The 102035-nt window shown below is 34.0% G+C and overlaps 10 protein-coding genes across 30 annotated transcripts; 5 read left to right on the top strand and 5 right to left on the bottom strand.

Moving 5' to 3' along the window:
* Positions 1-5320: 5320 nt before the first annotated feature.
* LOC118048546 (probable LRR receptor-like serine/threonine-protein kinase At1g67720) lies at positions 5321-14004 on the top strand. The gene is made up of 15 exons (XM_035058298.2): positions 5321-5782; positions 6984-7515; positions 7808-8313; positions 8513-8645; positions 8837-8908; positions 9020-9088; positions 9176-9247; positions 9528-9593; positions 10460-10614; positions 10699-10940; positions 11749-11875; positions 11945-12013; positions 12140-12326; positions 12752-12887; positions 13437-14004. Exons 1-15 carry the CDS (start codon positions 5716-5718, stop codon positions 13770-13772), a joined length of 2769 nt encoding a protein of 922 aa, XP_034914189.1. The 5' UTR covers positions 5321-5715; the 3' UTR covers positions 13773-14004.
* A 9940-nt stretch (positions 14005-23944) lies between these two features.
* LOC118048547 (E3 ubiquitin-protein ligase UPL4) lies at positions 23945-33016 on the top strand. Of its 10 annotated transcripts, none has more exons than XM_035058304.2 (19): positions 23945-24153; positions 24749-25437; positions 25559-25669; positions 25806-25922; positions 26024-26182; positions 26278-26439; positions 26804-26959; positions 27044-27165; positions 27250-28411; positions 28545-28643; positions 28992-30236; positions 30354-30584; positions 30688-30792; positions 31262-31342; positions 31439-31507; positions 31623-31751; positions 31832-31915; positions 31988-32062; positions 32627-33016. In XM_035058304.2, the coding sequence occupies exons 2-18, from the start codon at positions 24808-24810 to the stop codon at positions 32051-32053; spliced, it is 4728 nt and encodes a 1575-aa protein (XP_034914195.1). In that variant the 5' UTR covers positions 23945-24153; positions 24749-24807; the 3' UTR covers positions 32054-32062; positions 32627-33016. The 10 variants fall into 10 exon arrangements, 7 of the variants coding, with proteins under 7 accessions (XP_034914195.1, XP_034914194.1, XP_034914193.1 ...); XM_035058303.2 differs by having other exon boundaries at positions 32559-33016; XM_035058302.2 differs by having other exon boundaries at positions 32549-33016.
* Positions 33017-33184: 168 nt separating this feature from the next.
* Positions 33185-45977, bottom strand: LOC118048549 (probable DNA helicase MCM8). 3 transcript variants are annotated; one of them, XM_035058309.2, is made up of 18 exons: positions 45687-45977; positions 45107-45247; positions 44899-45016; positions 44589-44811; positions 44300-44463; positions 42859-43122; positions 38046-38141; positions 37744-37896; positions 36666-36736; positions 36457-36575; positions 36086-36215; positions 35606-35657; positions 35279-35432; positions 35012-35186; positions 34344-34514; positions 34146-34259; positions 33847-33887; positions 33185-33434 (listed from the first exon to the last, which is right to left on the bottom strand). In XM_035058309.2, exons 1-18 carry the CDS (start codon positions 45879-45881, stop codon positions 33398-33400), a joined length of 2418 nt encoding a protein of 805 aa, XP_034914200.1. In that variant the 5' UTR covers positions 45882-45977; the 3' UTR covers positions 33185-33397. The 3 variants fall into 3 exon arrangements, with proteins under 3 accessions (XP_034914200.1, XP_073266166.1, XP_073266165.1); XM_073410065.1 differs by having other exon boundaries at positions 45707-45844; XM_073410064.1 differs by lacking the exon at positions 33185-33434 and having other exon boundaries at positions 33724-33887.
* A 187-nt stretch (positions 45978-46164) lies between these two features.
* Positions 46165-49874, top strand: LOC118048548 (PWWP domain-containing protein 5). 2 transcript variants are annotated; one of them, XM_035058307.2, is made up of 3 exons: positions 46165-46294; positions 46438-48353; positions 48662-49874. In XM_035058307.2, the coding sequence occupies exons 2-3, from the start codon at positions 46451-46453 to the stop codon at positions 49513-49515; spliced, it is 2757 nt and encodes a 918-aa protein (XP_034914198.1). In that variant the 5' UTR covers positions 46165-46294; positions 46438-46450; the 3' UTR covers positions 49516-49874. The 2 variants fall into 2 exon arrangements, with proteins under 2 accessions (XP_034914198.1, XP_034914199.1); XM_035058308.2 differs by having other exon boundaries at positions 46179-46294; positions 46395-48353.
* Positions 49875-52434: 2560 nt separating this feature from the next.
* LOC118048551 (uncharacterized) lies at positions 52435-59402 on the top strand. 5 transcript variants are annotated; one of them, XM_035058315.2, is made up of 10 exons: positions 52435-52660; positions 53073-53267; positions 53344-53601; positions 54309-54385; positions 54477-54545; positions 56053-56218; positions 56296-56954; positions 57151-58584; positions 58660-58823; positions 59077-59402. In XM_035058315.2, exons 1-9 carry the CDS (start codon positions 52540-52542, stop codon positions 58804-58806), a joined length of 3126 nt encoding a protein of 1041 aa, XP_034914206.1. In that variant the 5' UTR covers positions 52435-52539; the 3' UTR covers positions 58807-58823; positions 59077-59402. The 5 variants fall into 5 exon arrangements, with proteins under 5 accessions (XP_034914206.1, XP_034914203.1, XP_034914201.1 ...); XM_035058312.2 differs by having other exon boundaries at positions 57190-58823; XM_035058310.2 differs by having other exon boundaries at positions 57151-58823.
* Positions 59403-64763: 5361 nt separating this feature from the next.
* On the bottom strand, positions 64764-66371 carry LOC118048552 (small ribosomal subunit protein uS12). The gene is made up of 4 exons (XM_035058317.2): positions 66214-66371; positions 65376-65531; positions 65146-65272; positions 64764-65051 (listed from the first exon to the last, which is right to left on the bottom strand). Exons 1-4 carry the CDS (start codon positions 66216-66218, stop codon positions 64911-64913), a joined length of 429 nt encoding a protein of 142 aa, XP_034914208.1. The 5' UTR covers positions 66219-66371; the 3' UTR covers positions 64764-64910.
* A 3918-nt stretch (positions 66372-70289) lies between these two features.
* On the bottom strand, positions 70290-75302 carry LOC118048553 (interactor of constitutive active ROPs 2, chloroplastic). Of its 4 annotated transcripts, none has more exons than XM_035058320.2 (5): positions 75084-75302; positions 73717-73824; positions 72680-72854; positions 70733-72417; positions 70290-70651 (listed from the first exon to the last, which is right to left on the bottom strand). In XM_035058320.2, the coding sequence occupies exons 2-4, from the start codon at positions 73734-73736 to the stop codon at positions 70750-70752; spliced, it is 1863 nt and encodes a 620-aa protein (XP_034914211.1). In that variant the 5' UTR covers positions 73737-73824; positions 75084-75302; the 3' UTR covers positions 70290-70651; positions 70733-70749. The 4 variants fall into 4 exon arrangements, with proteins under 4 accessions (XP_034914211.1, XP_034914210.1, XP_034914209.1 ...); XM_035058319.2 differs by having other exon boundaries at positions 73717-73805; XM_035058318.2 differs by having other exon boundaries at positions 73717-73797.
* Positions 75303-84912: 9610 nt separating this feature from the next.
* Positions 84913-89194, top strand: LOC118048554 (uncharacterized). Its single transcript, XM_035058321.2, has 6 exons — positions 84913-85702; positions 85908-86099; positions 86199-86438; positions 87254-87471; positions 87807-88061; positions 88466-89194. Exons 1-6 carry the CDS (start codon positions 85264-85266, stop codon positions 88718-88720), a joined length of 1599 nt encoding a protein of 532 aa, XP_034914212.1. The 5' UTR covers positions 84913-85263; the 3' UTR covers positions 88721-89194.
* Positions 89195-89509: 315 nt separating this feature from the next.
* LOC118048555 (mitochondrial import inner membrane translocase subunit TIM14-1) lies at positions 89510-92611 on the bottom strand. The gene is made up of 3 exons (XM_035058322.2): positions 92457-92611; positions 91725-91903; positions 89510-89932 (listed from the first exon to the last, which is right to left on the bottom strand). The coding sequence occupies exons 1-3, from the start codon at positions 92457-92459 to the stop codon at positions 89776-89778; spliced, it is 339 nt and encodes a 112-aa protein (XP_034914213.1). The 5' UTR covers positions 92460-92611; the 3' UTR covers positions 89510-89775.
* Positions 92612-94169: 1558 nt separating this feature from the next.
* On the bottom strand, positions 94170-98325 carry LOC118048557 (protein IQ-DOMAIN 2). 2 transcript variants are annotated; one of them, XM_073409776.1, is made up of 7 exons: positions 98028-98325; positions 97404-97439; positions 97173-97271; positions 96764-97075; positions 96276-96497; positions 95694-95813; positions 94170-95206 (listed from the first exon to the last, which is right to left on the bottom strand). In XM_073409776.1, the coding sequence occupies exons 2-7, from the start codon at positions 97410-97412 to the stop codon at positions 94499-94501; spliced, it is 1470 nt and encodes a 489-aa protein (XP_073265877.1). In that variant the 5' UTR covers positions 97413-97439; positions 98028-98325; the 3' UTR covers positions 94170-94498. The 2 variants fall into 2 exon arrangements, with proteins under 2 accessions (XP_073265877.1, XP_034914214.1); XM_035058323.2 differs by lacking the exon at positions 97404-97439 and having other exon boundaries at positions 98028-98324.
* Positions 98326-102035: the final 3710 nt, after the last annotated feature.

Here is a 102035-nt window from a genome sequence, read left to right as displayed (position 1 = left end):
GGTTTTAAAAAATATTATTATATTAGCTGAAGTTATTAAACTCGTACTCAATAGCTAAATTTTCTAAAAAAATTTAAATCTCAAGTTTTGCATAATTTGTTTTTTTTTTTTAAAGTAATCCACTTCACTACTTAACACGAGACATCTATCTACTTCAGGTGATGGACCTTCATCTATCTACTTCCAAAGAGACAAGATAAATAAAATTATGTGCTGGGCCAGGTACGCGCAAAACCTTCTTGGGGAATGGATATACGGTTGGCATACAATACATATGAGCTGGTGCCTTCACGTTGTTTCTTTCTCAGAACCATGGTGTTCGTCAGCTCTTCAAATACTTGCGCATTAAGAAAAGTTGACCATGTAGATTTTTGTCGTTGAAAAAGACGAGTACGTGCTCCAAACAAGCTTGAGAATACCCACCTGTAACGTTAGATTCCATGATCCCAAAGCCTAAATGGCGAGGAAAAGGGCACTCAAGGGCATTAAAAAAATGAAGAGAGATCTGTGCTTCTTTTTGTAAAGCTAGGGCAAAGCTATTCTTTGATAAAAGGTAGGCCTTGAGGCACCAATCTTGTTGAAAGTTTGCTAAAGTAAATAAACAATGAACGGTACAGGGATCGATATGGGTTTCCTTTTTTAGACCACCATGGATGATGAATCATAAACTCTCTTTTTGCTTAAAACAACTTGCATTCCGGGGCAGATCGATTATGGAGATCAGTTTCAAAGGTAAAACAAGATAGTAATGACAACTTGCATTCTAGGGCAGATCGATTATAGAGATTCATTTCAGAGGTAAAACAAGATAGTAATGACAAATTCAGAGCTGAAGTTTCCACCCAGACCAAATGGCTGGATATACACAAGATGCTGTGGGGAAGATGAGTGAGAAAACGTTTTTCTATAATTTTGACTCGGTTTTTAAGGCTATTTTTAAAGAAAATGATAAGAGTCAATGGACAATTATAAAGATATAAACTGTTCATCACTTGAATTAGGATGGTAGAAATTACACGTGAAAAAAGAAGAAGATTAAAAAAAATCTCTCCAGCCCTCCATTGGATGTTTCTTGCCGATCTCGTATATCATTTTCTCAATTTGTCCATGTAAAGCTATCAAATTCTCCTTAAATATTTCCATAAGAAGAAGTTTGTTCTTCAATTTTAGTGGATTAATATCAAATCATCTTGAACGCCGCTAAGTATAAAGCTAATCTCGAATGCCATACAAAAACCCTTGCTAAACAATCAAATTCATCACAGGTAAGAGTAGAGTAGTTAGTGCCTGTGCTGCTGTGTCTAGATCAACAGCTGTGGCTTTTCCTTTTGGACTGTTAGGTTGTTTTAATTAACATGAGCTTGTTTAAATATTAATGATTTTATTCAGACATATAAAAATACACAACCAGTTATGAAGAACAGTCTTTTTTAAAAAAATTCAGAAACATTCCTTTTGCTTCGCTAGTAAGCAAAGAGTTACTACGTTGAAGGATTAAAAAAAAAAATTACAAGAAAACATTTTCTGGTTTGTTTTTTGTTTTTCATCTAAGATTTAAGAAAATATGGTTTTCTTTTTATTTTATACATACAATAACACTTAATATTATATAAAAAAAAAATCAATAAAAATATTTATTTATTTATAAGTTTATCATTATATTTATTTTAATGACTAAAAAGTTTTTAGAGCATTAAAATAACAAAATTGTTATTCATAATATCTCAAAATAAATCCCTTTCAGGCATTTCATCAAACAATTTTGAAACACTATGTCCTTAAAAAATACCACCAAACTTGAACAATTGAATTTCAATGAGATACCATTAATCAACAAAGTTATTATCAATCCAAACTCTGATAAGTATGGTTTAATTGGTTAAATCTTAAATTTGTTTTTTAAAAATTATTAGTTCAAGTTCTACAAATTTCAAGAACATTAAAGACTTACATGGTCGTTAATTTTAAGGCCCGTAAAATTAATCAAGATACACACAAATTAATCTAAATATCCACATTAATCTAAACAAATCAAAAAGTTACTATCAATCCTTTTCAATGTTGCATGTGCATTTCACTTGCTGCATTTCATTAGGTAAATGGATCTTCTTCTTTTCAACTTTAACGATCACTCGCTTATTTTACAATCATTTTCTCGCTGCATTGGTTAGGGTAACTTCCACATCAATGTTCATGTCATGCCTATGCTTTTCTTTTATATAAAAAAAAAAAAAACTAAGGATATTCTCAGGCATATTCGATATTAAATTTGTATTTTCACCCTTTCAGATAGAAATCGCTACTACCTCATCCAATCATTTGGTGGTCATGTATATGTTGGTTTATTAACAAATAATACTCTCTTTGTTTGTTTTTTTTTTTATTATTATTAATGTAAATGTTCGAATTAACTTATAAATCTTAATTAATTTCATGATCTTTAAAGTTAACAACTATATAAACCTCTAATAATCATGAAAGAACTCAAACTCATGATTATCAGAAAGCAAACTTAAAATCTGATTAGTTGAGCTATTTTTTGAAATTATAAGATTTCTATAAAATTTATAAGACATGACCAATTGAATTATTTTTCTTCATCTTTTTTAATTTTAGATGATGTATCTAAATAATTGATTGATATTATTAATTTATCCATAACTGACTTAGATATGAGACTCTACAGTCTACACAGTTATATACATGCTAATGATTCATTAATTTTTTTTTTGAATAACTTTTTTCTTTTCCATTTCATCCTTTCATTTTCATTTTGACAAATTCCTTGCCTCCCTATTCCCTAGGTAGTCTTTTGTTAGTCTTTTATTGAGAAAAAGAAATCAAAGTAGTATATTTTTATATTGAAATTGAATCAATACAATCACCAATTATGAAAAAAATTAAATATCATATCAAAAAATAAAATAATTGTTTTTGAACAATTAAATATTGTAATTTATTTTCATAATTATTTTGTTATATATGTATATATACTTTTTAACTAGTTGAATATAATTAAATATTCTATCAATAAAACTTCTCGTTTTTAACATCATTATATTTTTTTCCATTGACTCATATTTTAGCCATCTTACAAGTCACCCTGACTTTGTATAGAAACTCGGCTGTATTTGAAACCTGGATTGTTCAATTATATCCATGCCCGCCAACGAGAACAACTGGACTTCGTTGAAAAGGCTTTTTTTTTTTTTTTTTAGCGGCGGCGGCGGCCACGGCCGCGGAGGCGGCAGAAGAAGAAGAAGGTAGTTAAATGTTAACAGTATCTAATCCCCAGCCATTAACAGCGTGGAGCTGCCAAAATGGAACTAATTAACACCATCACATCTTTGACAAAAATGGTCTTCCGTTTCCACTTCTCCTTGAAGTCGACAATTCTCACTAGCATTAATGATTAATAAGTAGTGTGATTGAGCCATTATGTGCACAATCAATCTTGTATGTTACTTTAGTACTTTTACTGGATAATTCACCCGTAACATGCTGCGGGTAAAGTTTATTTTTTTAGAATATATATAAAAAAAATATTCCAATACTGTTAATTTTTTTTTAGTGAAAAAAAAATTAAATTATAGGGGTTAACTCGATGTTATTTGATTGATTTTATAGGTAAAAAAATAACTCATAGACCTGTAAAAATCTAATTTGACTCAAGAATCTTTTTAAAATTATATTATTTTTTTAATATTAAGATAAGAACATAATAAATTGACTTAAGTCAGCTCAAGTTAATATGTTATATTTGCGATCCAAGTTATGAAACTATGATAATCAACAGAAAGTAAATAAAAATAAATTATGAAACCTAATTCTAATCAACTTAATGTCGAAAGATGAAATTGAAAAATAATTAATTAAAAAATGACCTAAAAAGCAAGTTGAGTTAACCTGTCAAACCAGCGACTTGAGTCATAAGATTGTGATAACTTCATGGAAAATAACTTGATTAAACTGGAATTAGATGTGATTAAAAAAATTAATTAAAAAAAATATAAAAAATAACCTGAGTCAATCCGCTAAACTTATGATACGGATTATGAGATTGAGATATTCTCATAAAAAGAAAAAAAAATAACTTGATTAAATCGGGGTTAACCTGTCAAATCTACGACTCAGATTATAAGATTGAGATGACCCGATAGAGAGCAAATCAAAATAAATTATAAATCTTAATTTTCAATTGACATTGTTGAATCCAATATTGAATGATAAAATTTATAAAAATTTTAATTAAAAAATTAACAAAAAAATAAGCCAAGTCAATCTAAGTTAACTCATTAAATATTATTCTTGAGTTATGAGATCGAGATAACCTAATAAAAATAAAATCAAAACAAATCATAAAGTTTAATTATCAATAAAACACAATATTAAATATATAGCTATGTGATATCTTCTTTTATGCTTGATTTTGCTCACTGAGTTATCTTGGTTTTGATAGAAAACAATTTATTAATATCAAAAATACTTTTCTATGAAGTAATTTCAATAAACTAGTTGGACTGGATTTAAATCGGTATCATGCACCTATCCAAACAAAACATTATATATGAGAATGTTGAGAGGTGTATCTTAATTGATCAAGTTTTAAATTTATTTTTTAAATATCAGTAGTTCGAGTTTTATAAATTTCAGGATTATTGAGTCGTTAATTCAAGAACCTGTAAAATTAATCGAGCTAATTTAGACATATCACCTTAATAATAATAAAAAAAAAACATCATATGCGGGGAAGTATTTTTGAAAATCCCAATTATGTCCCTGGACACCCAAAGTTATCGTCCATCAAATAATTATTAACCGAAAGAAACGTTTAAGCTTGAAGGGCTCATCTCAAGAAATAAAAATTGAGTAGATAATGTCTTGTAGACAAGACATGCCTGGTATGAAAGAAAGAAAGAAAGAAAGAAACCACATTAGTCAGCAAATGGAGTCGTGACCTAAACCTCAAGCAGTGCTTCTTCACAAAATCCGTTCAAACCATAACAACCATTCAAATTCACAATCCATAATCTATGATGTAACTGGTTTTTTATTAAATTTTAATTATTTTTTATTTTAAATTAATTTTTTAATAATTTCAGATAAAAACAATTTTAAAAACAACTCTTAAACTACACACAGTGACGTGGCAAGAGAATAATCATGGGACCCTCGAAGTCCTCCTCGTTTAACTGGTTAGAGAACCCAGTCCTTTCACTATAACCCTCCAAAATTTACCACCCATCTGATCGAGTCCCAGCAAGAGTCTAGATTAACTAAATAAAGCCACTTGCAGGGTCCCACATGGCCAACTCTCCAGTCTCCCACCTCACTTGCCACCATTGCCAAAAAGAAAAAGAAGAAGAAGCAGAGAGAGATTGATAAGCTTACTATATGGTGTATGATTGACTCCATGACCACAGGCTCCCTGCTCTCAACCACTTCCTCTCCCTAGAACATTCGCATTCGCATTCACACCCTCTCTCGCTAGAATCAAAACAGACTGGTGCTAACAGACGCTAGCATTTATTTTTCTTTTGTGTAGTGTACTATAGAAAAAATTAAAAGAAACCTCTGCTTTTTCTTTTTATCCCTGTCAAGAGGACTGTCAGTGGCTCTCCTCTCTTATATTGTTTTGTTCTGTTGTTTCCATCTTTGCCTTTGCCACCATTTTTATTTCTATGGTTCTAATCTAAATCAGCTTCTCTAGAGAAGATGGGGTCTAGGCTTCTGCTTCTTTTCTCTCTTCTTCTCTTCGTCCACGCCTCCTCAGCTCAGCCTGGTACGGTGCTACCTCTTTCTCTCCCTCTCTATGTAGTATAAAACCTACATGCTCGACGAAACATTCGCATTTGTCGTTGTTGGTGATTATTGATTTATCGCTCTTGATTCTCTTGAAGATGAAGTTCAAAGTTATCATTTTTATACAGCTATAAGGTCATAGGAAAAGAAAAAGAACAAAGAAAAGAGCTTTCTTGTGTTTTGGATTGTCCATTGTTTTTATTTCTTTATGCAGTACACAGTTCTCGAATTTTTTTTATAAATGTTTTGGTTAGTGAGTAGCAAACAAAGAAATTTACTGGGTTTTAGTTTTCACATTATATTCATCTTCCAGTGCATTCAAATATTATTTGATCAAGCCAGAAATTATTAACTAACTATTTAATAGTTGGGAGACATAAACTTTCCTGTTTCTATGTCGTATCTGGAAGACTAGAATCTTTTAATTGTCATTTACGTCTTACTATATGAAAATTTCATCAAACCATCAATGCAATAGACGCTAATTAAAGTAGCAAAATTTGGGGGGATTTGGTCCCCGCTAGAGACATTAATTGCTTAAAAACATTAAGAGTTTAATACAAAATCGGGTGAGCCGCCCATTTGGAAGGCACAATGCTGAGTTCTTTAAGTGTGGTGTGCATATAATGCATTTTTTTACTGGTAACATCTTTCCGGAGATATTACAACTAGCAACGTAGCTGGCACATGAAAGGTCAAATTTTGATTTACTCTTCTGTGATTCGAGTCATTTATTTTTTACCGGATTTAGGGATGGTTCTATGTCTCTAATCATATTAATTGTTAAACTAGAAACGATGATCTTTTTTCATGTTAATGTAAACTATGGAATGATAGTAGAACTGTACCAGCTTGTGGGTTGCTTTCTAGCTACAATCTTACTTTGTTTTTATTGATCCTTAAAAGTAATGAAAATGTAATCAATACTTGAAAACTGCTTGATTCATCAGTTTAGGCGGTTGTTTACTTGAATTACATGCTGTAGCACGCAGGCATGCGCACACCTTGGCCTGGGAAGTGAAATAGTGATTGTTCATTCTTCCTTTTCCTGGAAAATGTTGTCAATAATTCTTGATACGATGTCAGCTTATTTGTGTTTCTGACACGAAAATCCTGTTTCTGCATGTGAACAACAATGTGAAAATGTTTATATTTTTTAACCTATGCTTGAACTAAAACAGGTTTTCTGAGTTTGGACTGTGGGGGCGCAGTAAATTTCACTGATGATCTTGGACTGTCGTGGACTTCAGATTTTAATTTTAGTTACGGAGCAGTAGCAAGCATATCAGTTGCAAATGAGACACGGAAGCAGTATACTACAGTGAGACATTTCCCTGCAGATTCCAGGAAGTACTGTTATAGACTGGATGTCACTAGTAGAACAAGATACCTTATAAGGGCAACCTTCTTGTATGGTAACTTTGACAGCAATAACGTTTATCCAAAATTTGACATTTCTGTTGGGCCAACTCATTGGTCTACAATTGTCATTTCTGATGCTAATACCATAGAGTCTACAGAGCTAATATTTCTGGCTTCAAGTTCTTCTATGAGTGTATGCCTATCAAATGCTACAACTGGGCAGCCATTCATATCTACCCTTGAGCTCCGACAGTTCAATGGTTCAGTTTATTATACAGAATTTGAAAACCAGTTTTATCTCAGTATGTCAGCCAGAATCAATTTTGGTGCGGATAATGAAGCACCAATTAGGTATGCTTAATTTTTACTGATGTACATTTATCCGAATGCTTGTTCAAGCAAAAGCTGCTTAATCTTTAACAGAGAGATAGAGTGTGAAAAAATACATTAAATTATTTAAACTTAAATGATACACAGAAATACCTCCATTCCTCATAGTTGAAATACTTTTGCTTGGGAATTTGTGGCCGCTATGGCAGTAATGATGTCAGTTTTTCCTTTCAGACACAAATCTTACTACCAATATATATTATATACATGTGCACGTGTGTGTTAGAATAACATAACTCTGTTCTGTTTTCAGGTATCCTGATGATCCATACGATAGAATATGGGAGTCCGACTCTGTGAAGAAAGCTAATTATCTTGTTGATGTTGCAGCTGGTACCAAGAAAGTATCAACTGACATGCCTATTGACGTCAACATTGATGAAAGGCCTCCTGAAAGAGTGATGCAAACAGCTGTAGTCGGCACAAATGGATCACTAACATATCGGTTGAACTTGGATGGTTTTCCTGGTTTTGGGTGGGCTGTCACATACTTAGCTGAAATTGAAGATCTGGATCCTGAGGAGTCCAGAAAATTCAGGCTGGTACTCCCAGGGTACCCTGATATGAGCAAAGCTATTGTCAATATCGAAGAAAATGCTCAAGGAAAATATCGTCTTTATGAACCTGGATATACCAATCTATCCTTACCCTTCGTATTATCTTTTAGATTTGGAAAGACTTCTGATTCTTCCAGGGGACCACTTGTGAATGCTATGGAGATACACAAGTATATTGAGAAAAATGATGGCACCCTAGATGGTTAGTAGAACAATATGCCCTGCATGCATCTGTATCATTTTGACTACGGAGACCTAATATCTTGGCGTTTTAAAATGTTTTTGAAGCATAAGTTCTGCAAACTTTGAAACCTAATTAAAACATATCCCATATCTCATATCAATGCGAAATTTGAAACCTAATTGAAGCATATCTGATGCTGAATTTGCATGAGGTGCAGGATATGTTATTTCTCGTGTTATTTTACCCCACTCAACAGAAGATTGGGCACAAGAAGGTGGTGACCCATGCCTGCCAGTTCCATGGTCATGGGTGCAGTGTAACTCTGATGCCAGGCCAAGGATTGTTAAGCTGTAATGATTTATCTCTTTCGTGATTTTATTTTATGCATTTACAGATTGATTCCTTCATTTGTCCTAGTTTATTCCCACACCATGTTCGAAAAGAATTTGTCTAAATTAGCTCTTGTTATTACAGGATATGTTATTCCTTTATTTTATGTATGTTCATTTGGTTAAATTAGCTCTTGTACCTTGTTTGGCAGCTCTTTGTCTAGCAAGAATTTGTCTGGGAATGTTCCTTCAGGCTTGACGATGTTGACAGGTTTAGTTGAATTGTAAGTTTCAAGCTGCTTGTCCATTGGCTAGATGCTGGATTTAGATTCAAGCTTACTACTGCAATAGTTTAAACCCCCTACATCATTATTATCCACTTGTCTTATGGTCAGATGGCTCGATGGAAATTCACTGACCGGTCCTATTCCTGATTTTACTGGATGCACAGACTTGGAGATCATGTAAAGCAAGATGGTTCTCTTAATCATGGTGTTTAAATCGTAGTTTTATTAAAATGTTGACCTAATATGATCCTCCATGCCTGACAGTCATCTTGAGAACAATCAGTTGACGGGTGAGCTGCCATCCTCCTTACTGAACCTACCAAATTTGAGGGAACTGTAAGTTTATCAGAACTTGGATGTCAGTTATACAAAGAACCATGCATAATCTCTCATGGGAATTTAATAATTAATATCTATTTCTACCTTGACTAGTGAATGATGATTGGAAGCAATGGCATGACTTCTTCTTTATATGAACATATTTTTGGTAAAACTTAAAAGAAACACAAAATTATAAGTTTAAGTAAATAATTCATCACATTGTGTGTTTTTTCTTTCTTTTTATTTTACTCTATAGTAAAAGAATTTATTTGCTTCACACATGGGATAATTGCAGATATGTGCAAAATAATTTGTTATCTGGAACAATACCATCGGGTCTCAGTAGAAAGGTGGCTTTGAAGTGAGTCTCTCTCTCCCTTTCTCTCTCTCTCTCACACACACACCACTTTGATATGTTTTGTTAGTATGCTAAATTTTGCATATTATTGATCATGGCCAAATAATTCATTATTTAGACTATGATGTTTAATGTTATTTTGTAGCAGACTAGCAGTCATGTACAAGATGCAGTACATCTTTCTCAACAATAATGAGAAGCTCTTTGACTATCTCTGCACATAATAAGAACATGTAGTCTATTGAAGTAACTATTTAACAACTGCATACTGTTTAATATGTTGGTCTTTTTGATTGAGGTCTTCTAATATATTCATTCATTGTGTGTCAGTAAGTCTTTCAATGCTTTAGTGTCCCATATTCTTTTATCATTTCTCCCTTGTAGTTTTTGCTTGCGTTGCCATGATTGATCTAAAGATCTGTTACTCACTTCTGTGCATAATCCCAAATGGACTAGTCAGAAGCAGGAATTGTGTTGTCTGTGAAGGGCAGCCTCATACAATCAGGATTTTTCTTTAACACTATCATAATATCAAAATCTTCCCACTCAAATCCTTTTCCAGTATGGTTCGCTGAACAGGGGTTGCAGTGCTGCAATCCAACATGGGACCTCCAAGTTTGCTTTTATACATTTATCATGATCCAAGGACATGCTAGCCACAATAACGATTAACCGCAAGAGGCCTGGTCCAAGGTTTCTTTGAGACTTCTCCTTATTGCCTATGTAGCCTAGTTACCTCACACCAATGGAGATTCTATACGTCTCATGTCAACTTCTTTGCTATTGCACTTCCAATTACATTTTTGGAGTACACTTTTTTGGGTGCATCTAATCAAATATATTTAACTCTGTTTCATGTTTAACCACAGCTACACTGGAAACATTAATCTTCATGAAGGAGCCAGAAGAGGGAGGCACATGGATATCATTATCGGTTCGTCAGTTGGAGCTGCTGTTCTTCTCATAACTACAATAGTGTCTTGCTTGTTCATGCACAAAGGAAAGAAAAGACACCCTGACCAAGGTATGGCTATAAAACAATTTGAAGTTTCTGTCTAGCCTGCCGGACTTCTCAGATGATAAAACATACGTAACTTCTCTTTTCTAGAGCAACTTCGGGATTCCCTGCCCGTGCAAACGGTAGATTCTTCCTTGAGAAATGCTCCTGGTGAAGCTGCTCACTGTTTCACAACCATTGAGATTGAAGATGCTACAAAAAAGTTAGAGAAGAAAATAGGCTCTGGAGGTTTTGGAGTTGTGTACTATGGAAAAATGAAAGATGGAAGGGAAATTGCGGTGAAAGTTCTATCTAGCAATTCCTACCAGGGAAAGCGAGAGTTTTCAAATGAGGTAAATTTTCACTTTACTGAACTTCGTTTAATATTGCAAGTGAAGATACTTATATTCATACTTTTTGAATACTGAATTGTGTTTGTTATCACTCATTTACGAAGCTGCTTTGAGGTTCATATGATTTTACTCTTTTATAGATATACACTGATTAAAATTGTTTAACCATTGAACATACAGTGGATTTTTGTTTCTAACTAGATGCCATCAATCATGAGCTCTATTTGAAAATACATTTTGTAATTTTAAAATAAGATCACATTGTCAGTTTTGGCTTAGAAACGTTTTTGCTTTAATCATTTTTACAGTCCCCAACTCCATTCAATCTGTAAGATGTAGAATTTCTGATTAAAATGTCGATGTTTGGGTTTGAACCAAGGTTCCTAAAGATTGCCACAAGAGTGACTTAGCCTCTTGTAAATCAAAATACCTGAAGCTGCTTAGAAAAAATCAGTAAGATACACGAGAATCCATGAACATGTAGAACTTGCACAGTTGAGCTCCTTAATTCTTTAATAAATGTTTCTATTGCGTATTAGACAAAGGTAAATTAACAAGTCCCAACATTCCTAGTATTTGAAGTGCCTGGTTAATAAATGGATAAAATCCTCTATATTGTTGACTTGAATTTGTAAACTATATAAGAGTTAAAACTGACATGGAAACACACATACATTTTTTAAACTTCATGCACATATTCCTAAAAGGAATATTGTTCTCTAGGAATTTATTTTGTTTGTGAATCAGCTGTATTTGGTAGTCTATTTTTCAGTTGGAGCTGAAACTGTTATGCTGCCATTTGGCACAGGTGATTCTTCTTTCAAGGATACATCACAGAAACCTGGTACAGTTTCTTGGATATTGTCAAGAAGATGGGAAGAGTATGCTTGTTTATGAGTTCATGCACAATGGAACACTTAAGGAACATCTTTACGGTAATTTCAAGTGTTTTTGAATGGGTCTAATTTAAATTTTGATACTCACCATTTCTTCCACTTTGGCAGGTCCGTTAAAACGAGGAAAAAGTATTAATTGGATCAAGCGCCTTGAGATTGCTGAAGATGCTGCAAAAGGTTTATGATAAGCCTTTTTTTTTTTCTCCTTTCCCAAGATATTATCCTTTGCTATGGTGAAGCCTCTCACTTAAATTACAGTTGCAGTTTAAGTGCTGGACTGATTGTGTTTCCATGCTTGTTCAGGGATTGAATATCTTCATACAGGTTGTGTTCCAGCCATTATCCATAGGGATTTAAAAAGCAGCAATATTCTTGTTGACAAAAACATGAGAGCTAAGGTTGCAGATTTTGGCCTTTCAAAACTTGCAGTTGATGGAGCTTCACACGTATCTAGCATAGTTCGAGGCACCGTAGGGTATTTGGATCCCGAGTAAGGTTCTTTTATTTAGTTTTACAATACATCAATTTAAGCAGTGTGATCTGAGAGAATTGATTATGTTGCTGCTTCTGCATTGTTAGATGGTTTTGAACATTGAAATGCTGAGTTATTGTGAAGTGTAGTGGCCTTGTTAATTATCTGCTTACAACAGACAGACAAAATTTTAAGGATATATTTAAGTTTGAGACTTGACATTTGTATCTAGAACACTGTTACTCACACTCTCTTAGCTGTAGATGTGTTTGTTCATGGTTGTTAACTTGCCGCATTCTTGTTTCTTATATAAAGTTATTTTAATGACTACAGTGAAAGCCTGGAGTCTAGAATGAGTTTAAGTTACACGAACACTTTCTGCTGACATGGGTGCTTTGACTGTTATCACATTGCATTCATAGTTTCTGCTCTATGATACACAGGTATTACATCTCTCAACAGTTAACAGACAAGAGTGATGTTTATAGTTTTGGTGTCATTCTCCTGGAGCTGATGTCTGGTCAAGAAGCCATATCTAATGAAAGCTTTGGTGTAAATTGTCGCAATATAGTACAATGGGTAAGCTGGTTGATTGTTCAAGGACTAGAGGCTGGGAATTTTTAACCACCTGTCTTTGGGAACTTTATCATTGATGATCATTATCTGAAAAACCAAGTCAAAATTAAAATCATGTTTAGCCTGACTTGTGCAAGACTTCTACTAATAATAAAAAATCTCTATAAATGAAATCGCCAAGTTACTTTTGGCAGAGTGCTTTAAGCTGAATAAATATGTTTTGTTATTGTTATAAACATGCTTTATGTCTTTGTATGTCTTCAATGAACTTTGTTCAAAATCAAGTACAATTTTAAAGCTTTAATAGGTCTTTTACTTTGGTTTGTTTTTTCACTTTCTGTCTGTTCCTGGAAGAGGTTAAAATCATTCATTTATTTGAAGGCGATAAGTGCATGGAAGTTGAACATATTTGGACAAGTTTACTTCATTTCCTTCAGAACTTCATTCTTTTCATTTCAGGAAATTGCTATCATTCTTTTCATTTCCTTCAGAAATTCTTTTCTTCAGAACATATTTGGACGAGACTTAAATAACTGCATGTTTGCATGACAGGCAAAATTACACATTGAGAGTGGGGATATCCAAGGAATCATCGATCCCTCACTGTGTGGTGAATATGACATCCAGTCAATGTGGAAGATAGCAGAGAAAGCTTTGATGTGTGTCCAGCCTCATGGTCACATGAGGCCATCCATTTCAGAAGTTCTCAAGGAGATCCAAGATGCTATCTCAATTGAAAGGGAGGTGACAGTAGCAAGAGAAGATATCTCTGATGAAATGTCGAGAAATTCTGTTCATTCTTCACTCAACTTGGGTTCTTTGGATTTGGGTGGAGCCGAGAATTACCTGGCGCTTGACGACTCCATTGCACAGCCAACCGCCAGATGATTCTTTTCATACGCAGGTTGTAATTACATTTCCAGCACCGGCAGTTAAAAAACTATTTTTGGGTTCTTTTAGTCAAATATTAGTACTTCTGAAATAAAAAAGCAAATCGCCACGGGTGGTTCTGAGAGCAAGTGCTTTGAACTTAAAATCTGAGCTTGCAAATTGTTTGCATTCCCATTTGCTGTAAATCTACTCTCTCATGGCAAAGAATACATGGATCTTCCCCGTCCTTGTGGCATAATCTCCCATCAATGTCTGGAAAATGAGGCCTCAGTTATAGGGCTCAGGTAGAAATCCCGACAAATGCCTTGGCATGTGACGAGGTTGTCCAAGCAGTCTTGTAATCCACGTTTAAGAATAGGTGGACCATCCATCTTCGCACGCTAGGAGTAAGCGATAATCATGCGCCTTGCTTCGGACTGTCAACAGAGTTTTTGTCGGATTGTTCGTTCTTTACAAGACATCAGAACCCCATCGCCTCTTTCAAGCCTCGGGTCGTCTGATTCGATCTGATCACGGTGGCACCTACCTGCTGCCTTCCTTTGGTTCCGCATCAGGTCAGTGGTCAAAGTTGTTTTGCAATGGCAGATGTGGGGTGCAGCAATAATTAGCAGTTCTTGGTAAGTGCATGGCGGGATTATACGTACTATATCCATCATATCATTTTATATCCCGGTCCTACCTGCTTTCTTTGAAATTCATAGGCTATCGAATCGGATTTAACAGGGATAAAATTATAAAACTAAAACTTAATCACATATAAATATTTAAGAGGGTGTTTAGAAGTGGAGTTATAATTGTTTTTTAAAATGTTTTTTATTTAAAAATGTTTTAAAATAATTTTGAAATGTCAAAATAAAATATTCTAAAAAAAAAAAACTTAATCACAAAAAATGTCTAACATTCTAAAAACAAAGAGAAGGATTAAACCACTATTTGAAATTCCGTTTCAAACAACATTTCTTTCTTTAATTAGCTACTTAAATATTGGAATTGTAATTCCTTTTGGACCTATAAAATTGGTTAGTTAGGTGTATTTTCTTTTAGTATTTTAGTTTAAAAAAGAGAGAGTTAATGGGGGTGATGGGTAAAAATTCGGCTTACTCAAATAAAGCATAATTGGATAAAGAATTCAAGCAAAAGAAAAATGTTTCGGCCCTTTCGGGAGGTAAAGAAAAACAAAATCCGATAATTGTCCGAAATAATAATTTTTCATCAGAACTGCCCGAATCCTTGTAAGAGCTTGATGACGAGTTCGGCTTTACACGATCAAGGCGGCTGTTCTCCATGTTATTATTCCGTATGGATGTCAATGGAGATTTGCAAAAACGCTTTTGTGCTGATCTCAAAAATAATTTTTTAAAAATAAAATAACATTATTGACATGCTTTTTATAAGTAAAAAACACTTTGAAAAGTAACCTCAACCACACTCTCAAACACGCTTGGAACACCATTTTCCTTCCCATTTTAATTTTATTTTTTTATATATATTTTTATATCGTTTTAATATAGTAATTTTAAAAATAAAAAAATATTATTTTAATATAATTCTAATTAAAAAGTATCTTAAATTGTAATCTTTACTATAATTTTAAACAGATCTGGTGAACTAGTTTGTTTAATGAAAAGTATTTGCCCCTTATTTATTTATTTATTCTATATAAATACATTCTATCCATTAACAGAACCTTTCTGCCGGTTTAACGAACAACTTTCTACCTCGTATAACTTTTTTTTTCTTAATTTTAATTTGGGTATCATTAATTTTTATAGATTATCACATGCGGTGGCGTTTGAGAGAGTGATACAAGGAATATGTAAAGGCTGGAGATATATCTGCTTAAAAGGATGTTTAACCTATTCCAAATATGCATGTGTTTTATGCTGATGCTATTTCTTGTTGTTAGTCAATCCATTACCTCGTCTTTATATGACAGTACTAAAAAGCAATCCTATCCAATCGTTATCTTTGGATATTTGGCATATAAATCTTGCAGATTTCTCACCGAGGATCACGAGTTTATTCTTATATTTTAAAGGTATTTTAAAAAATTAAAATTTTTTATTTTTTTCTTTACTTCAAATTAATATTTTTTAAATATTTTTAGATTATTTTGATGCGTTGATATTTACAATAATTTTTTTTAAAATAAAAAAGCATTATTTTCATGTATTTCCAGGTAAAAAACACCTTGAAAAGCAATCATTACCATACTTTCAAATTAATAAATTTAATTTGTTCTAAATTGTCAAGGATTTGTTATACTATGTTATTGATGATCTGTCTATTATATTCATGACTCTGACGTCAATGAATATTTAACTAAAAATACTCTTAACTCTAGTGTTGGTAAGTTATATGGGAAAAACCCGCCATTCTTGACTTTGAAGTAAATGAATATTGAGTTAAAAATATTCTCAATTTTTGCATTGATGAATATTAATATTCCTGGCTAGTGTCAGTGAATATTATCTAAAAGTATTTTTAATTTAGACATTGGTTAATATTGTTCAAAAATTAATATTTTTGACTTTGAGGTCAATAAATATATTTGAATTGCAATTTTTTATTTGTTGAAAATCCAAGAACTATATTATTAATTTTTTAATATTCAAGGTAACGGCTCGTTGTGAGTATATATTTACCTCGAATAATTTTAAGTTAAATTCTTAAATGGACATTATACCTCTTGAGATGGCAAAAGAAAATAGGCTTTGGTATCAAAACCAATTCCAAAACCCTTCTTTATATCACACAACAAACTCAACACTTCAACTTTTCACATTCAAACTCAACAAACCAAATTCAAACTCAAATTACCTCCATCTCATCATAATATGCACAACATACTCAACAATTACTTAGAATTAATTGTCTCAAAATACATTACCAGAATTCTTATATTTACTAATGGAATTTTTCATTGGTATTTGTACTATCATTTTGTTATTATTTTACTGACAAGATTATAGACGAAAATGCTTTATTAGTAAAAAATTTGTTGGTAATTTTTGGTTTTTCGGTAAGTCAATCGGCAATAAAAAAATATTATTACAAATTTTCTGGAGATCATGCATGCCTAACCAGTTAAAAAAAGTGTCATACTTGTTGAGAAAACCAAGATTTCTCAGAAAATAAGCACAGAAAGCACAGATCTGTGAAATTAGAAATAAAACGAAAATAAAATCCTTGAAAAAATTTGATCAGTGAAAAAAACCAGAAATAATTTTGGTTTAAATTGGTTTGGAAGGGGAAAAAACCGAACCGAACCGAACATGGTCGGTTCAAACCGGTTTTTGGTTTGATTCGGTCCAAAAAATTGAAAAAAAATAATTTCGGTTTGATTGTTTATTTTGGCCCAAAACCAGACCGAACCGAAAATGCTCACCCCTAACTATCATTTTGTCATTATTTTACTGACAAGTTTACATACAAAAATGCTTTATTAGTAAAAATTTTGTTGGTAATTTTTTATTTGTTGGTAAGTCAATCGGCAATAAAAAAATATTATTACTGATGGATTTACTGACATAAAAGGCATGCTAATTTTTTTTTATCTACTTCATTCTATCAGTATTTCTCTCAAGAAGCTTGTCATATAACCAACAAAAATATCATACACAATTATATCCGTGATTATTTAAAAATATATTTTTAAAAAATCTATTTAACAAAACTAGAAAATAATTAAATTAATATAAATCAACATTCGATAATACTCAGTTGCTTGGAAAAAAGAAGAAGAAAATCAACTCAAATAAATTTGCAACAAATGACTAACACAAAAAATAAACAACAACAACAACAAATAAATAAATCAACTAAAAATAATTTCATATGAAAAATATAATGCAAAAACAACACAAAAAAAGAAGAAGAAAGAAAAAATCTTACCTTAATGTAGTTGCAAGTGAAGCCGAGAAGAGAAAAAAAAAATTTATAAAGGATGTTAGTTAAAAAAATACTAAGAAGAGAAAGGGAAAAAAATAGAAAAAGACATACCTAAGCATAGAGGGGAAGAGAAGGAGTTATGGAAAGAAGATAAGAAAAAAAAGAAAGGGATGTTGATGTTTTTTACATAAAAGAAGAAGAAGAAGAAGAAGAGGCTCATCTGTTGTAAAATGAGGGATTCTAGTCTTTTTATAGGGGCATTTTACCGACAATTTTACCGACGGATAATTAAATATGAATGTTTTTAACCATTCTGTCCATGATTTCATTTGTAATATTTAACTTAAAATTTTAATTTAATAAAAAATTTTCAGAAATTGCTAAATATCACCGACGGCTTTTCAATCCGTCGGTAATTCTATCTGTAATATTTAATTTAGATTTTTAATTTAATCAAAATTTTTTGAAAACTTGTCAAATAACACCGATGACTTTACAATCCGTTAGTGATTTCATCTGTAAAGAATAATAATTAACAGTGCAATTGAGAAGTGAATGACTTCAAGCTCTTTGAAAAATACCAATAAAATTAATGATTAAGTGATTCTATTTATAATTGACATGATGAACAATGCCAGAAAGAAGTGCACAATTTACCAAATAGTTTACGAATGGATTTTACCGATAATATTAATACCGTCGGTATAAATGACATGTCATTATATCTTTTAACTTTGTTTTAATTCTTTTTTTTTTCCCGTTGTAATTTTCTTGATGTATACTAATAAAATATTTTCGTCGGTAAAATTTACTGTAATTTACCGATAGAAATAGTATCAACATTTTTGTTTGTATTATTAATTTTATAGTAGTGATACCTTTCAAAATCAAACACAAACCTAAAGCAAAATTCAAGTACAAAGTTTAAGCAAAATCAAACTTAGATTTTTTTTTTTTTTTCATGTGGTCTCAAAGTGAGAATGGGGGGAGGGAGAGATTGCACTGCGTTGGGAAGAAAGGGGGTTAGGTCCACCTCTTTACTTTGTTAATAAAAGCAGCGGTCTAAATGAGAGAGTCGGCTGGTTTTTTTTTTTTTTTTTTCCTGTGGGGAAAAAGAGGCTAGGGGTTTTGGTGTTATTTTCAGGAGGGAATAAGATAGAGGCTTTCATCAAAATGATTGCCTTCCACTTCCTTTTTTTTCTTGCAAGATTCCACTAGTATTTATAGGCGAACATTTGTATCTCTTCCCTTTAATTGCTTGGATTCCAAGCAGCTTTAGTGTTTTTTTTTTTTGGTTTTTTTTTGTTCATTTTACTCCTTTTTTTATTTTGATTTTTTTTTTAAAGACAACACCAACATTAATTTGATGAGAAAAAATTGTCAGGATTTTAGAATAAACACGTTAATAATTGAACGTGTTGAAAGTATATTTTTGAATTTTAAAATTTTTTAAAAATACATTAAAAATCATGAAAATAGCTTGAATGTGTTAAGAATACCTTTTTATGATATTTTTTGGTTTTTATTTTAATTTTAGGAAATATCTTGAAAAGGGGATAAATAAATTGGGTAATTACACCAAACATATTGTAAACGCTGACAGCTCGAGTGGTTTGATTCAGTTGTGTCCTGGGTTATTTGTCCTTTAAATTATATGTAATTTGGGTATCAGTTGGTGTAGAATGACTCTTGAATCACTGTAAGTGTAAATGCTGGGAGGATTAGTAACTTGTGTGCTTTCATTTTGACTAGGTACTCAGCAAGGGTACGCGACTCTGTTCTTGTGTTCATGAATTGCTCTGTAAACTGGGCATCTCTTAATCGATGCAGTGATTTTATTCGCCCCAATATCCTATCTTATACTATAATCTGTTTGACGTGAAAGTAAAGCCCTGATCTTAGGAAAACTGCTCATGTTCCTGTTTTCTTTGTTTTTACCACAAGCTGGAAGAAAAAAAAGGATGAATGGGCTCAAATGATATGACTTGAACCCTTTTTTCTTTTCTTTTTTCCTCTGTCCTTTGTGTTTATACTTTCCTTTGATATCTTATATTAGAAGATATTAAACTAATCAGGAAACTTCTTTTTCTACCACATACTTGTTTGTTTAGACAATTCGGGCGTAGGGACACCAGAAGGGTGTTTTAATGGTTAATTAATTCCAAGTGCTTTCCAGCTGACGTGATATTCGATCCAATTTCTTGAGCTGCCGCTATCTTGTGATGGTGCAAGAGCTGTTGTGTTATGCACTAGACTTGAATCCTGGCCCCGCACGTGGTTCCAAAGCATTTTGTTTTGATTTAGGTCGACTTATTCTTACCATACATCACGGCCTTGCTTCCGGTGAGACTCTGCTGTGTTCATCTCTGGATTCCCTTCTCTGCCAGAGGATTCAAACGATTCTGATTCATTAATGGCCAGAGAAAGCTCCGCCGTGTGGTGTCATGCTTGTACAGCGTACCGATGGATTTCCTTGGATCCTGAACGGTGACGGTTTTTCATTGATGCCATCAATGGGTGTCAGATGTCCTTGCTGAAGTCCTGTTCTGCGGGCAAGCCTGGATGATCCACCAGGACTAGAAGCTAGGGCCTCGGTTCCTAGGGGAGTGACAAGGAGTCGGCAAGCGAAGTGGGAGAAGGTAACCATTGCTTTTGCCTGCTGACGGCTTAGCACCAAATCTGGTTGCCGCCTTCCTCTCTACGTAGGACCAAAACAGCTTCGGCTTGGGTTGTTTCATTCAGGGCTGGGTCTACCGGTGAGGTGGAGCTCACTTCAAAAGCAAAAATGCCTTTCTTGTAGCTTAATTTATATACTCTGATATTATTTTCTAGAAATTATTAATTTAAATATTATATATCAAAGAACTTAAACTGTTAGATATAATTTCATAATATGATTTATATTATTCTCTAATATACCCCTTCAAGTGAAAGTTTTTTGAGCTTGAAACTTGCACATGCTCATATTATCTAATGCTTAATTTTTATCAAATAAATAGGGATGATGAGATTCGAACTCGTGAACGCTTGATTATCAAGGTTCTGATACCATGTCAAAGAACTATCTCAACCCAATAGCTTAAGCTGTTAGATGAGGTTCCAGAATATGATTTATATTATTCTCTAATATTACAGACCTTAAAGTTACTGAAAACTTACTTAATTATTAACTTAAGATTTCGAGAGATTAGTAATAATGCGCGTAAACTAACCTGAGCTTCCAAGATTAAAAAAAAAGAAGAAGAAAAAAGAGCCCTCTTAATTTGCTGGCAACAATTGTCCATCGACCCGTGGCTCTCTTTTGCATCTATCCGCTGCATAAATCCTCCAACTCTGCAAACACTCTGGAACCATCAGCATTAGCGAAGGGGAAAAATAGGACGAGATCTTGAACGCTGGCTATTGGTTTCTTCTCTCGGAATGAAACATAAAATAGAAGAGTGGTGCCATTCCAACTTTACATTAGAAATTTCATCACCTCTCTTTACTTTACTAAAGTAAAAGCTGTGTTGTATTATTATAATTCCTAACATAAGCTTGAATCAACAAGCTCAATGTATGTTATTTCATCATCACTACGTCTTTTCAATTCTTTATTGGTTTTTCTTCTCACAAAACGAAGACTGTCATTAGCTAAATGATTAAGGGTTATGTTTTTGTTTTTTTATGTTGTAATTTTAGGATAAAATATTTTTCTTATTATATTATTTTCTATTTAGTTGAAAAAATATATTAAAAAAAGTTGACTGACCTAAACTATAAAATCGAGATAACCTGATAAAAAAAAACAAAAATTACAAAGTTGAAGGCCCAATAACTTATTGTCAAAAGATAAATTATAAAAAAATCAATTTAAAAAACAAACCAAAGTTAAATCAAGCTAATCTTCAAAACATGTGACTTGGGTTATAAGATTGGAATACCTCATAAAAGGAAAACCCAAAAAATCATGAAACAAAATTCTTAATCAACCAAAATTAAAAAAAAAATCATAATAAAAAAAAATAACAATCAAATTTGGTATGAAAATTAAATGAGATAAAACTATGAGGGATGAAATTAAATATATAAAATAAATCAAGAAAATGATAAAAACAAATACAAAAACAAATAGCAATCATAAGAATGAGAACCGAATCTGATATAAAAATTAAATGAAATAAAATAATGATAGATGAAGTTAAAAATAAAATAAATCAAGATAATGATAAAAAAAATAACAATAAAAAGAATGAAGATTAAATATGATAGATGAAAAAATTGAAGAATGATGAAATTAAAAAGTAAATCTAGTTTTATAAATTATTTCAAATAAACAAATAGTAAAAAAATAAAAATTGAATGGTTGATTTTAAATAAACAGAAAGGTAGATATAGAAATCGAAAAGAAGAGAAAAAAGAATGGAAAAAAAGGTTATCGACATTAATCTGGAGGTCCATGAGCCACCCATACTAACCAAGGATAAAGGAGGCATTGAGACAATTCAAACACCGTCATATAAGCTACCGTTCAACCATCAAAAAACACCCTACACACTATTCGAAAGGCACTTGTGCCTCTAGCCACTACGTGTGCAACACTTTTCAATTTTTAATATTATCTTATATTTATTAAAATATCAAATTATTTTTCTACAACTTAATTATAACCAAGAAACCAAGGTCAACATATGAAAAAGCCTTTGCACACTAATTTAATAATGTTTTTATTTTAAGAATAATTTTTTTATTTCATTATAATTGAAAAAAGGAAAAGGCAAATTTCTAAATATTAATTTAATATTTTCTACTGGATAATAACAGTAATGTAAAAAAGATTATATATATATATATATATATCTATTTGAGATTATGGTAACGATTATATTTTAAAATGTTTTTTATTTTAAAAAATATTAAAATATTTTTTTATTTTTAAAAAAATATTTTTGATATTAAAACAATTTAAAAATATATTTTTTAAAAGATACAACTTCAATCATGAACAAATCCATATCATCCCATCAACCAGATCGAACCATCTGAAAGCTTTCTCACCGGAGACAAGCAACTCGACAAAGAGGTACGAAACGAGGTTTGGCGACATACGAGCTGGCAGGAGCGGTGGGCTTGCCTGAGATGAGAGAACTTTCTTTCCCCTAGCCACCGGGCTACCGGCTAGGGGTCTCTTATTCAAGGCAGTGAGGATAACTCGGTGATGGCTTAGGCCTTCGTCAATCATACTCTCTGGTTTTGTTTGCTCACTATTCACAATCTATAATTAACTCAACTTGGTGCGAAAGCAAACGTATCTTTTAAACCGGAAAATGATTTTTTTTCCCCCTAAAAATAAGCAAGATAAATTTAAGACCAATGTTCCTCGGTAGGGTCTACCTCAGCTGGGTTGTGAGCGCAACGTTGGAGTAAGAAAAATAAACCGTCTTCTGGGGCACTCTCTAGAAAGTAGAAACAACAAACGGAGTAAATTTCTCCGTGAGGCCATCACGGATTTCTTTAAAACCGTGGATAGCCGTTGTTTTGTATTTCATAAAGTATTTTTAAAAATTTTAAATTTTTACTTATTTTTTTTTATTTTAAATTGATTTTTTAATATTTTTTATAGTTCATATGAATGTTAAAAATAATTTTTTTAAAAATAAAAAAAATAATATTTTAATATATTTTTAGGGTAAAAAATCTTTTAAAAACAACTGTTATTATATTTTTAAACATCTTTATCGATATAATTTTATGATTTTTTAACTTGTATTATTTGATTTCTGAATTCAATTTATATTTTAAATACTACAATTAAATTTAGTTATGTATTTTAATATTTTATTTAAAAAATAAAAATTATGCCAGAATTGCTTTAAATTTCACGTATGATTTTTCCGATTTTTTAACTTGTAATATTTGATTTCTTAATTAAAAATAAAATAATTAAAATTGTTAATTCAATTTATATTTTAAATAATACAGTTAAATTTAATGATATATTTTAATATTTTATTTCAAAAGTAAAAATTATACAGGAATTGAGTTAAATTTCACGTATAATTTGATTGGATACCGATTATAAAAGAAAAAAACAATGCAGCTGGCTTAAATTAAATGCCCATGAGAAGTCATTGAAAGATGATCAGTCAAACCGTCCAGATCTATCAAAGACTCATCAATGAATGGTTGATTCAAAAGACACCATCAATTTAAATGCACCTTACAGTATCTTAGCAGTGGTGGAAGCTTAATTACCAATCTACCATCTGCACACAAGCTAGTGTTGTATATATCTCCTTTCTCAAAGGCATGCCCAAACACTTGATATAAGACTATCGCCCCTGTTCCTATAATCATTATCACCATCACCAGAAACCATCGGCGAAAAAAGAAAAACAATCCTTCTAAAATTAAAACAAAAATAATAAAACCCTAGATTAGATTCCGTCTAGGTCTTCGACTCTCTCGAAGGCCTATCAACATCTACAACAACAACAATTATCATTAGGTACATATACATGTGTATCATCAAAATTTAAGTGGTATCGATCAATTTACGATCTGATCATAATTGTTTGCTTCTTTTTATGGTTTGATTTTCTTATCTCATCCGTAAAATTGCAGTTTTTTGTTTTTTCTTTTCCTGTTAAGTCAGTGGCTTTTTTAGTTTTTTGATGATGATAATTCGGTTACTGGTTTATCATCCAGAGAGAGGTAGGACAAATCCAGTGTCTTCTTTATTGTTTGTCCTCCTTTTGTTGTTTTAACATGATTTTACTCTTATAGCGCTGTGTGAGTTTTTCTTTTTGTTGTTGTCACTGAAAGCAAATCCTGTGTAAGGATGATGAGATGGACATGATTTGGATTTGTGTTTTTTTTTTCTTGTGATGATTGTTTGGTTCTAGCGTTTGTGATTTCATAAAAATGGCAATGTTTACTCTTTTGTTCATCTAATAGTAAAGTTTTGTTGACTTTGCAAAAGTGATTTTCATTGAGGTAATTTTGAACTAAAATTGTGAATTTTTTTTGGTGGACTATTTTTGTGGTTCTTGTGCCTGTGAATTTCTCAGAAAGTTTTTTTTTTTTTTTTTTTGACTTTGTAGGTGTCTAGTATTATTTGGAAGGTTTGTTGATAAAAGCTTTAAGATACTGGACAAAATCAATGGGAAATCGTGGACAAAAACGAGCTGAGATGGTTAATGAATTGCCCTCTGATAAGAGAGCTTGTAGTTCATTGGAGTTTAGACCAAGTTCATCGAACTCATCAATTCAAACTCAAATAAATTCTGAGAATCATAATGCTGAAACCCATGATGCTGACATGGATACTTCATCATCTGGGTCGGCGTCAAGCCATTCAGACGAAGAAGAACCTGAGAGGGATTCAGCATATGGCTCTTGTGATTCTGAGGGTCCAAGACATAGCAGTTTGCGTGAGTATCAGAGGCAGAGATCCTCTGGTGATCATAGCAGATTGAGGGATTGTCTATCTAATTTAACTGAAGGAACTGAGCCTTCTGGGCAGTTAGCTGCTCTTACAGAGTTATGTGAAGTGCTTTCATTTTGTACAGAGGATTCGCTTTCAAGTACGATGGCAGACTCTTTGTCACCGGTGCTTGTTATGCTTTCAAGGCATGAGAGTAACCCAGATATAATGCTATTGGCTATAAGGGCTTTAACTTATCTGTGTGATGTGTTCCCCCGAGCATCCATTTTTCTTGTTAAGCATAATGCAATTCCTGCTATTTGTCAAAGATTAATGGCCATTGAATACTTGGATGTAGCTGAACAGGTATATTTTTGGGTATAGTAAATAGCTTGTCTAGTATTAGTAATGGTTTATTTATATCTTTATGCAAGAGAGAGAGTATAATATGCTTTGTATTAAGATTATGTGCATGGTTTTCACATAGTGCTTGCAAGCATTGGAGAAAATATCTCGCGATCAACCACTTCCATGCTTACAAGCTGGGGCAATAATGGCAGTTCTAAGTTTTGTAGACTTCTTCTCTACAAGTGTACAAGTAAGTGAATACACAATTTTGATCAAATGGCATTTACTCTCTTCTTTTTTTCCTTTCATTTATTTTGGTTCTATTTGCATTTTGCTTTGGTGTGGTAGCATGAACATTAATTTGTTATTTTTTTGGTCCTTATCAGAGAGTTGCACTTTCAACTGTGGTGAACATATGCAAGAAACTGCCATCAGAAAATTTTTCACCGTTCATGGAGGCTGTTCCGAGATTATGCAATCTTCTACAATATGAGGATAGGCAGGCATGAACCTTTCAGAGCTTCTTCTATCTCAAGTGTTTCTGGATTCAGTCTTTCAGTATTTGTTTTGACCTGTTGACATATATTCTCATGTTCATTTTCAGCTTGTCGAAAATGTAGCAATTTGCTTGATCAAAATAGCAGAACGGGTCAGTCAGTTGTCAGAGATGCTGGATGAACTATGCAAGCATGGACTAATTAATCAAGCTACTCATCTAGTGCAATTGAACAGCCGAACAACACTATCTCAGCCAGTATACAATGTATGAATGTTCATCCAAATGCATCTATTGAGGATAAATCTTCATATTTTATTTTCTTCAAATAATTGTCTCTCCCTTCCCATTTTGGTTGGCAGGGTTTGATTGGGCTTCTTGTCAAACTTTGTTCTGGTTCAGTTGTTGCCTTCAAGACCCTGTATGAGCTCAATATAAGCAGCATTTTGAAGGACATATTAACTACCTATGACCTCTCGCATGGAATGTCTTCTCCTCACGTGGTTGATGGGCAGGGTAACCAGGTTTACATCTTTAACTGTGTAACTTTGAGTGTTCACCATGATGCTTGTGAATGTTAAGCTTTTTGGGAACAATTTATGTTAAAAGATTTTATGAAAGAAAGATGTTGATTTCTATTGGTAGCTGATTCATTTTTTGTACGAATTTAGAACTGCTGAACTTGAGGAAATTTTTTGTACTTCTACTCTCCAGAGTTTCTGAAAGCATTAGATCTAAGATGCTAGCAGATGTTTGTTTTTATGTTATTAGTGACTCCTTTCTCAGTCTGCACTGACCTGTAATTTGCGTTGTCGCCGCTGCTACATTACTGTTGGTCATTTCTCATTGGAAAGAGTGTGATCATCATCATTCTATTTCTTGCCTTAGGTACATGAAGTGCTAAAGTTGCTAAATGCGCTTCTCCCTATTATAGCAAGAGATCAAGACGTTCAACAGCATGTGTTGGATAAAGAGACATTTTTGGCTAATCACCCTAAGCTCTTGCAGAAGTTTGGATTGGATATAATTCCCTCATTGATTCAGGTTTGATATTCAATGCTTAGAGTTTATTGGCTCTTTGAATGTCCTTGTCTACCTTTATAATCTTTCCCTCAACCCTAACAACAGGTGGTTAATTCTGGTGCAAATCTATATGTTTGCTATGGCTGCTTATGTGTTATCAACAAGTTGGTTTATCTCAGCAAATCTGACATGCTTCTTGAGTTGCTTAAGAATACAAACATTCCAAGGTGAAGCGAGTCTTCTCATGTCTAATTAGAAAATGTTAATCTTCTTTTAATCTAGCTAATAACATTCCGTGGATTATATGGCAGTTTTTTGGCTGGAGTTCTTACCCGTAAGGATCACCATGTGCTGATGTTAGCCCTGCAAATTGCTGAGACAATTCTCCAAAAGCTTCCAGATGTTTTTGTGAACTCTTTCATCAAGGAAGGTGTATTTTTTGCCATTGATGCCCTTCTCGTGTCAGAAAAATGTTCTCAATTGATGTTCCCGGTGTGCAATGGCATTCAGCTTCCATTCGATGCTAGTCTAAAATCTTCCTCAAAAGTAGTCATGAGATGTTTATGTTATGCTTTTGATACTGGTCAGTCTCTTTCAACCACAGAAACAGGAACATGCAAGCTTGAAAAGGAAAGTGTTCAAAATCTTGCAAAGCACATCAGAACTAGTTGCTTTGCTTCAGAATTATGCAACTCTGAGAAAGGATTGACAGATATCCTTCAGAAGCTTAGGGCTCTTTCAGCTGAATTGAGTGATTTGATGAATATGCCTGGCAATATTGGCTCTTGCACTCAGGATGAGGAGAAATGTTATTGTGTGTTGCGTCAAATCATTGAAAAGCTTGATGGAAGAGAACCTGTGTCTACTTTTGAATTCATTGAAAGTGGGATTGTGAAGATATTAGTGAATTACTTGTCCAATGGCAAATATCTGAGAGAAAAGGTGGAGCCTCAGGGTACATTGGATGATTGCGATGTTATAGAGAAAAGATTTGAGGTGTTTGCAAGGCTACTTTTATCATCCCCAGACCTATCTGTAGAGTTTCCTTTATCAGTTTTAATACAGAAATTGCAAGGTGCATTATCTTCTTTGGAGAATTTCCCTGTTATTTTGAGCCATGCATCCAAGCAAAGATCCTCGTTTGCAATCATTCCTACTGGACATTGCACATCTTATCCGTGCCTAAGAGTACGTTTTGTCAGGGGAAAGGGCGAGACATGCCTCTGTGACTACTCTGAAGATGTTGTGACAGTAGACCCTCTTTCTTCTGTGGATGCAATTGAAGGATTTTTATCGCCTAAAGTTAGAATAAAAGGAACAGAGCAAATAGAATCAGCTGCTCAAGCTATGGAAGACGTGTTGTCAGCAGAAAATGCACAGTTCAAATCACCATCAACTGCAAACTCCAGTCAAGGGGAAAGTTCAGGACTCATGGAGCCTGATAGTATTGCTACTGATTTGCCTGTAATGCAGGTCCTTATCTAGTGGTTAATTAATGGTTTTTTTTGAATAAATGAGTCCTCTGGATCAGTTTCTTTCCCTGTTTTGCTATCTGTTTATGTGGATTTGGAGAATTTTGTAATCATCATTTCTTTTGCTTTTGCAGGAAGATGAGGCTAACCTATCTCAGTCTCCACCAGAACCAGATGTAAATTTGTTGCAGAGAAATCCTGATGAAACAACATCCTCAAATAATACTCATAATGTAAGTAAATTTTTCCTTTGCAATTACACGATATCAGGTGATATAAAATTCACATAACTCAGGTAAAAGCAGGGTTTTCTCAACCGATTGGTTTGTTGTGGTTGTATAAGCCAGTCCTGATTTTCCTGGTGATTTATGTACATATAAATATGCTTTAATGTTTTATGTTGTATATGCAACTGTTCGTGTAATTGCAAATGAAATGCAAGCTGCTTAATTTGATTGTGGTTGTACTATTGTTGTTTCAACTTGCTTATGGCCTGCTTTTTACTTAATTCAAGGTCTAGTTCTGTTATTAGCTCAAAGATTGTTTGCTGGCCCTCTCATTGTATGATACTTATATTCCAGGTCTCATTGGAGAAAATAGTGCAGTCTCCTTCATGTGCTGATGTCACTACAAAAAGTCATTGTCCTATGTCCTGTAGCAATGGAGATGCTCTGCCGAAACTGGTATTTTACCTAGAAGGGCAACGGCTGGACCAAACTTTGACTCTTTACCAGGCAATTCTCCAGCAAAAAGTTAAAGCAGACCGTGAAATTAACAGCACTGCAAAGCTGTGGACTCAAGTACACACCTTGACTTATGGAATAGTTGTGGATCCTGAAGATGATAGTCCTCCAGATCATTCTAGTACAGCTCAAAATTCCTCTATGTTAGATCAAGTTGGGGCTTATATGCAGCATCCTGCATTTTTCTCAAGCTTGTTTAATGGCGAACTCACTTCTGACCTGGATAAGTATAGTCCTACTAATGATGTATTGTTTCTGCTAAAAAGTTTAGAAGGTTTAAACAGGTTTATATTTCATCTGATGTCTCGTGAAAGAATCCATGCATTTGCTGAAGGGCTGATTGATAATTTGGGTTATTTAAAGGTAGCAGTTCACCCAGTATCACAAAATGAATTTGTGAGCTGTAAGTTGACTGAGAAATTGGAGCAACAGATGCGGGATTCTCTGGCTGTGTCCATAGGTGGCATGCCTGTGTGGTGCAATCAGCTCATGGATTCATGCTCCTTTTTGTTTAGCTTTGAGGCTAGATGTAAATATTTCCGGTTGTCAGCATTCAGCCGTCAGCAAGTTCAACCACAACCATCATCACATAATAATTCAGGTGTCTCAAGGGACGGACTACCAAATGCTGGCAGTTTGTCCCGTAAGAAATTCCTAGTTTTGCGTGACCGAGTTCTGGAGTCTGCTGCCCAGATGATGGATAGTTATGCTCATGTTAAAGCACCTATTGAAGTGGAATATAATGAAGAAGTTGGTACTGGTCTCGGTCCAACCTTGGAATTTTACACTCTGGTTAGTCGTGAGTTTCAGAAGTCTGGCCTTGGTATGTGGAGGCAGGATCATAGTTCATTTACCACCAGCGAGACCCTGCAGGCTGAATACTCTGGAATTGTGAACTCTTCTTCATTTGGACTTTTTCCTCGCCCATGGCCGTCTTCAGTGGATGCATCTGATGCAGCACAGTTTTCTGAAGTTATTAAAAAGTTTTTCCTTCTGGGACAAATTGTAGCCAAGGCTCTTCAAGATGGGAGGGTGCTGGATCTACCATTCTCTAAAGCCTTCTATAAGCTTATTCTTCAGCAGGTATTCCTTGGTTATGGACTTCTTGGGAGTATCAATGGCTCCATGAAAACTTCTCATTAATTGTTTACTCTGTATACTACCCAGTATTAACAAATTTGATTCCCTTTGGGGTTTTAGGAACTTAATTTGTATGACATCCAGTCCTTTGATCCCGAGCTTGGTAGGACATTGCTAGAGTTCCAGGCTCTTGTCAACAGGAAAAAAAATATGGGATCAGCCTTTGGAGAAAACTCATCTACTGCTCTAGATGCATGCTTTTGGAACACCAAAATCGAGGATCTTTATCTTGACTTTACTCTTCCTGGGTATCCTGATTACGTTCTTAGTTTTGATGAAGATCACAAAATTGTAAGGCATTCTTCAATATGATGTCATACATTTCTCCACAGATATTAAATTATTAATGCACTGGGTTCAAAATGATAACACTTCATTCATGTTATGAATGTAGGTGAATATGGTTAACTTGGATGCTTATGTTTCTCGCATTGTGGATGCTACTATACACATAGGAATTTCCAGACAAGTTGAAGCATTCAAGTCTGGATTTAACCAGGTCTGGTATTTCATGCATTATGGTTGTTGTTTCAATAACTCCTTAAGAATAGTGAGAGGATTCCCTGAAGAGAATAGGGGTTTGATTCTTTTAAATATTACCCCTTGGAGTACAGCATATGTTGTCCCTGGAATGATTTGAAATAAGAGTTCAGAATGGTGTTTTTATCTCTTCTTTCCATTATCCTAGGAGTGTTTTGAAGGGAACTCGGCAATCTTTGGGTGGCTAGTTTATAGCCTCATTCTCTTGGTTTCCTTTGAGTCATTATAGTTTTATCACTTAATAATAATAATAATTCTACTTATTCCCTCTTTGTGCAGAGATGTATTGTCCTAGGATTGCTCATCTTATTATGATTCTCTTAATTCCCATCTCCTTCAGTTGCTATGATTATCCAATTTATGATTTCATTTTCAATTTTTTTTGCTTATTACTTGATGACTTTTTTTGTCTTACTTCAAATTTCCAGGTTTTTCCTATTAAACATCTTATGATTTTCACCGAGGAGGAACTTGAGCGTTTGCTATGTGGAGAACGTGAATTTTGGGCTGTATGTATTTTTAACACTTGATTGATTTAGTCTTTACTGGGGAATACTGATGATGTGATTTTTATTTGTCTATATATATCATTTACTTTGGAGCAGTTCAATGAGCTTTTGGACCATATCAAGTTTGATCATGGATACACTGCTAGCAGCCCTCCTGTTGTTAATGTTGGTGCTCGCTCTCCCTCCCCCCCTTCTCCCTCCCTTGCTCTTAAATAACATTAGTTAGCCGGAAAGCTTAGGGGTTCCTCTGAAATATTGCTCATTCATTATGGAATTGCAGTTACTGGAAATCATAAAGGAATTCGAATACGAACAACTACGATCATTTCTACAGTTTGTAACCGGGGCACCTCGGCTTCCTACAGGAGGCTTGGCATCTCTGAATCCAAAATTGACCATTGTCCGGAAGGTCTGTGGCACTGATGCACCCTTCCTTTTCATAAACTGTAGTAATGAGTCGGTCACTTATCCTCTTTGTGCTCTCTACAGCATTGTAGCAACTGTGCGGATGCGGACCTCCCCAGTGTGATGACTTGTGCCAATTATCTGAAGTTGCCACCTTACTCGTCAAAAGTAACATTTATTTCCTCTCTATCTTCTGTGGACTATGAACATACAAGTTTTTTTATGCTTGTATTTTTGCAGGACAAGATGAAAGAGAAACTTCTGTATGCCATAACAGAGGGTCAAGGATCATTCCACCTCTCGTAGCCATCACTGGTACATAAATTTAGAATTTGTAACTATTAGACTAGGTGCTTTTGCATATAGGTAAAAGAATGAGTGCTGATAGATGGTGGTGGGTATAATGGGTTTTAGAGGAATTGGAGAGGAAGCTCCTCTATTTGCAGGCTACATTTGGTGGGATGTGTACATAAATGGAAACCCGGTAGTTGATTTACTCAAGGTTCCGGAAGCTGTACAGAGAGGAGGAAATGATTTCTGTTAGATGGGCTGCCCCGTGTGCTAACACTTCATGCACAAATCACTGTATCTTAGATTTAGGTAACTCTTCCTTCTGGTGCACTGAACAGTTTTATAGCTATCTCTTGCCCATTGAAGAATTGTGTTTTGAGATAGTTAACCTGTGTATAAATGCCTAACTTTATTAAAATGTCTAGATTGCAAAAGCATGTGTGGTTCTCTGCCTGATTCTTTCATTCAATATATCCTTATCAGCCTGCACTTTTATCTCTTACCTGTTAGATGTTTGCAGTCGATGGATTGGCGTTTTGATGGTCTCGGATCTATGAGTAAAGGGAAGAAATGGTTTTATGAATGTAGGGAGGAAAATGGCAAGGACTGCTGCTTGAGCTCGTGATTAAGCGAGCAGTTACCACCACCTTCCTTTTTCTAAATTTTGTGGGAAGCATGGAACGGACACTTGCACTGAATCAGAATAGGGAGTGCTCATCGATGCCATCTTTTAAATATTACCTCAGATCCTAGCATTATCAACAAATTTCTAGGAAATGCATGTGAGTAGCTGATAGCTTTTGTATTTCTGCTCCTGATTTGGCTAAAGAAAAAAAAAAGGTTTGCTTTTTTATGAAAAGGTATGTTTTAGTTGAAGTTTAGAACTTCTCGTGTTTTTCTTCCCTTCAAAAACAAGCAAGTTAACAACTCTCTATGTGCAAATAGAAAACAATGAACCTGATTTTTTTACTTCTTTCAGATTTTTGGGGTTTTAATGTACTTGGTCACATAGTAACGCTAAAAACATCTTATTAACTCCTGTACGTAAACTGACAATGCAAAAGTCGTTTGCTTGACAAATAAATAATCTCCTGAATCTTATATTTAAAAGAAAATATACTATTATTCATCATGCATGTAAAACAATTACATTTGGCTTTATTTTAGGAGGCAGATACATTATCAATACTATTACAAATAACTATTTACATTACTGCTTTTAAACCCAGACCGCAATAAATCATTTGACTTTCACAAACAATAAATCATCACCTGACAATTTCCTAGTTACTAGGCTCTTACATTACATGTCACCTCAATTGCATATGCCATTAACAATTTCACCTCATCTTATTATTGCTAGGCTCTTGTGTTGATTCTTGATTCGGGATGGAAACTGGAAAGTATAATATTCAAAAACATTGTTGCATAGTGAAAAAATTGACTAAAATATATAAGATGCTTAGGGTAATATTCAAAAACTGTTCTCATCACATGAATTATTAGTAATTAGCTATTTCAAATCTGTTCAGAGAAAGGGAATTTAGATTTCCTGCTTTTATACCCAGATCGCAATTAATTAACCTTAAAAACATCCTGGTGTAACAACATGGCATTCTTTTACATGTCTACAACCAAGAGTTTCACGCTTTAACTAGACATAATCGCATGAGCTCATGGTCGGTTGTATAGCAGGCACCGAGTGAAGTTAATGACGATGTCCCTGCTCTATGTGGTAGAGTAATAAAGAAAACTCCCAGTTCCAGTGAAAAATCAAAATTTTTGTTCAGTTTCTTTAAGAAACTTACCCCCTTGATGACTGACTCCGGGAGAAAGAAGATGTCAGCACCTGCACCAATATGATGGCTAATCAGAAGTTGCTGATTTCTTACGGACACTAACATGTGCTTAAGGAAACCTATCATGGCTCTGGTGCTTTAGAAAGTAGCCATTCATGCAGTAAGATGGTTAGCATAATTGTTAGGGTTCACGTCCCTTTTAACTTTGGTTACAGGAAACAGAAATGCAAAATCGTTGAACCTTCTGGGTTCTGACTATTACCAAGTTATTGTGATTCTGGGTCCTCAGAACTGTCATATTATAGTACCTGAAATGTCTTCGGTCCCTTCTTGAGTAGATAACCAGCACTGTTTAAGTTATCCACAAATGTGTCGATATCTGGAACTCTTAGGCCAATTCTGTCTGCTAAACTGTATATTTCCTGAAATAAAATAACACATGTTTGCATGAATTTTATAGGAAACAAATCTTTGTTAGAAATGGAAGAAAAAACGATTGTCCATACAGAAATTGAAAAGGAATCTTTTTGCTGCAACTCTGACTGCCTATTGAGGGCACTTAGAAACCGTTTTGCTTCTTTTTGTTGACTCATCCCCCCACTTCGACCAAAATCTACAAAGCCGTGCTCATCTACATATTTATCATATAGGGATTCTTTCATTATTTCAACCACATCCTGCAAGGCATACGCTAAAAATGAATAATTGATTCAAAATTCATTAAATAGTTGTGACTAAAAACTACAGTTGTCTTAAACTTAAAACAAACCAAGTACTGGTCGAATGCAAAGCTTTAAGTCCTTTAGATAGCACTGTTATCCACATTATTTTCAAATAAACAGGTTCTGGTCAACAATTTAGGGCTTGAGAACACATCTAAAGCGGCAGAGGTAAGAAAATTAGGGCTTCATGACAAAGTGTAACAATATTTTTGTCTTCCATTTTAGCAAACTCTGCTATGTTTTGAAGGAGTTTTGGGCTCTAAATCGGATTTGTTGCTTTTGTCTATTTCAAGATTTATGTGAAGGTCCCTCAAACAGCAGCATGGTTATGTAGAACTCTGCAAAGGCCCTTTGCTAACCTCAACAAGTACCAAACAGTTCACTGGTCTAAAGTTTGAACTCAACTAGAAAATGGTGTTAAAAAAGAACTCGTAATATCAACCAAAACTGACCGTTGCATCTTGGGCTGTTACTTCTTCTCTCAACTCTAGCCGAGCTCGAGCTTCAGCCAGCCTCACCAAACTTTCCAGTTGCCTTGCTGTTATTGGTGTGCAATCAGCTGATGTATTGTGGTCTCTAAGCTGCAAATAGAACTTCTGTAGTATTTCTGCTGCTGGTTTTGACATCCTATGTCAACAAAATCAAATAAGTTTGCATTTGTAGTTGCAAACTAGAGAATATATGAAAATCTCTCAGTTTAGAGATCACAAAAAAACCACCTAGGAAAGACATAAGTTCTAGCATAAGCAATATATTTGCGAAGAAGTGGACCAGGTAATGGAGCAAAATCAGCATCCTTCTTTGGGTCCAGTCTCAACCGTGAAACCAAGGATCCATTTCTTACACTCATATCCATGCCTCCATGCAGTGATGCTGCATTTTGCATCATCAAAGGCATAACTTGTTAGAATATAAAACTCCACTTTGGTAAAATAGATTCATCGGTGGGAAGAAGCACTACCTTACTCAGTATCCCCCCCCCCCCCTAAAAAAAAAAAAAAACCACCACCAAGTGAAATAAGGAGAAAAAGAAATAGGAAGGCTACCTGTCCGTAACTTTTTGGCTGCTGGTGAATATTCTCCATATCCAGCATGAAGCTGCAATAGAAATGATTTTGAGTCTGTCATATCATTAAATGCATACGAACTCAAAGATTATCTTTTTAATTTGGCCCTGGAGACAGTGATAGTTTTAACAAGCAATATTTTCCATTGTTTGAAAAACAATATAATTACATGCCAAGAGCATGTGATTTATGCTGCAATTAAAATGCTGAAAGAGTAAATACAAAACATTCAACGTGGTGAAAATAAAAATACATGCTTATTCACTTCTAACACATCTCATATCAAAACTCTTCGAATTGATCTCATTTCCATGGCATTTGTGCTCAGACAGAGAGTAGTAGACAACAAATGGTCTGTTGGCATAACTTTTACTGATACAGAACAGACTCACCTTGAATGCCATAACATGTTTTCAATGCAAAAGAATGCACTGCCATATGCCAGACAGGATAACTTACTGATATGATGTGATCTGAGACTCGTTTATCCAGCACTTCATCATGTTTGTCAAGTAATATGAAAACCAAATCAAACCGTGAGAGAAGAGCAGCACTCATTTTCAAGTTCTCATTCACTGTCTTTGAACGGCTGCAATATAGATTTCAGATGTAATCAACATATCCATGTGAGAAAGCTATAGTATGCAGGCATCTATATGATTACCATCCAGCAAAATTAAAAAACTAGGGATGTATTTAGAACAGAAAATGCCTAATCTTTGAAGTGTCATATTTTTGCCATGTCAAAGAACATTTTCTTAAATATTATAGCTTAAAGATGCATGGTCAAAACAAAGAATTACCATAGATGAAAATTTAGAAAGTATTACTTGTAATGACCACCAACAGGATTTGCGGCTGCTAAAACAGAAGTTCGTGCTGATAAACTTGCAAGGAGACCAGCCTTAGCAACAGAGACACATTGCTGCTCCATGGCTTCTAGAAGAGACTAGTAAAATGGCAAACCCAATATAATTCTAACCTGGTTTTTGATATCAATGTGATCAAATCCAAAAATTGATAAGTGGTCAGCACAAACCTGATGTTCTGCAGACATTTTATCAAATTCATCAATACAACAGAGTCCACTGTCTGCAAGCACCATTGCCCCTGTTTAAAGATACAATTGTTTTGTGATTTGTCATTGAATAATAACTAACGGCAAAGATAGTGAAGAAATCTTTGGGCACCATGCATACCTAATATATGAACAATGCAGATAAAATGAAACTCATAATTCTTTATATGAATTACTTCCTTCCAACGTTTAGCTTCATGGTTCAATTACAGCCACAATAATAGCATTCTTTTCATTGCAGTGCATTATAAGGAATTCTACTTGGATATTTTGAGTTTTGAAGGGTTCCTCTATATTTTAAACCACTTATGTAACGGAAATAAAAAATTTCCAAGGCAATGCCAACAATTTAAAGAGAGATCACTCTTCAATCAGTTTCCTTCATAATCACCAAGGCTGTGTTTGTTAGATTGTTAAGAGGGATGGTTGGGACAATGGATGAGCGGGGATAGATGAGGTAAATTCCTTATTTGGCACCATGAACTGAGACCAAACGAAGGAAAGGAAAAATCCGTCCTCATTTGTGATCTATAATTTGTCCAATTTGGGCAAATTGGCTTCCATCTTTTCCCTCCTTGCTAGCCAAACAACTAGATGGATGAGTTAACATCCATCCTTTCTCCTTTCCATCCTCCCACTTTACCATATCCATCCTTCCTCATTCCATCTTTTCAACCAGAAAAACACCAAATGTAACTTGTACACCCCCCCCCCCCCAAATGGATCTCACAGCCGAATACTAAGGTCAATATCATTTTGAACCATATAAAGTTCCAGGACACAAATTTACTTAACCTGTAGATCCTATGTCTCATCTTATATAAATAAACACTGCAAAAAAAAAAAAAAGAATAATAATTCAATTTCTAGAAATTTGTTGTTTGTTACTACCTCTCTCAAGTGCAACCGCACATGGTCAGATTTCAATGGTAAATCATGATCATGATGATAAGTAAATCATAGATTTTTCACAATCATAAAGCTGCAAATTAGGCAATCAATACATCATAATTTGATCAGTTAAGAAGAAATCAACTACCAGCCTCAAAAGCATAGTCACTTGTCCTGGCATCCTTGACCACAGCTACAGTGAGGCCAGCATTAGTTGTAGCGTTGCCACACACATAAATGCCACGTGGACAAACAGCTGCTGCTGCTTGCAGTAATTGACTCTTGCCTAGTCCAGGATCACCTAAAAATGAGAATTAATGTTTGTCAAGTCCATCCTCTCTTCCTGTGCATCCCCCTATTTGTAAAGATGTTTTGCATTCTAATCTAGATTTTGTCTAAGCTCTAAAGGATAAATTTCTTTAATATAAACTGATAAAATTAGAAGCATACCAACAATTATAACATGGATGTCTCCTCTGACAGGGACCTTATTCGGATCCATTGAATGCTTCCGGACACCTCCAAACAGTGCTAATGTTATCCCCGCTGTTTAAGGAAAAAAGAAATCAGAAGTATACATAACTTTGTTGTTGAATTTAAATACAATGATTAGGAACCAATTAAAATTTACTACCTGAAAAAACTAGGTGGTGACAAGATAATACAAGAGAAATTCTGGAAATGTTTTCTTGCCATTCACTAAGAGAGTTACAATATATATATACATCAAGAAGTATCAAATCCCTTAATTCTAGGAAAACATAATCATATCCTTTAATACTAGGCCTAGACAATAATTGAGAACTTTAGAGAGAATCAAGGGATATACAGCTATAACAGAAATTAAACAAAGAAAGAAGAATATAGTGACAGCTATGAAAGAAATAGAATATACTGACAGCTATTAAAGAGATGAAATAAAAGAGAATATATTGACAATGCTAACATCCCCCCTCAAATTGATGCTGGAGGATTACGAAGCATCAATTTGCCAACCAAAAACTGATGTCGTGGTCGAGTCATGGATTTGGTGAACACGTCAGCAATCTGGAGATCAGTGGAGATATGTGGAAGAGAAATAACATGAGCATCGACGGCTTCGCGGATAGAGTGACAATCCACTTCAATATGTTTGGTGCGCTCATGGAAGACAGGATTCGTAGCAATCTGAATAGCACTCGTGTTGTCTGCATGGAGGAGAGTAGGAGTAGTCTGCGGAAATCCCATCTCGGCAAGTAGGCCACGAAGCCAAACAATCTCTGAGCAGGCAGCGGACATGGCGCGATATTCAGATTCGGTCGAGGATTTGGAGACTCGAACTTGTTTCTTACTTTTCCAAGAAATCAAGGAATCACCAAGAAACATACACCAACCGGTAACAGAGCGTCTGGTATCAGGACAACCAGCCCAATCTGCATCACTGTATGCAACAAGACTAAGAGGAGATCCAGCTGGGTAGAATAGACCACGGTTAGAAGAACTAAGTAGATATCGAATGATGCGACGGACTGCTGCTAAGTGTAGATGACGAGGAGATTGCATAAATTGACTGACTTGCTGAACAGCAAAGGAGATATCAGGTCGAGTAATAGTAAGATAATTCAAGCTGCCAACAAGTTGTCGATACAAAGATGGATTAGGAAGAAGATCCCCAACATCACTTTGAAACTTAACATTCACCTCTAAAGGAGTATCTACGGGAGAAGAAGCTTGAAGACCAGCCAAAGCAATCAAATCATGAGTGTATTTCTGTTGGTGCACATAAATACCAGAAGAGGAAGAATGAACCTCCAAACCCAAGAAGTAAGTGAGAGAACCAAGGTCCGTCATATGAAAGGAATCCCGAAGGTGTTGCTGAAGTCTGCTAATCAATGTCGAATCAGTGCCTGTAATGACAATGTCATCGACATAAACAAGTAGAAAAACATACCCAGTAGATGTTGTGCAAAGAAATAATGAAGAATCATATTTGCTTTGCACAAAAGAGAAGCGAAGCAAGGTAGTGCGAAACTTGTCAAACCATGCCCGGGGAGCTAGTTTCAAACCATACAAGGACCGCTTCAATTTACAAACAACCGATGTAGAAGATGAAACCAAACCCGGTGGAGGTGCCATATAAATATCCTCTTTGAGATCACCATGAAGAAACGCATTTTTGACGTCCATTTGATGAAGTGGCCAACCCTGTGAAGCAGCAATGGCAATAATAGTGCGCACAGTAGTCATTTTGGCTACAGGGGCAAAAGTCTCTTCATAATCCACCCCATATTCTTGTCGATTCCCCAGAGCAACCAACCGAGCTTTATAGCGGTCTAGAGTGCCATCAGAGCGAAGTTTTATGGAATATACCCATTTACACCCAATGGGTTTAACGGATAGAGGACATGAAACAAGATCCCATGTATGATTATCCTGAAGCGCACAAAGTTCTTCCTGCATGGCGGTTTGCCAACACTCATGCTGGACAGCCGGTGAGTAACATGATGGAACAATAATATTGGATAGAGTAGCAGAGAAACCAAACCTATCAGGAGGATAAGAAACCCTCGAAGAACGACGAAGGGCAGGCTGCAGAGGGGAAGGTACCGAAGCAGTCTCAGTAGCAGGATCAGATGGTGGGTTAGTCTCCGGAAGAGCCAAAATTGGGCGCCGTCTTTCATACACAATTCCAGGTTTAAACCGCTCAAATGACGACACATCCTCAAAATGAGGAAGAAATGTCTTAATACCTTAATACCAGTAGAAAATTGGGTTTCAACATAGGCAAGAAATGTCTTAAAGACGGAAAGAACCTCAGATTTGGAACGTAGGAAGTATACCCAAGTAAACCGACTATAATCATCAATAAAAGTTACAAAGTACTTGAAATGAGCATGAGAAAGTATCGGTGAAGGTCCCCAAACATCACTATGAATAATATCAAAACATTTTGTGGCACGACTACCATGAGAAGGAAAAGGAAGAGTTTTACTCTTTCCTAACTTACATGTTGAACAATCAATCAAAGCATCGAAAGAAGAAAATTTATCTTGATTTCCCAACAAACCAGAATTCAACAATCGCGATAAAACAACAGAATTTGGATGGCCTAAACGTTTATGCCAGACTTCACTTTTATTGAGAACATTAGAGCATGCAAAAGAAAGACAACTAGGAATGGAAAAATTCAGCGGAAATAAGCGTCCAATTTTAGGCCCCTTCGCGATTACTTTCCCCGACACCTGATCCTGCACAAGACAACCATTACGAGAAAAATGCACATCACAGTTGTCATCCACCAGTTGACCAATTGAAATAAGGCTAGTAGACAGTTCTGGTGATACAAAAATATTCGTGAAGGTGGGATCAATATCTCCAATTTTAGTGATGGGTATATGACCACCATTAGCAACCTGAATTTGTGATGAACCATGATACTCTCGCACATTCTTAAGCATACTTGATGAGTTGGTCATATGATTTGAAGCAGCGGAATCAGCAAGCCAAAGTTGTGAATTGGAAGTATTACCTTGTAGCCCTAGGGCCGAGAGGGCTGTAATGATCATTTGCTGCACCATTTCTGGAGTAAGAGAACTGGTAGCGACTGTCACAGATGAGTTTTCAGATACCACCGCTGGAAAGGCTTGTATTTTCCGGTTTTGAGGACGAGTGGGACACTCCTTGATAATGTGCCCTTGCTGTTTGCAATAATTGCAGAACTTCTTTCTACAATTGTTAGCTATGTGGCCATATTCCTTGCAACTATAACACTGAACATTGCCCATATTCCGGCCTCTACCTCTTCCTTGGGCAGCAAAGGCAACTGCAGCTGGGTTATCCTGCTTTAGAGTACTTTGTGTAAGGATTCGCTGTTCTTCCCGCAGTAATTCCCCAAAACAAACATCCAAGGAAGGCAAGGGAGCTCGGCTCATCAAATTTGAGCGAGTAATCTCAAATTCAGATCTCAATTTCATGAGAAATTGATCACGCTTGCTTTGCTCATGCACCTTCTGAATAACCGAGAGGGATTCTACTGGAATCTGGGCATAAATGATATCAGTATATTCTGCCCATAGATTCTGAAAACCAGAATAATACTCCTGAATAGAAAGATTGCTTTGAGAATAATTAGAGATGTCGTGTTCTAATTGAAAACGTCTAGCATTGTTATCTTGATAGTAAACCTTTTTCAGATATTCCCACATGGTTCTTGCTGTTTTGTATGGCCTCAGATTCAGAATAATGAGGGGGTCGACTGACCCTAGTATCCAGGACATTACCCGAGCGTCCTTGACCTTCCATAAAGACAGTTCTTTAGCATCAGTAGGGGCTGGATCACTCCCATCCACATGACCCCACAATTCTTTTCCTGTGACAAAGACTTGAAACTGAAATTCCCAAGCTGAATAATTCTTCCCAGTAAATCGGACACCAAACAGATCAGAATTGTTTGACATCTTTGTAGTGATACACACAAAAAAAATCACAGAATCAAGAGAATACAGACCTCAGCTGACAACCAAGAACCAAACCAAAAGAATCAAGAAACTGAGAGTCCTCTGTATCTAGGACTGATCCAGAATAATCCAGAAACCGAAAACAGCAAGAAAGAACCTGATTTTGGGATACAAATTCAAAGGTATAGCTCTGATACCATGACAAGATAATACAAGAGAAATTCTGGAAATGTTTTCTTGCCATTCACTAAGAGAGTTACAATATATATATACATCAAGAAGTATCAAATCCCTTAATTCTAGGAAAACATAATCATATCCTTTAATACTAGGCCTAGACAATAATTGAGAACTTTAGAGAGAATCAAGGGATATACAGCTATAACAGAAATTAAACAAAGAAAGAAGAATATAGTGACAGCTATGAAAGAAATAGAATATACTGACAGCTATTAAAGAGATGAAATAAAAGAGAATATATTGACAATGCTAACAGGTGGTTCATACTTAGAGACTGCAAGGAATTGCATTAATCAAGACTCGATAGCAGATTTTACAGAAACGGATACCAATGAAAAAACTAGTATTGGAGAGCAGAAACAGTGGAATATCAGAAAATTAAAAGATAAATACAGCAAATTTACTAGTGATTTAGAAAGTTGTTTTATTTTTCCAGTACAAGCACAAAGATTGGGAAATAGGAGTGAAGACCTTCACACAGCACATTCTACATTTCCCAAAAACAGTAGAAAGATGCTGGAGACACTGGTGAAAATGAATCAGAATAAAATTAGGGGGTCACTTTAACACGCAAAAGTTTGAAATACCTTTAACAAGCTCATGTCCATAGATAGACGGACATATTGACTGAAGTATTTGCCGGAAGATATCTGAACCATGTTCTTCTGAGAACTTCACAATAAATTCCAGATCTCGTGGAGAGAATGAGAACAGATCAGACAGTTCTGTAGCTCTTGCATTACATTTGGAATCTTGCAAATTGTCGGATGTAGATTGCAACTTCGAGTTTTTTATAGAGACCACTTCTAGATACAAATAATAAAATCCTTGATTTTTGTTTTTTGATTTTCCTGAAAGAATTAAGGCTTGCAGAAGGCTATATTAGCAACTGGAAATAGTTTCAGTTAAGTGCACTAGAGTTAAATGCTCGTGCATCAATCATAAAGAATTATGCATACACACGTGAATAGACTGTAAAACAAAGCAATGTTGCAGCATAAATCACTACGGTCAACCAGTGTTCTAATCTCAATTTGCAGATCTTTATGCTTTCCACCGGTGCAAATCTTCAGAGAAATGTTATGATCCTAAAAATCTCAAGAAAAATCTTAAGCTTAAGCTAATAAGGAAATGATATAGTCTAGTTATTGAAACAGCTATATGATAGTGTGACAAAATAGAAAAAAGAGTTCCATGTCACATTGTAGGATTGCTTTAGCAGCTGTCTACTGATCACATTTTATGTCTTTGTTTAGGGACTGCACATAGAAACAGTTTTCTTGGAACTGATACCATCTAAATGGTGTAATCTATCCACAACTCTGTCATGAAAATAGGAGAAATAATTTTCTTTTCCAAAAACAGAAAGTGGGTCGTGATCTAGAAATTTGAGTGTTCAATCAAATATCAAAACTTGTGAGCATCTCTTTTGATCAGTGGAACATCAGTTCTCCTGTATATAAATTAAACAGATGGTGATGGCTAAGCAGTATCGCACGAAATAGCAATTTTATTTTTGATGAAGCTCAAAAACTGTAAATAGAAACAGCCAATATTTAGTTTCTACAGTTCTTATCTTTTTGGATTCTCTGCTTACTGGTACATGTAATTCCTGTAGTCATTCATATGTCAGAAAAGGAAGCCTATAATTTCTTCATGAACTTCAGAGTGAATATATATATATAACAACAGCTAAAGTGGTTGTGTTAGGACCGACAATAGAGATGCAAATGATGCCACCAAATGCATATCATGTCCAAGAGGGTATGCATTCTTTCCAGTGGTAAAGAATCTTCTTTATTTTTCAGGCATCCCCTCGGCATTTTTTTGTTATGATATAATGCACATAAGATGGTTTTGATGAAAAGGCACAATAAGATTGGTGCTCACTCCAGTGCTTATAGCTTTGTGGATCTAAATCACCATCTCGTCATTAACCACAAAGCATTAACAATGATCATGCACAATTCCATGTATGATGATGGAATACAGTGGCACATGGGTGTCAAAGAAATCCTTTTATCATACCTCCTCCTGTATCCAAACAGCTATTGAATGTTTTTATAATGCCAGTGACAGTCACTACATCTCCAGGGATGCATGCATCAACAAGATCTTCAGTCAATTCACATTCCACTGTTCGTGGCACCCGTCCTTCTTCATGATCTTCAGATCTTAGTAATTCCTGTAGCCTGATGAAGACCACATGTTTTGAGTGGAAAGAAAAACAAAGACAGCAACATATTCTTCATTTTAAGGGGACTAAGGAAATCCTTCAAGGAATAAATTGAAGTATGCTTTGCATCACTGCGCTTACTTTATTTTCTGAAAATCTATGGCTTTAGCAGAAGATCTAATTGGGATGAAAGTTCTGCTCTTGCACCCATTTAAAGAGCAAACAGATGGTGGTGAAAATTTTCCATCAGGAAATATACGTAAAATGCTGTATTTGCACTTCGCACAGTCGAAATTCATTTGTACCACTAGTGGCCTCACATTGCTAACTTTAACCACACTCCCCCGCACAGATACAAGCTTGTCTGTCATGTCACCAAATGATATGCCATTCAATATTCCTCATCCAAGTCTGGGGGCAAAAAAAAATGCATACATAAAATTAAACTTACCAATATATGCTGCTTTTAGGTTCTTCAAAGCAATCATAGATTCAGGGTAGTTGTGAAGACGGATGTTTATCTTCATGCCATCATCTAAGAAGCTGTCCTCGCATTTGCTCAAAAACACCTATTCCAATTCATTAATAAATTTCCTTGAACCAAAAAAAAAAAAACTGAAAGAAACCTCCAAGCATTATCCACTACTGCCAGTGTCTACCTTGTGAACTGCAGCCCCCATGCACGAGAGAGCTACTTTAGGTTTCTCTTCTAAAGTTACATAGAATTGCTCAAGTTCACGTATATTTTGAAATTGTTGAAAATCAATAGACAAATAGTACGCTCCATTTTTATCCTTTACCTGTTCACATAATTCAAACATCAAATTCCTAAATTTACTGATAATCCATAAACAAATCCGACCACTGCAACTCAAAAACCTAACGAGAGGTTCAAACTTATATAATAGACAAAAAACAAATATTTAAAACTAGCTAAGAATGTCATAACAAAAACAAAAGCAGCAGTCTAAAAAAGTAAAACCTGATTTTCTTCCTCATTTTTCTTTTATTTAAATCATTAAAATATTCCTTTTTCACTTAACTAGTCACCATCATTCTTTAATATGTGCCTAAGTCCTTACAATTAATGAACTCCTTCTACGATTCTGCGAAGAATTTAATAATTAAACAGCTTTTAGATTTCCAATTTCCAGGAAGCCAAAGCTAGTTCAAGAACAATTTCTCATAATATAGTGCTAATTATACAGTTTAAGTCAAAGGAAAGGGATAGAGAGGGACCTGAGAAGCGAGATCCTCACCAGGAGGAGTATTGCTAAAGAAGTGAATGAGATGAGAAGTGAGCATCAGCTTTTCTTCGTCTACTGCCAACTCGTTTGAAGGGCAGTATGTGGCCAATATGTTAACGACGTCGTCGCTTGCATAGTGGTGGTGTTGCTTCTTTTTGTTCGCGCTCTCTCCATGCGTTCCGTACATCGCCGATCGCTAAGAGAACCGACCGTTGTTCTCCGCCGATGAAAGGTGTGCGAAAATTCTCCTCTCGTTTTGGCGGGATACAGAGAGAGAAACGAAACGAAACAAAATGGGCTTTTGGTCATGGGTTATTTATCGGGCCAATGCAATTTTTGGCAGATGGCTTACACGTGGAGGGCCGATAAGCCAGCAGCATCCCTCCTGGTCTATGACTAGCCCCTTTTAAAAACAGACCGTCCGATGTCCTCCACGTGTCAAGTCTAAACAATAAACAGTGCCCAAGATAAAACAGCCCGTCAGGTTACCAAAAAATCAGGCCCCTCGCCTTACTCTTCAATATTTCTTTTTTCTTTCTCCACCCCTTTCTCTAGGAAACAAACTACACAAGCTCACAAAGCTGAAAGAGTGACAAAAAGGTACTTGTTTCTCTTCTTCTTCTTCTTCTTTTTTCCAACCTATTCTTTTGGGTTCATTTATGTGTTAAAAGCTGAATTCTTATTCATTTCTATTCATTAGGTTTTCTATCAATAATGAAATGGTTTGGTTATGCTATTGCTAGGGTTTATTGTTAAATGTCTGCAAATCTTGACAGCATCGACTTAAACTCCGACGTACTTTCCGGTGAACCAGAAAACGATGTTAATGGGTTTAATAATGTCTTTGAAGTAAGGACCAAGGTGGGTTTATCTTCTGATGCTGAAGCCCTAATAGACTCTGGTAAGAATGGTGAGGGTCAGAACCAGGAGGCTGTAATAGATCAAGTTAAGGACTTTAAAGGGGATTGTGACTTGCAGGAGGTTGCTGTTGGTGGAATAGGCAGGGAGGGAAAGATGGATTCTGCTGATAAAAGTGTTGATTTGGAAGGGGAAAATGGGTCTGGAAGTGGTGTTGATGATGGCTCTGCACAAGAAGTAGAAGTAGCGGAAACAACTGTAACACACTCAAGAAAAGTAGAGGGGGAAAGTTCATTTAAAATCGAGGAGGAAGTGAAGGAGAGGGACTGTGGCGTAGCAAGTTCTAGTTCAGTCGGTGAGGATGATATCCAAGTGAAAAATGCTGATGTGAAAGTGAAAGTAGACAATGCGAATGACTTATCGCCTCACAAAGAACCTGGAAATGTTTCACCAAAGGTTAGTTCTGAAGGTGTTGAGAGTCAGGTCATGGAAATCGATGATGAACGAGGTAAGGACTCTGAGGGTGAAAATGAGGATGCCCCTGCTTTTGATGAAGGGGTTTTGCAGGAAAATGAGAACCTTGAGTCCAACGAGTCAAAACTTGTTGTGGATGTCGGCGCAGATGGGAATGCTACAGGTGATGTGAATACAAAAATGGCTTCCAAAGAAGCAGGATTGAGTGCTGGTGATCTGGTATGGGGTAAAGTGAGGAGCCATCCCTGGTGGCCTGGGCAAGTATTTGGTCGTAGTGATGCGTCAAAGAAGGCTAAGAAGTATTTTAAAAAGGATAGTTATTTAATAGCATACTTTGGGGATCAAACTTTTGCTTGGAATGAGGTGTCAAAGATAAAGCCCTTCCGCTGCAACTTCTCACTATTGGAGAAACAGAGCAATTTAGAGGATTTTCATGATGCTGTTCAGTGTGCTTTGGATGAGGCTTCTAGACGGGTAGAGTTTGGGCTGGCTTGTCCATGCATGCCTGAGTATAGCAAGATAAAAACTCAGATAATTGTCAATCCTGGAATCCGGGAAGAATCTTGTAGAAGAGATGGCGGGGATAGTTTCTCAAATGCTGCTTGTTTTGAACCCCTAAAACTTATTGAGTATGTGAAAGACTTAGGTCAATTGCTGTTAGGTGAAATTAACATATTGGAGTTTGTAACAGCACGATCCCAATTGTTGGTATTCAATCGTTGGAAGGGTTATTCTCACCTGCCTGAATTCCAAATCCTTGGTGAACTGCTAGAGAGTGATGCAGAGATTCCACAATCAGCAGAAGTTAAACATGGCAGTGAAATGGTTGCAAATACTCCAACCAAGGTTAAAGATGAGCCTGTATCCTCTGGAAAGGAGAAGCCAAAAAGTGCAGATCACTCTTCACGCAAGCGTAAGCACATTTCTGGGGATAAGGAACATCCAAGCAAGAAAGAAAAAAGTTTGGCTGACCTTATTGCTGAAAGGCGCTCATCAGCTGCTAAAGCTAAATGTAGTTTGGATGGTGAAGCTACTGGCAAGACGACTACATCATCCTCTGGTAAGAAAAGGAAGACTGTTAAATCTATTTCTGATGATTCAATGATGAAACAAAGCAAAAGTCCTTCCTCATCAGGGGTTAATAATGGTTCCTCGCAGCCTAAGAAAACCTATAGAGTTGGAGAAAGTATCCTCAGGGTTGCAAGCCAACTGAATGGATCGACTCCTATACTCAAATCTGTTAATGGAAAATCTGTTAATACAACTTCTCGTAAAAATGCAAAGAAGAGTAAGAGCCAGGAGAAGTCTACCTCTGGAAAGAGTAAAGGTAAAATGCTGTTTTCAAGAATGAATGATTCTGATGGGGAATGATTTTTAAGATATTTTTCATGGGAAATTTAGAGATTATATAATAGTTTCTGTATTGTATTTCTTTATGGGAAAATCCAGTCGTTTTAGGCTATTATAAATTTAGTGGTACTTTGGGTCTTATTCTGCTTAGAACTTTATAATCTTTCCTAAATTATTGATAATTGAATTTCGGCTATCTTTCGTCTCCCTTACTTCGTCTACTTCTCTGGCGCTTTCTCCCCCTCTCATCCCTGATTTCTCTATTCCTATCTTTGTCCACATCAGCTTCGCCTGATGAGTTGGTGTCACAGCTTTGCTTGGTTGCCAGAGATCCTATGAAGGGATGCAACTTCCTGAAATCTTTAGTTAGTTTCTTTGTGAAATTCAGGAATTCAGTTTGCATTAATCCACTCAATTCACAGCAGCATGTACAGTCCTCCCTGGAACATATTTCTGGTGGTGATGTTGGAGAATTATCAACCATAGTAGAAACTCAAACTACTGATTCAGAGCATGTGAAAGATTCTCATTGGACTGACAAGATGACTCAAAGCAATCCTAAAGGTCAATCATCCCATGAGAATAAGAATGAAGCAAGAGAAATTCCGGAGGAGACTCCAACCAAAGACGGCGTTCCGACCTTCAGAAAACAATCAGCTGTTCAGACGGAACCCAATTTGGAGTGTGAACTACACATTGCTGGTGGAATTCTTGATTTGGGAGCAGGCAAGACCATAGATCACTTGGAAGGGAAGCGTAATGATGATTCCTCCCCATGTCCAACAGCGTTGATTCTAAACTTCACAGACTTGGATGCAGTTCCTTCCGAGACAAATTTGAACAGGATATTCAGCCATTTTGGACCTTTAAAGGAAACGGAGACTCAGGTGCTGAAGAAGAGCAAGCGTGCTAAGGTGGTTTTCTGCAGAAGCGCTGATGCAGAAACAGCCTTCAGCAGTGCTGGGAAATACAGTGTCTTTGGACCTTCACTTGTCAGCTACCGCCTCAAGTATATTACTTCCACAAATTGTAAATCTTCTCCTAATGCAACAAAGCGCATGGAAAAAGATGCATCATCTACGGAGGGAATAGCAATTGATGCTTCAAGCTCCCACTCCCGTGAAGCAGATCCAAAGTAATTTTGGGTATCCATACCACGAACATGAATGTAGTTCTTAGTGCTTTCTTCAATCCCCCCCCCCCTCCCCCTGCTTTGCCCCGTTTTTTACTATCTCATATTGGATCTGATTGGCGACACCACTAGTCGGAGTAAATACAGTGCGAATTCTAAAATTAGGCTGAACGGTGATGGAGGCACTATTAAGGAAGTTACGAGGAAGTATAGTGATATGATTGGTCCATCTTGCTTACTTTTCAGTTTCCTTATAGAAAAAGAGAGAGAGAGAGAGAGAGAGTTTTCATTCAATTAGGTTGCATTTCCATTTTTATCATGCTTTCTAGTTTCTTAAAAGAGTGACGGAGGGACACTTGGTAGCCATCGGTTTATATTCCTGTCCGCTCCACTCCAATTTCCTTGCGTATGCAAGTTCTTATGTGGCCGCATGCGGTTAAGTTTTGCTTCTGATGTTCTCGTTCACTTCCACGGCTTGCGTTTGGAATGCATCGACGTGCGCCAGAGTATCTGAGGTGTCGTGAAATATCCTGATACTAAATAAAAAGTTGATATTACAAAATAAACTCTAGGTTATAGTTTTAAAAAAATAAAAAAACAAGTATCTAAGTTTACACAGGATAAAAACACTACTCTTTATATTTTTACTATTCATGAGCACAAAAAATTCATTCCGATACTTGAAATTTTCATCTTCTTAATTTTAATCCGTGTTGTACATTTAAGCCATTAGCCATGAACTTATTTTTCTGAAGTTGAGAAAAAAAAAAAAAAAAGGAATAAAATGGAAAGATTTTTTTATTAAATACCTCATATAACATTTTTTTCTCTCTCTTTTTAGATCTTGGAAAAAATATATCTTTAAATAAATTTATTAAAATAAATATTTAAGAGATTATCTAATTATACCGTTGTTAAACAATGAATGAAATGGAAAGATTTTCACCAAGCGATGCAGAACAAATGGATTGCACTCAAATGGAAACAATGAATATGGGGCCCACTAAACATATGTCTCGGATTAATATCAACGGACAAACATGTACGAGAAATATAACAGAAAACAGTCCAGCACGCCCAAACCTGGGTTGATAAAAGGAGGATCATGCGTCATTAATACTTTAATTTTCTAAAAAAAGATGAAGTTAGAAAAAGGAGAAGTACTGAAGTAGATCTTTATGCTCAAATATATTTGACATTCTCAGTAATGGAGTTCTACTCCAATATTAAAAGAAAAATGAACGTGGAAAATTGAAGTTTGTGTTCAAATTATAGTTTTGAAATCCAGTCTGACCTGGCGGGTCGTTTTAGGATTCGATCGATTCGAGACTGGAACCAGACCGAGTTAAAAAAAACAGAAAAAAAAACCCGGTATGACCCGACTAACCTGATGGGTTGACCCTGTCAAGACCCGTCTACAAACCCATTGACTTTTATTTTTTTACTAAAATAATATCGTTTTGATTTATTTTTTTTTAACTCGGTCAAAACCTAGTGACTCGGTCAAAACTCGAAACTCGGATTTTGAACCGGGCCGGATCTTAAAACTATGGTTCAAATACATTATTTTTACAAATGGAAAAATAAAAAAAGTGTTTTCTCAATTTTTTCATCACAAAGCTTCGTCAAAGTTTTTCCGAGGTATTTAGAAGTGTGATTACAATTGTTTTTTTTATTTAGAAATGCATCAAAATAATATATATTTTTTATTTTTAAAAAATTATTTTTAATATCATCATATCAAAATAAAAAAAATATAAATTTAAAGTAAATAAAAAAATATTTAAAAAATCACTTTTAAAAAACAAAGACAAACAAACTCTCCATCTAGAATAGTTTTCTAGTTTTTCAAATGCATATTGAATTTGAGAACTAAAGAATTAGAGGTTCTCTGTAATTTTTCTTTACAGGTTTCCATCCTTTTTCAAGTTCAAAAAAATTGGAACAATATATATTTTAAGATTATTTTTTTATATTAAAATATTTTGTATCGAATACAAAAAAAAAAATAGACACATTTAAAAAATTGACTACTAAAATTATTATTTTCTTGTTGTGCTCTCTAATATTCACCACTATCATAAATTGTATTTGGACAACTAAACAATTATTAAAAAAAAAAGAATTCAAACTTATTTTGTATATATAAATCTAATATAAAGATTCTTTTAGTTAGCAATATAACTTTTTTATGATAATTTTAATTTGATTAAAGCAAAATTAATATTCTACAATTATATTATCATGAATATAAAATATTAAGATAATTATTATAAATTATTGTTTTGATTTTTCATGAAAAAAATTTGAATCTTAATGTATTTTTTATTTTCTTCAATGAAAAAATTATTCTTTATTTTCAATAAACAAACATATTTTTTTATATTTTAATAAAAAACTTAAAAATTAAAAAATAGTTGTGTTAATAAATATAATAACATTTCAGATCATTTGCTTTTAAATTCGTTTGGTTGATAATCTAGATTATAATTATATATATATATATATATATATATATTTGTTTTTATAAAATCACAACATGCATGTATGCTAGAAAATTTTATGATTCCCATATGTAATTATTGTAAATGAAAAGAAATTTTTTTAAAATAATGATACTAAAAATAATTGTTATATGAAGTAGGAATCAATAATTACAAAAATAAAACCCGTCTTTTCATTTTAATTTAATTTTTTTTATTGATTTTATTTTTGTGTTCAGAAATATTGTTGAAAATTTATAATTTTTTAAAAAATAATTTTTATATAATTTCAAATTATTTTAATATTTTAATAAAATAATATTTTAATAAATTTTTAAATAAAAACAACCTCACTTCATACTACTTTTTACTGAGCACTAATTATTTTATTTTTTTAAACCGGCCGCTTCTCTAGAAATTCAAAAATCATTCTCCCTCCCCCCCCTCTCCTACGGTCTACTTTTCTACCTCTCAAATCTCTCACACCCTAAGCCCTAAATTCAGAATCAATAAATAACTTTTTTTTTCCCACTTAGAACCTCATCGCAATGAATGAATCCGAGCAAAATTTCATCTTCGAAGAAAAAACGCTAAGCCTCATTGATGTCTCCTTTGAAGACGATTGCCTTTATAACTCACCTTCCCACGACTTCCATGTCCGATTCTCAGGTCTTCTTCTTAACAATCATCTAATTTCTTCTTCTTTTTTTCTTCTTTTTACCTTGATTAAGCTGATTTTAGTCCTGCAAACGAGCTTCAATTTAAATATACCTGTCGCGACGTGGAGGTAATTGATCTTGTTTTATTTTTATTCTTGAAATTGCGAAATTTAGGTTTTTATTATTATTATTATCATGTTTTTTTACTTGCTTAGTCTCTATATTTTCTTTAATCATAACAAAATAGATTTAAAATTGAGCATTTGTGGGTGATGAATGATGATAGATTTGTGTCTAAATCCATTAACATGTAATGGAGTAGCCCAATTAAATTGCAGATTAAGAACAAAATACTAGTTGCAGAATTCAATTTATGTTTGATCATCCACGGCGCAAATAATCTGTTAGCTCTAAATGTGCAGATACTAAGATAGGGGCCGAAAATAACTTGGGTTTTGCGGAAGCCAACAATACGCAATCTGTGCTGGACTCCTTTGACGGGGGAGAACTAGGGCCTGATCCTATTAAATCAATGGAACCAGAAAGGGTGAAAAAGAATACAAAGTATAACTTGCGCAAAAGCTTAGCCTGGAACAGTGCTTTCTTCACAAGTGCAGGTTTAGTTTCATTTCATGAAATTTGAAGATTTTCATTCATTCATATGGTAAGGAACGCATTTTTTGGTGTAAGCAGGTGTTCTGGAACCGGAAGAGTTGTCTAGCATGATTGGATGCGAGAAACATATGTTACCCGGGATTGAAGAGGATATCCATACATCTAGTGATTCTATATCTACATTAGCGAGTGATAATTTGACCTTGGTGAATCTTGAGGAGGCTGACTTGTTTGGAGATATAAGAGCTTCAATCCAGCGATCCACTAAAGGGCCTGGTGTGGAAAATTCAAGGAGCAAAGTGGGTTCTCCAAAAACAGAAAGCAAAACCATCCGATGTAAGTCTGCATTTACTACTACACTTGGCCCGGGACAATTAAAACACTGCATCTAATTCATATCTTCTAACTCATGCAACTGTGATTCCTCTATCACCATTATAATTGATTGTCCCGTCTAAGTCTAGTAAACTATTACTTAGTCCATCAATAATACAACCACATAACTAATTGTGTTCCTTTATCCATTTATTACCTCCTCCGACACTATTATACTGTCCTGACAAATTCTATCTCAGATACAACGTGCTAATACCATTCAGCTGGTTTCACTCTGACAGTCTAAAATAACATTTTTCAATGTCACAAAATTTAAAATCTCCAGGTCACCTTGATTCTATCTAAGATGGGCATAATGCTCGGGTTTGCCAGGGGACCAGGTGAAAAGTAAACATGCATTTCATGCTTCTAGATATAGTTGCTGGACTAATTCCCTTACAGAAAAGATGGTGCAGTTGTGTTTGATATACCCTGTAGGATGTTAAGATGCCATCCTCTTCCCTCTTGCATGTGTGTGCATGTTTGGATCTTGCAGAATATTTTCCGTTGTTTATTTGCTGTGAAAAATCTTTGTCCAAGTTCAGACTGATTAGGCTAGCATGTTCCCCAGTAACCTTGTAGATTTTGGCTTAAAAATTTCAATTAACTCATTATGAGTGCATGATTTTGTTAGCTCATCTTTAAACTAATAGAACTGTTCCTTTCAGCTTCGGAGAAAGTGGATGCTGCTTCTCGAAATAGGGTACCAGCTTCGGAGAAAGTGGATATTGCTTCGCGAAATAAGGTAACTTCAGCAGCTAGAACTGTAATTCACTTAATTGTCTTTATTGTAAAGAACTTTGTACATTTTGATGCTTTCTTATTGTAAATTTCAGCTAAAGGCCAGAGCTGCTCCCAACAAGCCAAATGCAATCATGCCAGGAACAGAGAAGACTGCAAAGCAGGTCTGTCTGTCCACAAACTTCATTGCATGCATTTACTTGATATTTGGCATATGTTTTGTTAATTATGCTGCTGTGTGGAAAGGAATCAATGTCAGTTATCCTGGCATTTAACTGGAAGTAGACATTGTTCATTTGATCTAGATATTAATTAATTAACAATTATTAACATTAACATTAAATTTTTTTTTTTAAAAAAAACTAAAATGTGTGGCTAATTTGCAGTATCTATATTCATATAATACTATTCCTGAGTGTATTATTTTGTGGTTTCTTTTTCTTTTTTTCTACTTTCACCCTTCAACTTCTCAATATATTTTTTTCAATTTCTATTTTAGGAATTATGTTTTGTTATTTTTTTTCTATTGAGTTATATATTAGTTTCATAAATTTAATATTTTTTTTTTCGATTTCAACCTTTAATATTAAATTTGTGAATGTAAGACTTTGGAATTTTTTTAATTTGCTTTTTATAAATATATCATAATATCATGATTCGGATTTAATAGGTTAACATGGGTTTACTTAGAATACTTTTCTTTAGGCCTCTTTTTATAATTTTTACGATTTTTTTTATAGGGTTATCCTGATCTCATGACATTTGTTGTGGGTTTGACAAGTTGACTCGATTTATTTTTTTTGTCTATTTTTAATTCATTTTTTTAAATATTAGGTTATTTGACAATTTGACTTCATTATTTTTTTCAATTTATTTTTTGTGGAGTTATCATGATCTCATGAATATAATATTTTTTTTTCTTCTCGATTTCAATCTTCAACATTGAATCTGTTGGAAATATAGCTTTCTAATTTTTTTTATTTATTTTTTATAGGATTATCTCGGCCTTATAACCTAAGTCGTAGATTTAACAAGTTAGCCCGGGTTGATTTAGGTTATTTTTTTTGTCTTTTTTTTTTTCTCAATTTCATTTTTTTCAACATAGGTGTTGAGAATTAAGTTTTGTAATTTATTTTTTATATTGTTATCTTGATTTCATGACCCGGGTTGCTAGTTTGACAAATTAACCTATAGTTTTTTTGTTTGTTTTTTATTCTAATATTTTTTTTTTTAATTTCATCTTTCAATATTAGGTTGATTAGAAATTGTTTTTTATAATTTATTTTGATTTGTTTTTATAGGGTTATTATGATTTTATAACTTAGGTTGTAGATTTTATAAGTTAATCCAGGTTGATATAATATAACAATGTTGTAATATTTTTAAAAAATATCATTTAAAATGTCATTGTATTAATATTTTGAAAAAAATATCATTCAATATATATTATATTTTGTATTTGTGATTATTTTTTTTTAATTAGAAAACAAGAACGCTTGGATATTTTTCTTTACATTAAAAACTGATCTGCAACCTAGCGCCGATCATTAATCTAGTGTTGTCTGTGTTACTTGGCAATTTGTATACGTAAGGAGGGGAAAAAACATTTAAATATCACGAAATGGACCTGATTTCGGTTATGGTTTAACCAACATTATTCTGTCAATACAGTCTGTTCCTATAAATGGAGAGTCAAAATCTCTTCATAGGCCGCCCAAGATAGTTGGCAGAGTTGGTCCCATTTTAGCACCAGCCTCTAAGAGAGCTTCCTTGGGTGCCAACCGTGTCAAAGTGGAAAGGGCTAAGGATAATCCAGAAAATGCAAAAAAAATAGCTGGTAAATTCATCCCTGATTTCTTATGGTTCCTTTTGATGCGGAAAATCTGGACTGCTGATGTAAACGTTATTGTGCAGGTAGAGGGGCAAAAGTACCTGCTTTGAGTGGTCCCAGAAATGCTGTGCCTAGGCCGACATTGCCTGTTAAATCTTCATTGCGATCTTCATCAGCAATGAAGACTGCGCTAACAGCTTCTTCCTCTATCGATAGTTCTGGAAGCTTGTCATCAGACTGTAGCAGTAAATATTCATTAAGTTCTGTGAGAAGAGAAAGTGACTCCAGAACTGGCAATCATTCTTCCTCTGGTTCAAATGTCAAAACCACATTGAAATTCCCATCAAGAAATAAAAACCAGTCAGCATGTTCTCATCTCTCACCTTATTTGAAATCTGTGGCCAAGCTCTCTTCCAGCATATCACCTGCTAGCTCTATCAGTGAATGGTCTTCAGCATCATTATCACCGATTTCTACCCTTAATAAAATGTCTAACAGTTCAAGATCTAGCTTTGACATTAGCTCTTGCAAAGATGCTTCTGGGGATAGTGATGCCTCCCAAGTTTTGGATTCTCAATACCATTTAAATGATGAAAACTCTGTTGGGCCTGGTACCCAAGTGGGATTGCTGGGTGAGAGTGTAAAGAAAGTTCCTACAGGAAGTAGCTCAGTTCTCCATCCAGATTCGGTGAAACCCTCAGGCCTTCGTTTGCCATCACCCAAAATTGGTTTCTTTGATGGGGTCAGTTCTGAGTTTCCTTTCATGAGCATTTTAGACTAATTGGTTTGTGATTTTTCCAAGGGAAAGGAGACAAAAAGGTCATCACTTATAATGCCTAGGATAACCATCATTACAAAATGTTGTTTTCTTGAAATTTAAGCTAGTAAAACGCCTCCCTTGTTCTTGATCATTGTTCTTCCAATTTGCATTTTTTCAGGGAATTGTTATACCCACATGTGATTTGTCAATTATGCAGGCGAGACCAGCTGCACGAACTCCAAATAGAAGCAAGCAATCTCATACTGCTCTGCCCAGTGGCTTGCCTGGATTTAGGGCAGGAAGTGTTAGTCCAAGTGGAGGGTCAAAAAATGCAAAGCTTGGAAAGCTTCAGCCTGCTAGAACAACGCTTCGGGGTACCAAAATTAGTGATCAGGCAGCTGCCTTGGGCATGAAATCTAGATCTCCCTCACCTCTGCAGGAATCCTCAAATGCAGCACCAAGGGCCTCCAGTGCTTTGAAAAACGAGAAACACAGTGGTAGCAAATCTCTAAAAGCTCAGAGCAGAAAGTCATTTCAAGGTGAAAGAAAAAGTAATTTGAAGGCAGAGAAAACTGGATCAGAAGAATGTGGCACGTCTCTGAAGGATACAGATAGTGGTTTTACTGAAGGGAATGGGAATGCCTGTTTTTTGATGGATCAAAACGAGACAGAGAGCAAGAGTGATGCTCCTGGAAAAGATACTGAGATTACTCTCGGCAATGGATTGCATGATAAGACTACCAGCTTGAGTTCTATTCCCAAGGCTGAAAGTATGACCTCATTAGAGAAAGTAGGTGAAGATGTGGTATGTAGCCAGAATTATATCAAGAATAGTTTGCCTTCTCTTCACGGCACTAATGAGAAGAAAAAAGCTTCTACTGAAGATCAAGTTGATGGTTTGACCAAACAAATTGGAGCTGTAGATTTTTATAATGAGTTGCACAAAGAAGCCATAGGTGATTCTCTTTCCCTTTCTCAAGATGATGTCGGTAGAGTTGCTTCTGGTATTCAGGAGGAATTCAAACAGTTGTCAAAGCCTACTTGCTCCCCCAATCCTGCTATGGCATCAACAATCGTGGAAGCAGAGAAGGCAGAGGCAGGAATTGAGAAAGCTTCTGTTGAAGACCAAGTTGATGGTCTGACCAAACAAATTGGAGCTGTAGATTTTCATCTTGAGATGCACAAAGAAGCTGTTGGTGATTCTCTTTGTCTTTCTCAAGATGATGTCAGCAGAGTTGATTCTGGTACTCAGGAGGAATTCAAAGAATTGCCAAAGCCTACTTGCTCTCCAGTTCCTGCAATTGCATCATCAGTGGTGTACGCGGAGAAAGAAGAGGCAGGAATTCATAAAGCTACCGCTGAAGACCAAGTTGATGGTTCGACCAAACTTGGTGATTTTCTTTCCCTTTCTCAAGATGATGTCGGTAGAGTTGCTTCTGGTATTCAGGAGGAATTGAAAGAGTTGTCAAAGCCTACTTGCTCTCCCACTCCTGTTATAGCATCAACAATGGTGGAAGCAGAGAAGGCAGAAGCAGGAATTGAAAAGGCTTCTGTTGAAGACCCAATTGATGGTTTGATCAAACAAATTGTAGCCTTAGATATCCATCCCAAGGTGCCCAAAGAAGTTGTGGGTGATTCTCTTTCCCTTTCTAAAGATTATGTCAGCAGAGTTAATTCTTGTATTCAGGAGGAATTCAAAGAGTTGTTGAAGCCCGCATGCTCTCCCACTCCAGCTATGGCATCAACAACAGTGGAAGTCCAGATGGCAGAGGCAGCCACCTTGCTAAATCCAGCAACCACACATGGAAAATCTGAAGATGGTGAAACATCCTAGTAGTAAATTTCTCAAAGGTACTACATGAAATGTGAATCACTATTGTATTGTGCCATACTCTTTCAACTTGATGAAAGTATTAAATCTTAGATCATCAGTAATTATTATTTAAGTTTCCTGGAGTTCTACTTGATGCCAGATTGATCTTGTCTCACAATGAATCGCAGGCAGGTGTTTACATGGAGACAATTCTTAATTTACCATCTTATTAGCTGTTTCGCTGCCATGTTTGAGAAGGATCTGGCAGCTTCACTCCATGTTTCTTGTTAGGGTTTCCTGTTGGATGTAAATTGTACAAGTGTGTGCAATTCAGACTTACAGGTTCAAACATGCGATAACGGGAGGACAGAGATCTTGTTGTTCGAATGTGCATTTTATGCCCATATGTCCATTTTTATATCACTGATAATTCATTTGTTTTTTCTTTCTTTTTTCCCAAGTTCTTGTCTAAAATTTTTGCAGCAACCTCTGGGGCTGTACATGTTAATGGTCAGTGCATGTAGCAGCTATATTTCCTTCTAGTGACTCTTGTATATGAAACACATGACTCCAAGACGAGAAAAGTGGTAACTAATGCAGGATGATGTTTTTTTTTTTGAGTTCGCGTAATTGTCAATTGCATCTATCAGTATTCGATCACGCCGATCACACAGAAATTGACGTTCGATCTATTGACGTTCGATCTATTTATAACCCCCACACCCTCCTTTATTATTATTATTATTATTATTTTATGTATGGTTCTTCAACACCGGAACGTCCTCCGGAGGATAGGGCTCAAGACCTGGAAAGTGGAAACAGAAATGGCCTAATTGCCGCTGGGTCCTGAAAGGGTCCAAACTCCAAACTCATTCTTTTTCCACAAACTTTATGTTTTCAGTCCGCTTCTTTTCTACGAAGCACCGAATATTTCAAAATTCACGTATGGCCGCTGCTTTTCCATCATAGACACGATTTTTCAAATAAAAACTCGGAAAATATTAACACCATAGTTACATAAATATTTACATTCATTTTCTTGACATAAATAGTTAATATTTATGTGGAAATTATTGATTCTACTAAGATGCTCCACCACACTAACATCGTCTCACAAATTCATGTCAATCAAAAAACATCAATTTACATATTAAAAACCGATAGCATTGGCAAGTTATTAATTTTATAAACACATCAATTATTTAAAGGTTGATGAAGATATATGGAAGATAAATAACTTTAGTCTTCATGACTTCTCGAATAGAATAACAATCCACTTTAATATGTTCGGTATGCTAATGGAAAATAGGATTGGTAGCAATCTAAATAACTCTTGTGCTGTCAGCATAAAGAAAAGTAAGATTAGTTTGTGGAAATCCAATGACAAATCCACTTCGATATCAAGGAATCACAAAAAAAAAATACAATAACCTATGAAAAAACAACGTGTATCAAGACATGTCCATTTAGCATCACTACATGCAATAAAACAAACAAAATAACCATTTAGGAAAAATATACCATGACTAAAAAAGCCAATGATATATTGAATGATGTGATGAATAACCACCAAATGTAAATGACATAGAGATTTCATAAATTGACCAATTTGTTAAACTATAAAAGAGATATCAGGCCAAGTAATAGTAAGATAATTTGAGTTACCGACTTATTACCAAAATAAAGTAGGATTAAGAAGAAGATACTTCTCTATACAATGAGACTTTACATTTATCTTTAGAGAAGTATCCACCATAGAAGAATATTAAAGACCAAAACAATCAAATTCTGAGCATATTTATGTTAATATAAGAACACACAAGAAGAATTAGAATAAACTTTTAATTCTAAAAAGTAAGTGAGAGCACCGAGGTACTTCATGTGAAAGCAATCTTGAAGATATTGTTAAAGGTGTCTACTTAATAAAGAATTAGTTCTTGTAATGAGAATATCATCTATATAAACAAAGAAGAGAACAAAACCAGTAGATATCTTGCAAAGAAATAAAGATGAATCATATTTTCAAACCACACCTGGGGAGTTTATTTTAAATCATACAAGAATCTTTTTGGCTTATACATAGAGAGGGAGAATAAACTAGGTATAAGTGTCATAGAAATATCTTCTTTGAGACCACCATAGAAAAAAGCATTTTTAACATCTATTTGATAAAATAGCCAACACTAGAAAGCAATAATATAAATAGTTGTATGCACTGTAGTCATTTTTTCTCCAGGAGAAAAATTCTCCTCATAGTCCACGCTATACTCTTGTCTATTTTCAAAAAAAATCATTCCTATTTTATATTAATCTAGAGTTCTATCAAAGCAGAGTTTAGTCGAGTACAACCATTTACACCCACTGATCTTAAGACTTAAAGGACAAGAAATAAATTTCCATGTGTGATTATCTTGAAGAGCCTAAAGTTTCTCTTATATTGCTTTTTGCCATCACTCATGCCGGATAACTTATGAGTAATATGATGGAACATTAATAATGAATAAAGTAGTAGAAAAACCATATTGATCAGGAGGATGAGATACTCTCATAGATCGTTGAAGAGTATGTTTATGAGAAGGAGGCTTAAAAGCATTTTTAGGTGGTGAATCGATCTTAGAAAGGAGTAAAGTTGGTCGATGTATTTTATATATAATTCCAGGCTTGAATCATTCAAAAAATAATAAATCTTTAAAATTAGAAAGAATTAGAGCACTATATGAGGGTTCAACATAAGTAAGGAAAACTTATTTATTTTTAAAGAAAATGACATTTCTAGATATAAAAAATTTATAATAGCTCAGATTATAACTAACAAAACCTTTGTGAGAAACATCAAACCAAAAAAGACATATTTAACAAACTAAGCAGAAAGTTTACGTCATTTATGAAAAGAAAAATAAACAAAGCAAACACAACCAAAAGTATGCAAATAATGATAGTTAGGAGACTTGTTGTATAAATCATAATACAGGGTATCAAAATCTAATACTTGCGATGCTAGTTTATTTATTAAATAAATTTCAATAGACAAAGCTTCAACCTATAATTTAGATGGTATAGAAAACTTAATCAATATGGTTCTAATGATACCCAAAAGATGAAGGATCTTATGGTTAGCAACCCTATTTTATTGTGGTGTATATGAGCATGACTATTGCGAGACAATACCTTTCTGATGTCAAAAGTTATGAAATTCATGAGACATACATTCCCTACCCAAATAAGATCTTAATATCATAATACAAATAGAAAATTGAGTCTCAATAAAGGAAAAAAATGTCTTCAAAATAAAAAAAAGACCTCAGATTTTGAATGAAGAAAATACATAGAGGTAAACTAATTATAATCATAAATAAATATCATAAAGTACTTGTAATGAGCATGAAAAATAATTAGGGTAATGCCTCAAACATCATTATGAATAATATCAAAGCACTTAATAAAACGATTATCAACGGGAATGAATGGAAGAGTTTTTCTTTTGTGAAATTTACATGTAAAATAGCTAAAGAGAACTTCATGAGAAGAAGATTGATTTTTATGTCCTAACAAACTAGAGTTTACCAAACAAGACAAAACAATAAAATTCAAATGGCCTAAATGTTTATGACATACTTCACCCTTATTTTAAACAGTAATACAAGCAAAAGATGAAAAAAAAGGAATGGAAAAGTGCAGTGGAAATAATCTTCCAACTTTAAGCCCCTTCGTGATTATTGTTCCTGACACCTGATGCTACACGAGACAACCATTACAAAAAAAATGCATATCATAGTTATTATCCATCAATTGACCAACAAAAATAAGACTAGTAGAAAACTCTGGTGGTATAAAAATATTCTTGAAAGTGAGATTAATATCCCTAATCTTAGTAACAACTATATGACATCTATTAACAATCTAAATTTATGATGAGCCATGATATTTACATATATTTTTTAGCATGCTAGATGTGTTGGTCATATGATTTGAGGCAATAGAATTAACAAGCCAAATTTATAAATTAATATTGTTACCTTATAGCCTTAAGGTCGAAAAGGCTGAAATAATTATTTGTTGCACCATTTCAGGAGTAAAGATGTCAAGTTAACTTGTTGTAGATGGATTGGCAAACACTATAACTTGAAAAGCATTGGCTTTTTGGTTTTGAGAATGAGTGGGGCACTCTACGATAATACATTCATATTTTGTTCAATAATTACAAAACTTCTTTCTATAATTGTTAGCAATGTTTCCATATTTGTTGCAGTTATAATACTGTATATTGTTCTTATTCCTACTCTTTCCTTTTCATTAGGTCACAAAACAACTATAGCAAAAACTTCTTGTTTGAAAGTGCTTTGTGTAAGAAGACGCTACTTTTCATGAAGTAATTCCCTAAAATAAAAATCTAGGAATGAAAAAGGATCATAATTCATTAAGTTTGAATGAACAATCTCAAATTCAGATCTCAATTTCGTTAAAAATTGATCATGCTTGTTTTGCTCATGAACATGTTGAAAAATAGAAAGAGATTTATAATAATAACAATTTTTATCCTTATGTTGACCTAAGTCAATGGTCAACCTGACTCATAACTCGTGCTTTACCCTAGGTCAAACTCCAGTTTGGGTTTTAAAACTATGATAATAATTATTTTTATCCTTATATTGACCCGGATCAATGATCAACCCGACTTATAACCCAGAACTGGCACCTAGTCAACATTTGAGTCGGATTTTAAAATTATAATAGTAATTATTTTTATTCTTACATTAACACGGAGCAATAGTCAACCTGACCCATGACCCGAGTCCTGTCCTAGGTCGACGCTCGAGTTTGATTTTAAAACTATTATGATAATCACTTTTATTCTTATGTTAACTCGGGTCAATGGTAAAAGACTTGTGACCCAGACCTGACCCCTAGTTAACATCCGAGTTGGATTTTAAAACTATAATAATAACTACTTTTATCTTTACATTAACACGGATCAATGGTCAACCTGACCCGTGACTCGAGCCTTGTCCCAAATCGATTCTCAAGTTTGATTTTAAAACTATAAAGATAACTTTTATCTTTATATTGACTCGAGTCATTGGTCAATCCGATCTATGACCTAAGCCTTGTTTCAAATCGAGTTTTAAAATTATGATAATTAGCAATGTTATCTTTATATTGACCCGAATCAAACTGGTTAACTCTTTTACAAAGAATTAGACAAGTTTGTGCTACCCTGTTAAAAATATCTCTACTAGAACAACCTTGAACAATTTTAATAATGCCCAAAAGTGTACCAAACACCACCTAATTGAATTAGCTTGTCAACGATATTATCAATAGTATATAAGATTTAATTTTTCATGAACGAGTGAGAGCAATCCAGAGTGAAATTAGTATAAATATTATTGTTCTTACTTATAATTACGGTAATATAACAATTGATAATAATAATTACTATTAATAAACATTGTCCTCTTTTTAAGTTCAATTAACATGAAGGCCCAATCCTAGATATGCGTCAAAACGAATCCTTTCTCAACCATTCTCGTGTCATGATGGGAGAAACCAATACTAGGAAAGTTAAATGCAACATTATGCAATGTTTTTTTGAGGACATCTCTACAATGAAAGCTAGATATTTAGAGGAGTATCCACTTCAAATGGAAGAAGAGTATTCACTTCAGCAATGGAAAGAGTTGAATAAAGCTAATTTTATTGAATATAAAGTGTATTATTATGAAAACTGATTCAAAAGTCGAAGGCCTAACTTCGATATAATTTCTAAAAATTATGATTGTGATATGAATATTTCTTTGATTGATAATTAATGAGTCATACTTTTCCCTTTAAAAAAAAAAAAAAACACATGAAGGCCCAATACCATCGAACTCAGTCGGCAACGGTAGTACTGCTAAACCCATGGAGTTGCCAAGGTTCTGATGAATAAAGTGCATCTGCGGAGACCATCATTCTCAGTGACAATAAAATATTCTGACTGAAAATTGAAACCAGAAATTCAATACAGTAAACTGAAAGGCAGATTAAAAATTGTTCACAGCATCCACTCAGTAACAATAACAATTCATAATTCTTTAAAAAAACTAACAATGAACTATAGAAAATGGCAAAATCTCCATGACAATTTAAGACCTTGGCTTCTCCTTCTTCTCTTTGAAAAGTGCCAGAAGGGAGACACCAGAGACTTTCACAACCTTGAATCTAACACCAGGAATATCTCCCACAGCATGACCTTTACGTCCAAATCCAGCAATCAACACCTCATCCTGCAACAACAAATCAAACTCTAGGTTATCAGCAAACAAAGTCCAAATCAATTAAAGTACTAAATAAATCACTTTCACACAAAAGATTACTCACATTTTCTTCAATATAGTTTAAGCAACCATCATTGGGAACAAAAGCAGCAATCTTCTTTCCATTTTTGATTAGCTGAACTCTAGCACACTTTCTGATAGCAGAGTTAGGCTGCTTGGCCTCAATACCTCTGTAAAAATAACACAGCCAAATAGTAGAAATAAGCATTTGAAGCTTTAATGTTTAACAAAGAAAAATCAAAGCAAATTTAAAAAACCATAAGGCAGCCTTACATCTTCTCAAGAACAATGCCTTTGGCATGAGATGAACCAGCGAATGGTTTCTTCCATTCATTGCCAAGGTTGGACTTCTTGTAAGACTTGTCAGCCCACCTCTGCCTTCTGCGGTGGGACTTGAGCTTGCGACCAGCTCCCATACCTCGTGTCTTACTGCATTGACATCACTCAAATAATTCAGAAAAATAACCTTTACAAATTTGAATTGAGAAAACCCAACACACAGTCCTAAACCACTAGCAAGTCATGAACAATGCACAGTACAAATATTACTATTTATAGAGCTTCTAGCCATCAAATTTGATATAGCACGATATCTAACATCCCTGATTAACAAATCTGCTTATTTCATTCCCATTTCACAAAAAAAAAAAAGACTTGCCCTTACCACTACAAACTTACCAAAACAAAACATTTTCAGATTGATAGAAAAAAGATTGAAATTTAACTAAACCGTATTCGGACATAACAGCCTAATAACCAATCCAAATATCTGTTTATTCACTGAATAGTCTTTATAAGAGCTCGGCCTCCCTATTTTGAAATCCAATCTCACAGGTACCAAATTTAATTCTCGGGAAAAAAATGGTATCCACTAAGACTAGGACTATGGTAATAGAACATACTAAGCATTAAGTGGCCCGATTTTCATAAACCCTATAACAGGGCTTAATGTTTAAGACTTAAAAAGGTCTTTTCAAATTTTCCCATCTTCAATTCTCTCAGATAAGAAAACATTAAGAAGCTAGAAAAAACAAATCAAAACAGATAGAAGGAACCGTAAGCGTCACAAATTCTAGAACAGCAAAGTATTCGAGAAAGAGAGGAAGCGTACCCCATGGTTACTGAGATAAGCTGTTCGACGGCTAAAAGGGCTTTGAAGCTGAGGAGAAGAAACAACTGCTGCCAAATAAGACCCTAACCCTACAAATAAAGTGAATGCTGTCTATATATATACACACACGTATGAGGGGGCTGGTTCGGCAAAGTTTGGTTTCATCCAAGAACTTGTTGGACTTATGTTTGGGCTTGTAGTTCGAAATTCAGTTTATAGGCTTGCAGAGAAGCCTGTAAGAGTTAATTTGTTATATATATATATATATATATATAGAGAGAGAGAGAGAGAGGACTATTCCATTTTTAAGGAAAATAAAATAAAAGGAGTGATTGAATTTTTGAGAGAAAAAGCTTGTTATCTTTAGGGTTTTTCTGATATGGATTCATGTGGATTCTCTGTCCAATTTTATGTAATCAAATATGGGTAGGCATTTTAGCTAAAACATAGAAACAAATTTCACTTTTGAAGCCAAATGAACACATAGTTATCACTTAAATTAAATTAATAGAAATGTATTTGCTCTTACAATTTTTGCTCAATTAAATTTATTGTTCGTGCTTGGTCGTGGACCAAATAATTTTTTTATGTAAAAAATATGTTAAGGTAAAAAAAAAATCCAAGTTCTGAGTCATTGGTTCAATTAGTAATTTAAATAATATGAAAAGAAATACAACAACAAAAAATAAACTAACAAAAAAAAAAGATTAAAAAAAAAAACCAAACTTGAGTCTATTCAGATTATCAAACAACTTAATTCTAACTTAATAGAAAGGTAAACTGGAAAAAAAAAATCAGCTTAAAAAAAGGAAAAAAAACCAAAAAACCCAAGGTAAACTCCTAAACTTTATATAATCTTTAAAACTTGCCATTTGTTAAGAGATTGTTTGATATTTTGATAGTGGTTGTTTTTTCAAAGTGTTTTTTTCTTGGAAATGCATCAAAATAATATTTTTTATATTTTTAAAATTAATTTTTGACATTAGCACATTAAAACGACCTGAAAATACCAATAAAAAAATTAATTTGAAACAAAGAAAAAAATTTAAAAAAAAATTCAAATTCTTTTAGAAGAGATTTTGAAAGGCAAAAATAAACAGACTTTAAATCATGAACCTGAGTTTAATGAATAAGCTTAACTCTCAACCAATTTAATTTTGAAGGATGAAATCGTTGAAAAAATATTAATAAAAAAACTTGCAAAAAAATCAACAACAAAAAGAATGAGAATAAAATTTGAGAGAGAGAAAACCTTAAGGAGGATGAAATTAAAAAAAAAAAAACACATTTTAAAAATGATCCCAAATAAAATAAATAGCAATTAAAGAATGAGCACTACATTTGAAAGGTTAAAAAATCATAGGGAGTGAAATTGAAAAATATTTGTAATTTTATAAATTATTTATAAATTAAAAAATGATAAAGGTGAAATTAAGAGAGAGAGAGAGAGAGAGCGCGCTAACCAAATAGAATATATATATATATATATATATATATATATATATATATATATATATATATATATATATATATATATATCATCATCATAACAAAAAAAAAGAGCAAACCCGAGCGAACCTTTTAAACCTAGTCTAATCTCTAAAACTTGTAGTTAGTGAAATCTTGGAGCTGATTTTAATCAAATAAATTTAATTTTTAAATAATCTAGTTTAACTCTCAATAAATTTAATTTTGAAGAGTGAAATTGTAAAAAACTATTAATTAAAAAACTTGAAAAAACAACAACAACAACAACAACAACAATAAAAAAAGAATGGAGATAAAATTTAACAAAACAAAGCACAAGGAGGATGAAATTTGAAAAAAATATATTAAAATAATCTTAGATAAAATAAATAGTAATTAGTAGAACGAGGTTCAAATATAAAAGATTTAAAAATCATAGGGGTGAAATAGAAAAACATCAATAATTTGATAGATGATTTACAGATTAAAAAATGATAGGGATGAAATTGAAAACAATTATAGGGGGCAACTCAACATAAGACAAACCACAAAAAATAACAAAACAAAACTTGAAAATAAAAAGGGTTAAAAAAAGAAAACATCATTAAAAAAAAAAAAAAAAGGCAAACCTTATAAACCTGGTAATCTCTAAAAATCGTAACTCATGAAATCTTGGACCTAAATTCAACTAAGAAGCTTAATCATCAAGAAATCTAAATTTGAAAGATGAAATAGATGGGAAAATATTATTAAAAAAACTTGCAAATGAAAAAAAAAAAAGAGCAAAGAAAAAAAAATGGTTATAAAATTTGATAGAAAAAAAATTAAGGATGAAATTTGAAAAACAAAAACTTTAAAAAATGAACTCAAATCAAATAAATAGCAATTAAAAGAATGAGAACTAAATTTGAAAGATAAAAAAAATCTTAGGTGGTGAAATTAAAAAAATATTTGTAATTTCATACATTATTCATAAATTAAAAACTAATAGGGAGTGAAATTGAAAACAAATGATAGGAAAACCGCAAAAAGAAAATAATAGAAAAAAAAAAACATCACTTTAAAAAAAAGGGGAAAAAACAAGAAAACCTGGGTAAATCTTCTAAACCTAGTCTAGCTTCTAAAACTCACAACTCGTAAAATATTGGAGCCGGTTTAAATAAAAAAAACTTAATTCTCAATCAATTTAATTTTGAAGGATGAAATCAGTGAAAAAATATCAATAAAAAACACGAAAAGGCCAAAAAAAATAGCAACAAAAAAATAAGGATAAAATTTGATAGAAAAAAACTCAAAGAGGATTAAAGTTGAAAAAAAAAACAATTTTAAAAATGATGCCAAACAAAATAAGTCGCAATTAAAAAATAAGGATAAAACTTTAAAGATTTAAAAAATCATAAGGGTGAAATTGAAAAATATTTGTAATTTGATAATTTTTTTATATATTTAAAAATGTTAAGGGGTGAAATTGAAACTCATTTATAATTTTATAGCTTATTCTAAAATATAAAAATAGTAATAAAAAATATAGGGCCAAATATGTAAGAAAAAACATTGAAGAGGTTGTTATGAAATTTTGAAGGAGTTGGCACAAAATTCAAGAGAAAATGAAAAAGAATGGTTGTCAATGCGAAAATAACAATGATTATGACACACGACAAACCATCATGAAAAGAGCTCTAAGATCTTTCATATATTGTCCTAAAAAGCAGCATATTGTGACTGGACAACCCCACACGCGACTCTTGAATGGCACGGGGACTGTTCAAACGCTATCTACCGCGCACTAACAGATTTGTTTTATAAATAATATTAAATATATAACTATTATAATATTAACCCCAAGTAACCTCTAAATCAATCATAATAATAATAAAAACAATGTAAAATAATAATAATAAATAAATAAACCGATTTGTCTCTAAAAGCATCAAAATAATTGCACTGTCCAGCAAAAAATGAAAGAACAAAAACTTCCATGGATCAAAAGCATTATAATTATTTATTCCAGGGTTACAGTTGTAATTGCACTCTGCATTAAAATAGAAAATAACAAATATAACCCCATTCAATATTCAATATGATAGAAACAACTGTAATTGTGAAAAGATAATCTCATCCCAAAGCTCAATTCATTACTCTTTTTTTCCAAGAACAAATTAGTATTTACACTATTACAATTCATAGAAAAATAATTCTGTCTTACAAATATCACGTGTCCTGTTGGCCGTGAACATGGATGTGTCCCGTTCCACTTCCATGTAATGAATTGTTCCAGAACTCATGAGCACCTCCCGTTGAACGCTCGCTAGACAACGGAAAATGCTGGGATGCGGGATAGTGGCAACTAAAAATTGTCGGCATTGCTGACGACAATGATTGCATGGCTATTGATATTGTCTAGGAAAACATTCTGGGGTTCCTCACGAGTGCATAATTGCCCATTTCTTTTGGCAAAATTTCGTAACCAGTTATTGCAACAGTCAAACCTTTTGTGAAAATTGCCCCGTGTATTGGAGATATACAGTTGATTCGAATGGATACATGTGAGCAAGAATTTGAACAGATGCATTAATTAAAGCAAGCGAAAAAAACAATAAAAAACGATGAAGATAGAAAAAGGATGAGACAGAGCTAGCTTGGTCTTGTACAAGAAACACAAAATCATCAGCCTAAGTAAACTTGAGAGTATCTCCGATAATACAATACAAGTGTGTCCCTGTTTTTTTTTTCAGATTCCAAATCAATACATAATTCATGCTGATGCCGTACTAGCAAAGATCAACTGCTTCGTGCAGTGAACTAGATGATATCTAGTGGAAAATCAAAAGCCACTGCGATCATCAGATGAAAAAAATGAAACCCCTGAAATTCACCAGTTTCCACGAAACTATACAGCAGTCTTCAAAAGAGCCTAGTCTTTGAAACAAATTTATCCATCATACTAAACTTGGCTGCTACCAACCAGCACCTGCAATTTATATGAACAAGAACATTAAGAGATGAGAGAAAGTATTCGAACAGATGAAACAACCATAAAATGCGTTGTAACCTGCCAGTAAAGCCTGGCTACTTCTGACCCTTCTTCCACAAGACCCCGATTTTCTTCAGCATGTTCCTGTTTTTCTTCCTTGGCGAGTCATCCATATCTTCAGAGCAAGGTGAACCCATATTTCCAGCAATAGGATTATAGTTGCTGTCAAGTGAACCTGTTCTCTCTACAAATTTACCATTGTTCCCAGTTGAAAGCATAGCAGCAGCTGCCTCAGCGGCCTTCCTCCACTGGTCTGCCTGCACCTTTAACCTCCTCAATTCAGCCTCCATTTCTGTGTTCGCTGCCTGGGCTGCATCCAGTTGCTCAGTCACCCGTGCTGCTCTTCTGCTACTTTTATCTGCTTCCTCTGTCAGATAACCAAGTTTCATTAGAGCTTCATGTTCTGAAGCCCTTGCAGTTTCTGCCATTGCAACAGATTCATCATTAACTTTACTTTGCTCTATTTCCCCTTTCTTGATTTCTGTCTTGAGTGTTTCATTTTCCTCAGCTACTCTCTGCAACTGCGCTTCCTTATCCAACAAACTTGCCTTCAACTCTGCCAGATCATGCTCTAAATTCTTCAGCCCCATTGCAAGTTCAGCTTCTCTCTCACTTGGCTGATTTTTCTTAATCTTCAACATCAGTTCCTCATTCTCCTCAGAAATGCCCTGCAATTCAGTTTCCTTATCCATCAGGTTAGCCCTCAACTCTTCAATATTATTTTTGGCTTTCTTCAATTCTGTTTCCAATTTAGCCTCTTTTTGGCCTGATTCCAACTTTGTACGTTCAACTTGCTCATAAGCACTTCTAATCTGCAATGTGCTTTGAATATATTCTTCCTGGTACCGTGTCTCAGTTGCTTCTAGTAAGGATCTCAACTGACCTACTTCATTTTTCAAAAGGTTCATCTCTGCTTCGAGCTGTTTTGTTTCCTCATTTTCTACACTTTCACGTGAAACTTGAACATCCCCTGTAGGATTCTCGACTGTTTTCTCACTGACATTTGCCAGATCTGCTTGCAATTTACTTACAAATTCCTCTAAAGATTTTTCTTGAGCTCTTGATTGTTCCAGCTCCAATGATAAGGATCTGTAAGCCTCCATGGCTTTGACGCCATCAGCCTGCAGCATATCTGCAGTTGCATTTGCTTCTTCCAATTGCTTTTGAGTTTTACTAGCAAGTTCTAGGGCTTGAGCTTCAGATTCCCTGGTATCACTGAGCTCAATTTTCATTTTTTCAACAAGGGAGAGAGTTTCAGTTAGTTCCAGCCTCAACCCCTTTAATTCAGCATGCACTGACTCCACATGTTTTGTTTGGGAAGCTTCAGATTCCACTGCCATTTCCAGCTGAGTTTTGAGCCTCTGGGTTTCATTCATAGCAGAAGCCAAGGCTGAATAATCAATAGAGTGCTGTTTCTGTACAGCCTCCAGTTCAGACTCCCAAGCTTTATCACGATCATGGGAGATTTTACGGAGCTCTTGAACACGGACATCTTCAGAACTAGAAAGCTCCATCAATTGATGTTGTGATTCCTCGAGATTCACTGACATGGTTAAAAGCTGCTTCTTGGTATCTTCAGCTTCCTGCTGGGAACGCCTCTTCCATGACTCTGAAGTGTTCAGTTGCTCTTTTGCCTTCTTCAGATCCTCCTGGAGTTGTGCAAGCTGTGATTCCAATTCTGATACTTTGCTTGGGCGCTTCTTCTGGGCTCGCAAGACAGAGAGAGGATAGCAAAGTGAGTAAACAACAGTATCAACAACAGTAATCTGTGAACATATTATTAATACAAAAGGTTTCTTTCTCAAAAAAAAAAAAAAATCAACAGAGAAGGTTGACAATTAAAGAATTATATGGCTAAAAACACTCAAATGGTGTGGACAGGTATTTGTAACAGTGACATGGCCAACTGTAAAAGTACTCTCACGGGTACTTCTGTATAACCATTAACTAGTTGTAGCTGAGCACCTCAGTTGCTGGACTTCGTGGTGATTTCCTTTCAGTGACTTTAGGGCTTCTGTCTTTTGGGGTCCTACTTGCTGGATTTGGAGAGACACAGTCAGTTTCTGCTCCAGGTGTCTTGAGTTGCCGAGTTCGAGGTGTTGCAGGAGATTTCTTTCGAGACACTTCCAAAGAGATGGTTCTGCACTCAAAGTTAGGGGAATGACAACCAGAGCTTGAGAAAATACAAGAATGAAATAAAACAAAAGGAAAAACTAAATTGCAACAATGAAAAACTCAAACAAATCTGTTTCAAAAGTGTAAATGCCAGGAATAATCAGGCTATATATCAGTTACTGCTGGATAAAAAATTTACTACATCTTGAAAAGATTGGCCATGCAAGAATTCATAGCACACCAGTGTGTTTTAAGATGATACACTAATTTCAATACCTGCCACTTTTTGAACAGATTAACCATACTAAGTTTCAACATTCCCCCATCACTTATCTCGTGATGCATCATCTGATTTACTGTCACTAATTACCTTTGAGATACTAGTCAATATGCTTTGTTGACTGCTGGGATAGGAAAACAGGTTTTTTTTTTCAAAAACAAAAGGAAAGGGAAAGGAAAGGAAAAAAACATCGTTTCAAAACTTGGATTCAATTGGTACCCTGTTAAAACTTCATTTTCCTGTCTTGGTGTGATACTCAAACTCATCCTGTTCCTTGTAAAAAAATCTTTCCAGTACTAAGTCTATTCAATTAAATTATCTATGGGGTTCACATTTAGTTACCAAATGATTCTCTAAATCACTGATACACCTATTGCAGAAGAAAGTTCAAATAGACTTAGAATTAAATGGACTTAAATGAAAGCGTTTTTCTGAATGTAGATCAGAAAAACAGTGCAGAAATGAGTAGGTCTACATTAAATGAAGAAAATAATATTGAGGTCCCATTCAGTTAATGACATAATAAGAAAACAGATCACACGAAAACATACAAACACCAAGAGTGGGTAAAAACATTGCAATACTGCTAAGAAAATGACGATCTTACTTTGCTTTTGGTGTCTGCATTATGGCTTCTATCTCCTTCACTAAAAGTCCTCTTCTTGAAACCCCACCTGGCCCACACCACCTGCACTTCTTCAGAGGAAATCTTTGGCTGAGAAAGAAATTCAAACGAGAATCTAATACATATGTATGTAAATGAAAGAATAGTGTGGAGTTGAAAATGATGACAGCCACCTCAAATCAGTATGCACAAACCTAACAAGCAAGAAAAAAATACAATGCCTTAAAAGAAACTCCCCGGAAACCACCCCCACTACCACCAACCAAAACCACAAGACAAAATAAAAAACAAAGAAAAGGGTGTAATGAGAAGACCTCATCACATATCATTACATAATCCATCTTTGCAACTTTCTTTTCTCTTTCCTGTTGTATCCCTTTCTTTTTACTCAAGCACTTGTATTGTGCTCCAAACACAGTTGTAAACAGAACAATGGGGCAGAACCAGATAAATGATGATCATCATAACAAAAATGCTCTGTCCATTTGGAAAATGCCGCGTCATTTAGTTTATAATATAAAAACTAGTTCCGTTCTTAATTGAAATACTTTTGCCTGTCTACTTCTGTATGTGGTGTGAAAAAAACACACTTGATGACAGCTACAAAAGGAAAAGAAGAACACAATAGAAACATTCTATCTCCAAATCCAGAGACATCCTCCAGATTTATTTTATCAAAACTTGCACGTCAAGTGTAACAATAATGGAAAATAAACTTGGCATTACCCAGAAACCAGGCAGCCAGAGGGAAATTTGAAAGGGAAACATTCCTTGATTTATATTCTGTAAAATTTTCAGAAGACCCTTGAATAGATTATGATTTTGAAAAGTGAGAGGCTACCCTTGTCGACTCTAATAATAATAAAAATAAATTTGTCAGGAAACTGAAAACAAATTATTACCCAACATATGAAGCACTCTACACCTTGAAAATTTCTCCCTCTTTAGAGTTTTAAACGCTTAGATCTACAATACATTGATTTAAAACAAGCTTACAAAAAAAGAAAAAAAAGCTAGAAACAGAGACAGTAGAAACGGAGATCCATGTTAAGCAAATAAATGTTTTCCAGAAGTATTCTGCCAAAAAAAAAAACCTCAAAGCTTTGGTCTTCTTTGAAAAAACTTTCAAAACTCAAAAGCCAGCCACACTTCAAGCTCTAACTTAAGGCCAACCCACATTTTAATAGAAAATAAGATATCTTTCAGAAAGATGCACAAAAGAAGCATTATTGCTAAGCTTAAAAAGCAAACCCACCAAAGAAAAATCTCAACATAAAAACCTCAGAAAACCAAAATAAAAAACATGCGTAGCAAAACAAAAACATAACAAGTTCACATTCGGGGCTTACCAGAAAATGTCTTCTGCTTCGAAGGAGGCTTCTTTTTTTATTTTTATTTTTTATGAAAAGGAAGAGAGAATAAAACCCTAGTTTAGCTAAACCAAACAGGATGCGAGTTTTGCATTGGTGGAGAGAGGGAGCACGGAGTAGAGAGTAGGTAGTTGCTTGTGTGCTCAGTTCTCGAGACTCTCTCAGAGTATCTATAAGTCCGTCTTTGTTACATTTTGTCAGTGGGAAAGGGCGAGTAATAAAGCAAAAACTTACCGTACAAATATAAACATGATAGGACTATTTAGACCCGGTCATTCTTTTAAAAAACTTTGAATTGTTTTAGTTTTAAATTAATTTTTTTAATTATTATTATTATTATTTTTATTTTTATATACTAATAAAAAATAAAAAAATATTATTTTAATATATTTTAAATAAAAAACATTTTAAAAAACAATATTTACTATTGTTTTTGAATAAACTCTTAAAGGTGGACCATGTTATTAATTTTTACACTTCCTTCATTATAACAATATATCTATTTTTAAATATTTTTATTTTGTTTGTATTGAAAAAATAAAATCATATTTCTTGAGCATGGGATTGGATTCCATTGACTATGCTAAAGATAAATCTATGTAGGGAGTTATTAAGAGATATATATGATCAAATTCCAATAAAAATTATAAAATTTGAGGTTAGACAAGAGAAATATAATCCTTTCATGTAATCTCAAACAAATAATCATGAAAACACAAACTTTTTTCTTAATTAAGTTTGTGGCTAACTTGTATGAATGTCCATATACAAGTTTTATTTTTAAAAAAAAAAAAAAAACATGCTAAATTTTTGTTTTCTTAAGCGTACAACCATGAAAGTTTTTAATGGTTTTATACCTTTGTCATCTTTTTTTCCATGGTTGTCTTATTACCCGTCTTTTTAAGAAAAAAAATTGTTGGGTTTTTTCTGGATTAGATTTCAAACAACAAAGTTATATCTTTTATTAAATTGTAAGTAAATCAAACATCCAAATATTTATTTTTTTTAGAAAATATTTTTTGTTATGAGCCAAAGGAAGTCGAGGATTATTTGATAATCATGAAAAAATAGCTTAGCAACATATATAGCAATTAGAAAAGAAAGTGAAGAACTAGTTTATAAACAGTCTTAAAACTATCATAATTAAATGAAGGAAGTTGACATATGATGGTGGTTAGGTAAATTTGTTAATAACTAGTTAGAACTCTTAGTTAGAAAGAGATTTAGAGAGGTTAGTGAGCTTGAAATCATTGTATAAAAACTTGTTAACCAAGCAATAAAACAATACAAGTTTTGCAATTCAATATGATTTATTCTCTCATTCTGTTAAATTCTTTCTATTGTTTCTTAAATTTCTTCAACACTAATTGTTTGTTAAGGGGGAGAGCCTTAATAAATTGGTATCAGAGCCTACGATTCACGACCAATTAAAGTTCTACATTAATAAACAACTAACAATGATATAAAATAACAACATTAAGGCCTTGAAGGGATATGGTAGAAAGGTGGACAAACAAATACAATATTTGCATGTGAAACTTTAAGAAATGGTAAAAAAATAATCCAAAAGGAATGAATAATTTAGATTACAGTTGGATACTAGTATGGCTACACATGAGACATTAACAATGGGTTTAAAAACATATAAGAAAGGGTGGACTAACACAATATTTGGTGTATTAATTTCCAATCATATAATGAATCAACATAATATTTGAGAAATCAAGAAGTTCAAATAGTAAGGTAAAATGTAGCATTGCTTAAGGTGGATTTGCCATTTTTTTAGGAGAGAATCCAAGAGGTTATATAAGAAAATGCAAAAAGTTCTTCAAAATAAACTTCATTATAGTATAACGGTGGTTTCAGATAGCATCATTTTACTTGGAGGGCAAGGCAAAGATATGTAATGAGGGATTCTTATATGGGGTAAAAGATTTGGCTAGTTAGGTTTGGCAATAAAAAAGATGTGGTGGAGGAACTCAACAAAATTATTCAAGATAAGGTATGGATGAATAAATAAAGAGATTTGAGAAACTTAAGTCTTTGATGAATGCATTAAATCCTTACTAACTAAAATCTTATTATATTTCAAGCTTTATCAGTGGGCTTAAAAAAGATATAAAGTCAATGCTTAAGATCCTTAAGCCAATAGCATTGATGCATACCTTTAATTAAACAAAGTGGTATGAATAATATAAGAATGCCTTGGCCAAAAAGACCAAATTTTTTCTAAGAACCAATTATTTAAAAGTAGAATCATCACGAGGTTCCAAATATTATACTAAGACTTTGCATGAATACGGAAAGAGGTTAGAGAAATGTTTTAAATATGGATAAAAATATATATTTGTTCATCAATATAATGTTAATGGATTGCACATGGTGGAATGAATAAAAGATGGAAAAGAAGAGTTATTGAAATGATAAAAGGAAGTAGCAATGAAATTTTAGGTGAAGAAAGTAAGGTCCAGGAATATAAATTATCATTGAATGAGTTGACTAATATCTATGCACACAACACCATTAGAATCAAAGGTTATTATCAATAAAGAAATATCATCATCTTAATTGATAATTGTACTTATAACTTCATTGACACTCATATGATTGAAAAAAAATATATTATATCAGTTTTGATAATAGCAAATGAAAATGTGATGAGATGTGACTCTTACAACCCTTAGTTCATACATTTGTATGAATTTTAAGTTGACATAAGGATGTTAAAGTTAGACAAATATGATATGGTTTTTAGAGTGGATTGGATATGAAATTATTCATCTATTTTATTTTACCTTACAAAAATAAAGTTGTTATTCAAAAAAGAAAGAACGATAATAAAATTGAAACGAAAAAAAAAAGTTATTGATTTACAGATGATTATAGCTGTAAAAGTACATAAAAGTTTTAAAAAAACAATTTTTGGATTTATTATGCAATTTTATTAATAGCAGTAGTTAAAAAGACCAGATATGTTATACATGATTCAATAATAAAGGCTTTATTAAATGAATTTGAGGAAGTTTTTACAAAACCAACACTATTGCTTATAGTTAGAACTTTAAATCACATGATTCCAATAGTTTTTTGGTCTAAAACAATTAATATTAGGCCTTATAAAAGTGCTTGTATGTATAAAGAAGAGATATAAAAGTTGGTGAAAGAGATGCTATAAAATAAGATAATTCAACACGGTTGTAATTTTTATACCTTTTTCCAGCCTTGCTTGTAAAAAAGGACAATACCTTGAGATTTTGTATTAATTACAAGTAGCTTAACAATTTGATAGTTAAGAATAAATTTCTAATTCTATTAATTAATGATTTAATGGATGAGTTACAAGTTTCATAGTTTTTTTTTTTTCAAAGCTAGACTTTATATTTGGTTATCATTAAGTAAAGATGCATGAAGATGACATAGAAAAAATTGCTTTTAAAACTCATTATAGGCACACTATGTTCAAGTGATGCCATTTGGTTTGACTAATGCTCCAACCACATTTTAGGCCTTAGTAAATACAATGTTGGAGCTATTTTAAAAAAAAGTATATATTGATATATTTTTATGATATCATGGTATATATTTATATATTTGAAATGCACTTACAACATTTAATGCTAGAATTGGGAACCTTGAAGAAAAACCAATTATTCACCTAGAAATTAATATGTTTTTTTATATATGAGAAGAAGGTTGAATATTTAAGGTACATTATTTTCATAGAAGGCATGGTTATAGATTTAAAAAATATAGAAGTAGTGAGGAACTAGCTATAACCATATTCAATGAAAGAGTTTTTTAGGTTAGCATGCTATTATAGGAGGTTTATAAAGGGTTTTAGAATCATTAGTAAGTTGTTGATTGAGTTATTAAAATAGAATATTTTTAACTAAGATGAAAGTTCACAAAAAGCATTTGATGATTTAAAAGATGCCTTGTGCAAGGCTCCATATTTAACCCTTCATAATTTTAATATAACCTTTGTGTTAGAAACCGATGTGTGTATTAAATTATTAATGGTTTAGATTTTGGTTTAAGTCAAAAGAGAAGACCACTAACTTATTTCAGTGAGGCATCTTGGATTGTTTGTTTAAGAAAAAAGTATATGACATTTTTAATAGCAATGAAAAGATAGAAACATTATCTAGAACATAATTAGTTTATCATCAAAACTGATTATAAAAGTTTGAAACATTTGTTAGAACAGAAGATACACACCAATTTAAAATATAAAAAAAATGACTAAGTTGTTGTGGGCTGAGATATATAATACAATAAAGAAAAAATAAATAAAACATGATAATAAATGCATTCTTCAAGAAGAATAGGAATAAGGATTGTTTTGACTCATAGAAAACTGAAACTAAAAGCATAAAAGCTATCACTACAATATTACCAATTTGATATGAATAAGTCAGTGATATTTGTAAAGAAGACAAAAAACTAAAGAGAATTATTGTTGAAAATTTGACAAATGTTGATAATTAGTTATAATACACATATGAAAAAGGATTTTGAGGTATAAAAAAAATTGTTATTGGCAAACAAGGGAGAAATTAATGAGTCTAAACATGATTTATAAGTTGAAGGATATGCATAAGTGTAAATATTTTATAAAAAAACTCAAGGTTATATTCTACTGGTTTTTTATGAAAGTATTGATGAAAAAGTTTGTAAAAAAATGTGATGTGTATAAGGAGGCAAAATTGGAAGGAGTGTTATATCCTAGGTTGCTTTGACCATTACCGTTGCTAGAAGGTACATAGAAAAATATAACCATGAATTTTATTGAAGGGTTTCCAAAGTCAATAAGGAAAAATGTAATACTAGTAATTGTGGATAGTTTTACTAAATATTTAAATTTCTAAATAGTAGCATATCCTTTTACAGCTCAATAAATTACTTAATTGTTCTTGGACCATTTTTATAAGTTTCATGGGCTAACTATAACCATTATTATATATAAGGTCACAGTCTTTACTAGTTGTTTTAAAATGAATTCTTCAAGTTATTGGGGGTAAAGCTAATGACGAGTTTATCCTACCATCCTCAAACTTAGAAACAAACAAAAATGGTTAATCAATGTTTAGAAATTTATTCGAGGTGTATGACCATGCATAACCCAAATAAATGGTATGAATGATAATTTTTTGCTCAATGGTGGTACAATTCTAGTTACCATTCAACCATTAAGATAAGCCCTTTTTAGGTTTTGTATAGCTACCCTCCTTATAGCAAGAAAGTTGATCCACAGTAAACTATTTTAGTATCAATAATTGAGGAAGTGATTCAAAAAAGGGTTATCATGGACCAATGGCTGTAATTATAATTAGAAAGAACTAGAAAAAAGATGAAGCAGATTACTAATAAGAAGAGGGAAAAAAAAGTTTCAAGTAAGGGATTTGGTGTATTTGAGTGAGCATGGCTTTCATGAAGAATATCAAGCTGAATCCTATATTTTATGACCCTTACAAGATTATTATTTTACATAGAGGGATAGATGTACCCTCGTAATACATAACACTATCACAAATTGTTTTTTTTCCTTATAGTTTGGATCACTTAAACATATCAAGCAGTCTAATATTGTTAATTTGGTGATACTTGCTTGTAAATAATAGAAGAATTACTGGACATCATAAAAAAAGTTTCTAACAAAAATAAAAGAGTGAGAAAACATATTAATTCACCAGAAAAGTTGGTGGCTTCCTAATCATGTGGAGGACTATACATTGTAGGCCTTGTATTTCTGGGAGGATAAGTCCTCGCATTATGGCCTTTTTTGATATAATCGACAAGTGTATTTTTTGCTTCTATAATCTATAAAATCTTTGAATTTATCACTTCCGCCTAATTTTATACCAATCACTTGGGGGCAAAACTTGCTATTATGACCCATTTCACGACATATTTTGTCAACTTAAAGTTGAATCTCATTTTGAATTTGATTCATCCAGCTCCAACAATGTAATTATTTAAAAAGTTTTTATGTTGAAAAAAATCAACTTGATTTTCATTGATTATAGAACCTTAATTGAAAAGGGAAGAGAGAGAAAAGAGAGAAAGGAGAGAAGTAAAAAGAAGAGATCAAAAAATGAAATTGACATGACAATTGTTATTTGTGTTATATTATATATGAAGGCAACTTCATAATTTAATCATTCTTGAAATTTTTATTTGACTCAGGATGTAAAGTGTAATTTCTCAAACTGTAGAGGGAAAGTGAAATTGCAAAAAAACATTATGATATTTTTTTTTCTAATTATCCAAAGAATTAATTATGATAATTACTAGAATAAATTCCCTTCATTATCTATCTTAATTACCTACTAGAAAAAAAAGAAATAATCCCGGCAATTTTAGCTATAAATTTAATATCTTTTGATTGAATAAAAACTATCTAGAAAATGCTTAGGTTATTAACGAAATTGATCAGTCTTTGTTCATAGGCTAGGCATACGAGTTGGTAAAAAGTAATTATTTATGAGCAGAAACAAAATATAAACTTAAAATAGATTGACAAAAAAATAAAATTTTGTAGCTCAAAAAGTTATTTTATAGTAAATTTAAACCTAATATAGACCTGAAAGTTGAGGCACGAGCCAAGCTAAGTTGTATGCCTATGTGGTTTAAGCTCAAAGTCTATTTTGCTCAAGTCTTCATCCCTTTAAATGTTCGAGTATCTTTCAGGTTTAATTTGAACACTTTATATTTTCACTATATAAACAACAATAAATTTTTGTTTCTTTTTTCATGTGGGATATAGTTTTTAGAGGATGTTGGGTTTTTTCAAAACTTGCTAATAAGAGTTTTTGAAATACTTTTCTCATTCACCCATAATATATAGTAATTATGTTGATATTCTGTATTTAAAAGCTTATGTTGAAGAATAAATTTCAACAAAGTCTTAATCTTAAAAATAAATGGAATGTACTTTTAATTTCACTTCAAATATATTTATTAACCATGTATTTAAACAATTTATTCTTCACATTTGTAGCTCTCCATTGTCACCCAAATAAAATCTAGGTCCATAAAATTCTAAAAAGTAACCAAAGATTGGATTTGTGATCTAAAATTTCTTGAGATGATTGAGACTTGAGTTACGAAAGTGGGCATGTAAATCTGACGAGACAAGATTCAATATAATTTTTCATGTAAAAAGCTGCGTCTATTTGCTTCAAAGGGTCACTTACTTCCATTAAACCCAAGCATCCTTCATGCTCCGAGAGGACAATATACTAGTGAAATGGAATCCATGCATTTCATAACCAAACGACAAACAAACAGGAACATAATTTAACATCTGTTTGCTTTGAAGTGTCATTTCCCTTCATTAAGTAGGCATTCTTTAGATTTCTCCCCTCGTACTGCTGGCTTGCAGAACAGCGCAGGTCAAAGAGCCTCTCCGACTTGGGAATTTGGGCGGTTTTCCGGTTCTTAACCACGCATGCACATGTGCTCCGCCTCTCTATATGGAGCATTGATGAATGAAGAGGGTGGCGGCCTAGCATCCAGCTTCGTCCTTCTTGCTGGGGCAACCTAATTACACCGGTGGACCATCCAAAATCAGAGCACTTTCAGAGGAACATAAATTACAAACCCACAAAACAATGTCAGATGAGACATAGATGTGTGGCGATGGAGACATATTCTGTGTGTTTAGTATTGCCATGGTGTATAAAAAAGTTCAGATGCAGGGTTAATGTTGGGTTTAAATTCAAATTAATTCTAATTTATTTTCTCAAAGATAAATGAAACTGAATTTATTAAAATTGAAGTTGATTAATAATTAAATTTAAGTATTAGATGAAACAATAAGTTAAGAAACTAAAATAAAATAAAATAGGCATGCATACAAAGAAATATGAAAAAAATAAACTAGTCAGCAAAATGGTATTAAAAAATAAAAATAAAAATAATTAAATTGTATTTACTTGCTAAAATTCAGATTAAACAATATTATCATTATAGCTAGAGTTATACCATTTGTCTTTAAGATGTTTGGTGCAAACAGTAGATGCAAATTGACTTGCATGCACTTCATCACTAAAATGTTGTTTAGAGTTATGGAGTGAACCACTTTTTATTAAAAAAAAAAAATTAGTTTTTAATTATTTTAATGTTCTTGTGTTAAAAATAAGTTTTTTTTAAATATTAATTTGATATATTTTTAAATAAAAAATATTTTTTATTAAGAAAATTACCTTAAAAAACTACTTTCTTTTTATTGATTTTCAATGAACCAATAAAAATCTCTGTATATAATCTTGAAAGTAAAAGGAGTGTTTAATTATTTTCTTATAGAGGACAGACTATATATCTACACACACGTATACATATATAGGCCTTAGGCCTTAGAAGAGAAAAGAAACAAATTATTTTTCTTACCTTAAAAAATAATTTTGCTCATATTGACGAAGCTGGCCTTTAACCATCCTTTCCACTGACTTACCATGGACCACCACTTATAACGGGGTGTTTTGGAGATGCAGTAATAATTATTTTTAAATATATTTTTATTTAAAATAATATATTTTTATTTTAAAATTTTATTTTAAATATTAATAAATCAAAATAATATTGAAAATATTAAAAAATAATTTTTTAAGAAATAAAATCATGCTGCACAAAATCCAATATGATAAGGAGAAATTCGTGGCTGCTCTTCCCCTCATCCCTGAGAGTGAGAGAATGAAGCCACCTTATAACGGGTGTTTTGAAAATATAGTAACATTTAATTTTTAAATATATTTTTATTTAAAAATATATTTAAATATTTTTTTATTTTTTAAAATTTATTTTTAATATTAGTATATCAAAATAATATAAAATATTAAAAAATAATTAATTTTAAATAAAAATATATATTTTTATTTTTTTCAAAAATATTTTTAAAACACAACAAAATCAAGCAGCACAAAATCTAAAAAGGCAGGGAGAAATTCGTGGCTGCCCTTCCCCTCATCCCTGGCAGTGAGAGAATACTCGTTCTAAACTTAGATTTATTTGAGGAATGCGTATTAGAGTATTTTTTTTACTTAGAAAAATATTAAAATTGTGATTTTTTTATTTTTTAAAAATTATTTTTAATATTAGTACATTAAAATAATATAAAAATATTAATTTAAAGTAAAAAAAAAATTTAATTCTTTTTAAAATATAAAAATAAATAGTTTCTTATCCAAATTCTTTTAGCTACCACCAGGCCCCACTCCCTTGTCGTTCCACATCACATCATGACCTCGACTTTCCATTTTCTCTCCTCACCCATTGTTTTCTACCCAAGGAGAAACATTAGCATCTTTCTTCAACTACCCTCTCACACCTATTCACCACCCTACGATGTTAAGAAAAAATGCAATTTCTACAATCAGAACCAACGGTCACAATTTAAGGAGGACGGACTTACTAGCATTACTGCATCAAAACCTTCTTAAAAAATAAAGTTGTACAAGAACATTCCCGTGCACATGCATCCACCGCATATTTCTCGCTGACACATCAGCGCCGTACGCAACTACCACCAGAAAAAAAATTATCATGCTCACACTCACGCTCCCAACCGGACGGCACGCACCGGCACAGCCGGTTTTACCAAGGCGTTAAACGCACGCGTGCGTGTATTGGCAGTTGGTCACGTGGCAAAACCGTCACCTTCTGCCATATCCAACGGTCCAAAAGCACCATCAGGCCTCTCTCCAAATACAAAAGGTCCAAAACAGGAGAAACAGCTCGAGAGGGGGAGGAGAGGGAAGACTGGAGGAGAGAGAGATGATATAAGTTAACGAGTCAATTCATAAAAAAATAAAAATAAAAATAAAAATAAAAAAGTAAAAAAAGAAGAGGTTGATAATCACTACTATTAAATTAAATTAAGCAATGAGAATTGAGATGAGATGATAATCAGAGCCAGCAGTTTTTGTTTTTTCCCCCCTTTTCTTCTTCTTCTTTTTTTTTTTGCCTTCTTTTTTATGCTTAGAAGAAGATTTTATTCTTTATTAATAATGGTCGGCTAGTTTGTTTGGACTTCAAAATAATAATAATAATAATATTAATGAAGGCTTGAAACTCACGCTTAGAAAGCAAACTCTCTGTCGTTTTATAGAGTGAGAGGCAAGACGGTGTTACTAGAGTTAGGTATTTTTTAACAGTGAGAATGGCGGAGATGAAAGGAGATGGAGGGGTGAACACGTGGGCAGATGAGCTAGCGAGTTTAATGGAGGACAGTGGAATCCGATATACAGGAGAGCCAATTGATATGACGGCACCGCCACCGCCACTCCCGATATTCGCTGCAACAGGAATAATGGGATCGGAGACGGAAATGGAAAGGGAAAGGGAGAGTTTGAAGGAGCAAGTGACGGGGTTTCTGAAGTCGTGGGGAGAGATGGTGGTGGATTTAGGGAAAGGATGTAAAGATATAGTGACGCAAAGTAATTTGGTGACCGAAGATTCGTTTATTGTGCGAAAATTTGGAAAGCCAATGGCTAAAGCGTCGGCCAGATTAAAGTTTTTGAACGAGTTTTTGCCTGAGGATCGGGACCCTGCTCTAGCTTGGCCTGTCATTCTCTTCGTATTTGTTCTCGCTCTTGCCGGTAACAGTAATATATTTTTGTCAAATTTGTACTCAAGATCTGTATGTATTTATTGAGAAATTACTTAATCTGATTTATATTAATGTGATTTTCGATAGTGTAAATGCGGGTAAAATCTTTTTATTATTATTATTATTATTCTTTCAGTTCTGTGCTGTTTGGCTTTGTGATTCGACTGACTATATCCTTTGTTGTGTCTTCTCAGCACTAAGTATAAATAGCACAGATGATAGCTTGGTTCCGTCGGTAAAGAAAATGCGTGTACATCCGCCTAGTGCTAATCGCATACCGCTTCCCGATGGTCGACACATGGCTTATCTCGAGCAAGGTGTCCCGGCCGACAGAGCAAGATTTTCTGTGATTGTTCCGCATTCTTTTCTTTCCTCTCGACTCGCAGGTATGTATGAGGAACTGGGATTTATGGGGCTCTACCAGGCTGCTTATCAATTTTGATGTTTTTTTTTTTTTTAATGTTTTAATGATTGTCCGTTGAAAGGTATACCTGGAGTCAAAACATCACTGCTTCAAGAGTTTGGTGTTCGCTTGATCACGTATGACCTTCCTGGTTTTGGAGAGAGCGATCCTCATGCCATCAGAAATCTTAACTCCTCGGCAATGGATATGCTCTACCTAGCTGATGCTGTTGGTGTTAATGGAAAGTTTTGGGTGTTGAGTTACTCAAGCGGAAGCATGCACTCTTGGGCTGCACTTAGATATATTCCAGACAGAATTGCTGGTATGTCAACCTATTTATTTTTATAAAAGTGATTTACTATGAAAATCTTAAACTTCTTTTTCTATGTTTATAGTTTTTGTTTTTAGTTTGAAACTAATACCCTTAAATTCTGATAAATTTCTCATGATTCTCTCTTTTCCCAGTCTGATGATGTCAACATAGGTATTTATTGAATTGTAGTTGGTTGGGATCTGATTAACGAGATTCAAGCTGGGAATGTTGAATTTGGCATCATATGAAAGAATAATGTTGAATTTTGAGAACGAGAATGTAAAACTGCCTGGTGGCGACAAAAAGTTTGTGGTGACATCGTGTAGCTAGCTAAGGGTCTCATAGATAAACATGACTAAATAAACACAAGAATAATTCGATGAATTTGGAGCTTAAGAAAATGCCATCCACAGGACGAGTCCAACGTAGATTAGTTTCTTGTTGGAGAAATTAAAAACTGGGATGAATGTAATGATTTTGCTCTGGGATCAGCACGAAAGGTACCATGCATGTGGTCTATAAAGTTCCTTGGATAGGAGATAGTTGGTGCAGTTGCTCTACAATATGCCATGTCTTGGATTTATCACAAACTTTGAACTTCTATACTCTGGCTACTGAGCAGAATATTTTTGTACCCCTCTTCTCACGAGCTGAACTTTCAAATTCTCAGATCATGTCTGTATATCAGTAAATGTAATAATGTGATGAAACATACATTTCCTGCTTTCCTACTTAGTATTTCTTCGTCGTTCAACCAAGAGTCCATATTTTGTGGGATAAATGTCACGTGTGATTTATCAGGATCTTCTTTTCTGAATTTGCAGGCGCTGGCATGTTTGCTCCAATGATTAATCCATATGAGCCAAGCATGACAAAGGAAGAGATGAGAAGAACATGGGATCAGTGGTCCTCTAGAAGGAAGCTATTGTATTTCTTAGCTCGGAAATTTCCGAAGTTCCTCGCTTATTTTTATCACCGAAGCTTCCTGTCTGGAAATCATGGTGAAATTGATAAGTGGATGTCTCAATCACTTGGAAAGAAGGTTAATTCTTGTTATCTCGAGTTACTTCTCAGAGGATTTAAGCCTTTCCAGACCTTTCCATATGCATTTTACCTGTTGTAATCTTCAACCTCCTTTCATTATATTATCATAAGATGGGTTGCCTATGAGGATTTCAACTAGTATCATATAACCAGTATTATGAGTGGAAACACATGGCATCATTCTTGTATTACCGAATACCTGAAAGAAACAACCTGCTTCCTCTTTCTGATACATTTGACAATTTACTTGTCGGGACAACCCTCAGAAACTACAACTAGTTGTGAAGGATGTTATTTTTCTAATTATTTGTAACATTAGCTTGACATGTTCAGGATGAAATTCTGATCAAGGAGCCAATGTTTGAGGAGTTTTGGCATAGGGATGTCGAGGAGTCGATACGCCATGGGAGAGCAAAATCATTCATCGAGGAAGCTGTGCTACAGGTGTCAAACTGGGGTTTCAGCATAGCAGATCTTCAGGTGCAGAGGAAGTGCCAGAGGAATGGCTTTCTTCTTTGGCTCTGGTCCATGTACAGTCAGGCAGAATGTGAACTGGTGGGATTTCTTGGTCCAATACACATTTGGCAGGTTTGTGAAATGTGAAATCTTCTTTCATGATAGTTGCTGCTTCACGGTATAGCATTTCTAAGCAGATAGTGTACTTCATTTTGTTTTGAAGATAGAATTCGTTGGGTATAATAAACATTGCATTAGTATTCTGTTTTATAAATCGAAAACTCCCAGTCTCTTTCCTAAACCAAAAAGGTACCAAGATAGCATTCTAAAAGGCCCCAAATCTCTTCCTGGGTTGTTTTCTGAGATTGCCTTGTCTATTTTGTAAATGGATTTGACATTAGTTGCAGCATAGTTAATTTCTTGAATTTTCAAGTATTAAAACACAATACTCTATAGTGACTCAGTTATATAACTATCACACTGCTGGGTGCTACCAAAGTTGTTTATGTTTTATTTTGTTGATTGATGTTGAACAGGGTATGGATGATCAAGTAGTGCCGCCATCAATGATTGATTACATAAGCCGGGTTCTACCAGGGGCCAACTTGCATAAGCTCCCAAATGAAGGCCACTTTTCGTACTACTTTTTCTGTGACGAGTGCCACAGACGGATATTCTCTACTCTTTTTGGAGATGCTCTAGGCCCTCTTGACAAGGTGGAAATCGATGGAACTTCATTTGAAGCAGAGGTGGAAGACGTGTCATCCACTACAAATTCTGTCGGGAAATGATACGTCAGTATAGTTATACTCCTTTTAGCACGAAGGAAAGCAATGTAAATACCCCACAGGTCAGTGGAGCATGAAGAGGTTTAATTCTAGGTGCTATCTGTTTCCATATTTTTGAATGATGGGTAATACGAAGGAGAGTAGAAAAGCAAGGAGGCCGCGAATCCAGATGAGGGTTTTTCCTTATATAGTGAATTCTCAATAGTCTTAATATTCTTAAATACTACCACTTCAATTTCGAGTAGCCACATTGAAATTGAATCATATCTGATTTTCTTTTTCCTGTACGGGTACATCTTCCTGAGAATCCAATTAACTAGCAGTCGCAACTCAAGAAGCGGAAATGTGAAAAAGTAAGGCAGTAGTTTTATGCTAGAAGAAAAGATGAGACTGGGTGATTCATTCCAGCACTGAATGAGCCTGCTAATAATATTTTCTAGATGAGCCATTCAGGCTCTGTATGTATATTTGTTTCCAGTTTTGTTGATGGTTCCTGTAATTTAAAGATGGATGATGCACTTACCACACGGCCAAGACAGTTTGAGAAGTATCTTCGGATGGGGCAAACACCTATTTGAAGGCGATAGAAGCCACATCCAGAGTTGCTATGAACCATCTGCAACAGTTTTCCTATCGTACACAGCTTCTATTATTCAATTTGAAAAACAACTCAGGATGGCCAGGTGTCTGTTCAACGGAATTAAAATATAAAAAACTAGAGCTGCAAGTGTCAGGATAGATTATGGACTGGTCCTTGGGTCCTGGTAAATGGGGCAATTTATGGACCACATGAGGAAAAAACAGCAGGCAAATCCATTATTTTGATCAATAGCATCTGCTTTGGAACATCCAAAGGCCGAACGACAGTTTGTTTCCCTCACATTATACAAAATTCATAAATAAGAAATACAAAATGGCTTTCAGTTGGTGTACCTCTTTTGGGTCCCAAGAAAACGATTAAACACAGACCCCGAATTTTCTTACTGCAGTACTTCTATCCTTCAATTTGACTCCGCTGCAAATGGCAATTTTGTTTTGAAACAGAGTTAATAGGCGCGCTAAAATGCAGATCCACCACCCTTTGTTTTTCCAAGTAAGATATCCTTCGCTTCATTTATTTTAGAAGCAAGGTAATGGCTTCCGCCTGCATCTGGATGGTTTGCGACCATCACCCTCCTATGTGCTTCCTTGACCTTGTCTGCTGCAGTACTTTCCCTATAAAAGATAACCAGTAACAAAATTATCAGTGAGTTTCCCTCAGAGAAAATGTAGATAGATCTCCACTGATGCACGTGTGCCATGGTGTACTTAAGAGAAATGAAGAAGTAAACATATGCTCGCGACATTGCAAAAGCTAGGGCAGAGGTTGTTGATTGGTAAAATTGTAAATGGCTAGTGATTGCAATATTAAGAAGGCAGGTTTCAGTTCTGAGAGCAGCCACTACATAACAAAATGCTGAATGGTAGAACTGGGAAATGGATATGCAGTGTTCATGAAATTTGTAAATATAGTAAAGGTGGACTGGCATCTACGTAATCAAATTGAATTGATTTTGCACCTTATGAGCAAAACCATACACCTAAGTCAATCTAACATAGAACAAACATTTCTGCTCAACAAGGCATGCTGGTCAAGATGGTACTTTCCAAAATAAATCAAGCAAATTAAATTGAATTTGCTCCTCATGATCAAAACCATGCACCCGAATCAATCTGATATAGAATGAACCTTTCTGTTCAAACAGGTTTGTAGGTCTAGAAAGCACTTGCACCCAAGTCAATCAAGCTCATGCCTGTGATTGAACTGCCAACAGGGTTCATCAACAAAAGGAGGCATATAAATTAGTCCCTAGAAACCAATCTGATAACAATAACAACGATGACTTTGCCTTCCCACCCCCACAATTAATGATACTCGGTCTTTTGCAAGGGTGAAGCAATGGATTCCCTTTACTGTACACATCATCGCTATCAGGCAGGTCAAGTTCATAAGATAAGCATAGCCATTTTAGGGACTGCAGATCTGACAGTAAGAGTAGGGAGTAACTCTACTAGTATATTAGTTATGAGAAGAGGAGAAAACGAGACAAACTTGAGCATGGCCAAGAAAAGATGAGTCAAGCTCTGCGAAGCTTTTGTAAGCTCCATTTGCGTTCCAGGTCACTCAAACAAATTTGAGCATGGCCACACAATGATAAGCCAAGCTCAAGAAGCTTTTCTAAGCTCCATTTTGAGTTTCAAAAACCTTCAAACAGTAAGATGTGACTAAACCAGCTCAAATAGCAACATATTGGATGAGATCACACCTCACTCCAGTTAAGATTGGCAGGTCAAAGCCACCATGATGTGATCTCCAGTAAAAAAGGTTCATTTTCCTGCTTTTAGAAAACACTAACAAATACAACAAGAACAAACATAAAGAAAGGACTACACCAAAAGACTAGGGGCAAGAGCAAACATAGTAATTGTAGAGCATTTTCTGGCAAATGGAAAACAATGATGCATATCTCAATGTTACAGATCATGTGGCCGACATCAACATCACTTTGGAATCATATAGTAAATCAATATCTTTGAGATTAGGTTTCAATAAGCTACTTGGAAAAGGTTATGTCTTGAATCCCGAGGCACCAAAAAGCTACAAATCCCACTAATTTTGCAATGACGGATATAAAGCAGCTGCATTTAGGTAGTTTCTGATGATCCCTGTACCCAGCATGTGTGAGAACACACACACAATGCTAGGGAATATTGTTTCTGTTGGACCTTGAGGGGATCACAACTGCCAGGACTTCAGTTTTTAATGGCAAAATGTTGATTTATTGTTAAATTTTCAATCATAATAATGCCATTGCAGCATACATCACTGGTGCTTCATCATATGCACACTATTTAATGCACACCATCATCACATACACATCAGAAGAAAAGCACTTCCTACTAATGTCATTTCATCAAAATACTAAATATATATTTATTTCTAACAGTTGAAAACCTAACACAGTACCTTACTCCAAGTATTAGAGCTGCTTCTCTCCTCGTCATGACAGATTGAAAACCACCTTCGTAAAATTTACGCATTCTAGCAGTTGGAGGCCTTGCTTTGAATGCCTGCCAAGCCTGGATGCCATATCTGCCAGCATATGCCGTAGCTGCAACTGCCATTCCCATTATCAATGGTGTAGCCTGAAGAAAAATTTTCATTTCAACTTCATTATCAACACAACTCCAATAATAAAAACTAATAAATGAGAGTCCACCCTATAACTCCAGAAATTAGACCAAATCGTCACGTGATTCTCAAAACTAAACTTAATCTAGCTGACAGCGGTGTTGTTAAGAAGCGCTCGAGGCAAGGCGAGGCCACAATGTTTTTATTAGCATCAGGCAATGAATTTCAATGACGCACTGCCAAGGCGAGCACCTCGTGAGTGAGCGCTAAGCGTTAAAGCGAGTGCCTGATTGAAATACTTCTTTTTCTGCTGGATTTTTCTTTTCTTGAACTGATTTATGCATAAATTAGGGAAGCACAATCAAATTTATCGGGAACCAAACAGGTGGTAATCTAAATCTATCAAAACAGAAAAAAGAAAAGAAAACCCTAATTCGATAAATAAAGGTTTAATCAGAACCCTAAAAGGCGAAATTAGGGAAGCATCAGTATTTGACATAAGAATCAGGAAACAAATATTTGTAATTCTTGAAGAAAAAACAAAGAAGAAGAGAGAGAGAGACTCACCATTTCTGAAATGATTGAGAGCTGGAAGAAAAGGGAAGGAACATTCGCGGGCGTAACGTTTGATTTTTGCTCGTTTTATAGATTCCAATACTCGGTTGTCACTTGTTTAGGGTTCGCTTCCTGAGCGTAAAAAAAATATTATTATTATTATCTGTACAGCGCGTTACCTCATCAAAATAATCATAATAAAAAAAGTTATTGGAATAGTACAAGCCAGTTTACAAAGTGTTCAGGTATTATTTTACTAAATTGTTTTTTTTGTTGAAAATTATTTTTTTATATATGTTTTAATTTTTTTTAATGTGTTGATGTTAAAAATAATTTTTTTAAAATAAAAAATATATTATTTTAATGTATTTTCTAACAAAAAATACTTTAAAAAACAACAATTACCACATTCTTAAATACTCTCCTAACCTAGAGTGCAGCATCGCAAACAAAAATTTGATGTCATAAATGTTTGTTTCTATTTCATAAAGTTTTCTAATTAAAAATAAAAAAATATTTAATTTTAATAACACAAATTAAAAAATATATTAAAAAATAAATCATAGAAAAAGTTGTTTATGTTAAATATATAACACACTAAAAAGTGTGGGTTAATCATTTTATACACGTGCATTGTTTATTCTCTTATATTTTTTTATGGACTCATTGTTTAAAATTTTTGTTTTAGTTTTTAATTTGATCCTCCATTTTTTTTTACCGCTTGCATCTTCTTTAGCCAAATTGAAGAACAATTTAATTAAATTTATTGACTAAGGATAAAATTGAAAGAGGAAAGATCAAAGTGGAAAAGACACAACAAATGAGTGATGGTTTTAAAGTTCAAAAAAAAAATCTAATTTAGTACTCAAACTTTATAAATTATACCTAATCGATCCCTTAATATTTTCTCAATTCCATTTTGGTATAAAAAAATATTTTTATTATTTTTTAGTCTATGATTTAAGAAAAAGAGAGATATCATTGTATTCTACTAGTAAAGAAAGAAAATGAGTGTTGACACTAATTTTAACCATAAATATGATCGATTTTGATATCAAAAAGTTTTATTTGGTGATAAGAGTTTCACTTAGAACCTGGAAAATCTATTTATAGCCTAAAAAACCCAAAAAGCAGCTAAAAAACTTGAAATCAACTCAAACCAAAAAATATTCTCAATGTCAGATCTACCTCTGTGGGTAATGAGAAGGAAAAAAACATATAGATGAAGCTCCCCTCATGAGATGGAATACATTAACAACAATATTAATTATTTTTATGGTCAGAATCATCATTAATGGTGACTCTTTTTTTTTATGCCAGAATCTAGCGAGTCTATCTCCTTCTTCTCACAAGAAAAGGACTAAAACATTAGAAAAAATAAAGTTTAGTACTAAAATTAAATTTCTAATAATAAAAGAAATTGATATCTAATAACTAAAACATGTGGGGACTAAAATAAACTTTTAAAATGAAAATCAAAGTTGCCACATTTTTTTTATTTATTTTAATCCTTTATCTTTTAATTTAATTTTTATAAAAAAATATAAAAAAGCAGTTGAATATTAATTTAAGCTCAAAATGACTTAATTTGTGAAAAAAATATTTAAAACCAAATTGAAAATTTAAGAAAAATGGACCATTCTAATCAAGAGGATGAATAGTGTAAGAGCTGTAGAATTCACCACGCGCTTACTTTTTGTTAATGTATATCAGAAGCCTATTCAGTAAAGAAAAGCAAGTAAACAAGATCGAACAAATATTGTTATAGGAGAGAACATGGATGTCTTAAAGTCAATATTGAACATTATTTTCCGCAGTACAAATGTGAAGACAAACAATGGAAGTAAGGGCAAATATAAACAAAAAGAAACGAACGAATAACGAGTGCCCATGAACAGCTAATTTCACCGCAAACTGCAACACTTTCTGACCAATGAATAAATAATTAACAGCTATAGAAGCAGAAGGTTCAGAAATCAAATGATCCGTATGATCTCTCTTTTTCTCCACATCTTAAAACAGACTTAATCGCTTTTCATTCAATTCCTCAACACTTAAATGCCCTCGCCAGCAGCCTCACTGTTTTCTGCTTTTAAGCTGCTTTCCAATTTTGGGGGACCTGAATACCTCCTTGCTTTGGCTGGTGAGGGAGGGTAGGAAAGCCGCTTCTTGGCAGACCCCAAGGATACCTTTTCCTTCTCAGGCGTTCCGTTCATCTCTGCCCCCGATGGGTTTTGTAATCTGGACTTTGCTCTCGCGGATTCTGTAGGTACCATGTAACTTGGAAGTGGTGGAGAGCTTCCAAGGCTCTCATCATCTCGTACAAATGAACCTGCAATGCTATGCCTTCTACTACGATCTGACTGAACACTGACCACACTTTTAGATTCATCATCTAGGCCCCCAATGCCACTCCTTGGGCTGGCTGACTTCAATTTTCTAGCAACTGTAGAAGCAGCTGGCTTGTTAGGAGTTGATTGGAACTGTAGGTTCGTGGTTTTGGTTGGTCTTTCACTTTCTCTTGGAGTTAGTTTATCAGAATTGAGCTGGTAGCGAGCATAAGATTTGCTTATATCCCCTCCAGTAATGCTGCGGCTCGCACTCTTTAGAGATGAATGGTCACTATTAAGTTCTTTCTCCGTCATGCTCCGGCTCTCCCATGGATGGGCTGCCATCCATCGTTCCAACCAGCTCCAACCCCAGGATGGATTGCCACTCATGAACATGGGGTTTACAGCTCGTGAAGAATTCTTCCAGGCTTGCTGTGAAGTATTTTATGGAGTTAGACTTGGTTCTTAAAACACATGATCATTCTAGTTTCATGAAAGTAAATTAAAGGCTGAACATCTTTCAGTCTGGCATAGGGTAAGCACAGACCATCTATTAAGTCGAGACATATATAGTGGTGTATAATCATGTTCCAGGAAAAAAATAATTACAGTGCACCATTTTCCAAACCACCATCTACTTAACTTTGACAGAGTGACCAAGCAAATAACTGGGAGTCAGCTATTTAACAGACAGGTTTGTGTAAATTTCTAACTTTCAAGATAGCTCAGTCAGCTGTCATTGCATACTTTATTATTTATCTATACGACCTCTCTACTAAGCTATTTAACAAACCGGTTTACTCAAATTTCTAACTTTTTGGATGTTAAAATAGCTAAGCTGTCCTCTCATACTTAATTATTCATCTGTGCGAGCCCTCCACACTCTCAGCAGAGTAAAAGAAACAGAGGAATTGATCACCTGATGAGAGAAAGAATAAGCCTGTGCTCTTTCCCTTCTCACAGCTGCCTCAAACTTGTTTAGCAGGTTAGCTTCAATCTGTTCCTTTGACTGTAGACTGTCATCCCATTCCTCTCCAATCTGTCATAACATCAGAACGCTCATACTTAGCACAGGGACTGAACCACCAGAGATATTATGTTAGTTCATCAGATAAGAAATATGTGGCAGGGATACTGAATTAGGAACCTAAATGAAAACATTGCATGCCCTGCTAAAAGTCCAGCTGCGTAGTCATTTGGAAAACATAATTTTAGTATGAATACCGCTTTTACTATTTGGCATTCATGTGCTACTATTTATAGGAATAATTCTCAACCCACCATCACTAGTTCTTTCCATATCACATGTTTTTATGAATATCAGCCCCTATTAAACAAGGAAAAAAGGGTTCATGAAGTCCCCAAGAGCCTTTAAGAGTTTCATATCCATGGCAAAAAGGTTGAACAAATCCATGATGACTAAACAGAAAATAAGTCGGTGTCCATTTGAGTGGGGACATTTGAACAGATAATATTACGAATAAACACAAGTGGGACAGACCCGCAAGCTTTCAAACTCTTTTGCATGCTCATGTAGGAGTTGTCTCTGTAGGGCCTGGTTCTCTTCTGACATTCTAATCCTCCTTGTGTGTATCTGTGACTGCACCCGAGCTAGAGTCTGCATGCAGCGGAGAGTATGGGTTGCTTGTCTTTTTATCGTAGGCCCTTCCATCAGAGATTTGAGCCTGAACAGCCCTCTCAGAGCCCGCAATGCTCTTCTTGCCTAAATGAAATCAGAACAAATGCAAGTGTAGCTTATAAAACCCACTCGTTACTTGAAATTGACAAGACACTACAGGTTTGAACTTTCATCCCCCCCCACAAAAGAAAATAAATAAATAAAAGAAAGAAAGTACAAACAGTAAAAAAAAATTCTTTCTTCAATTACAAGAAAGCATTCCAATACCCAGTTTAGAAGAATTGTTAACTATCCTTTTTCTCTCCAAGATTCCAACATCAATAACAAAGGTAATGCAGCACAAGACATACCATGTATCCTCGGAATGCTGTCTGAATCTTAATTGCCGCCACTTCTTCCTTCGATTTGCCAGCATATTTATTAACCTTGGTTGGTTGAAAAACCTCAGTGGTGGTTTGAACAGTAATCGGAGCATGCTCAGCTACTGCAGCAGTGACAACTGGAACAGAGTAAGTGTGCTGGTTCTCTTCATTTGTGGTTTCAATTAATTTCACCTCGTCTAGTTGAGGAGGAGGAGATCGCATTGTAACATTTTCTAAAGAAGTGGAATCCGAATCCAGTTGTTGCTTGCGAAACCATTTCTTCTTCGATTTATTTGATTTCTAAAACCAATAGAACCAAAATTATTCGAGTAAGAACCAATCATGATTACTAAAACAACCTACAATTCAATACTAAAAACCACATTCTTCTAAATACCTGGTTTTTCTTCTCCTTGGAATCAGGGCTAAGAGCTTTCTTTACACTAGAAAGCCATTTTCCTTTCCTCCCCATCTTCTTATCATTCCCCAATTCAACCTTTTTCAGAAACAAATCAAAAGATCAAGTTTGGAACATCAATTGTGCATCATATACATTAACGAAATCCTACATATTTTAAACAGAGATGAAGAAAGTTACAAGTGTGATAAAAGCGAAAAAAAAAAATACCTGTGCCATAAGCAGAAATGAGACTCTACATCAATACTAATCATGGAAAAACACGAATAAGGGGATGCAGAGAACGTAATGGTCAAAGACTCAAAAGGGAAGAAATTTAAGAAAATCATGCTATACAATGTGTACATTTTCTTTATACAAAAAGGTAGCAGCCAAATTGTAGACTCAGCACAGTTTCTCCCTATCCCGCATTTTTTTCCAGCCAGCATAACAATTAACACAATTATCCAAGTATTTTACAATCAACAAGTCTCGAACAAAGAAAGTAAAATTAGTAGTAAGAAGATGGTAGATTTTGCTACTATTCCCACATTTTCTCTCAACCAAACGGAGAAATAAAACTAAGAAAAAACATATTTCTTTTAAACCTTGTGTACATTTTCCATAATTTATCAGCGACCAGAAAAAGAAATAACATGGAAAAAAGTCCAAAGTTTATAAGCCCATCTACAAAAATTTCAGTTCCAAGCAATGCGGCACTAAAGAAACCATTTTGAAACTAGGGTTGAATACCCTAAAAAAGAAAACAAAATGATAACAACAAAAAGAAGCAAAAAAAGGCTAATGTTGCATGTAATTGGGGTCCATGAATCAGATTAGAGATAAGAAAAGTACCAGTAAGCGAAGTGGGCAGATCCCAATGAGATTTGTTTTTTGAAATCACAGATGGGTCTCCATCTATCTTCTTTTTTCTTTCTCCAGGGCACCACAACACAAAAGGGATTGAGAAGAGGAAATTGAAGACCTTTCTGACTAGAGAGATGTTTTCTTGAATGAAAAGACGAGTGAAAGGAGAGGCATAGGAGTGAAGAAGACACAGCTGGTAATCGTAATGGGATAGCAGCTAAGGGTGACCCCACTACTCCCTTCTTAGAACTGGTAAAATGGGACCCACTTTCATTGATGCATCGCTCTGTTTCTTTCGGTGCAAACGATATTCAGATGCCTTTTGGTATTTTAAATACTGTTTTGTATATGTTTTTTATTTGAAAGGATATTATAATAATAATTTTTTTTATTTTTAAAAATTTATTTTTATTATTAATACATAAAAAATCTAAAAATCTAAAAAAAAAAAAATTTTTTTAAAAAATATTTTTGCAGAGTAAAATTAAATCTGGTTTGGTATTTAATAATGTTTGTTTTTTAAAGTATTTTTTAATAAATTTTATTTTTAATATTAATATATTAAAATAATTTAAAAAGAAAAAAATTAATCACAAAAACAAACAAACTCCTGCCCATATACATTGCCAAATGACTGGTCTGTCCTTTAACCATTTTAAAAGCTAAACTGATAGTGTATCAAAAACATGCCATTGGAGAGAAATAAAAAATTAATACAATTGTTCTTCTTTTATTTTATTTTTTTGCCACGCCAGTCTATCTCCTCCTCCTCCTCCTTCCTTGAGCCTGGTCAAACCGGATGCGTAGGCTCCAAAATCCCTCTTCTTCTTCTTCTTCTTCTAATTTAAAAAATAAATAAAAATTGACATGGCATAAATCTCTATTAAAAAAAAATCAATTTACTGTGAGCTCTCAGTAGCCGTTGCCACCTGTTTAATTTGTGAGAAATTGGGGCACATGGTTATTGAATAAACCAATTTTTAAGGCATAATCAAATCCCAAGGAGTCGCCTCCATGTCTTAATCCAAATTATTGAGTATTTGGTATGAAGGCGGGCCATGCCAGCATTTCGAGATACTAATTGGACCTGGAGTAGGGCCATGGTTGTTAGCAACCTAACAGCATGTCACGTTCTGAATCTTACTCTAATGGGATTTTGTACAGTCATGCAAGCCTAGTTATGTGTTTGGTTGTTTCAAGTATTTCTCAGACTCATTATGGAATATTATATTTCAATGTTTCTTTCTGTCTAAAATATTTATTTTCCCATAGAAATATTTACACCACATTTTATTTTAACACTACTCCCCCGTTCCTACAGCCCACTTAAATGCTTTCCAAATCATAGCCCTTATTTATATGGTCGGCTCATAATCACTGTGTTGTGAGGTCGACTGTTGTGAACGAGTATAGTTCATAACTAACTATTTTTATCATTACGGTCAAATTCTATTTACAAAACAAGTACCGTTATTGCGGTCAATTTCTATTTACAAAAAAATTACCGTCATTGCGATCAATTACTATTGCTTAATGGTTATCATCATCGCAGTTTATTACAATTATCCACTGATTATCACCGTTAAGATTTATTTTCATTATTTAATGGTTATGGTCATTATGGTTCATTATAAATCACATTTAAAATATTTACGTCTTCACGGTCAATTACAAAACACATAGAATTTTACGATTATATGCAGCACAATTAAATATTCATTGTATTTTTAACAACTACGAAAGCATTTTAAATAATTAAAAAGAATAAAGGAGGGCAACCCGTTACCTTGCGCTCCTGCTACACAAGCTTCCAAGAAGTCTAGTCCCACTTCGGATCTTCTCCTACAATTTCTAAAACAATAAAAATTATCATTCAGACCGTTCATAAACATTTAACCATTTAATCTCCCTATATCTCAATATTCTAATTTTATATTTAATACATCAAAAATCACAACTATGCGTGTGTGTGTAATATGTAAAGCATGAAAGTAAATGTGAGAGAATTTAAATTTTAAAAATTCACCACATGAATCAATATCCATGTTATTATAATTTCATATTATCAGACCTCACCAAAATTTCTAACTCATTTCTTATTAATTCAAATACTTTATGTAATTCTGCTTAGATCCATGTTGATTTTTAATTTAATCATACTAACTAATTCCACCATTTAAGTCAAAATCTTTCCAATTGTATACAAAATTTTCTTATTCTTTTTCATTTACCAAATCTTACTTTCATATAGGAGATATTTGAACCATTTATGTCATTTAACATTTTGACCCATTTTCAAGTTTCATCATCTTACATACTTACAATTTGATTAGAATGACAACACTAATAAAACTTCAAACTTTTTATATATAAACATCAACATCATATCACAACAAAATAAAAATCCATACCCACACCTAATTGGAGTTTGAAATAAGATGAATACAAAGCTAAAAGCAAACAATTCTGAAGAGGAGTGTTTGAAGAAATAAGACAAATTAGATGAATACATCATATCACTGTAAAATAACAATTCATACCTATAAATTTCAAGAAATAATACAATTAAGAAAACAAACACAAAGATGAATACAAAGATGAAATTAAAGTTAAAAAATGACTCAACAAAACCCGAAACAAATATTGTAACACCCCACCTCACTAACAAGATATTGTCTGCTTTGGGTCCCACAGGCCCGCACGGGTTTGTTCTTGCAGAAGCGAGCCCACCGTGGGGTCTGACTTCCCAAAACACGTCTTACTAGTCAAGGTGAGCATGCACTTATAAGGCCCTGGCTCTGGACATTCGCTTCCGATGTGGGATCTTACAATCCCTCCATCTTAAGATGAGCCGTTCTCGGCTCTGATATAAAATGTAACACCCCACCTCACTAGCAAGATATTGTCCGCTTTGGATCCCACAGGCCCGCATGGGTTTGTTCTTGCAGAAGCGAGCCCACCGTAGGGCCTGACTTCCCAAAACACATCTTACTAGTCAAGGTGAACATACACTTATAAGGCCCTGGCTCTGGACACTCGCTTCCGATGTGGGATCTTACAAATATAGACTCAAATAACCTGAAATCAATATCAAACAAAGGTATACCTATTTATTAAACAAATTGATATGAATTGCAATTTTCTTAGGACTTGAAATCAAGCTTCTTCTTCTTTTTTTTTAATTTCAATTTGCAATAGAAACCAAATTTGAAATTTCTTTATTTTCTTTATTTTTATTATTTTTTTCAGCAATAACTTTAATTTAGCAAAAAAATTACATTTTTTTAATTATTTGTTGTAATCAAGAATGATAATCAAAGATGAATGACATGAAAATTTAAAGATATATAGATAAAACATTATTTTAGAGCATAGTTGTGATACCAATTGATGCAAACTTCAAGGGTAGGGGAGAACCCATAATCAAGATTGAACATAACTCAAGAAAGCTAAAATCAAATTGAAGAGAACTTGACCTAGTCATTACCTGAATCAAAGAACTATAGTTATTGGATAAAAAAGACCCTGACACATTGATTATAACAAACTACGAATTAAAGATATAAGAATGAACACCATAAAAAAGTAATTTTTGATGAGTTTTAAAGGGTGCAATGAAAAAACAAAAGTATAAGAAACTTTGCATATATGATAGTATTTCTAAAATAAAAAATATCAAGCTATTGTTTATTCCTTTCAAAAGGGTATTTATGGTTCACAAAATAAGTAAACTCTAATGGACTAGTGGGATAAAATTAAGACTTAATTAAAATAATTATTTAATGTTTGTAAAATAAATAACAAGACCCAAATCTAATTTAGTTTACATGGCTTCCTCAAGTTTCCTTTTAATTTTAATGGTTGTTACAAGTTTTCCTTACGATGAAAAGGAATTTATGAAAATCCACCCTTGTAGAAGTAGGATTTGTATTGTCATCTATATTGTCCTTGGAAAATAAAGAATATTGCAAAATAAATACTTTATATGTAAATTAG

The sequence above is a fragment of the Populus alba genome, chromosome 6 (genome assembly GCF_005239225.2).
Source record: "Populus alba chromosome 6, ASM523922v2, whole genome shotgun sequence".
In the NCBI taxonomy this organism is placed as follows: domain Eukaryota; kingdom Viridiplantae; phylum Streptophyta; class Magnoliopsida; order Malpighiales; family Salicaceae; genus Populus; species Populus alba.
The sequence above is the reverse complement of the archived record's forward strand: the minus strand, read 5'-3'. Positions and strand labels throughout refer to the sequence as shown.

Bases quoted from the DNA above. Each gene is read 5' to 3' on its own strand.
- LOC118048548 (XM_035058307.2), top strand. From the start codon at position 46,451: ATGTCTGCAAATCTTGACAGCATCGACTTAAACTCCGACGTACTTTCC. The intron at 48,354-48,661 runs GTAAAATGCTGT...TGTCCACATCAG, and splicing joins TACCTCTGGAAAGAGTAAAG to CTTCGCCTGATGAGTTGGTG.
- LOC118048557 (XM_073409776.1), bottom strand. The intron at 96,498-96,763 runs GTATGTCTTGTG...GATTTCATTTAG, and splicing joins CAGCATTCCGAGGATACATG to GCAAGAAGAGCATTGCGGGC. The intron at 95,814-96,275 runs GTCTGTCCCACT...ATGTTATGACAG, and splicing joins AAGAGTTTGAAAGCTTGCGG to ATTGGAGAGGAATGGGATGA.
- LOC118048553 (XM_035058320.2), bottom strand. From the start codon at position 73,736: ATGCAGACACCAAAAGCAAA. The intron at 72,855-73,716 runs GTAAGATCGTCA...CTTTGAGTGCAG, and splicing joins ATGCAGACACCAAAAGCAAA to AACCATCTCTTTGGAAGTGT. The intron at 72,418-72,679 runs GTGCTCAGCTAC...TTGCGAGCCCAG, and splicing joins CACGAAGTCCAGCAACTGAG to AAGAAGCGCCCAAGCAAAGT.
- LOC118048546 (XM_035058298.2), top strand. From the start codon at position 5,716: ATGGGGTCTAGGCTTCTGCTTCTTTTCTCTCTTCTTCTCTTCGTCCAC. The intron at 9,594-10,459 runs GTGAGTCTCTCT...GTTTAACCACAG, and splicing joins AGTAGAAAGGTGGCTTTGAA to CTACACTGGAAACATTAATC. The intron at 10,615-10,698 runs GTATGGCTATAA...TCTCTTTTCTAG, and splicing joins GAAAAGACACCCTGACCAAG to AGCAACTTCGGGATTCCCTG.
- LOC118048549 (XM_035058309.2), bottom strand. From the start codon at position 45,881: ATGTACGGAACGCATGGAGAGAGCGCGAACAAAAAGAAGCAACACCAC. The intron at 45,248-45,686 runs GTCCCTCTCTAT...TTATGTGAACAG, and splicing joins GTGAGGATCTCGCTTCTCAG to GTAAAGGATAAAAATGGAGC. The intron at 43,123-44,299 runs GTATGATAAAAG...TAATTCTTTCAG, and splicing joins CTGTTTGGATACAGGAGGAG to GAAAATCAAAAAACAAAAAT.
- LOC118048547 (XM_035058304.2), top strand. From the start codon at position 24,808: ATGGGAAATCGTGGACAAAAACGAGCTGAGATGGTTAATGAATTGCCC. The intron at 26,440-26,803 runs GTTTACATCTTT...TTCTTGCCTTAG, and splicing joins TTGATGGGCAGGGTAACCAG to GTACATGAAGTGCTAAAGTT. The intron at 31,343-31,438 runs GTATGTATTTTT...ACTTTGGAGCAG, and splicing joins GAGAACGTGAATTTTGGGCT to TTCAATGAGCTTTTGGACCA.
- LOC118048552 (XM_035058317.2), bottom strand. The intron at 65,273-65,375 runs GTAAGGCTGCCT...TTATTTTTACAG, and splicing joins GGCATTGTTCTTGAGAAGAT to AGGTATTGAGGCCAAGCAGC. The intron at 65,052-65,145 runs GTGAGTAATCTT...TTGTTGTTGCAG, and splicing joins TAAACTATATTGAAGAAAAT to GATGAGGTGTTGATTGCTGG.
- LOC118048555 (XM_035058322.2), bottom strand. The intron at 89,933-91,724 runs GTACTGTGTTAG...TATCTTTTATAG, and splicing joins GCTCTAATACTTGGAGTAAG to GGAAAGTACTGCAGCAGACA.
- LOC118048551 (XM_035058310.2), top strand. From the start codon at position 52,540: ATGAATGAATCCGAGCAAAATTTCATCTTCGAAGAAAAAACGCTAAGC. The intron at 53,268-53,343 runs GTTTAGTTTCAT...TGGTGTAAGCAG, and splicing joins TGCTTTCTTCACAAGTGCAG to GTGTTCTGGAACCGGAAGAG. The intron at 54,546-56,052 runs GTCTGTCTGTCC...CTGTCAATACAG, and splicing joins CAGAGAAGACTGCAAAGCAG to TCTGTTCCTATAAATGGAGA.
- LOC118048554 (XM_035058321.2), top strand. From the start codon at position 85,264: ATGGCGGAGATGAAAGGAGATGGAGGGGTGAACACGTGGGCAGATGAG. The intron at 86,100-86,198 runs GTATGTATGAGG...GTCCGTTGAAAG, and splicing joins TCTTTCCTCTCGACTCGCAG to GTATACCTGGAGTCAAAACA. The intron at 86,439-87,253 runs GTATGTCAACCT...CTGAATTTGCAG, and splicing joins TATTCCAGACAGAATTGCTG to GCGCTGGCATGTTTGCTCCA.